Genomic DNA, 119,709 nt, shown 5'->3' on the forward strand with positions numbered 1-119,709 from the left:
CAGTTACAACGCTGCATCTTGGTCCTCACCTTCTTCCACCAACAGTTGTTACAAAGAATGGCAGCTGAGTACAAAGTTTATTTCCCCATACCCCTATTAAATCTAAAATAAACTATGACAGTTTCACTTCTTCTAGTGGAATAGTTCTGGTTATCCCGGAACAAGTTAAAGTAGTTACATAGGTACCTGGGGACCAGACTGTGGACAATCTTATGTACAAGACAGAATTTAATCTGAGAGACTCTCTCCTCCACTTTGAGCCATCTAAGGCTTTCAACGTGGGAATGGTCAAGATGAGTACGTGCTGGAAGTTTAAGAATAATCCTGACGAATTTCTTCTGAGATGTCTTCAATTTATTTTGAATTATCTTGGGGGGTTTGTACCAGGATGCATAGTCCAAGTGGCACTGAACAATGCCACCATTGCATTCTTATCCAGATATTTGGAGGTTCTTGCCAGAAACGTAATTTTATGGTTCATTTTGCCACTTTTTGTGCCATGCTGTGCCCTGTCAGATGGTTATCTAGTACACATCTAAGATGCAGTGCATTCGGAAAGTATTTAGACCCCTTTACTTCTTCCACATGTATTTTTTAAATGTATTATATATTTTTCTATTGAATATCGGAATACAATGTACTTGCAGTGAAGCCGTTCAACATCTACATCATACCTGTCATCCAACATACTCCCATTCAGAGCGACACACAGAAGCATCCAGGATCAATGCCCTGCAAGGGCACGTTGACAGATCTCCCACCAGGCCAAAAAGCGTGAACCTGAACCCTCTAAGATCCCCACCCACAGTTCCCCAATAGCTGTCCCTCAACCATTCAAGACCCCTCCCACAATAACCCCCAAGAAAAATTTCAAATACAATTCATTCCATTCCCCACCCCCAAGAACCCCCAATGCACCAACAACCAAGAGAATGAACTAAAGAGAAAAAAGAAGACAGAAGAAAACAGCAAACAACAATGCAAAAAAATAATTTAAAACAAATTTAAAACAAGGACAACTAAAATCTTAACAGCAATGCCAACTGTATATGTCTGTGTGCATGTCTGGCATTATTACAGGTATGTGTGTGTTCTTGAATGCGTGTGTGTATATGCATGTGTACAAACACCTGCATGGCATCAGCATCAGGCAAACAGGCATTAGCTGTAAAAACACTGTTGAATCTTATGTTCATACAAATATTTACACATGTTAAGTTTGTTAAATCATTCAAACTTACTATTGATTGTTTTATTTTGACTTTTTAATTTATTTATTTTGTATCTTTGACAATCATTCTATCTCCCGTACAGCAACTCCCTTCCCACTTGTCACCAATTCCATCCACATCCCAACCCTCAGCCTATCCCATCTATCTCTGCTGGCCACCCACTTCGGGTTTCTCTGCAAAACATATATTTCAACTATGCTGCGATGTTTAACGTACAATTTCAATCTATCTAATCGAATAGAATCCACAGATTGCGAGTCAAAGATAAATACTTTTACTAAGAGTATTAGTAAACTCAGCAAAAAAAGAAACGTCCTTTTTCAGGACCCTGATCATTTGTAAAAATCAAAATAACTTCACAGATCTTCATTGTAAAGGGTTTAAACACGGTTTCCCATGCTTGTTCAATGAACCATAAACAATTAATGAACATGCACCTGTGGAATGGTCGTTAAGACACTAACAGCTTACAGACGACAGGTAATTAAGGTCACAGTTATGAAATCTTAGGACACTAAAGAGGCCTTTCTACTGACTCTGAAACACACCAAAAGAAAGATGCCCAGGGTCCCTGCTCATCTGCGTGAATGTGCCTCAGGCATGCTGCAAGGAGGCATGAGGACTGCAGATGTGGCCAGGGCAATTAATTGCATTGTCCGTACTGTGAGAAGCCTAAGACAGCGCTACAGGGATACAGGACAGACAGCTGATCATCCTCGCAGTGGCAGACCACGTGTAACAACACCTGCACAGGATCGGTACATTCGAACATCACACCTGCGGGACAGGTACAGGATGGCAACAACAATTGCCCGAGTTATACCAGGAACACACAATCCCTCCATCAGTGCTCAGACTGTCTGCAATAGGCTGAGAGAGGCTGGACTGAGGGCTTGTAGGCCTGTTGTAAGGCATGTCCTCACCAGAAATCACTGGCAACAATGTCGCCTATGGGCACAAACCCACTGTCACTGGACCAGACAGGACTGGCAAAAAGTGCTCTTCACTGACGAGTCACGGTTTTGTCTCACCAGGGGTGATGGTCGGATTTGCATTTATCGTTGAAGGAATGAGCGTTACACCGAGGCCTGTACTCTGGAGCGGGATAAATTTGGAGGTGGAGTGTCCGTCATGGTCTGAGGCGGTGTGTCACAGCATCATCGGACTGAGCTTGTCATTGCAGGCAATCTCAACACTATGCGTTACAGGGAAGACATCCTCCTCCCTCTTGTGGTACCCTTCCTGCAGGCTCATCCTGATATGACCCTCCAGCATGACAATGCCACCAGCCATACTGCTCGTTCTGTGCGTAATTTCCTGCAAGACAGGAATGTCAGTGTTCTGCCATGGCCAGCGAAGAGCCCGGATCTCAATCCCGGGTTAACATCACACAGCAAGAATTTGCTAATCTGGTGCAGTCCATGAGGAGGCGATGCACTGCAGTACTTAATGCAGCTAGTGGCCACACCAGATACGGACTGTTACTTTTGATTTTGACCCCTCCCCCCTTTGTTCAGGGACAAATGATTCAATTTATGTTAGTCACATGTCTGTGGAACTTGTTCAGTTTATGTCTCAGTTGTTGAATCTTATGTTCATACAAATATTTACACATGTTAAGTTTGCTGAAAATAAACACAGTTGACAGTGAGAGGACGTTTCTTTTATTGCTGAGTTTATATTAGTAATTGACTGATCTCCTAACAGTACTATTTCTATGGTCAATTTTAGGTCAATGCTATGCATTTTCAGTCATTCCTGAACCTGAGACCAGAAACTGGCTACCTGAGGGCAATACCAAAATAAATGGTCTATTGATTCTGTATCCTCACAACCAAACCTGCAGAGCTTCGATGATTTTATGCCCCAAATATTGAACATTTTGTTGGTGGCAAGAAGTCTATATAATTTTAGCACGTCTTGAATATTGCATTGTTTTATATATCATTTATATATCATTGTTTTATATATATATGTAACATTTTGTTACATTACAGATTCAATCATTTTCCCCCCTTATCAATCTACACACAATACCCCTTAATGACAAAGCAAAAATAGCTTTTTAGACATTTTTGCATAAAATATATATATATGAAAAAACGGAACTGTCACATTTACATAAGTATTCAGAACTTTTACTCAGTAATTTGTTGAAGCACCTTTGGCAGCGATTACCAGAGGTGTGACCAAGTCATTGTTTTATAAGTCACAAGTAAACCTCAAGTCTTAGCACCCAAGTCAAGACAGGCAAGTCCGAGTCAAATCTCAAGTCAAGACCATCAAGTATCAAGTCAAGTTCTAAACTTTGAGTTGAGTCCTAAACAGGTCATAATGTGCTCTTCACCAAATGTAATACCATTTAATATTTTTAACAAGAGTAATATCTATATATTACTTTCCAAATAAACGTTATATTTCCATGGAAATACATGGGTAGCCATGAGAAAGACACACCCCCCTAATAGTGATCAACTATCGAAGATCGCAATCGGCGATGTAGGCAGGTACACAATCTCCCAACCTTAACTCTCTCTCTGTGTGGTTACAGGAAGCTAATGTATGTCAATGGTTTTAGGAACAGCAGTAACATCAGGCAGGATTTAGGCTACCAACTGCCTAGCCAGTTGTAGCTCAATCTTGGTTGCAATGATCACGTTCTCGTACTGACTGTGTGGAGGCTCATTGATTTAAGGTTACGTTAGCCTACATTATACACCAGTAAAGTAATAAAATATATAGCTGTCGGCTAAATTTGCCACAACTTACCGTTCTTTGTGCAGCTTCAAACGTGGAACAAAGTTGGAAATAGTTGCGCCTCCATCTGTAATTTTCTTCCTGCATGTTTTGCAGGTTGCAATCCGTTTTTTGTTGATACAGCGTCGTCTTTATATCCGAAAATAATAATTTTGGGTATCATCTTTCCAAGGGCTCCATCTGAATTCATCCGCCGATGTTCCTCTGCACTGCCACGCACAACTTTTTTATATAGAGGAATGACCCTTGCAAGTTTTAGTTCACTGGGAAGAAAGCCTAGTTCAATAGACAGATTTACAATGCGAGTTACACAGAAGGGTGATACTTACCACAGCATCCCTTAGAAATCTAGAAATCTATCAGGAATGTTGTCATGGCCAATTGCTTTGGAATGGTCAGGTTCTTTCAGCTTCTTTTCCGGCGCCGACAGAGATGGCCGCCTCGCTTCGCGTTCCTATGAAACTATGCAGTTTTTTGTTTTTTTACGTGTTATTTCTTACACTAGTACCCCAGGTCATCTTAGGTTTCATCACATACAGCCGAGAAGAACTACTGAATATAAGATCAGCGTCAACTCACCACCAGTACGACCAAGAATATGTTTTTCGCGATGCGGATCCTGTGTTCTGCCTTACAACCAGCGCCACGGGATGGTTCCCATGCAGCGACCCAAAAATCGACTCAGAAAAAGAGGGAAACGAAGCGGTCTTCTGGTCAGACTCCGGAGACGGGCACATCGTGCACCACTCCCTAGCATTCTTCTTGCCAATGTCCAGTCTCTTGACAACAAGGTTGATGAAATCCGAGCAAGGGTAGCATTCCAGAGGGACATCAGAGACTGTAACGTTCTCTGTTTCACGGAAACGTGGCTCACTGGAGAGACGCAATCCGAAGCGGTGCAGCCAGCGGGTTTCTCCACGCATCGCGCAGACAGAAACGAACATCTTTCTGGTAAGAAGAGGGGCGGGGGCGTATGCCTTATGGCCAACGTGACATGGTGTGATGAAAGAAACATACAGGAACTCAAATCCTTCTGTTCACCTGATTTAGAATTCCTCACAATCAAATGTAGACCGCATTATCTACCAAGAGAATTCTCTTCGATTATAATCACAGCCGTATATATCCCCCCCCCAAGCAGACACATCGATGGCTCTGAACGAACTTTATTTAACTCTCTGCAAACTGGAAACGATTTATCCGGAGGCTGCATTCATTGTAGCTGGGGATTTTAACAAGGCTAATCTGAAAACAAGACTCCCTAAATTTTATCAGCATATCGATTGCGCAACCAGGGGTGGAAAGACCCTGGATCATTGTTACTCTAACTTCCGCGACGCATATAAGGCCCTGCCCCGCCCCCCTTTCGGAAAAGCTGACCACGACTCCATTTTGTTGATCCCTGCCTACAGACAGAAACTAAAACAAGAAGCTCCCACGCTGAGGTCTGTCCAACGCTGGTCCGACCAAGCTGACTCCACACTCCAAGACTGCTTCCATCACGTGGACTGGGAGATGTTTCGTATTGCGTCAGCCAACAACATTGACGAATACGCTGATTCGGTGTGCGAGTTCATTAGAACGTGCGTTGAAGATGTCGTTCCCATAGCAACGATTAAAACATTCCCCAACCAGAAACCGTGGATTGATGGCAGCATTCGTGTGGAACTGAAGGCGCGAACCACTGCTTTTAATCAAATCAAATCAAATTTATTTATATAGCCCTTCGTACATCAGCTGATATCTCAAAGTGCTGTACAGAAACCCAGCCTAAAACCCCAAACAGCAAGCAATGCAGGTGTAGAAGCACGGCAATCAGGGCAAGGTGTCTGGTAACATGACTGAATACAAACAGCGCAGCTATTCCCTCCGCAAGGCTATCAAACAAGCTAAGCGCCAGTACAGAGACAAAGTAGAATCTCAATTCAACGGCTCAGACACAAGAGGCATGTGGCAGGGTCTACAGTCAATCACGGACTACAGGAAGAAACCCAGCCCAGTCACGGACCAGGATGTCTTGCTCCCAGGCAGACTAAACAACTTTTTTGCCCGCTTTGAGGACAATACAGTGCCACTGACACGGCCTGCAACGAAAACATGCGGTCTCTCCTTCACTGCAGCCGAAGTGAGTAAGACATTTAAACGTGTTAACCCTCGCAAGGCTGCAGGCCCAGACGGCATCCCCAGCCGCGCCCTCAGAGCATGCGCAGACCAGCTGGCCGGTGTGTTTACGGACATATTCAACCAATCCCTATACCAGTCTGCTGTTCCCACATGCTTCAAGAGGGCCACCATTGTTCCTGTTCCCAAGAAAGCTAAGGTAACTGAGCTAAACGACTACCGCCCCGTAGCACTCACATCCGTCATCATGAAGTGCTTTGAGAGACTAGTCAAGGACCATATCACCTCCACCCTACCTGACACCCTTGACCCACTCCAATTTGCTTACCGCCCAAATAGGTCCACAGACGATGCAATCTCAACCACACTGCACACTGCCCTAACCCATCTGGACAAGAGGAATACCTATGTGAGAATGCTGTTCATCGACTACAGCTCGGCATTCAACACCATAGTACCCTCCAAGCTCGTCATCAAGCTCGAGACCCTGGGTCTCGACCCCGCCCTGTGCAACTGGGTACTGGACTTCCTGACGGGCCGCCCCCAGGTGGTGAGGGTAGGCAACAACATCTCCTCCCCGCTGATCCTCAACACTGGGGCCCCACAAGGGTGCGTTCTGAGCCCTCTCCTGTACTCCCTGTTCACCCACGACTGCGTGGCCACGCACGCCTCCAACTCAATCATCAAGTTTGCGGACGACACAACAGTGGTAGGCTTGATTACCAACAACGACGAGACGGCCTACAGGGAGGAGGTGAGGGCCCTCGGAGTGTGGTGTCAGGAAAATAACCTCACACTCAACGTCAACAAAACTAAGGAGATGATTGTGAACTTCAGGAAACAGCAGAGGGAACACCCCCCCATCCACATCGATGGAACAGTAGTGGAGAGGGTAGCAAGTTTTAAGTTCCTCGGCATACACATCACAGACAAACTGAATTGGTCCACTCACACAGACAGCATCGTGAGGAAGGCGCAGCAGCGCCTCTTCAACCTCAGGAGGCTGAAGAAATTCGGCTTGTCACCAAAAGCACTCACAAACTTCTACAGATGCACAATCGAGAGCATCCTGGCGGGCTGTATCACCGCCTGGTATGGCAACTGCACCGCCCTCAACCGTAAGGCTCTCCAGAGGGTAGTGAGGTCTGCACAACGCATCACCGGGGGCAAACTACCTGCCCTCCAGGACACCTACACCACCCGATGCTACAGGAAGGCCATAAAGATCATCAAGGACATCAACCACCCGAGCCACTGCCTGTTCACCCCGCTGTCATCCAGAAGGCGAGGTCAGTACAGGTGCATCAAAGCTGGGACCGAGAGACTGAAAAACAGCTTCTATCTCAAGGCCATCAGACTGTTAAACAGCCACCACTAACATTGAGTGGCTACTGCCAACACACTGTCAATGCCACTGACTCTACTCCAGCCACTTTAATCATGGGAATTGATGGGAAATGATGTAAATATATCACTAGCCACTTTAAACAATGCTACCTAATATAATGTTTACATACCATACATTATTCATCTCATATGCATACGTAGATACTGTACTCTATATCATCGACTGCATCCTTATGTAATTCATGTATCACTAGCCACTTTAACTATGCCACTTGGTTTACATACTCATCTCATATGTATATACTGTACTCGATATCATCTACTGTATCTTGCCTATGCTGCTCTGTACCATCACTCATTCATATATCTTTATGTACATATTCTTTATCCCCTTACACTGTGTATAAGACAGTAGTTTTTTTTGGAATTGCTAGTTAGATCACTTGTTCGTTATTACTGCATTGTCGGAACTAGAAGCACAAGCATTTCGCTACACTCGCATTAACATCTGCTAACCATGTGTATGTGACAAATAAATTTGATTTGATTTGATTTGATTTATTCTTTAGCACTGTTGACTCTGGCACTTTTTGAAAAAGCAAATGAAAAAGCATCTACTTGAATCCCCTGCTGTGAGTAAAACTACTGGACTTGACTCTCCCCATAGCAACCTGATTGAAAAGGTAACTTGCTAATTTATTAGATATAGTTGTAAAATAGCTATTCAGACTGTCTGCAACCAGGGCTCTGTGCAGGCCAGTCAAGTTCTTCCACATCAATCTCGACAAACCATTTCTGTATGGACCTCCCTCTCTGCAAGGGGACGCTGTCATGCTGAAACAGGAAAGGGCCATCCCCAAACTGTTGCCACAAAGTTGGAAGCACATAATAGTCTTGAATTTCCCTTCACTGGAAACCATTAAAAACAGCCCCAGACCATTATTCCTCCTTCACCAAACTTTACAGTTCGCACTATGCATTCAGGCAGGTAGCGTTCTCCTGGCATCCGCCAAACCCAGGTTTGTCCATCGGACTGCCACATGGTGAAGAGTGATTCATCACACCAGAGAAAGCATTTCCACTGCTCCAGAGTCCAATGGCATGCTTTACACCACTCCAGCTGACGTTTGGCATTGCGCATGGTGATCTTAGGCTTGTGTGCGGCTGCTTGGCCATTAAAACCCATTTCATGAAGCTCCCGATGAACAGTTCTTGTGCTGAAATAGAACATGTTCCACTGTCTCCATCTCCTCCTGACAATGATCACACCTCCCAGTCGGATGGTTTCCCACCAATTTCAATGTACTATTGAGCCTTGTGTCCCAGCCTCAGCCTTGTAATTAGACTTTCCTCCCTTCTCTCTCGATCCGAGGACCTCCCTGACCCCACCTTTTCCTGCATCTTATACAGGGGTCTTCCATTTCTCTCCCTGTTCCACAACTCTTGCCATTTGTTTTTAACCACTTTTTATTAACCCCTTGGCTTCTGCTTACTGATTTGACGATTTCATCTCAACATTAGGATGTTTAAAAGCCTGCTTGGCGAGAAACTCCACCTCCTCATTCCGCTCTACTCCCACATGAGCTGGTAACCCGAGGAACATCAAATACCCCAATCTGTCTCACCCTATACAAACACTGCAAAATCTCATACAATACATCCTGTCTGCTCTGAGACACAAACTCATTTAAGCTCATCAGTGCTGCACAGGAGTCAGAGCAGATGACTACCCTGTCTGGCCTCACCTCATCCACCCACTCTGCAGCCAATAGAATGGCCATCAACTCCAATGTGTAAACAGATAAATCATCCGTTGCTCTTTTCGTCACTGCCATCTTAAACTCAGGAACACTAAAAGTTGCTCCTGTCTTCCCTGTTTTAGGGTCCGTAGATCCATCTGTGAATATGTTCAAGAAAGCATAGTATGGTGTTCTTAAATGTTCACTTACAACTGAATTTACTCCTTCCTCCTACCCTTTCAACCCTACATCTATCACTGGCTGAAGGAGCAACCCATTGAAAGCAATGGTTAGTTCAGGTCTACTTAACTGGGTGTGTCTCCCATAGACAGACACCAATGCAATAGCAGCTGCTGGGTCTGGTCTACTTAGTTCATTAACTTTCATTAAACCAGAAAAAAACAGTGAGTGGGGTGTCTCGCTTCCTCTTCCGTCTCTAGCAGAGCTATTTCCTTCTTGGTAAATCTTCATCTCGCTAGGATTATTTCTAAATGGCGCAATCTACGGGAGCGGAGACTGCATTGAACACACTGTATTACATTTACACATACCATTGAAACCTGGTTTGACACTGTCCATAGTGCTGATTTGACTGGTGACGGCTCAACAGAGGGCTCTGTCCCACGGTAGGCATAAGGTTTATTTAGATTATGACTTCTAAGACCAATGACTGAATTGTTTCAAATGTTTATGTAGGCCTGTAGCCAACACATCTTCATAAAATATTAGACTTTTTAGTTTTCTTTTGTTTCCATTAGACCTATGTCAGGAGAGGGATCAGGCTGGTCTCATAGACTAGACGTAACATAGTAAATTAAAATCTGGGACACTACCTAGCTAACGTTAGCTACAAAACATTGGAATTTGTAACAGATCATACCAAATGGATGATAGACATCAACAAATTAATACATACCATACCAAACACAAAATTTGACTAATTTGAGTGTTTACTATGTTATGTCTACCCCTAAGTCCAGGTTGCAGGTGGAGGGATAGGTTATCAGTCAAGGACAAGAAGAAAAAAATAATTGCTTACAGGGAAATTCTTTATTTTGAAGAATGTGCAGCCAGTCAATTACTTAAAGGTGTTAAAGGAGCAGCCTCCTAGACATTCGAATATAGGGCAATGTCTACCTTACTTTTAATACAGAAATAGCTATTCATTTTTAAACTCAAGCACCGACTCAAGTCGATGATATTGTAGAGGTTGCCAGGAGTGTCCCTCAATACTCTATACCAGTGTCAAGTGAAACACTCCCATTTAGCGAGGCTTTTATAAGTGGTAGTTCATATCCCTGGTGCATTGGAGAGATGCGTAATGCATATTTAATGACACATAATAAATATTTTGTTATATTAGCAAGGCCTGGATTACTCCCATGTTACAGAACTAGATACATTTTTCATGCCAGTATCCCATTGAGGGCTAAATGTGTCTTGGTTTATTGATGAACACGCATATACATATCAATACATTTCAATCAATCAAATGTATTTATAAAGCCATTTTTACATCAGCTGATGTCAAAAAGTGCTATACAGTTGTAGAAGCATGGTGGCTAGGAAAAACTCCCTAGAAAGGCAGGAACCTAGGAAGAAACCTAGAGGGGTGGCCAGTCTCTTCTGACTGTGCTGGGTGGAGATTATAACAGTACATGGACAAGATGTTCAAACGTTCATAGATGACTAGCAGGGTCAAATAATAATAATCACAGTAGTTGTAAGAGGGTGCAACAGGTCAGCACCTCAGGAGTAAATGTCAGTTGGCTTTCATAGTTGGCTTTTCGAGACAGCAGGTGCGATAAAGAGAGAGTCAAAAACAGCAGGTCCGGGATAAGGTAGCACGTCTGATGAACAGGTCAGGGTTCTGTAGCCACAGGCTGAACAGTTGAAACTGGAGCAGCAATACGACCAGGTAGACTGGGGACAGCAAGGACAGTTGATTCCTTTAGCGCATATCATTGAAAGCTAGCGCACCTATACTGTAGTTCGGTTTAATGAGGTAGTAGCTAGGTTTACCATCTGGAGTAGGCCTAGTGCAGTCGTTATACTAACCCTAGAGTGTGCAGTGGCTTCTGGTGTTTCAGTGGTGGGCTGAAGCAAGATAGCACACTTGTCTCTAGTCTACAAGACCAGGGTTGGTCTACAGATGCCTTTAATGCAACAGTGAGAATTGTATTTATTTATTTGGTGTTATGGACAATCTTATTGGGTCCATATTACTCATATAGGCCTATATCTACCCAAATGCACACAGGTGAGAGAGAGAAAATAGGGCTGCGCATTCTGTTGCATTCTCCATCATCTTTTTGCATGATAGGGGAGTTTACTCATATCACAACTGCATGCCACGGTTAATATCTCTGTGTGCAGGACAGGTCCACTCCCTTGCACTGTGCTCTCACTGCCAGCTGCCAGTGCTAGACACTACTCATTATGAAAAAAACGCTCACAAGTCACAACTGACCAATCCAACCACGAAGCTCCCAGTCCCTAGGAACTTCTCCTGTCTCGGACCTCTCCCCTGCTGATATAGGACCACGGCACTGCCAACAGACAGTCGCAACAGAACGACGGATATGAACTAGCTAGCCTACTCTTAAACAATGAGCTGAAGCTGGACAGTCAACACGGAAGAGACCTAGTTCACTCACTCATCTGCAACCGACGCTGGAATGACGGAACGTTGTCTATATTTTTCACCGCTGTAGGCTAATGCCTTGCACTTTGAGATCGGCTACCTGGACTTGATAAAACAGCGTCTCCCAACGCCGTCCACTGAGGATGGGGACTTTTATACGGAAAATAGGAGCATTTTGGTGAATCATACTCTTCAATTATTTGGTTTATTTTTTTTACTCTTACTGTGAATTCTTGAGCGTCTGACTTCGAGGAGGGAATCCTTGGTCTGTTTTTGCAACCCGCCTTTTGAATGATGCAAATCGACAGCAAATCTCGCGCTGGTTTTCCGCACGTTCGGCGACTAGTCGTTAAATAGCTATTACTTTTATTGACAGGTGCATTGCATTGGAGATGCCACATGTGCATGGTATGAATTTTATATGAAACACATTCCCATAGATCGCATATATTAAGTGCACCAATATTGACGATTGCATGTGTTTTTATTAGCTTGGAGAGATAGTTGAATATGTAGGCTATTGTGAGGTGTAGTAATTTACCTGCCTTCTGAACTGCAAACGATTTCAATGTCACTCAGCATTCTTTATAGCCATTAAGCGAGACTGTGAGCACAATGGAACTCAAAGTAGAATCCGAAGAAATGGACTGCAACCAGCCACCCCCAGTTGAGGCTTTTGCGCAAAACTCAACGCTGCACGGAATTTCGCACATTTTCACCTATGAGAGGGTCTGCATCAAGCGCTGTCTATGGGTCGTGTTCTTCCTGGGCTCCTTGACTTTCTTACTGTTTGTGTGCGTGGACCGAATACACTTCTACCTGGAGTACCCACACGTCACCAAACTGGACGAGATCTCGACCCCGGTGATGGTGTTCCCCGCTGTCACGTTCTGCAACCTCAACTCGTTCCGCTTCAGTCGCGTGACGCGCAATGACCTGTACCACGCAGGGGAGCTGCTAGCGCTGCTCAACCAGAGGTGATGTAAACAAGTCACACGCAGTGGCACGCGATTCTCTATAGAATGCACTAGGTTACTTTTGTCCAGAGCCCTGAAATGATGCCATTTCAGATCCAGCAAAAATTTGAATAGCAGGGTATGTTGCCACTGGGCAAAAACCGGTTGACTCAACATTGTTTCCATGTCATCAACAAATAAATACATGTGAGGACGTTGAATCAAGGTGGGAAACTAATAGGATTTGTAAAAAGTCATCAATCTAAGGCCATTTAGTATTTTTTCACCCACGTTTGAACCTTCATCCACTGATGGTGAAATGTTTTGTTGATTTCTCGTTGAATTTATGTTAGTTGCCAACTCAACCAAATGCAAATCAAAACTAGGCGTTGAACTGATGTCTGTGTCCAGTGGGTTGTGTATTAACCTTACTAAAAGCAACACTCACAACACTTTTTACCTTAACACCGAGATTTTAACAATTGCAAATTCGCTGTGCATCCTTAGGCAAACACATTTTTACAGGAAATAAGTTGGCACAATGAATTGTTTTATTTTTATAAAGATAGAAACTTTGAAAGGGTGTGTTTTTCCCCAAACATACTCACCATAACTGATTACACAATTTTTCTATATAAACAAGTGGATTATTTATCTTTAGCCTCCCCTATTGGTATATACTGTGTATATATACATATATCTAACTTCATAGATTTAACTTAATTAGATTACATATATAACTTTTTCTAAATGACAAAATATTACATACATTTACCTCAAAATATTCTATAATCATATCTCTCTCTCTCTCTCTCTCTCTCTCTCTCTCTCTCTCTCTCTCTCTCTCTCTCTCTCTCTCTCTCTCTCTATATATATATATATATATATATATATATATAAAACAGAAAATGTGTCACTGTCCCAAAACCTTTGGAGCTCACTGTATGCAAACTGATGAAGTTAGATTTATGAACTTCATATATATAAGTTCATAAATCTAACTTCATCAGTTTGCATACAGTGAGCTCCAAAGGTTTTGGGACAGTGACACATTTTCTGTTGTTTAGGCTCTGTACTCTAGCATTTTGGGTTTGAAATGATACAATGACTATGGGATTTAAAATGCAGTCTGTCAGCTTTAATTTGAGGGTATTTTCATCCATATCGGGTGAACCGTTTAGAAATAACAGCACTTTTTGTGCAAAGTCCCCACATTTTAGTGGACCAAAAGTATTGGGACAAATTCACTTATGTATGTTAATGTAGTATTTGTCCTATATTCATAGCACACAATGACCACATCAAGCTTGTGACTCTACACATTTGTTGGATGCATTTGCTGTTTGTTTTGGTTGTGTTTCAGATTATTTTGTGCCCAATGGAAAGGAATGGTAAATAATGTATTGTGTCATTTTGGAGTCACTTTTATTGTAAATAAGAATAGAATGTGTTTCTAAACAGTACATTAATGTGGATGCTACCATGATAAATCAAATCAAATGTTATTTGTCACATGTGCCAAATACATCAGTGAAATGCTTATTTACAAGCCCTTAATCAACAATGCAGTTTTACATAAAAATACTAATAATAAAAGTACATTTAAAAAAATATTGTATTTATAAAAACGACATTTCACTAATTTATTCATGATTCATTCAGGATTATCCGTGGTAGCATCCACATGAATATAGAAGTGTTTAGAAACACATTCTATTCTTATTTATTTAAGTGACTCCAAAATGACACAATACATTATTTACCACTCCTTTCTATTGGCCACAAAATAATCTGAAACACAACCAAAACAACCAGCAAATTCATCCAAGAAATTTGAAGAGTCAGAAGTTTGATGTAGTCATTGCGTGCTATGAATACTGTTTAATACATAACTGAATTTGTCCCACTAGTTTTGGTCCCCTAAAATGGGGAGACCATGTACAGAAAAGGCTGTAATTTCTAAACGGTTATGCTCAGTCTGACAGTCTGCACTCTATCATTTCAGATCCATAGTGCTTGAGTACACTCCCAAAACAAACAAAAACATTGTCACTCTCCCAATATTTTTGGAGCTCACTGTATATAACTTTTTCTAAATGACAAATATTCCATACATTTACCTCAATCTTTTGTTGGAGTGAGATAAGGAATTGAGATGAGCGATTACATTTTTAGTTGAGCGAGAGTAGTGGGAGCCAGGGAAAGTGTTGGTGACATGAAATGGTTTCTGTGAAGATTAAAGGCTGGGGGCATTTAACCCCTGTGGGGGAGGGGGGAATCAAAGAGAGTTAATTAGTCATAGTCAGTAGTTACCTCAAGGTAGTTACATCCTCAGGAAGCACTTTGTCACTCTGATGCTTCCATTTCCTTACTGTTGGTGAGTCATGCCAGCCACGCTTAGAGAGAAAGCCCCGATTTGTCTGCCTTGGATGGATGAGCCGAGAGGACTTCTCCGTCACAAAACCCCAGAGAAGAACAAGAGCAGCTCAGTGAGAGAATGGTATTAACGCCTCGCTCATTGGTCCACAGCTCCATGTAGTCTACAACTTGGAATAACAAGATATGTGGGACTTAAAACGCTGGAACAGGGCTCTGATTAACGTGAGCCAAAGTTAAACCATATTTGAAAGAATGCATTTTGTTGATTCTCAAAGACCGCTCTCCACAGTCTTTTCTGTATATTGTCATTGTAGTCCCAGCATTCCATCGACCTCATTGTTACCCTACTCCAAACCTACAGTTGCTTGATGTTTCCACTAGGAATGACAGAAAATGTATAGTTATCTAAAGTTAAAAAATAAAAAATAAAAATGATATTGTAAACAGTAACAGACCATTTGGTCTAGGTCTGTGAACTAGACATGGGCAAGAAGAGGAGGGAGTGGTGAAGAGGGGGGCGGGGGGTGCATCATATTTCCATACAGACAGTTTATGTTTAATACCAGCCTGAGACACTGTGATAAACACACTGCTATCCCCATGGTGTCAGTTTCGTCTCAGAAATGTCAGTGCTGATGGTTGATGAGACAATCACAGCAGTCCTGTCTGACTCTGCATCTCTCCCTGTTTGATTGTTGACGCCTGCTGGACTTTGCAGCAACAGCTGCTGCATTTCCTCAACGCACACAGCATCTGACGTGGAGTTACAGGAAGGACACACACACACACAAGTGTAGAGGAAGGACTGTCACTGGACAGAGAGACAGCAGAGAGAGCAAGAAAGAGAGGGAGTGAAGAGACAAGAGATAGATAGGAGGGAGCAGACGAGAGATGGCTGAAAAAGATGGAAAGAAAACCTAGAACTGATAGAATTAGGGATATAAGGCCCAACAGGCACCAGAGTGTTCGGTTTTCATTCAGGGGGAAATGTCCCCATTTCTATCATTTATGACAATTCCACACTGTCACTAAAATTAGCACTTCATTCACGGTGGTATGGCTGATAAGCTTTGTACAATGTAACATCTGGTGTAGGTTTCTGTTTCTTGAGAGATAGAAATTGTACATATTTGTGAATTAAGCTTTATGAATGAGTAAATATCCTTGTCCTCCCTCTCAGGGGAAGAAACTTGTGTCACATTATCAACAGCGATCAGTTCCAATGTAATATCATATGACAGCAGACCCAGTATCTGTTTAAAATGGTAGCCCAACGTTCCATAATCTCGTGGGCACTTCGTCTGAGGAAACATTTATAATGTTATGTTGAACCCATATTCTTCAGAAAAGAAAGAACTCGGTAGATGAGATAAAAGGGCAAGCTTTTCATTTCCCAAGAGGGAGAATTTAACATTCAGGGAGTCACTGAGTGGTTGCTTAGCAGAGAGGAAAATATCAGGCTTTCTTCCTCAATCCCACAACTTTAAAAACATTTGAATTGTTTGGCAAATTAGAGTTGGTGATTATTCACTTATCCCGTCTCCCAAGGTAGAGAGGCGATGTAGTTATTCCCTCATTTGTTAAGCCCTCATCCAGAAATGAAAGCACTTTTGGTGTGAAATCCAATTGAGCATCACTCTGTCTCTCTCTTTCTACCCTCTGTTTCTTTCTCTCTCTCTCTCCCTGCCACTTTCAGTGTTTGCAATGGCTGGTCTGGGGAAATGTTTTGTGGCGTGATATTAAAAATCCACCCATACTAGGGAAAAAGTGTTGGCCGGGGCTGATTCTGACAGGCTTGTGTGCTTGTGGGATTTCATTTCATACTGTAAGTGCACACTTGGCAGCTTTGTCCATTGCAACAATATTGGGGAGCAAAGGTCTCAACTCTATTATGTCCTCCTTTAATCAACGGAAGGCTTTGCCTGAGATGGCACTTAGCAACAGCCAGAGAGAACATCTAAATTGGATCAGATCAGTACCTTCCGAGGTACTGGGCCATGCTCTCACCTCATCGGCATAATGAAGTTTTGAACCAAATTTGAGAGGTGGAATAGTAGGTAGGCAATTCAATGTTTAATGGCTTTCAGTTTGATGATTCTGGCTTTCTACTAAACTTAGATTTCTCAAGGGATTTGATGGCCCTGTAACCCCTAGTCTTTTTACGTAGATTGGCCATACAGTTTAATGCAACACTCTATTTTTAAGATTTGTTGTGTGTCCATTCACACTGCCAACACCAATTGTTCCTGAGCACAAATCTGACTATAATCCCCTTCTTATGAGCCAAACCTATTTGAAAAAGTCTAAATCCTGCTCATTCTTTTACAGCCCTATAAAGTTTTGACGTGTTTAATGATACCACAGCACGGCATCGCCAAGTCAATATGGAGTGTGCCAGTTGACATTATGCTGCTATGTATTCTTGCTGGGCAGCAGGAAGACATTATGGTCAGATTTAGCTGGCCTCTCAGCTGCTCTATTCAAAGATGAACTCCCATGGATAATGTTGTGTGAGTGGGATGACTCTCCCTTCCCACTGTGACTCACGCGCAATTATTCTGTGAGTAGATGGAATGAGGACAAGCACACACACGTGTTGCCGCTCTCTCACACACGCATGCACACACAGACGCAAGCACACACACACACACACAAATACAAACATGGGTATATACATGTACAGTACATACTACACCCAGAGTTCAGTAGGCTACACAACACAAAATAAACATGTGTGAGGGCACTAGGTACACATGATTTATAGACTTGTGGACAAACAAATTTTCTATGTGAGTTGTTTATATGTTTTATAAGTAACAAAGTACATTTTATAAGTGGACGTTGTGTGAGAAAGCTTTTCATCAAGGCTAGTCTTTCCAGCCAGACTTGCAGCTGAGGCAGCTAGTGCAACACTTCTAGTAGAGTATGGCTCATGATCAAGCTAGATCAAGGTTACTACAGCTTAGTCCTTGGTAAAGGTAATAGAAAGACAGTTTGAGTTGGGAGAATTCGCTTTATATTAATAAACCAAAACTAAAGAGATTCACAATCAATGTATTTTATGTAAGGTCACTGTGTGCTTGTGTCTAAAAACCTCTCAACAATCATTTCTTGTTATGCCATTTCCATACATTCACATCTTATTCTTAAGAGCTCAAGTCTGCTCAAACTGATTGTCAAGCTTTCAAAAATATTTTTTTGTGGGAATCAAATCACATTGTATTTGTCAGATGCTTCATAAACAACAGGTGTAGACTAACAGTGAAATGCTTACTTACTGGCCCTTCCCAACAATACAGAGAAACAAATAGAAATAATAGAAAAATAATTACACAATGAGTAACAATAACTTGGCTATATACACGGGGTACCAGTACAGAGTCGGTGTGCAGGGGTATGAGGTAATTGAGGTAGATACAGTATGTATACTGAACAAAAATATTAACACAACATTTAAAGGGTTCATCCCATGTTTTTAATGAGCTGCAATAAAAAATTCCAAAAATGATCCATATGCACAAAAAACGTATTTCTCTCAAATTTAGTTAAAAAATGTGTTTGCATCCCTGTTAGTGAGCATTTCTCCTTTGCCAAGATATTCCATTCGCCAGAAGGGTGTGGTATATCAAGAAGCTGATTAAACAGCATACAATGTCTTGCAAAAGTATGCAACCCCCTTGGTGTTTTTCCTCATTTGTTGAATTACAACCTATAATTTAAATATATTTTTATTTGCGTTTCATGAAATGGACATACACAAAATAGTCCAAATTGGTGAAGTGAAATGAAAAATAACTTGTTTCTAAAAGATATATATTCTTTTAAATGGAAAAGTGGTGCGTGCATATGTATTCACCCCCATTGCTATGAAGACCCTAAATAAGATCTGGTGCAACCAATTACCTTCAGAAGCCACATAATTAGTTAAATAAAGTCCACCTGTGTGCAATCTAAGTGTAACATGATCTCAGAATATATACACCTGTTCTGAAAGGCCCCAAAGTCTGAAACACCACTAAGCAAGTGGCACCATGAAGACCAAGGAGCTCTCCAAACAGGTCAGGGACAAAGTTGTGGAGAAGTACAGATCAGGGTTGGGTTATAAAAAAATATCTGAAACGAAGCACCATTAAATCCATTATTAAAAATGGAAAGAATATGGCACCACAACAAACCTGCTAAGATAGGGCTGCCCACCAAAACTCACGGACCAGGCAAGGAGGGCATTAATCAGAGAGGCAACAAAGAGACCAAAAATAACCCTGAATGAGCTGCAAAGCTCCAGAGCGGGGATTGTAGTATCTGTCCATAGGACCACTTTAAGCCGTACACTTCACAGAGCTGGGCTTTATGGAAGAGTGGCCTGAAAAAAGCCATTGCTTAAAGAAAATAATAAGCAAACACGTTTGGTGTTCGCCAAAAGGCATGTGGGAGACTTCCCAAACAAATGGAAGAAGGTACTCTGGTTAGATGAGACTAAAATTGAGATTTTTTTGCCATCAAGGAAAACGCTATGTATAGTACAAACCCAACACCTCTCATCACCCCGAGAACCCCATCCCCACAGTGAAGCATGGTGGTGGCAGCATCATGCTGTGGGGATGTTTTTCTTCAGCAGGGACTGAGAAACTGGTCAGAATTGAAGGAATAATTTAGCAGTCTTGTGGCGTCGAGGTAGAATCGGTTCACGGTCCTGTTGGTTCCACTCTTGCTGCATTGGCACCGCTTGCCGTGCGGTAGCAGAGAGAACCGTTTATGACTTGGGCGGATGGATTTTAGGGTCTTCCTTTGACACCGCCTGGTATAGTGATCTTGGATGGCAGTGAGCTCGGCCCCAGTGATGTACTGGGCCTTCCGCACTAACCTCTGTATCGCCTTGCAGTCAGATACCAAGCAGTTGCCATAAAAAGGGATAATTAAGCCAGTCAAGATGCTCTCAATGGTGCAGGTGTAGAACTTTTTGAGGATCTGAGGTTCCATGCGTAAACTTTTCAGCTTCCTGAGGTGGAAGAGTCGTTGTCGCGCCTTCTTTACGTCTGTGTTGGTGTGTGTGGACCATGATAATTCCTTAGTGATGTGGACACCTAGGAACTTGAAGCTCTTGACTCGCTCCACTACAGCCCTGTCTATGTGGATGGAGGTGTACTCTGCCCTCCGTTTTCTGTAATCCACAATCAGCTTGTTTGTCTTGTTGATGTTAAGGGAGAGGTTGTTGTCCTGGCACCACACTGGCAGGTTATTGACCTCCTCCCTATAGGCTGTCTCATCGTCGTCGTGATCAGGCCTACCACCGTCGTGTCGTCAGCAAACTTAATGATGGTGTTGTCGTCATGCGAGGCGACACAGTCGTGGGTGAACAGGGGGTACAGTGGGAGACTAATCACGCAGCCCTGAGGGGCCCCGTGTTGAGGGTCAGCGTGGTGGATGTGTTGTTGCCTACCCTCAGCATCTGGGGCAGACCACTAAGAAGTCCAGGATCCAGTTACAGAGGGAGGTGTTTAGTTCCAGAGTCCTGAGCTTGTTGATCAGCTTTATGGGCACTAGGGTGTTGAACGCTGAGCTATGGTCAATCAACAGCGTTCTCCTCTTGTACAGATGGGAGAGGGCAGTGTGGAGTGCAATAGAGATTGCATCATCTGTGTATCTGTTGGGGCGGTATGCGAATTGGAGTGGGTCCAGGGTGTCTGGGATGATGGTGTTGATGTGAGCCATGACCAGCTTTTCAAAGCATTTCATGGCTACAGACAGATTACCTTGGCATTCTTGGGCACAGGGACTATGGTAGTCTGCTTGAAGGTATTAAAGAGTGGGAAGAGGAATAGCAGGAAAAAGGGAATGAATCTACCTCTGTTTGAATATGCTGAAATTGAACATTTGTGACTAGACTAATAAAACTCCCTCTTTTGGACTCCTTCCTTCTCGCTTTCTTTATGTCTTTCTCTCTCCTTTTTTTTCTCTCTCTCTCCTTCACTCTCTCTCTCTGTCTCTAGGTATGAGATCAGGGACACCCATTTGGTGGAGGAAAGTGTTCTGGAGACCCTGAAGGTCAAAGCTGACTTCCACAACTTCAAGCCCCGTCCCTTCAACATGCGTGAGTTCTACGACCGCACAGGACATGACATCAAGGAAATACTGCTGGCGTGTCACTTCCGGGGGGCCGAGTGCAGAGCCGAGGACTTCCAAGTGGTAAGTTACATGTAGACCTCAGATCATCTTTCAAGAAAATAGTTTTATGCACCAAAGAGAGGAAAAACAGAATCTGCTATTACTTATCTCCCAAAAATGGTATAATAGAGTATGTGAATCTCCATTCTGCCTCCCGAGTCTGTTCCTCGTGTGTTTGACTGCACCTCAAAGTCAAAATTGACCTATTTCACAATTAATTAATTAAATGTATTGCTTTAATGAGCGTGGTGGCCCTACTGTGCTTTGTGACTCAACCAAGCATGAATGCCCTCTTTTGCTCACTCACCATGCCCACAGATGCTGTGTGAGAGGTCTGGCAACAAACAGAATCCCTTTTTTGTAATGTGTTTGTTAATTCCTTCAAACAGCGTTTGTACTATAGAGTGTGGCTGGCACGGCATACTGTGTGGCGCTATCCTCAGAGACTTGGTGTTCAAAGATGCATGTGGGAAGTGGATGTGGAATATGTGGTAGAGAGGGGATCAAAGATGCATGTTGAAGGGAGACATTACAGTGGGATACTGTATGTAATGGATGGTATATGTGGGTGGCACCGTAAACATTTGTTCTGTATTTACTGCAGCTAGCTACTGCTACTTCAACATAAGGTTTTACTTTGAAATCTCCCACTGGGTTACAGTCTCCTCGCCATAAACCTGCTGCGTTGGCTGATGATAGATCGTCTACCAGTTGCCAAAAGTCTCTCAGGCATCTTCCATTCATTTTCAGTCTTGGAGAGTACACTGCCTTTATGCTCTGCCCACTGCCCCATTGTTTAGTTTCTATAAAATTGTGATTGTCTTGGAAACCGTGTGATATCTCACCAGAGGACAGTTATAGAGGAGAGAGAGAAAAAGAGAGCTACAGTAGTTTTGCTATAATGATGATTGACAGAGCATATCAAGTGCCTTATAGCTGTGGCAAGGAATATTTTGTCATTATACTGCACACTATTAATTCATATTTGCCATTTTCACTAATATGAAATGAACTGTGTACTTTCCTAATCATGGCTTACAACACGTAAGTGGTCTAGAGAGGTTGTGATATATATTATGTGATATTAATTTATCATATATAATCTTTGCTCATACACTGGCATGCACAGTTTCACAACTGTCTTGTTGGGTGTATGTACACTGAGTGCACAAAACATTAGGAACACCTGCTCTTTCCATGACATAGACTGACCTGGTGAATCCAGGTGAAAGCTATGATCCCTTATTGATGTCACTTGTTAAATCCACTTCAATCAGTGTAGATGAAGGGGAGGAGACAGGTTAAAGAATGATTTTTTTAAACTTTGAGACAATTGAGACATGGATTGTGTATGTGTGCCATTCAGAGGGTTAATGGGCAAGACAAAATATTTATGTGCCTTTGAACGGGGTATGGTAGTAGGGGCCAGGCTCACCATTTGAGTGTGCCAAGAACTGCAACGCTGCTGGGTTTTTCACACCCCTACGAATTGAGGCTGTTCTGAAGGCAAAAGGGGGTGCAACTCAAAATTAGGAAGGTGTTCCTAATGTTTGTACGCTCATTGTATTTCAAAAGTTAGATAAGTTTGCATCACAAGTACCCAAGGCTCAAAGTAACCTTTTGATTTTTGATTTAAGAGACAATTTTAAGAACAGCGTGTTTTTTTAAAGTCTTTTCTCTTTAATACATCTTTAAAATTAAAGGCCCTGGCAGGCCGACACTGTCCTGTTCCACTCGCCTCCTGTCTTCGCAGCACTCCTCAGAGAGAGAGAGCGAGAGAGAGAGTGTGAGCGAGTGAGAGGAAGAGAGAAGGAGAGCGTGCGAGAGAGACATTTCTCTCCCCTTTAAAGACTGGCGTGGCTCTCAGGAAATTGCATCTGGACAGTTAGGGTTATAAAGGGAGGTTATACTACCACTAAACTACCATAATTTGGGTATCTTTCAAGGATTTTATGTAACCTATCACAAGACACAAGTGGCCCTTTTGGGTACTTTAGATTATCACAGGTGTCTGTAATAATCTCCTGCCCTCTGTGTGGCTTTATCACATGTACAATATATGAAATAATAAAATAAGATGATCTAAAATCAAATCAAATATAATGACAAAGCTCCGACCCAACTTTGCTATTTTGTGATTATTTTGGCATTTTTGACAACATGCATCCACTATAATTTCTTATGATCTAAAAAAAACTTTGAACATCAGATCTGTAAACTACCAGAATTTAGGTATCTTTCAAGGATTTTATGTAATCTATCACAAGACATCTAGTGGCCCTTATATTAACTGTGTGACTTGATCTCTAGTCGTGCTCAATTGTTCTGTCACTTCTTGTATCGTGAGCGCCATTAAATCAAACAAGCATTTATTAAGAATCTCGCAGATCAACTTCGCCCAAATCTCCACCATGCTTGAAAATATGAAAAGTCGTACTAAGTGATGTGTTTCCACAAACATTTCGCTTTGTATTCAGGATAAAAAGTTCATTTCTTTGTCACATTTTTTACAGTTTTACTTTAGTGTCTTATTGCAAACAGGATTTATGTTTTGGAATATTTGTATTCTGTACAGGCTTCCTTCTTTCCACTCTGTCATTTAGGTTAGTATTGTAGAGTAACTACAATGTTGTTGATCCAGTTTCCTCAGTTTTCTCCTATCACAGCAATTCAACTCTGTAACTGTTTTAAAATCACCATTGGCCTCATTGTGAAATCCTTGAGCGTTTTCCTTCCTCTCCAGCAACTGAGTTAGGAAGGACGCCTGTATCGTTGTCATGACTGGGTGTATTGATACACCATCCGAAGCGCAATTGATAACTTCTCCATGCTCAAAGGGAAACCCCATCTACGAATAGGTGCCCTTCTTTGCGAGGCTTTGGAAAACCTCCCTGGTCTTTGTGGGTGAATCTGTGCTTGAAATTCCCTTTTCAACTGAGGGACCTTACATATAATTGTATGTGTGGGGCACAGAGATGGGGTAGTCATTCAAAAATAATGTTACGCACTATTATTGCACACATTTCCTCCGACCATTCTCCGACCATTTCCTGGTTGCTAAAATTCTTTTCAGTTTATTTCAGTTTATGTCACAAAACAAAACTTAAGAACGGGAAGCATAGAAATAGCACACATAGAACAGATCTACTGCTTCTTAGACTTGCTTTCAATAAGCATGACAGATCTATAACTCACATTTCTATCTGAATTAGGTCGGTTTGCCCAAAAAGTTACATCTTGCATCTTTAAGTGGAGATCTCTCAACAATCATTCTCATGATAGCACTTTGGTAATAGTCAGTGAAAAATATCATAGGTAATCAGGAATGGGCTTGGTTAAGACCCTGAATGTGAGACCAAAGGGTAGCTGTAGATCAGTGGTCACTAACCTTTTCTGAGTCAAGAACACTTTCGCAGTCAAAAAGCAAGCTTTGATCTACTGCTCAGATATTCTTTTTTTTTTTACATTAACCTCACACAAACATTTTTGTATGAATGAGGTTTGGGCAGTAGGCCTAATACATTATCACAGCATATTGGCTATTTGATTGGGCTGCCAATATTGTTAATCAGACCATATTATATTGAAAAACTCAAGCTTTGATAACAAAATAGATCAGTTGGTTTAGCACTTGTGAGGCACTGTGGAGCATGAATTGAAATAATTTGCTTTTTAGTTTACTGGACTGATGGTACCTGCATCTGGTGGTCAACAAAATCAAATCAAATCAAATGTATTTGTCACATACAGATGGTTAGCAGATGTTAATGCGAGTGTAGTGAAATGCTGGTGCTTCTAGTTCCAACTATGCAGTAATAACCTACGAGTAATCTAACCTAACAATTCCAAGACTACTACCTTAAGTGATAAAGAATATGTACATAAAGATATATGAATGAGTGATGGTACAGAACGGCATAGGCAAGATGCAGTAGATGGTATCGAGTACAGTATATACATATGAGATGAGTAATGTAGGGTATGTAAACAAAGTGGCATAGTTTAAAGTGGCTAACGATACATTTATTACATAAAGATGCAGTAGATTATATAGAGTACAGTACATACATATACATATGAGATGAGTAATGTAGGGTATGTAAACAATGTGGCATAGTTAATGTGGCTAGTGATACATATATTACATAAAGATGCAGTAGATTATATAGAGTACAGTACATACATATACATATGAGATGAGTAATGTAGGGTATGTAAACATTATATTAAGTAGCATTGTTTAAAGTGGCTAGTGATATATTTTACATCAATTTCCATCAATTCCCATTATTAAAGTGGCTGGAGTTGAGTCAGTGTGTTGGCAGCAGCCACTTAATGTTAGTGGTGGCTGTTTAACAGTCTGATGGCCTTGAGATAGAAGCTGTTTTTCAGTCTCTCGGTCCATGCTTTGATGCACCTGTACTGACCTCGCCTTCTGGATGATAGCGGGGTGAACAGGCAGTGGCTCGGGTGGTTGTTGTCCTTGATGATCTTTATGGCCTTCCTGTGACATTGGGTGGTGTAGGTGTCCTGGAGGGCAGGTAGTTTGCCCCCGGTGATGCATTGTGCAGACCTCACAACCTCTGGAGAGCCTTACGGTTGTGGGCGGAGCAGTTGCCGTACCAGGCGGTGATACAGCCCGACAGGATGCTCTCGATTGTGCATCTGTAGAAGTTTGTGAGTGCTTTTGGTGACAAGCCGAATTTCTTCAGCCTCCTGAGGTTGTGGGTGGACCAATTGAGTTTGCCCGTGATGTGTACGCTGAGGAACTTAAAACTTACTACCCTCTCCACTACTGTCCCATCGATGTGGATAGGGGGGTGCTCCCTCTGCTGTTTCCTGAAGTCCACAATCATCTCCTTTGTTTTGTCGACGTTGAGTGTGAGGTTATTTTCCTGACACCACACTCCGAGGGCCCTTACCTCCTCCCTGTAGGCCGTCTCATCGTTGTTGGTAATCAAGCATACCACTGTAGTGTCGTCCGCAAACTTGATGATTGAGTTGGAGACGTGCGTGGCCACGCAGTCGTGGGTGAACAGGGAGTACAGGAGAGGGCTCAGAATGCACCCTTGTGGGGCCCCAGTGTTGAGGATCAGTGGGGTGGAGATGTTGTTACCTACCCTCACCACCTGGGGGCGGCCCGTCAGGAAGTCCAGTACCCAGGGTCTCGAGCTTGATGACGAGTTTAGAGGGTACTATGGTGTTAAATGCTGAGCTGTAGTCGATGAACAGCATTCTCACATAGGTATTCCTCTTGTCCAGATGGGTGGTTGAGATTGCATCGTCTGTGGGCCTATTTGGGCGGTAAGCAAATTGGAGTGGGTCTAGGGTGTCAGGTAGGGTGGAGGTGATATGGTCCTTGACTAGTCTTTCAAAGCACTTCATGATGACGGAAGTGAGTGCTACGGGGCGCTAGTCGTTTAGTTCAGTTACCTTAGCTTTCTTGGGAACAGGGACAATGGTGGCCCTCTTGAAGCATGTGGGAACAGCAGACTGGGATAAGGATTGATTGAATATGTCCGTAAACACACCAGCCAGCTGGTCTGCGCATGCTCTGAGAACTCGGCTGGGGATGCCGCCTGGGCCTGCAACGAGGTCAAATCATGACGTCAGTGATCTTCAGGTCGAGAAGTCGGAGCTCTAGAAAGATGGCTTAGTTTCCGACTTGGAATTCCAAGTTGTATGACGTTCAAAACTATTTTTCCCAACCGCCTCTCACGGTCCCTGCTCTCTCCGTCCTTTCCTCCGGTGTGACTGACCAGAGAGAGGGGACACCGTCTTCCACCGGATGGTGAACCTTGAGTCGCACCGCATGTGCCTCATGCACAAATTCATGTTGTTCCTATGACCAGAGGAAGTGAAATATTTCATAATATTAAAATCGACACAACGAGCTGCTAATAATAATAAAACGCAGGGCTATCGATACTTGGCTACTCATTCATTGCAGCTGCAGCCCGAGCGGAAGTACGGAGAATCGCGTTTTGTAATAGTGTTGAATAAAAACAGTGACAGTGCTGAATATAAACTTAAACATGAACTCACTCATAAATACAGCAGGTCTTTGCTGTATTCGTTGACGGTCTCTCTGTGGTCATTTAAAAGTTATTAAATCTTACATAGGCTAGTAGCCATTTAAACTTGGCTGTGGCCAGGGTCATGGAAGCTCTGTAGCCACGGTGATTTGAGCTATCCGATTGGGCAGCGCAGTAGGTGCACTCTATTTAGTCACAGATTTGCCAGTCTGCCGGGTAGGCGGAGTTTATCTCATGGGAACACTTTGCTTACCCGGTGCGCAGGACTTTTAAATCAAGTGCACCTACCGGCAACAGCTCAACATGATTTTAAAAAAGGAGCGCAATCCTTTATCGTTCGTTGGCTTTTCTACAGAAATATTTGGTGATCGACTAGGAATGCCTTGCGATCGACCGGTTGGCGACCACTGCTGTAGATAGATCAATTCTCCAGTAGGTGCTGCCCAGCCTAGTGTTTTGTTCTGATAGTGGAAGATCTGACGTTGTTTTAAAGGTACAAATCCAACAGATTCTATACAAGGTTTGTCTTGTTGAAATTTGTTTACCATGATGACATAATCCTGTGGTTGAAATTTCACCCTCAAAACAACAGTTTACGTTAATGTATTTTCCACGTAGATTCCACGTCACAATACGTTGACAAAATACATTGAACCAACGTTGATTCAACCAGATTCTGCACAGAGGGGGTTGAGGTCAGGTGATATTTTATCATCTCATTATACAATCATTACGCTAGTTGAGTAAGATGCTATCGAGGATGAGTTTGATGAGATTTTGCCTTGGACAATAATTGTGAATTATTTATTCCATTATGATATGCCAATCACTGGGATGGAGATGATATATTGCAGAAAGTGCCTGGGGAGATGGATGCTTGTAGCCTACATTTTAACAACCAATCCAATGACGTGGAATAGTGGCAGGCCCAATTGCATCTGATTAAAAACTGACTGGTGTTGACCAGGAAAAAATACCACTCATTTAATTAAAAGATTAGAAAATCATCCTTCCTAGCTAGTTATTATGATAACGAACTCATTCTTATACTATTGATTTATTTGAAGGGTAATCTTCAAAGCAATAGCCCTATGTACATGTCAATTTAAGGAGATCAATTACTTTCCTCTCGATATGCACCAAGTACTTTTTGAATCATTCACTTTTGGCTGATTTGCATTATTCATGTCGGTACCCAAACATACCCCCTGGGTGTAAGTGAGGTTATTAAGACATAATGATAGTGCACTACTGTGAGAAGCAACTTGGAAACATATTTGCCTGAGATATTCATATCCACAATCAAAGTGTTTTGAGAAAGAGTGTAAATTGCGGAGTGATTTCCAAATGAATAAGCATAAATGATAAAGAGGCAGCAATTACAGGCATTGAGTGAATCCTCCACCCTTCCTGGCTGTCAATGACTGAGGGTTGAAGGGAATGATCATGGATAATTGGCCTCTTAAACATGGCCGTGGGACAAAGAGATGGAGCTGGTTCAAAAAGCCTCTCAATTGAACTGAAGGAGAGAATTGAAAGGAGTGAGAGAGCGAGGTGGAGAGAGACAGAGCGACTGATAGAATGTAGAGTGAGAGCAGGATCAGAGAGAGTGAGGGAGCGAGGTGGAGAGAGACAGAGAGACTGAGAGAGAATCTAGAGTAAGAGCAGGATCAGAGAGAGCGAGAGAGAGGTGGAGAGAGAGAGAGACTGAGAGAGAATGTAGTGAGAGCAGGATCAGAGAGAGCGAGAGAGAGAGGTGGAGAGAGAGCGAGACAGAGCGACTGATAGAATGTAGAGTGAGAGCAGGATCAGAGAGAGCGAGAGAGAGAGGTGGAGAGAGAGCGAGACAGAGCGACTGATAGAATGTAGAGTGAGAGCAGGATCAGAGAGAGCGAGAGAGAGAGGTGGAGAGAGAGAGAGACAGACAGAGTGACTGAGAGAGAATGTAGAGTGAGAGCAGGATCAGAGAGCGAGAGAGAGGTGGAGAGAGAGCGAGACAGAGCGACTGATAGAATGTAGAGTGAGAGCAGGATCAGAGAGAGAGAAACGGAGAGAGACAGACATAGAGAGAGATACAGTAAGAGAAAGGGTGAGAAAGCATCCTACTCTGGGGAGCTCTGCCTCATGCTCTGCTGGTCGGCCCCTCTCTCTTGTTTGTCAAAAGCAGGCTTTGACAAGTCTACCCAGGGAACCAAGATGAAAGTTTAAATTTGTATTAGTCGTATGTACAGGATACACAAGGTATACACCATCCAACGAAATGCTCACTTGCAGCATCCTTATTTGCTGGAACCAGGCACAGCAGCTCTGTTAGGTTACTGTGTGCTTCTTCTGAGCTCTCTGCTAAACTCTGTGCCATGACAGCTGTCCTATTACTTCCTCTGACCACACTGTCTGTCTGTCATGTCGATGCTGGCAACAACCTTTTCCTTGAGAAGTTGTTCAGTGATAGACAAATGCAAAGCAACAAATCGTTAGCTTTCTCACAAAACCAAATGTTGATCTTTGCTGTGGAAATGATGGAGTCCATCTAAATCATCTTGGCTCCTGGACTCTGTCCACACATTTCAAGGCTGCTTTGAAACAATGACTGGTAAATGATCCAAGACCAGCTCAGTTATTAATCCCTACCATTGTGACAATGAGTCGTCATAATGCTGCATCAAATGTACATGATCTTAGGGGCATTGTCAAACACAATGTAAGTCATTTAATTTATGTACCCCTAATTGCACCGAATACATCTGTTTGGAGCCAATAACTTGCTTGTAACAGATGACATTCATATTCTCTAAAACTCACTTAGATAATACCTTTGATGATACAGTGGTACCAATACATGATTATAACATCTACCGAAAAGACAGAAATGCCAACAGAGGCAGTGTTGCGGTCTATATTCAGAACCACATTCCTGTAAAGATGAGAGACGATCTAATGTTAAATACTGTTGAAGTAATATGGCTACAGGTTCATCTGCCTCACCTAAAGCCCATTCTGGTGGGAAGCTGCTATTGACCACCAAGTGCTAACAGTCAGTATCTGGATAACATGTGTGAAATGCTTGATAATGTATGTGATATCAACAGAGAAGTATATTTTCTGGAGGATTTAAATATTGACTGGCTATCATCAAGCTGCCCACTCAGGAAAAAACTTCAAACTGTAACCAGTGCCTGCAACCTGGATCAGGTTGTCAGTCAACCTACCAGGGTAGTTACAAACAGCACAGGAATTAAATCATCGACATTTATTGATCACATCTTTACTAATGCTGCAGATATTTGCTTTAAAGCAGTTTCCAAATCCAAAGGATGTATTGATCACAATATAATAACCATATCTAGGAAAACCAAAGTCCCAACGCCTGGCCTAATATAGTGTATAAGAGGTCAGGCTGGGCCTAATATAGTGTATAAGAGGTCAGGCTGGGCCTAATATAGTGTATAAGAGGTCATACACTAGGTTTTGTAATGATTCATATGTTGATGATGTAAATAATATTTGCTGGTGTGTGTTTTGTAATGAGGAGCAACCAGACGCTGCACTTGACACATTTATGAAACGACCTATTCCAGTTACTAATAAGCACGGACCCATTGAGAAAATGACTGTAAAACTGTTAAATCCCCTTGGATTGATGAGTAATTGAAAAGTTGTATGGTTGAGAGGGATGAGGCAAAATGTATGGCTATTAAGTCTGGCAGCCCAACTGATTGGCAAATGTACTGCAAATTAAGAAATCATGTGACTAAACTAAATAAAAATAAACTACACTATGAAACAAAGATAAATGATATAAAGAATGATAGTAAAAAGCTTTGGGGCCTTAAATGACATTTTTGGGCAAAAGCCAACTCGGCTCCTTCATTCATTGAATCAGGTGGCTCATTCATCACAAAACCCTCTGATATTGCAAACTACTTTAATTACTTTTTCATTGGCAGATAAGCAAACTTAGGGATGACATGCCAGCAACAAACGCTAACACTACACATAGAAGTATATCGGACCAAATTATGAAAGACAAGAAGTGTACTTTTGAATTCCGTAAACTCAGTGTGGAAGAGGTGAATATATATATTGTTGTCTATCAACAATGACAAGCCACCGGGGTCTGACAATCGGGATGGAAAATTACTGAGGATAATAGCAGACGATATTGATATTTGCTACATCTTAAATTTAAGCCTACTAGAAAGCGTGTGCCCTCAGGCCTGGAGGGAAGCTAAAGTCATTCCACTACCCAAGAATAGTAAAACCCCCTTTACTGGCTCAAATAGCCTACCAATCAGCCTGTTACCAACCCTTAGTAAACTTCTTGGAAAAAACTGTGTTTGACCAGATACAATGCTATTTCACAGTAAACAAATTGACAACAGAATTGCAGCATGCTTATAGGGAAGGACACTCAACAAGCACAGCACTTACATAAATGACTTATGATTGGCTGAGAGAAATTGATGATAAAATTATTGTGGGGGCTGTCTTGTTAGACTTCAGTGCAGCTTTCGGCATTATTGATCTTAGTCTGCTGCTGGAAAAACGTTTGTGTTATGGCTTTACACCCCCTGCTATAATGTGGATAGAGTTACCTGTCTAACAGAACACAGAGGGTGTTATTTAATGGAAGTCTCTCAAATATAATCCAGTTAGAATCAGGAATTCCACAGGGTAGCTGTTTAGGTCCCTTGCTTTTTTAAATGTTTACTAACGACATGACACTAACTTTGAGAAAAGCCAGAGTGTCTATGTATGCGGATGACTCAACACTATACATGTCAGCTACTACAGTGACTGAAATGACTGCAACACTCAACAAAGAGCTGCAGTTAGTTTCAGAGTGGGTGGCAAGGAATAAGTTAGCCCTAAATATTTCTATTACCAATAACATTGTATTTGGAACAAAACACTCACTAAACCCTTAACCTCAACTAAATCTTGTAATACATAATGTAGAAGTTGAGATGACTAAATTGTTTGGAGTAACCCTAGATTGTAAACTGTCATGGTCAAAACATATTGATGCAGTAGTAGCTAAGATGGGGAAAAGTCTGTCTATAATAAGCGATGCTCTGCCTTCTTAACAACACTATCAACAAGACAGGTCCTTACAGGCCCTAGTTTTGTCACACCTTGACTACTGTTCAGTTGTGTGGTCAGGTGCCACAAAAAGGACTTAGGAAATGGCTCAAAACAGGGCAGCACGGCTGGCCCTTGGATGTACACAGAGAGCAAATATGAATAATATACATGTCAAGACATGCCACAAGAGGTCTCTTCACAGTCCCCCAAGTCCAGAACAGACTATGGGAGGCACACAATACTAAATAGAGCCATGACTACATGGAACTCTATTCCACAACAGGTAACTCATGCCAGCAGTAAAATTAGATTGAAAAAAAAACAGATAAAAAAACACCTTATGGAACAGCGGGGATTGTGAAGCAACACAAACATTGGCACAGACACATGCAAACGCACACAATAACATATGCACTATACATACACATGGATTTTGTACTGTAGATATGTGGTAGTGGTGGAGTAGGGGCCTGAAGGCACACAGTGTGTTGTGAAATCTGTGAATGTATTGTAATGTTTTAAAATTGTATAAACTGCCTTAATTTTGCTGGAACCCAGGAAGAGGCTTTGGCAGCAGCTAATGGGGATCTATAATAAATACAAATACAAACTAAAATGTGCTGTTGCCTGTTACATCATCAAATCCCATCTTAATTGGGGGGAAACAAAAGCACTGTGTGAAACCTATTAATAATTAACAAAACTAAGTCAGACTTAACTCGTGCTTTGTGACGTGTTGAAGAGTAGCTGTGAGACTGTGAGGGCATCATGCACCCCTGACACACATCAGACTGAGGGCATCATGCACCCTGACACACATCAGACTGAGGGCATCATGCACCCCCGACACACATCAGACTGAGGGCATCATGCACCCCTGACACACATCAGACTGAGGGCATCATGCACCCCGACACACATCAGACTGAGGGCATCATGCACCTCCGACACACATCAGACTGAGGGCATCATGCACCCCGACACACATCAGATTGAGGGCATCATGCACCCCGACACACATCAGACTGAGGGCATCATGCACCCCCGACACACATCAGACTGAGGGCATCATGCACCCCCGACACACATCAGACTGAGGGCATCATGCACCCCGACACACATCAGACTGAGGGCATCATGCACCCCCGAGACACATCAGACTGAGGGCATCATGCACCCCCGACACACATCAGACTGAGGGCATCATGCACCCCGACACACATCAGACTGAGGGCATCATGCACCCCCGACACACATCAGACTGAGGGCATCATGCACCCCCAACACACATCGGACTGAGGGCATCATGCACCCCCGACACACATCAGACTGAGGGCATCATGCACCCCCGACACACATCAGATCCTCTCTATTCAATCCAATGTAGCTTGGCTAAAGTGTTGTTTCTTTTTACAGCCATCTGTTCGAGGAAACCCTTCAGCCCTAGCCTGAACCTCCCTAAAATAATAACCTGGGATGAATGTAGGTGAATAGGGATCTCTTTTAGGTTTGTCTCTCGTGACAGCCTTAGCTAATTTTGTTCTGGGTGCCGAGATTACCCTTAGGTTGACAACAGAGAAACATTTTTAAGATAGAGACTAGAGGAACCAGACTAGAGAATGAGCCCCTCCTCCCACTGGCAAGTCGAACAAGAAGCCCCAGGCACTGCATTCCCCACGAGCTGCTCTGTTCTGTTGTGTTCACACCCAGTGACACATCATCACCAGGCAGGGTCAGAGACCTCCTGGGCATCAGGACCCTGTCACAACTCCTCACACTCAGGCCCTCGAGCGATGTTTATCCCTCCATTCTCCCTCTCTATTTTTCTCTTCTTTTTTTCTCTAAACAATGTTTCCTCATCCCTCCATTTCGACCACTGCATTGTGCATCCCCTTCACATCACCCCCATGGGCATGACAATTCTCATTATCTTTTCATGCTGCGCTCTCTATATCCTCCGCCCTTTTCCCTCCTTCTCGCCTTCCCCTGGCATCCCTCTTTATCCCTTGTTTCCTTGCACCAGGTTTTCTAAAAAAGATGTCTTGGCCAACAGAGGTGAGGTGGACATTTTAGGAGCATGTGAAATCACTTAAGGGGCAGCGCTGAAGGTGATCCCTTATGCCTTTGTGATGAGGCATGCATGCTTTACCAAATGAATTTCATTCCCTCTGCTGAATACAGTGTATTTAGTGCTGACCATCTCAGAAGTTTGATCGATGGTGAAGATTTGTCTAAAGCAGTGGATGAATGCTCATAAAGCTTATGAAGGAAAGTAATGAAGTAATGCTATAGGCTAGCCAAAGTCCAGATGTCAGCACTGAGCCAGCCAAATAGACCAGGAAAGTGGAGGTGATGGGAGAGTGCATGTAATTGTATGTTTACATATGCTGACAGGCACACACACACACACACACAGGCATTTGCATGCGCATGCAAGCAGACATAGACACAGGCACAAACACACACTTGCACACATACACACACTCGCACACTCACACACACACACACACCTTCATGACTCAAACCGACCAAGAGGGACAAGAGGAACTGACCCAATATTTTGTATTTGATTTGCTTTTCTAATTCTTCATAAAATACAGCAAAACAGATTATAGGCGGCATAGAAAACACATCCAAGGAAGTGCAGAAGTTTAAACTGTATGAAGGCATTTCTCTAACATTGATTCTAAGCTTACCCTTTCATGCCTTAGTACAGTCTGATAACCCTATCCAAACCCCTCATTGAAACTGGCCTCCAGATGATAGATCAATGGTGTTGCTCAAACATGCTCTATTTGCCCAGACCTGAGAGAGAGAGCGAGGGAGAGAGAGAGAGAGCGAGGGAGAGAGAGAGAGAGAGCGAGGGAGAGAGAGAGAGAGAGAGAGAGAGAGAGAGCGAGGGGAGAGAGAGAGAGCGAGGGGAGAGAGAGAGAGCGAGGGAGAGAGAGAGGGAAAAGTGCTCTTTATGAATACATTTCAGACGTGGTAGAAAAACAGTGTGTCTGAAAATAGCTCTGTGCTGGCTGCACGAATCTGCTCTGCGCATGGTTTATTTATCCTGAGGATTAGTGCAGGTGACTGGATGGCTGGCTTTCTGTGCTGTGTGTGTTTGATGTAGGTTGGCATGGGCCTCTCTGAATCAGACCCCTTTGATGCTCCTCTGAGGGACAGGCAGAGACAGGAGAGGGGAGCTCTGGTGGTGGAAAATAAACTGGACTGGACCTTCCTGTCCCCAAATGTCAGACAAGGGACCGACCTGTAAAACAGTAATTGCGAGAGGGAGGGAGAGAGGGAGGGACAGAGGGTGGTAGATCATTGGGTTGAGGAAGGATAATGGGGCAGGTGCTGCAGGTTCTGGTTTATTTAATATACAGTAGAAGTAATGTACTGTAACCACAGCAGGAGGCTTTGAAGTCCATGAGTATTCATTCCATCTTCAGAACGTCCTTTGGCAAGGTCGGACATACGGACAACTCAGTATTAACCTCATGCACTGTGTGTGTGTGTATTTGAGTGGCCAGGTATGTAAATCTCAAATAAAATCGTCTGTAACATTTGTCATTGTCAAAGACTGCTTAAACTGTGTATTTAAATGTTTGGCATCATATCTTAACATAAACTACTATGAAGACCCTCTGTGTCGAGGGACGGGATGGGACAGGGGGGGGGGGCAAGGGAAGGGGAGAAGGTGAACAGATTGTCAAAGTGAGAGTAGAGAGAGAGGCTGTAGGCAGTGGAAGTGTTTGGACATGATGCTGATCTAAAAACACAAGGACACAGGGATGAGGGGAAAGAAACATGTAGACTAGAGGATTGGACCAGGAGACAGAGTAGAGGGATGTAGACTATAGGATTGGACCAGGAGACAGAGTATGGATATGAGATAATGGTCTCTGAAATTCACATTGAGACAACGAACAACACCCATTGCCATCTGAGGACACCAAAATAGATGAATTTGAATTTAGATCCTTGGGATGTTGTGTGTGCAAGTCCTGCTAAACTAATCTGTTAACAAAGGCTGTATTTTATCCAAGGTACATATATCCAGTCATCCAAGGTTGCAAGTCTCAGCTTGGATTTGATCGTTTCTCATTGAGAATAATGAAGAGATTGCAATGTTTGCACCTGTTTTTCTTTTTGAAAACATGACAGAGTAGAGGGATGTAGACTAGAGGATTGGACCAGGGGACAGAGTAGAGACATGTAGACTAGAGGATTGGACCAAGGGACAGAGTAGAGGGATGTAGACTAGAGGATTGGACCAAGGGACAGAGTAGAGGGATGTAGACTAGAGGATTGGACCAGGGGACAGAGTAGAGGGATGTAGACTAGAGGATTGGACCAAGGGACAGAGTAGAGGGATGTAGACTAGAGGATTGGACCAGGGGACAGAGTAGAGACATGTAGACTAGAGGATTGGCCCAGGGGACAGAGTAGAGGGATGTAGACTAGAGGATTGGACCAGGGGACAGAGTAGAGGAATGTAGACTAGAGGATTGGACCAGGGGACAGAGTAGAGGGATGTAGACTAGAGGATTGGACCAGGGGACAGAGTAGAGGAATGTAGACTAGAGGATTGGACCAGGAGACAGAGTAGAGGGATGTAGACTATAGGATTGGACCAGGAGACAGAGTAGAGGGATGTAGACTAGAGGATTGGACCAGGGGACAGAGTAGAGAGATGTAGACTAGAGGATTGGACCAGGGGACAGAGTAGAGGAATGTAGACTAGAGGATTGGACCAGGAGACAGAGTAGAGGGATGTAGACTATAGGATTGGACCAGGAGACAGAGTAGAGGGATGTAGACTAGAGGATTGGACCAGGGGACAGAGTAGAGGGATGTAGACTAGAGGTTTGGACCAGGGGACTTAGCTAGTACTGTAGGCCCTTGTTGACAAAGTCATCCATATTCCATACACACATTACACAGTACTCAGACCCAAGATCCACAGTCCTATGTAGCAGGATGCAGTGACATTCTGTCACTATTGTCTGGGGAATGGAGCGCTGAGGCCCTGGAGGCTGATTAGTATTTCCTCAATGCTCCTTTGCAGTTTATGTGAGCCTCAGACTGGCATTTCCTCCCCCGTCGCTGAACTATTAATTAACCACCTACGGTTCCCTCTTGGCCTGGAGGGCTGGGTTTCAGGATCATTTATTATGTTTTACTTTTTTATTTTTTATTCTGTGGTGTGTGATGAATAACAGTTTGTGTGCAAAGGAAACAGTTGAGCGGCTCTTAGGATGGGGCGGAAAGGAAGCAGTTGTTATCGAGATTTATGCACCATCATCCTCCAGGTATTGATTAGGAACCAAGTGGAATTAAGTGTGTGTGTGTGTGTGTGTGTGTGTAAGCATCTACTTTTGTGTACGTACAGTGCATTCGGAAAGTATTCAGACACCTTCCCATTTTGTTACGTTATAGCCTTATTCTGACATGTATTACATTTTTTTTAATTCCTCATCAATCTACACATATTACCCCATTATGACAAAGCGAAAGCAGGTTTTTAGAAAACAGAAATACCTTATTTGCATAAGTATTCAGACCCTTTGCTATGAGACTCGAAATTGAGCTCAGGTGCATCCTGTTTCCATTGATCATCTTTGAGATGTTTTTACAACTTAATTAGAGTCTTCCTGTGGTAAATTCAATTGATTGGGCATGATTTGGAAAGGCACACACCTGTCTAAATGAGGTCCCACAGTTGATAGTGAGATCAAAGGAATTGTCTGTTTTTCAGCGGCAGGAACTGGGAGACTAGTCAGGATCGAGGGCAAGATGAATGAGCAAAGTACAGAGAAATCCTTTATGAAAACCTGCTCAGGACCTCAGACTGGGGGCGAAGGTTCACCTTCCAACAGGACAACGACCCTAAGCACACAGCCAAGACAACGCAGGAGTGACTTCGGGACAAGTCTCTGAATGCCCTTGAGTGGCCCAGCCAGAGCCCGGACTTGAACCCGGTCAAACATCTCTGGAGAGACCTGAAAATAGCTGTGCAGTGATGCTCCCCATCCAACCTGACAGCGCTTGAGAGGATCAGCAGAGAAGAATGGGAGATACTCCCCAAGTGACAGGTGTGCCAAGTAAAGGTCGACCGATTAATCGGAATGGCCGATTAATTAGGGCCGATTTCAAGTTTTCATAACAATCGGAAATCGGTATTTTTGGACACCGATTTGGCCGATTTTATTATTATTATTTTATTTTTTTGCTACATCTTTATTTTACTTGGCAAGTCATTTAAGAACACATTCTTATTTTCAATGACGACCTAGAAATGGTGGGTTAACTGCCTTGTTCAGGGGCAGAACGACAGATTTTTACCTTGTCAGCTCGAGGATTCAATCTTGCAACCTTACGGTTAACTAGTCCAACACTCTAACCACCTGCTTTACATTGCACTCCACGAGGAGCCTGAGTGTTACGTGAATGCAGTAAGAAGCCAAGGTAAGTTGCTAGCTAGCATTAAACTTATCTTATTAAAAACAATCAATCAATCATAATCACTCGTTAACTACACATGGTTGATGATATTACTAGTTTATCTAGCGTGTCCTGCCTTGCATATAATCGATGCGGTGCGCATTCGCGAAAAAGGACTGTTGTTGCTCCAATGTGTACCTAACCATAACCATCAATGCCTTTCTTAAAATCAATACACATCTATATATTTTGAAACCTGCACATTTAGTTAATATTGCCTGCTAACATGAATTTATTTTAACTAGGGAAAATGTGTCACTTCTCTTGCAACAGTTTGGGCCGCCTGGCTCATGCGAACTGTGTGAAGACTATTTCTTCCTAACAAAGACAGCCAACTTTGCCAAACGGGGAATGATTTAACATCTGTACATCTGCACGACTGTACCTAACCATAAACATCAATGCCTTTCTTAAAATCAATACACAGAAGTATATATTTTTAAACCTGCATATTTACAGTGCCTTGCGAAAGTATTCGGCCCCCTTGAACTTTGCGACCTTTTGCCACATTTCAGGCTTCAAATGTATGACAGACACTTCAAAACCTTATTCCTTAGGATATATATTTTTTTTTGTGCCATTTATGAATGTGCGGTTCTACGGGCTATAGCAGTAAAGGCCAAATTCAATATTTTATCAAATCATTTCCCTCCCTTTTTTTTATACCTAAAGGTATAATCAAATAGCAAATGATCCATGGTATGACCATCTTTAAACAATTAGAGGTTTTTAACCCACAGAGCTGCACGGCAGCGGTACTCATAAGTCAATGCGCCTCTGGAGAGGCCATTCCACCCTGCCTTTTAATCAGCATCTGATTTACACCTGATGAGTGGACTTTTCCTCCAATCAAGCCTGTAAATTGATCACATAAATGCCTATGGCGTAATGCAAACTCACAGAGAAGAAGACAGTGTTCCCCACCAACTGTAACTGTTCACCCCAACACTAATGTGTTAACTGTTTAGGGTTAACCACCCACACACTCCAAGGGTAAATGTGATCCATCTTTTCTCTTCATACAATGAGATGAAATTAACCTAATCGCTCACATAGACCAAATCATTACACTCGTTGATTGATGACCAGACTGCCCCACAAAAAGGGAAAATAATTCACCTCCCCAATCTACAGCCTTAGCTCATGTTTCAGAATCTGAAACTGCAGATAGGATTTTTCATCATTGGTCATCATTGGTATTTATTTATGATATGATGATGAGTCGAGCTTCAGAGCATGCACTCTCTCTCTCTCTCTCTCTCTCTCTCTCTCTCTCTCGATTTCTCTGCCCTTCAGATGACAGGGACACACCTGTTTAATGTGTCTGGCTGTGTTATCTTATTATGCTCCTCCAGCCAACAGCTTCCTCTCAGTGCTCATGGCCCTGCATGAGTCGCTGGGCGCCATAAAGCTCAGCCACTTCCCTACTTTCCCCTTCTCTAAAAACACTTGTGCTCAATTAGGAAGGATACAATATGTTCACATCCAGAAGGGTATACCCAACATCAGCGTGGAGCTCTGGGTGGGAGAGACGTGTGAGGCTGACCAGAGTGAGGAGAAGCTCAGATCACACACCCTGCCTTAGGTCTTAATTATTCTGTCTGTCTCCCAGGAATCTAGTTTCCCCCCCTTTAGCCCTCTCGTCATGCAGCCTTGAGCTGAGCAATAATAGGAGAGGATGGTGTCTAGTGACTGATGGGTTTTGATGTGCCGAAAAGACCACAAGCATGACCAGCTGATCCCCTGATCACAACTGTCCTTGGGTTTTTGTAGCACCCTCTGCATACATTCCTACAGTTAGAACCATCATGTAGAGATTCTTCTTCTCCCATTTATTGAATGTCAATCATACCTTAGAGAACATTAATTGTACTGTATCTATAATGGAACACACAATATGAAATATACTGTATGCAAATAAAACAACATCCATAAATAACACAGAGGAATTACAACATTGTCCCGTTACACTCTGAAATTGAAGTTTATTTCCGAAATGCTATATCCACCAATTCTTCACATTTGTGTTTTTTCATCAGAAATTATTCGTTATGGGTACCTTCATGTGTGTGTAAAATAGCTGGTATGGAATGTTCATATCCTTGACTGTGATCTGTGTTTGCTATCTTAAGGTTAATGCACTTACTGTAAGTCGCTCTGGATAAGAGCATCTACGAAATTACTAAAATATCCATATTACTGTATTGAATTATTATTTGTTTTTATATTGGTGTCACATATGTATCATTTGTACAGTTCTTTATTAAACATACTTATTTGTTACATTTGACTGTGTAAAACCTAGCAGTACTATTTATTTCACCAAGAGTGAAGAGGATAAATAGCGTTTAGCAAAAAACATGATTATTTGTCTCTCTGAAATGAAGCCATTAATAAGTGATAGATTTTTTAACAAATACATGATTGCCATTGAATAACCCCATGCCATGATTAGATTGTGAAAAAACAACAACATAATTTCTTTAAACAATAAAATATAATTTACCAAGATCTCTGAAAATGGATATATGGTATAGCATTTTGGAATGTAACTTTAATTGTTTCATGTATCCCATTGATTGTTCTCTCATTATGACTTTATTGTTGCCAGGAAACAAGGAGGTCTGTTTTTGTTAAAGAGTTATCAGCACGGACTGCGTATTAAGGGGCCTGTGCTGTTTTTTAATTGCAGCCAGATAGCAGCAGGCAGAGATAACTTTGAGTGGCAGTTATTCTCTGTGTCTTCTGAGACTGACATTCACAAATTACTTCATTCTTAGGCCGTGGGCTGATTGGGTTCAGATTGTGGAAAGACGGGGGAAATCTGGCATCCATTAACTTGCGCATAGAGTAGTGGAAGGAAGATAGCATGGAGAGAGGCGAGTAGGGGGTAAGTCTCAAAGAGTTATATGGCTGCCAGTGGAGGCTGTGCAGTGATGGGGAATATTGATCTGAAAGAGGATAACCGTATATTACAATCCCTGAGAAGTAATTCTGTTGGACACAATGGCACCAGAGGGGATGGCTGCCGTTTTAAGGTCTCCTTACCAATTATGCTATTTTGTGGATTTTTTCGCATTGTTTGCAACTTATTTTTATATTATTATTTTACCCCTTTTTCTCCCCAATTTCGTGGTATCCAATTGGTAGTAGTTACTGTCTTGTCTCATCGCTGCAACTCCCGTACGGACTCGGGAGATGCGAAGGTCAAGAGCCATGTGTCCTCCGAAACACAACCCAACCAAGCCGCACTGCTTCTTGACACAATGCACATCCAACCCGGAAGCCAGCCGCACCAATGTGTTGGAGGAAACACCGTACACCTAGCAACCTGGTCAGCGTGCACTGCGCCCAGCCCGCCACAGGAGTCGCTAGCGCGCGATGAGACAAGGATATCCCTGCCGGCCAAACCCTCCCTAACCCGGACGACACTGGGCCAATTGTGCACCACCCCATGGGCCTCCCGGTTGCGGCCGGCTGCGGCAGAGCCTGGGCTTGAACCCAGAATCTCTGGTGCGCCGCCCCATGGGCCTCCCGGTTGCGGCCGGCTGCGGCAGAGCCTGGGCTTGAACCCAGAATCTCTGGTGCGCCGCCCCATGGGCCTCCCGGTTGCGGCTGGCTGCGGCAGAGCCTGGGCTTGAACCCAGAATCTCTGGTGCGCCGGCCAACGTTTGCAACTTATTTTGTACGTAATGTTTCTGCTACCATCTCTTATGATCGAAAAGAGCTTCTGGATATCAGATCACGTTGGCCGAAAGGACGGATGGTAGAAGGAAAAAAAACAAGGTCGAATCATGATGATGTCATTGATCTTCAGGTCACAGCTCTAGAAAGAGGCCTGAGTTCCTGACTTACAATTCCGAGTTGGATGACCGTTCAAAACATATTTCGCAGTCGGAGCTCATTTTATTACGGAATTCCGGAACTCACTTAAGTCAAGACACTTGTATGTATGAGATGTTTGTATACGGCTTTAACTCAATTATTATTATTATTTTTACAATGTTTGCAAACTGATATGTGACATGTATTAATGGCAAAATATAAAAATAGAATTAAAAAAAAAATCTTCCCCACCTGCCCTGAATGACGAGTCGCCACTGTGAAGACCACAATATCTACAGAAAGAGTTTTAATCTATATTTTTCGTCGCTGTCTATTTACCACCAGAAACTAATGCTGGCACTAAGACCACAATCAATGAGCTGTATAAGCCCATTAGCAAACAAGAAAATGCTCACCCAGAATCGGGACTGTAATCCAGGCACATTTAAATCAGTTTTACTTCATTTCTACCAGCATGTCAAATATGCAAACTAGACCACCTTTACTCCACACAGAGAGATGCGTACAAAGCTCTCCCTTGCCCTCGATTTGGCAAATCTGAGCATAAGTATATTCTCCTGATTCCTGTTTACAAGCAAAAACTAAAGACGGAAGTACCAGTGACTCACTCAATAAGGAAGTGGTCAGATGATGCAGATGCTAAGCTACAGGACTGTTTTGCTAGCATAGACTGGAATATGTACCGGGATTGATCCGATGGCATTGAGGAGTATACCACCTCAGTCACCGGATTCATAAATAAGTATGTCGATAACATCAACCCCACAGTACGTATCCCAACCTGAAGCCATGGATTACAGGCAACATCCGCACCGAGCTAAAGACTGGAGCTGCCGCTTTCAAGGAGCGGGACACTAATCCGGAACCTTACAACAAATCCCGCTATGCGCTCAGAAGTACCATCGAACAGGCAAAGCTTCAGTACAAGACTAAGATTGAATCCTACTACACCAGCCCTGACACTCGTCGGATGTGGCAGGGCTTGCAAACTATTACAGACTACAAAGGGAAACCCAGCCGCAACCCAGCCGCTACTCAGTGACGCAATCCTGATTACCAACATCTCTGAAAATGGATATATGGTATAGCATGGGCAGATGGGCTAAATGCTTTTTATTCTTGCTTCGAGGCAAGCATCACTGAAGCATGCATGAGAGCACCAGCTGTTCCGGATGACTATGTGATAACGCTCTCCATAGCCGATGTGAGTAAGACCTTTAAACAGGTCAACATTCACAAGGCTGTGGGGCCAGACGGATTACCAGGATGTGTACTCTGAGCACTGGAAAGTGTCTTCACTGACATTTTCAACCTCTCCCTGACCTAGTCTGTAATACCTACATGTTTCAAGCAGACCACCATAGTCCCTGTGCCCAAGAACGCCAAAGTAACCTGCCTAAATGACTACCCCGCCATAGTGCTCACGTCTGTAGCCATGAAGTGCTGGGAAAGGCTGGTCATGGCTCGCATCAACACAATCCTCCTGGAAACACTAGACCCACTCCAATTTGTATACCGCTCCAACAGATCCACAGATGACGCAGTCTCTATTGCACTCCACACTGCCCTTTCCCACCTGGACAAAAGGAACACCTATGTGAGAATGCTGTTCATTGACTACATCTCAGTGTTCAACACCATAGTGCCCATGAAGCTCATCACTACGCTAAGGACCCTGGGATTAAACACTTCCCTCTGCAACTCAACTGGATCCTGGACTTCCTGACAGGACGCACCCAGGTGGTAACGGTAAGCAACATCACATCTGCCACGCTGATCTTCAAATCGGGGGCCCCTCAATAGTGTGTGCTTAGTCCTCTCTTGTACTCCTTGTTCACCCACACTGATCTTCAATGTGGGGGCCCCTCAGGGTGTGTGCTTAGTTCCCTCCTGTACTCCTTGTTCACCCACGACTGCATGGCCAAGCACGACTCCAACAACTTCATTAAGTTTGCTAACAACAACACAACGGTGGTAGGCCTGATCACCGACAATGATGAGACAACCTCTAGGGAGGAGGTCAGAAACCTGGCAGTCTGGTGGCAGGACAACAACTACTCCCTCACCGTGAGCAAGACACAGGAGCTGATTGTGGACTACAGGAAAAAGAGGGCCGAACACGCCCCTATTCAAGGCTCTAGTGGAGCAGGTCGAGAGCTTCAAGTTCCTTGGTGTCCACATCACCAACAAGTCAAATCAAAGTTTATTTGTCACGTGCGCCGAATATAACAGTGAAATGCTTACATACAGGCTCCAACCAACAGTGCAAAAAAGGTATTAGGTGAACAATAGGTAAGTAAATAAATAAAAACAACAGTAAAAATGGCAGTGAAAAATAACAGTAGCGAGGCTATATACAGTAGAGAGGCTATATACAGTAGAGAGGCTATATACAGTAGCGAGGCTATATACAGTAGAGAGGCTATATACAGTAGAGAGGCTATATACAGTAGAGAGGCTATATACAGTAGTGAGGCTATATACAGTAGAGAGGCTATATACAGTAGCGATGTTATATACAGTAGAGAGGCTATATACAGTAGAGAGGTTATATACAGTAGAGAGGCTATATACAGTAGAGAGGTTATATACAGTAGAGAGGCTATATACAGTAGCGAGGTTATATACAGTAGAGAGGCTATATACAGTAGAGAGGCTATATACAGTAGAGAGGCTATATACAGTAGAGAGGCTATATACAGTAGCGAGGCTATATACAGTAGACAGGCTATATACAGTAGCGAGGCTATATACAGTAGACAGGCTATATACAGTAGCGAGGCTATATACAGTAGCGAGGCTACATACAAGCACCGGTTAGTCGGGATGATTGAGGTAGTATGTACAGTTGAAGTCGGAAGTTTACATACACCTTAGCCAAGTACATTTAAACTCAGTTTTTCACAATTCCTGACATTTAATCACAGTAAAAATTCCCTGTCTTAGGTCAGTTAGGATCACCACTTTATTTTAAGGATGTGAAATGGCAGAATAATAGTAGAGAGAATGATTTATTTCAGCTTTAATTTCTTTCATTACATTCAAAGTGGGTCAGAAGTTTACATACACTCAATTAGTATTTGGTAGCATTGCCTTTAAATTGTTTAACCTGGGTCAAACGCTTCGGGTAGCCTTCCACAAGCTTCCCACAATAAGTTGGGTGAATTTTTGGCCCATTCCTTCTGACAGAGCTGGTGTAACTGAGTCAGTTTTGTAGGTTTTCCTTGCTTGCACACGCTTTTTCAGTTCTGCCCACGAACATTCTATAGGATTGCGATCAGGGCTTTGTGATGGCCACTCCAGTACCTTGACTTTGTTGTCCTTAAGCCATTTTGCCACAACTTTGGATGTATGCTTGGGGTCATTGTCCATTTGGAAGAGCCATTTGCAACCAAGCTTTAACTTCCTGACTGATGTCTTGAGATGTTGCTTCAAAATATCCACATTTTCCTACCTCATGATGCCATCTATTTTGTGAAGTGCACCAGTCCCTCCTGCAGCAAAGCACCCTCACAACATGATGCTGCCACCCCCGTGTTTCACAGTTGGGATGGTGTTCTTCGGCTTGCAAGCATCCCCCTTTTTCCTCCAAACATAACGATGGTCATTATGGCCAAACAGTTCTATTTTTGTTTGATCAGACCAGAGGACATTTCTCCAAAAAGTACGATCTTCGTCCCCATGTACAGTTGCAAACCGTAGTCTGGCTTTTTTATGGCGGTTTTGGAGCAGTGGCTTCTTCCTTTCTGAGCGTCATTTCAGGTTATGTCGATATAGGACTTGTTTTACTGTGGATATAGATACTTTTTGTAACTGTTTCCTCCAGCATCTAGAAAGGTCCTTTGCTGTTGTTCTGGGATTGATTTGCACTTTTCTCACCGAAGTACGTTCATCTCTAGGAGGCAGAACGCTTCTCCTTCCTGAGCGGTATGACGGCTGCGTGGTTCCCATGGTGTTTATACTTGTGTACTATTGTTTGTACAGATGAACGTGGTACCTTCAGGCGTTTGGAAATTGCTCCCAAGGATGAACCAGACTTGTGGAGGTCTACAATTTATTTTCTGAGGTCTTTTGATTTTTACATGATGTCAAGCAATGAGGCACTGAGTTTGAAGGTAGGCCTTGAAATACACCCACAGGTACACCTCCAATTGACTCAAATTATGTCAATTAGCCTACCAGAAGCTTCTAATGCCAGGACATAATTTTCTAGAATTTTCCAAGCTGTTTAAAGGCACAGTCAACTTAGTGTATGTAAACTTCTGACCCACTGGAATTGTGATACAGTGAATTATAAGTGAAAAAGTCTGTCTGTAAACAATTGTTTGGAAAAATGACTTGTGTCATGCACAAAGTAAATGTCCTAACCGACCTGGAGTGGTTGAAAAACAAGTTTTAATGACTCCAACCTAACTGTGTGTAAACTTCTGACTTCAACTGTACATGTAGATATGGTTAAAGTGACTATGCATATATGATAAACAGAGAGTATCAGTAGCGTAAAAGAGGGGTTGGCGGGTGGTGGGTTGTGGAACACAATGTAGATAGCCTGGTTAGCCAATGGTCGGGAGCACTGGTTGGCCGGGCCGTTTGAGGTAGTGTGTAAATGAATGTATAGTTTATGAGTCTATCAAATCAAATCAAATCAAATTTATTTATATAGCCCTTCGTACATCAGCTGATATCTCAAAGTGCTGTACAGAAACCCAGCCTAAAACCCCAAACAGCAAGCAATGCAGGTGTAGAAGCACGGTGGCTAGGAAAAACTCCCTAGAAAGGCCAATACCTAGGAAGAAACCTAGAGAGGAACCAGGCTATGTGGGGTGGCCAGTCCTCTTATGGCTGTGCCGGGTGGAGATTATAACAGAACATGGCCAAGATGTTCAAATGTTCATAAATGACCAGCATGGTCGAATAATAATAAGGCAGAACAGTTGAAACTGGAGCAGCAGCACAGTCAGGTGGAAGTTGAAACTGGAGCAGCAGCATGGCCAGGTGGACTGGGGACAGCAAGGAGTCATCATGTCAGGTAGTCCTGGGGCATGGTCCTAGGGCTCAGGTCAGTTGAAACTGGAACAGCAGCATGGCCAGGTGGACTGGGGACAGCAAGGAGTCATCATGTCAGGTAGTCCTGGGGCATGGTCCTAGGGCTCAGGTCCTCCGAGAGAGAGATAGAAAGAGAGAAGGAGATAATTAGAGAACGCACACTTAGATTCACACAGGACACCGAATATGACAGGAGAAGTACTCCAGATATAACAAACTGACCCCAGCCCCCCGACACATAAACTACTGCAGCATAAATACTGGAGGCTGAGACAGGAGGGGTCAGGAGACACTGTGGCCCCATCCGAGGACACCCCCGGACAGGGCCAAACAGGAAGGATATAACCCCACCCACTTTGCCAAAGCACAGCCCCCACACCACTATGCAAATAGTCCGGTTAGCCATTTGATTACCTGTTCAGGAGTCTTATGGCTTTTGGGTAAAAACTGTTGAGAAGCGTTTTTGTCCTAGACTTGGCAGTCCGGTACCGCTTTCCATGCGGTAGTAGAGAGTAAAGTGTCTATGACTGGGGTGGCTGGGATCTTTGACAATTTTTAGGGCCTTCCTCTGACACCGCCTGGTGTAGAGGTCCTGGATTGCAGGCAGCTTAGCCCCATGATGTACTGGGCCGTACGCACTACCCTCTGTAGTGCCTTACGGTCGGAGGCCGAGCAATTGCCATACCAGGCAGTGATGCAACCAATGCTCTCGATGTTGCAGCTGTAGAACCTTTTGAGGATCTGAGGACCCATGCCATATCTTTTTAGTTTCCTGAGAGGGAATAGGCCTCTTCACAATTGTCTTGGTGTGTTTGGACCATTCTAGTTTGTTGGTGATGTGGACACCAAGGAAGTTGAAGCTCTCGACCTGCTCCACTACAGCCCCGTTGATGAGAATGTGGGTATGCTCGGTCCTCCTTTTCCTGTAGTCCACAATCCTCTCATTTGTCTTGGTTACGTTGAGGGATAGGTTGTTATTCTGGCACCACCTGGCCAGGTCTCTAACCCCCCCCCCCCTATAGGCTGTCTCGTCGTTGTCGGTGATATGTCCTACCACTGTTGTGTCGTCTGCAAACGTAATGATGGTGTTGGAGTCGTGCCTGGCCATGCAGTCGTGGGTGAACAGGGAGTACAGGAGGGGACCCCTGAGGGGCTCCAGTGTTGCGGATCAGCGTGGCAGATGTGTTGCTACCTACCCTCACCACCTGGTGGCAGCCCATCAGGAACCCAGGATCCTTAACTTCATAATGAGCTTTGAGGGTACTATGGTGTTGAACACTGAGCTGTAGTCAATGAATAGCATTCTCACGTAGGTGTTCATTTTGTCCAGGTGGGTAAGGGCCGTGTGGAGTGCAATAGAGATTGTATCATCTGTGGATCTGTTTGGGTGGTATGCAAATTGGAGTGGGTCTAAGGTTTCTAGGATAATGGTGTTGATGTGAGCCATTACCAGCCTTTCAAAGCACTTCATGGCTACGGACGTGAGTAGTACGGGTCTGTAGTCATTTAGGCATGTTGCCCTCATGTTCTTGGGCACAGGGACTATGGTGGTCTGCTCAAAACATGTTGGTATTACAGACTCAATCAGGGACATGTTGAAAATGTCAGTGAAGACACCTGCCAGTTGGTCAGCACATGCCCGAAGCACACGTCCTGGTAATCTGTCTGGCCCTGCGGCTGGCCCTGCGAATGTTGACCTGTTTAAGTTTCTTACTCACGTCGGCTACGGAGAGCGTGATCACACAGTTGTACGGAACAGCTGATGGTCTCATGCATGCCTTAGTGTTGCTTGCCTCGAAGCGAGCATAGAAGTGATTTAGCTCGTCTGGTCTCGCGGCTGTGCTTCCCTTTGTAGTCTGTAATAGTTTGCAAGCCCTGCCACATAAGACGAGCGTCGGAGCCAGTGTAGTACAATTCAATCTTAGCCCTGTATTGACGCTTTGCCTGTTTCATGGTTCGTCAGTGAGCATAGCAGGATTTCTTATATGCTTCCAGGTTACAGTCCTGCACCTTGAAAGCGGCAGCTCTACCCTTTAGCTCAGTGCGAATGTTGCCTGTAATCCATGGATTCTGGTTGTGGTATGTACGGACAGTCACTGTGGGGATGACGTCCTCGATGCACTTATTGATAAAGCCAGAGACTGATGTCGTGTACTCCTCAATGCCATCGGAGGAATCCCGGGACATGTTCCAGTCTGTGATAGCAGAACAGTCCTGTAGTTTAGCATCTGCTTCACCTGACCACTTTTTTATAGACCGAGTCACTGGGGCTTCCTGCTTTAATTTTAGCTTGTATGCAGGAATCAGGAAGATAGAATTGTGGTCGGAGGGCGAACAAACTATCATGCTCTAAACACACCAAGACAGTGGGCATTACAACTCCTCTGTAGACTGAAAAGATTTGGCATGGGTCCCCAGATCCTCAAAAAGTTATACTGCTGCACCGTCAAGAGCATCCTGTAAGGCGCTTACAGAGGGTACTGTATACGACCCAGTACATCACTAGGGCCAAGCTTCCTGCCATCCAAGACTTCCATACTAGGCGGTATCAAAAGAAGGCCCCAAAAATTGTCAAGGACTCCAGCCATCCAAGTCATAGACTGTTCTCTCTGCTATCGCACGGCAAGGGGTACCGGAGCGCCAAGTCTAGGTCCAAAAGGCTCCATAACAGCTTCAACACTCAAGCCATAAGACTGCTGGACAATTAATCAAATGGCTGCCCGGACTATTTACATTGACCTCCCCCCTTTTCTTTTTTATAGTGTTGCTACTGGCTGTTTATTATCTATGCATAGTCACTTTACCCCTACCTACATTTACATATTACCTCAATTACCTCGACTAACCTGTACCCCTGCACATTGACTCAGCACCGGTACCCTCGGTATATAGCCTAGTTAGTTTATTGTGTTACTTACCTTTTTATTTCGTAAATATTTTCTTAACTCTTATTTTCTTAAAACTGCATTGTTGGTTAAGGGCTTGTAAGTAAGCATCTCACGGTAAGGTATTGGCGCGTGACAAATAACATTTTATTTTATTTTATTTGGTTGAAAACAACAGATTTGTTTTTGGTCACCTGAGGGAAATGCATGCAGTTTCAGACAAATCACCCTCTCCCTCTCAATTATTCACTGCTTGTCTCTCTCCCTGTTCCAGGAAAGTTGTATTAAAGCCGTCCTATTCCCCCGTACTGCCGTTCATCCTAAGTGGATCTTCTAACTCAGGCTCCTGTAGTATTAATGCTTGTCCTGTTTGATGCTAATATCTTTAAACCAGATGTCCAGTTCAAATGTCCCCACTTTTTTTCAAATCCAGCTACTCATTTCTCTCAATTACTATCATCACTGGGCTGGATTCGCTAGGTTCAGGTTCCACACGCACACACACACAAACAATCAGGCGTGCGCACACTCACTTTGGTGGACTTACCATTAGGCAGAAGAGGCATTTGCCTCAGGCCTCACATCATCAAGGAGCCTCGTGAGCTGGGCATAATAAAATAAAATACTAGTCATCTTTTTTTTTCTCCGCTTGAGGCCCCACCATGCTCCGCTCGTGGTGTAGCCCCATGTATCTGATGCTGTCTGGCCCTCAAAGAGTATGACATGCCATGCTCTTTTGACAAAACAGCATCAGATACATGGGCTACATACAGTAAGATAGAGGGGCACTGTTTCGCTTGCTCATATGCTTTCTCCGGTGAGATACAGTTTTAGCCACATGCGAATGGAATAAAAGTTGGCAGTGCACAGAACACTGTTCGGGTGCTGGAATTATTTAGCTTTTTGAAGTGATTTGTTTGAGGAACATTATGACTGGTTGTGTTCATTGCACAATAAAAGGTCATACATTTGAACAGTTAAATGACATGTCTTTCTTTCATGGGTTTTATAGTAAAGATATGTAATTTAACTGCACAAATGTATCACATTTTAATGTGCAATGAAAACAACCATTCATAATGTTTCTCAAACAAATCACTTCAAAAAGTAAGTGGGGGGGGGGGGGGTATTTCCACACACATGAACACACACACGCTTGACACCTGTGATTTGCAGTGGGCCATGTGCTATTTGAATTCTAGATACTCCCTCAGGCATCTGTCCAAAAGCTCCTGCTTAGGTCAGCCTCCTCCTTTTCCTCTGTGTGTTACCATGGTAACCTCAGCATGTTTGCCCTTGGGCCTGGTTTCCCCTTAACTTCTCCCTTAAACTTTAACCTTAAGTCAGTCGCACAAAACATTTTAAGGCAAATTTCCCCCTTAAATTAAGTGAAAAAGTTAAGGGTTCCCATGAGGTTCCTTAAGTGCTTCATTATTTATAGATTTCAATGTAAACAGCGTTTGTGGTGGTGAATGTTGCTTTCCTCTGCCCTGGTAGCAAAAGGAAAACATCAATCAGCTACTGTAGCTAGGTAGACAGTGTTTAGAAACTCTGTGGCTAAACAATGGAAGGTGCACAATCCATAGCTACAAAGCTAACAGGCCAGCTACGTAGTTACCTACTTTGTAAAATGAATGGATTCACATACAAGGCATGAAGCTTAACTTCCAGAAACGTTCTCAGAAACGGCTGCCCTTCTGGGAGCTTTTGATGCACAACAGTGTCTAGGGATAACAGGGAATGGTGAGACAAACAAAAAACTTCCGAGTGGAAAACCATTGCCTGGTCCGATGAATCATGGTCCCTGTTGCGCCATGCTGGTGGCAGAGTCAGGATTTGGTGTTAGCAGCATGAGTCCAGCATGAGTCCATGGATCCATGGCGGAGGTGTACTGGAGTGGGGAATGTTTTCCAGGCACGTGTTCAAATCAAATGTATTTATATAGCCCTTCGTACATCAGCTGATATCTCAAAGTGCTGTACAGAAACCCAGCCTAAAACCCCAAACAGCAAGCAATGCAGGTGTTGAAGCACATTGGCTAGGAAAAACTCCCTAGAAAGGCCAAAACCTAGGAAGAAACCTAGAGAGGAACCAGGCTATAAGGGGTGGCCAGTCCTCTTCTGGCTGTGCTGGGTGGAGATTATTACAGAACATGGCCAAGATGTTCAAATGTTCATAAATGACCAGCATGGTCAAATAATAGGTCTGGGATAGGTAGCACGTCCGGTGAACAAGTCAGGATTCCATAGCCGAAGGCAGAACAGTTGAAACTGGAGCAGCAGACATGGCCAGGTGGACTGGGGACAGCAAGAAGTCATCATGCCAGGTAGTCCTGAGGCATTGTCCTACGGCTGAGGTCCTCCAAGAGAGAGAAAGAAAGAGAGAAAGAGAGAATTAGAGAGAGCATACTTAAAATCACACAGGACACTGGATAAGACAGGAGAAGTACTCCAGACATAACAAACTGACCCTAGCCCCCCGACACATAAACTACTGCAGCATAAATACTGGAGGCTGAGACAGGAGGGGTCAGGAGACACTGTGGCCCCATCCGATGAGACCCCTGGACAGGGCCAAACAGGAAGGATATAACCCCACCCACTTTGCCAAAGCACAGCCACCACACCACTAGAGAGATATCTTCAACCACCAACTTACCATCCTGAGACAAGGCAGAGTATAGCCCACAATGATCTCCGCCACGGCACAACCCAAAGGGGGGCGCCAACCCAGACAGGAAGATGACATCAGTGACTCAACCCACTCAAGTGACGCACCCTCCTAGGGACGGCATGAAAGAGTACCCGTAAAGCCAGTGACTCAGCCCCTGTAATAGGGTTAGAGGCAGAGAATCCCAGTGGAAAGATGGGAACCGGCCAGGCAGAGACTGGTCCCTTAATACCAATTGAGCAATGATTGAACCCCACAGCGTATCTGAACATTGTTGTTGACCAGGTGCATCCATTCAGGCTGTTCTGGAGGCAAAGGGGGGTCCGACCCAGTACTAGATGGCTGTACCTAATAAACTGTCCAGCGAATGTAGATCCTAAGGTTAACTTACAAGACAAAGTATGAACAAAGAGTTGCCTAGAAGTCTAGGATCATACAACATTCCTCCATGAACTGGGTACAGGATAAGACAGAGAACGACAGACCTTCATTCCATTTATACCAGATCTGAATTGTTTACATTCCAAATCAATTGTTGACCAATCCACAGACCAAACCAAAGTAAGTAAAACTAAGATACTAGTCAGGATCGAGGGAAAGATGAATGGAGCAAAGTACAGAGAGATCCTTGATGAAAACCTGCTCCAGAGCACTCAGGACCTCAGACTGGGCCGACGGTTCACCTTCCAACAGGACAACCCCCCTAAGCACACAGCCAAGACAACGCAAGTCTCTGAATGTCCAGCCAGAGCCCGGACTTGAACCCGATCCAACATCTCTGGAGAGAACTGAAAATAGCTGTGCAGCAACCTTCCCCATTCAAACTGACAGAGCTTGAGGGGATCTGCAGAGAAGAATGGGAGAAACTCCCCAAATACAGGTGTGCCAAGCTTGTAGCGTCCTACCCAAGAAGACTTGAGGCTGTAATCGCTGCCAAAGGTGCTTCAACAAAGTACAGAGTAAGGGATCTGAATATTTATGTAAATGTGATATTTCTGTTTTTATTATTAATACATTAGTAAAAATGTCTAAAAACCTGTTTTTGCTTGATGATTGATGAGGTAGGTATGAATTGATGAGGGAAAAAAAGATTTCAGACATTTTAGAATAAGTCTGTAACGTAACAAAATGTGGGAAAAAGTAAAGCGGTCTGAATACTTTCCGAAAGGTATTTGGTATTTTATTAGGATCCCCATTAACTGTTGCAAAAGCAGCAGTTTCTCTTCCTGGGGTCCACACAAAACATGAAACATAATACAGAATGACATAATACAGAACATCATTAGACAAGAACAGCTCAAGGACAGAACTACATGAAAACATTTTAAAGTCACATGTAGCCTACATATCAATGCATACACACAAACTATCTAGGTCAAATAGGGGAGAGGCGTCTGTTTTTTGAACCCAGATTTGCTGTTTATTTGAGCAAAATGAGATGGAAGGAAGTTGTATACAATAAGGGCTCTGTATAATCCTGTATGCTTTATTGAATTTGTTCTGGATTTGGGAACTTTGAAAAGACCCCTGGTGGCATGTCTGGTAGAATACGTGTGTGTCAGAGCTGTGTGTAAGTTAACTATGCAAACAATTAAGGATTTTCAACACAATGTTTCTTATAAAAAGAAGAAGTGATGCAGTCAGTCTCTCCTCAACTCTTAGCCAAGAGAGACCGGCATGCATAGTATTTATATCAGCCCTCTGATTACAATTAAGAGCAAAATGTGCCGCTCCGTTCTGGGTCAGCTGCAGCTTAACTAGGTCTTTCCTTGCAGCACTGGACCACATGACTGGACAATAATCAAGATTAGACAAATCTAGAGCCTGCAGAACTTGCTTTTTGGAGTGTGGTGTCAAAAAAGCAGGGCATCTCTTATAACTAGACCTCTCCCCATCTTTACAACCATTGAATCTATATGTTTTGACCATAACAGTTTACAATCTAAGGTAATGCCAAGTAATTTAGTCTCCTCAACTTGTTCAACAGCCACACCATTCATTACCAGATTCAGCTGAGATCTATCACTTAAGGAATGATTTGTACCAAATACAATGCTCTTAGTTTTAGAGATGTTCAGAACCAGTTTATTACTGGCCACCCATTCCAAAACTGACTGCAACTTTTAGTTAAGGGTTTCAGTGACTTCATTAGCTGTGGTTATTGATGCTTATATGGTTTACTCATCAGCATACATGGACACACATGCTTTGTTTAATGCCAGTGGCAGGTCATTGGTAAAAATGGAAAAGAGTAGAGGGCCTAGAGAGCTGGCCTGCGGTACACCACACTTTACATGTTTGACATAAGAGAAGCTTCCATTAAAGAAAACAATTTGAGTTATATTAGATAGATAGCTCTGAATCCACATTATGGCAGAGGATGAAAAGCTATAGCACATATGTTTTTTCAACAACATGTTATGGTCAATACTATCGAAGGCTGAACTGAAATCTAACAGTACAGCTCCGACAATCTTCTTATTAGCGATTTCTTTCAACCAATATCAGTAATTTGTGTCAGTACAGTACATGTTGAGTGCCCTTCTCTATAAGCATGCTGAAAGTCTGTTAATTTATTTACAGAGAAATAGCATTGTATTTGGTCAAACACATTTTTTCTCAAAAGTTTGCTAAGAGCTGGCAGCAAGCTTATAGGTCTGCTGTTAGAACCAGTAAAGGCCGCTTTACCAGTCTTGGGTAGCGGAATTACTTTGGATTCCCTCCAGGCCTGAGGACAAATACTTTCCTCTAGGCTCAGATTTAACATATGACAGATAGGAGTCGCCAGAGAGTCAGCTACCATCCTCAGTAGCTTTCCATCTAAGTTGTCAATGCCAGATTTGTCATTATTATTGATCGATAACTACACTTTTTCCACCTCTTCCACACTAACAATACAAAATTCAAACTTGCAATGCTTTTCTTTCATTATTTGTTTTTTTAATTCATGAATGCAATTGCTCACTGTTCGTTGTTGGCATTTCCTGCCTACGTTTGCCCACTTTGCCAATGACATAATCATTAAAATAATTGGCAACATCAAATGGTTTTGTGATGAATAAGCCATCTGATTCGATGAAAGATGGAGTTGAATTTGTCTTTCTGCCAATAATTTCATTTAAAGTACTCCAAAGTTGTTTCCATCATTCTTTATATCATTGATATTGTTTTCATAATAAAGTTTCTTCTTCTTTTTGTTGAGTTTAGTCACATAATTTCTCAATTTGCAGTAAATCAGCCAGTTACATGTGCAGCCAGATTTATTAGCCACTCCTTTTTCCCCATCTTTTTCAACCATACAGTTTATCAATTTATCATCAATCCATGGAGCCTTAACAGTTCTAACAGTCAGTTTCTTAACAGGTGCATGTTTATCAATAATTGGAAGAAGCAATTTCATAAATTCATTAAGTACAGCATCTGGATGCTCCTCATTAATCACATCAGACCAACACATATTTTTACCATCATCCACATAAGAGTCACAGCATAATCTTTTGTTTGATCTCTTATACACTATTTTAGGCCCACCTGTTAGAACTTTGGCTTTTCTGGATATAGCCACTATATTGTGATTACTGCATTAAATGGGTACAGATACAGCTTTAGAACAAAGTTGTACAGCATTAGTAAAAATGTGATCGATACATGTGGATGATATTGTTCCTCTAGTGTTTGTAAACACCCTGGTAGGTTGATTAATAACCTGAACCAGATTACAGACACAGGTTACAGTAAGAAGCTTCCTCTTGAGCAGACAGCTTGATGAAAACCAGTCAATGTTCAGGTCCCCAAGAAAGTAGACCTCTTTGTTTATATCACGTACTGTAAGGGATTTCCTCCTCTTCTTCCGAAGAGGAGAGGCGAAAAGGATCGGAGGACCAATATGCGGCGTGGTAAGTGTCCATGGTTCTTTTAATAAGAAATAGTACACATGAACAACTGAATACAAAAACAATAAACGTGGAATGAACGAAACCCAAAACAGTACCGTGTGGTGAAAAACACAGACACGGAAACAAACACTAAGTATGATTCTCAATCAGAGACAACTAATGACACCTGCCTCTGATTGAGAACCATACTAGGCCGAAACATAGAAATCCCCAAATCATAGAAAAACAAACATAGACTGCCCACCCCAACTCACGCCCTGACCATACTAAATAATGACAAAACAAAGGAAATAAAGGTCAGAACGTGACACATACACTATCAACCAGTTCACACATATGATTTAGATACCGACTGTTAGCACTCGGTGGCCTATAGAAACACCCCAAAAGTAAAGGCTTTAGATGTGCCAAGTAAACCTGCACCCACAACACTTCAATAACACTTGACATAAGATCTTCTCTAAGCATTACAGGATATGGCTTTGAATATATACATAATGCATTGTAGATGGCATCAAAGTTCTACTCAAAGGACAAGTTTTAGATAACAGTCCCCACAGTTCCATAAGGTGTATTTTTTATCTGTTTTTTAAATCTAATTTTACTGCTGGCATGAGTTACCTGTTGTGGAATAGAGTTCCATGTAGTCATGCCTCTATGTAGTACTGTGCACCTCCCATAGTCTGTTTTGGACATGGGGACATTGAAGAGACCTCTGGTGGCATGTCTTGCGGGGTATGCATGCGTGTCTGAGCTGTGTGCTAGTCGTTTAAACAGACAGCTCGGTGCCTTCAACATGTCAATACCGCTCACAAATACAAGTAGTGATGAAGTCAATCTCTCCTCCACTTTGAGCCAGGAGAGATTGACATGAATTGTATTAATGTTTGCTTTCTCTATATTTCCAAGGGCCAGCCGTACTGTCCGAAGTCCCTCTTTGTGGCACCTGACCACACAACTGAACAATAGTCCAGGTGCGACAAAACTAGAGTCTGTAGGACCTGCCTTGTTGATAGTGCTGTTGATAGTGCTCTTAAGAAGGTAGAGCAGTGCTTTATTATGGACATACTTCTCCCCATTTTAGCTACAGTTGTATCAACATGTTTGGACCATGACAGTTTACAATCCAGGGTTACTCCATGCAGTTTTGTCACCTCAACTTGCTCAATTTTCACATTATTTATTAGAAGATTTGTTTGAGGTTTAGAGTTTAGTGAATGATTAAGTCCCAAATACAATCCTTTTAGTTTTTGGAATACTTAGGACTGACTTATTCCTTGCCACCCACTCTGAAACTATCTGCAGCTCTTTGTTAGGTGTTGCAGTCATTTCAGTCGCTGTAGTAGCTGACGTGTATAGTGTATAGTCATCCGCATACATAAACACACTGGCTTTACTCAAAGCCAGTGGCATGTCATTAGTAAATATTGAAAAAGTAAGGGGCCTAGACAGCTGCCCTGGGGAAATTCCTGATTCTACCTGAAATTCTATTCTACCTTATGTCGAAGAGGCTTCCATTAAATAACACCCTCTGTGTTCTGTTAGACAGGTAACTCTATCCACAATATAGCAGGGGGTGTAAAGCCATAACACATACGTTTTTCCATTAGCAGACTATGATTGATAATGTCAAAAGCTGCACTGAAGTCTAACAAAACAGCCCCTACAATCTTTTAATTATATATTTCTTTCAGCCAATCATCAGTCATTTGTATAAGTGCTGTGCTTGCTGAATGTCTGTTGTCAATTTGTTTTCTGTAAAATAGCATTGTATCCGGTCAAACAAACAATTTTTACCAAATGTTTACTACGGGTTGGTAACAGACTAATTTGTCGGTTATTTGAGCCAGTAAAGAGGGTTTTACTATTCTTGGGAAGCGGAATGACTTTTTCTTCCCTTCAGGCCTGAGGGCACACACTTTCCAGTAGGCGTATTGAAGATATGGCAAATAGGAGTGGCAATATAGTCCACTATTATCCTCAGTAATTTTCCATCCAAGTTGTCAGACCCTGGTGGCTTGTCATTGTTGATAGACAACAATACTTTCTTCACCTCTTCCACACTGACTTTATGGAATTGAAAATTACAATTATTGTCTTTCATAACTTGGTCAGATATGCTTGGATGTGTAGTGTCAGCATTTGCTGCTGGCATGTCAGGACTAAGTTTGCTAACCTTGCCAATGAAAGAAATCATTAAAGTAGTTGGCAATATCAGTCAGTTTTGTGATGAATGAGCCATCTGATTCAATGAATGATGGAGTTGAGTTAATCTTTTTGCCCAAAAATGTATTGATGGTGCTCTAAAGCTTTTTACTCACATTGTTTGTTATTTATCTTTGTTTCATTGTGTAATTTCTTCTTCTTTTTATTCAGTTTAGTCACAAGATTTCTCAATTTGCAGTACGTTTGCCAATCGGTTTTGCAGCCACTTATTTGCATCATCCCTCTCAACCTTACAATTTTTCAATTCCACATCAACCACAAGGATTTAACAGTTTTTAACAGTCATTTTCTTAATGGGTTCATGCTTATTCGTAACTGGGATAAGCATTTTCATGAATTTGTCAAGTGCAACGTCTGTTTGCTCCTCATTACACACAACGGATCAACAACTATTCTTTACATCAACAACATAGGAATCACTACAAAACTTATTGTATGACCTCTTATACACTATATTGTAGGTAGAGGTAAAGTGACTATGCATAGATAATAAACTGAGAGTAGCAGCAGCGTAAAAATGGGTGGGGGGTTCAATGCAAATGGTCCGGGTAGCCATTTGATTAGTTGTTCAGAAGTCTTGTGGCTTGGGGACAGAAGCTGTTAAGAAGTCTTTTGGACCTAGTCTTGGTGCTCCGGTACCGCTTTCCATGCGGTAGCAGAGAGAACAGTTTATGACTAGGGTGGCAGGATTCTTTGGCAATTTTTAAGGCCTTCCTCTGAGCCCTCCTGGTATAGAGGTCCTGGATGGCAGGAAGCTTGGCCCCAGTGATCTACTGGGCCGTATGCACTACCCTCTGTAGGTCCTTGCGAGCTGTTGCCGGCATAGATGCAGCGAGTCAGGATGCTCTCGATAGTGCAGCTGTAAAGCTTTTTGAGGATCTGAGGACCCATGCCAAATCTTTTCAGTCTCCTCAGGGGGAATAGGCGTTGTCGTGCCCTCTTCACAACTGTCTTGGTGTGTTTGGACCATGATAGTTTGTTGGTGATGTGGACACCAAGGAACTTGACGCTCTCAACCTGATCCACTACAGCCCCATCGATGAGAATGGGAACCTGCTCCACTACAGCCCCATCGATGAGAATGGGGGCATGCTTGGCCCTCCTTTTCCTGTAGTCCACGATCATCTCCTTTGTCTTGAACATGTTGACGTAGACGTTGTCTCTGATGACCTCCCTGTCTCATTGTTGTCGTGATCAGGCCTACCACTGGGGCTGGAAACAGAAGACAAAGGACAGTGAGACACAAGCTTAATTCTGGACACATGGAAAGTAGTGTGGATACGGATGGTACAGGCGGACAGCAGTGGAACTAAGGACTCTAGAGATGGGGAAAATACCAATGAAACGGGGAGACAGTTTGCAGGACTCTACCCACAGTGGCAGGTCCCGAGTGGAAAGCCATACCCTCTGCCCAATGTGGTTGCGGGGAGCTGGAGTCCGGTAATGGTCCGCTTGTCGACGATACCTGGAATTGGTCTTGAGGAGTACCGCCCTAGCTCTTCTTCAGGTACGTTGACAGTGGCGGACCAACATCTGGGCAGAGGGTGCACTGACCTCTTACTCTTGTTCCGGGAAGAGTGGAGGTTGATGCCCCAAAGAACACTCAAATGGAGAGAGTCCCGTGACCGAACAAGGAAGGATTTTCCCGGCATACTCCACCCAGACCAGTTGTCGGCTCCAGTTAGTGGAATTGGTTGAGACCAGGCATTCCAGGGTGGTTTCCAGGTCTTGGTTGGCTCGCTCTGACTGACTGTTGGTTTGGGGATGGAATCCGGTTTACAGGCTGGCAGACAACCCAATAAGGGTGCAGAATTCCTTCCAGAAATGAGACGAGAACTGAGGACCCTGATCGGAGACCATGTCTACCAGGAGTCCATGGATCCGGAAGACATGCTGCACCATAAGCTGGGCCGTCTCCTTGGCAGAAGGTAGTTTTGGGAGAGGGATGAAATGGGTGTCCTTGGAGTACCGATAGACTACTGTCAGAATGACAGTGTTGCCATCAGACGAAGGGAGTCAGTGACAAACTCCAGAGATATATAAGACCAGGGACGATGAGGGACCGGTAGTGGCTGCAGGAGGCCAGAAGGAGCTTGCCGTGGAGTCTTGTTCTGAGCACACACTCTGCATGCGGCAATGAAGGCAGAGACATCAGGAACCATTGTGGGCCACCAGAAACATTGTCGGAGGAAGGCTAGTGTATGACGGGACCCTGGGTGACAGGTCAGCCTGGAAGAATGAGCCCATTCCAGGACCCGGGACCAGACTGGGTTAGGGACAAATAGCCAGTTAGCCAGGCCCCCTTCAGGCCCAGGCTGGGAGCATTGTGCCTCGCGAACCAGGTTCTCAATACCCCAATACACAGTGGCAGCAAGTCATGAGGTAGGGAGAATGCTTTTGGAGGTTGAGGGTGTGGCAGAGGAACTGTATAGGCTGGAGAGTGCGTCAGGCTTCATATTTTTTTTTACCTTGGGCAGTAGGAGATGGTGAAGTTAAATCTGGTAAACAAGAGGGTCCAACAGGCCTGCCTGGAGTTGAGACACTTGGCTGTACGGAGATATTCCAAGTTTTTATGGTCGGTCCAGACCAAGAATGGCTGTTCTTCTCCTTCCAGCCAGTGCCTCCACTCTTCCAATGCCATCTTAACCGCCAGGAGTTCTCGGTTGCCTACATCGTAGTTCCTCTCTGCAAGATTGAGAGAATGGGACAGGAAGGCACAGGGATGAAGATTTTGGTCCTGGGCAGATTGCTGGGACAGGATGGCCCCCACTCCATCATCCGAAGCATCAACTTCCACCACATATTGACGCGCGGGGTCCGGATGGATGAGGATGGGTGCTGTTGTGAACCGAAGCTTCAGATCCACAAAGGCTTTGTCGACAACTGGAGACCATTTGAACGGTACCTTGGGAGAGGTGAGTGCTGAGAGGGGGGCTGCCAGGGTGCTGTAATCCTGAATGAAACAGCGGTAGAAGTTAGCAAAACCAAGAAACCGTTGTAACTGCAACCTGGATGTCGGTTGAGGCCAATCCACCACTGTTTTCACCTTTCCAGTATCCATTTTGAACATTGCCCTCAGCAATGACATATCCCAGAAAGGCGATAGTAGAGCGGTGGACCTCACACTTCTCGGCTTTCATGAACAATTGCTTTTCCAGGAGGCGCTGAAGGACCTGTTTTTATTTATTTATTTATTTATTTTACCTTTATTTAACCAGGTAGGCAAGTTGAGAACAAGTTCTCATTTACAATTGCGACCTGGCCAAGATAAAGCAAAGCAGTTCGACAGATAAAACGACACAGAGTTACACATGGAGTAAAAACAAACATACAGTCAATAATGCAGTATAAACAAGTCTATATACAATGTGAGCAAATGAGGTGAGAAGGGAGGTAAAGGCAAAAAAGGCCATGATGGCAAAGTAAATACAATATAGCAAGTAAAATACTGGAATGGTAGTTTTGCAATGGAAGAATGTGCAAAGTAGAAATAAAAAATAATAATAATGGGGTGCAAAGGAGCAAAATAAATAAATAAATTAAAATTAAATACAGTTGGGAAAGAGGTAGTTGTTTGGGCTAAATTATAGGTGGGCTATGTACAGGTGCAGTAATCTGTGAGCTGCTCTGACAGTTGGTGCTTAAAGCTAGGGAGGGAGATAAGTGTTTCCAGTTTCAGAGATTTTTGTAGTTCGTTCCAGTCACTGGCAGCAGAGAACTGGAAGGAGAGGCGGCCAAAGAAAGAATTGGTTTTGGGGGTGACTAGAGAGATATACCTGCTGGAGCGTGTGCTACAGGTGGGAGATGCTATGGTGACCAGCGAGCTGAGATAAGGGGGGACTTTACCTAGCAGGGTCTTGTAGATGACATGGAGCCAGTGGGTTTGGCGACGAGTATGAAGCGAGGGCCAGCCAACGAGAGCGTACAGGTCGCAATGGTGGGTAGTATATGGGGCTTTGGTGATAAAACGGATTGCACTGTGATAGACTGCATCCAATTTGTTGAGTAGGGTATTGGAGGCTATTTTGTAAATGACATCGCCAAAGTCGAGGATTGGTAGGATGGTCAGTTTTACAAGGGTATGTTTGGCAGCATGAGTGAAGGATGCTTTGTTGCGAAATAGGAAGCCAATTCTAGATTTAACTTTGGATTGGAGATGTTTGATATGGGTCTGGAAGGAGAGTTTACAGTCTAACCAGACACCTAAGTATTTGTAGTTGTCCACGTATTCTAAGTCAGAGCCGTCCAGAGTAGTGATGTTGGACAGGCGGGTAGGTGCAGGTAGCGATCGGTTGAAGAGCATGCATTTAGTTTTACTTGTATTTAAGAGCAATTGGAGGCCACGGAAGGAGAGTTGTATGGCATTGAAGCTTGCCTGGAGGGTTGTTAACACAGTGTCCAAAGAAGGGCCGGAAGTATACAGAATGGTGTCGTCTGCGTAGAGGTGGATCAGGGACTCACCAGCAGCAAGAGCGACCTCATTGATGTATACAGAGAAGAGAGTCGGTCCAAGAATTGAACCCTGTGGCACCCCCATAGAGACTGCCAGAGGTCCGGACAGCAGACCCTCCGATTTGACACACTGAACTCTATCAGAGAAGTAGTTGGTGAACCAGGCGAGGCAATCATTTGAGAAACCAAGGCTGTCGAGTCTGCCGATGAGGATATGGTGATTGACAGAGTCGAAAGCCTTGGCCAGATCAATGAACATGTTTGACATGAAGTACATTTTCTTGGGCAGATCGGTAAAAAACCCGGTCTGCCCAAGAAAGGTAAACGAACACAAAACGGTTTAGCATTTTCCCGGAGCACATCGTTTACCAAAGCCTGAAAAACAGCGGGGGCATTGGTGAGTCCAAATGGCATGACCTAGTACTCATAATGTCCACTGGCTGTGTTGAAGGCTGTCTTCCACACATCCCCCTCCTCCGGACCAGGTGGTAGACAATCCGAACGGCCCAACTTGGAAAAGATGGTGGCCTCCTGGAGAGGTTCAAACGCCAAGGAGAGGAGAGGTAGGGGGTAACGATTTTTAACAGTAATGTCGTTAAGTCCCCGGTAGTCACTGCATGGACGCAAGGTCTTGTCCTTATTTTCCACAAAGAAAAACCCTGCGCCGGCAGGAGATGCAGAAGGACGGACGGCCCCATTGGCCAGAGACTCCTCTATGTACTCCTCCATGGCTTTGGTCTCTGGTCCAGGCAGAGAATACAACCGACCTGAGGTCGTGTAGTGCCTGGGAGAAGATCAATGGCACAATCATGAGGACGGTGCGGGGGAAGGGAAGTCCCAAACTGCCGTAGCCCAGGAGAGCGCCCTTCCCGACATTAGCATATTAATATAATAATAATAATATAATATACACTATCTTTGATCGGTCTGAAGGAAACGAAGATGGCTGTAGCTCAAAAATAAGCGAGCACTGAGAAAGAAAACTCCGGCAGGTACCAGGATTCCCCGAATATCGCTCCGGAAGAGGTAAGCGGGGTTCTCTGGGAGCCGGGGTTGGCTGTACAAACTCACCACAGATAGGGAAAAAATTACTGGGTGATTGGTGTTTTTCAGAGGTGGCAGGCAGCCTCTGAGCTAACTCCCTGATTTGCTCCATAATAACCTTTAACCCATGGTTGTGGCGTTCCGTCAAGGAACTGAGTCCTTCCAAAAGGCCCTGTAGCAACTCCTGATGTCTCCCAATGGTGGCTCCCTGCAGGGAGACAGCTTGGCGGAGCTGGTCCATGTTTGCTGGGTATGTCATGGCCAGTTCGTACTATCATGACACAAGGCGAGAACCAGATGCAGATACAGGAAGCAGATGGTTGGAGTCTTACAATGTTTATTAATCCAAAAAAGGGTAGGCAAGAGAATGGTTGTGTACAGGGAAAAGGTCAAAACAAGTTCAGAGTCCAATAGGTACCAAAGGGCAGGCAGATTCATTCAAGGTCAGGGCAGGAAGGATAATCAGGCAGAGTCAGGCAGTGGTTAAAACTGGGAGGACTAGCAATAGAGAATAGAAAAGGATTACGGGGAAAAACACGCTAGTTGACTTGACTAGACATACAAGATGAACTGGCACACAGAGACAGGAAACACGGGGATAAATACACTGGAGAAAATAAGCGACACCTAGAGGGGGTGGCGTCAATCACAGGGACAGGTGAAACAGATCAGGAGTTGACACTGGGTACATTGACTTCAATACAAAACCTAGGGAACTCATGGTTCTCATCCCCCTTCCATAGACTTACACAGTAAGTATGCCAACTTTCGGAGGACGTTCCCCAACCTATCAGAGCTCTTGCAGCATGAACTGACATTTTGTCCACCCAATCAAAGGATCAGAGAATTAATCTAGTACTGAAAGCATAAGCTACAGCTAGCTAGCAAGCAGTGCATACAATGTGGTGGGTAGTTGACTCAAAGAGAGAGACAGGCAATAGTGAAAAGCTGTCATCAAGGCAAAGTGTGGCTACTTTGAAGAATCTCAAATATAAAATATATTTAGGTTACTTAATGATTCCATATGTGTTTTATCATAGTTTTGATGTCTTCACTATTATTCTACAATGTAGAAAATAGTAACAACAAAAAAAAACATAAAAACCCTTGAATGAGTAGGTGTCCAAACTTTTGACTGGTACTGTAGATCTGAGAAGGAAATACAACGAGTAAAGTGATCATGCTGTTTGGATGTGGCTGCTAATAAAGTGAACTGTGTTTGCGTGTGATCAGGGGTGTATTCATTCTGCCGATTTCTTAAACGGAAGCAAACGGAACAACACGGGGATAAAGATACCTGAATTTGTCCAATAGAAACTCTTGTTTGCAATTGTTGAACTAATGATTACACCGGGGGCTCCCAAACTCGGTCCTCGGGGCCCCAAGGGGTGCAAATGTTTGGTTTTGCCCTTGCACTACAAAGCTGATTCAAATAATCAACTAATCCTCAAAAACCAAAACATGCACCCCTTGGGGTCCTGAGGATCGAGTTTGGGAAACGTTGGATTACACCCTAGATCAGCTAGATGCAGGCAAGAATGTGCAAGGCAGTATTGACTGTGTCACTGTCTGTCAACTTGATTACCTTGATTTCTTTTTAGCTCAAACTTGCTCCTACTTTGTAAACTTTCATTCATACGCTAGGTTGTAGCAACTTCATGATGGGTATAGGGAAAATTTGAGTATCATGTAGTAACCTAAACCTATCGATGTTACATTGAGCTGGGTGAATGGAATATGAATGACAGTCATCCAATATGCTGTAATAGAAATAAGGCCATGCTCATACAATTTTTTTATCGTCATCTTAAACGGCACCGACTGCCACTGGTCTTGGGCCATTTGTCATGTGGTTGGAGGTGGCAGAGAGCAAATAAATTAGGGCCGAGCCTACACCTACTCTGTAAGTTAAATGTACGTGCTAAAAAGTAATAGAAACAAATTGAGAAGAATCTTCTAAATCAATTTCTTTCTCCTGTCTTGAATGTGGGTCTATAAATGCCATCTTTTAGACTTTCAGTCAGTGAATCAGGCCATCTCCATGGTAACCAGAGTCTCTTTCTGCTGTACATGGGCTCTATGCAACACCCTTAAACAATTCCCTTAGGTAAGGGAACATTATTCCTTAACCCTTAAAAAAACGTAAGATGTGTTACGCAACCGGGCCCTCAACTCCCACACCAGTCTGTGATCCACAATGTCAAAACCAAGTGGGAATTCACTAAGAGGCATTTCTAGGAAATAGAGGATGAATAGGAAAAATGGACAAAAAATGTCAGTGTTCATTAAAGGAGTTGAATTCTATTTCTATGGGTCTGTGACCTTTGGATTGAATTAGGAAAGAGGAGATAACATTCTCTAAGAGCCAACCCATTATGAAGGCAGTGCTGCCAAATCAAAACATTTGGTAATGGAGTGCTCCAGTGTTCATCATTGTTAACTCATACACACTATTTTAATGGTTACATTTCTCAATCATACAAAATGTTTTGCAAATGGAACCAATTATCTAAATCCAAATGAATTATCTAAATCCAAACCATGGTCATATTATTCACTGAGTGGACAAAACATCCTCTTTCCATGATAAGGACTGACCGGGTGAATCCAGGTGAAAGCTATGATCCCCTATTGATGTCACTTGTTAAATCCCCTTCAATCAGTGTAGGTGAAGGGGAGGACGGACACAGGTTAAAGAAGGATTTTTTAAGCCTTGAGACAATTGAGACATGGATCAAATAAATAAAAAATGTATCGGTCACATACACATATTTAGCAGATGTTATTACAGGTGTAGCGAAATGCTTGAGGGTGATTGGGCAAGACAAAAGTGCCTTTATCCATCGTATGGTGTAGCACCGGTTTGAGTGTGTCAAGAACTGCAACGCTGCTGGGTTTTTCACGCTCAACAGTTTCCTGTGCGTATCAAGAATCATCACCACCCAAAGGACAGCCAGCCAACTTGCCACAACTGTGGAAAGCATTGGAGTCAACATGGGCCAGCATTCCTGTGGAATGCTTTCGACACCTTGTAGAGTCCAAATTGAGTATGTTCTGAGTGCAAAAGGGGATGCAAACTCATATTAGGAAGGTGTTCCTAATATTTTGTACTCTCAGTGCATATTCCAACAAAGAGAGACTGTCCACACTGCCCACCCTATTAGTGTGACTTTCACATGGTGGCAGTTTTGAAGCTCAGAGCCACAACCCATCATAACCTTTTTGTCAAAGTTGTGTGTCGCATAAACTGTCCTAATTTATTTTTTACCCTGAACCCTTGGCCGTCTACCAACTATCACAGCAGTTGGGATGGTGAGTGAGTATGTTTTTGAGCGCATATTTGTGTGTGTGTCTTTTTGTGTCTTTGTGTGTGTCTTTTTGTGTCTTTGTGTGTGTTTGCGCGCATCCATGCATGTGGGTCTGTGTGTGTTAAGACCCCTGTGGGGATCGTCATCCCCTGCTGTCTGTTTCTCTCTGGCAGATCGCAGCAAGGAGCCTGGGGCTTCAGCTCTGAGCATTCATTTCACTGGACTGCCTGGACCACTCAGAGGCAAACACCATCCCCACTAACCAAACACACACACACACACACACACACACAGAGACACAAAGAAAACAATACATTAATCTATTTAAGCTGTGTCTCTGTTTAAACTGAAGCCTTGTGCACAAAGCGAGGCACTTTCCCTTAACTTTAAACATCACAGTGTGAAAGATTCTCTGCTAACCGTTTCAATCAAATCAAACACACAAAACGCACAATTTTTTTTAATAAGTGAGTTGTTTATATGTTTTATAAGTAACAAAGTACATTTTATAAGTGGACGTTGTGTGAGAAAGCTTTTCATCAAGGCTAGTCTTTCCAGCCAGACTTGCAGCTGAGGCAGCTAGTGCAACACTTCTAGTAGAGTATGGCTCATGATCAAGCTAGATCAAGGTTACTACAGCTTAGTCCTTGGTAAAGGTAATAGAAAGACAGTTTGAGTTGGGAGAATTCGCTTTATATTAATAAACCAAAACTAAAGAGATTCACAATCAATGTATTTTATGTAAGGTCACTGTGTGCTTGTGTCTAAAAACCTCTCAACAATCATTTCTTGTTATGCCATTTCCATACATTCACATCTTATTCTTAAGAGCTCAAGTCTGCTCAAACTGATTGTCAAGCTTTCAAATATATATTTTTAATGGGAATCAAATCAAATTGCATTTGTCACATGCTTCGTAAACAACAGGTGTAGACTAACAGTGAAATGCTTACTTACTGGCCCTTCCCAACAATACAGAGAAACAAATAGAAATAATAGAAAAATAATTACACAATGAGTAACAATAACTTGGCTATATACACGGGGTACCAGTACAGAGTCGGTGTGCAGGGGTATGAGGTAATTGAGGTAGATACAGTATGTATACTGAACAAAAATATTAACACAACATTTAAAGGGTTCATCCCATGTTTTTAATGAGCTGTACGAGGTAATTGAGGTAGATATGTACATATAGGTAGTGGTGAATAGACAGTAGGATAGATAATAAGCAGTAGCAGCAGCATATGACATGAGTTAGTGCAAAGGGGGGTTAATGCAGACCGAGTAGCTACGTATTTGGTTAACTATTTAGCAGTCTTATGGTTTGGTTGGTAGAATCTGTTAAGGGTACTGTTGGTTCCAGACTTGGTACATCGGTATCGCTTGCTGTGCGGTAGCATAGAGAACAGTCTATGACTTGGGTGACTGGAATCTTTGACAATTTTTAGGGCCTTCTTCTGACACCGGCTGGTATAGAGGTCCTGGTTGGCAGGAAGCTCGCTCCCAGTGATGTACTGGGCCGTACACATTACCCTCTGTAGCGCTTTGCAGTCAGATGCCAAGCAGTTGCCATACCAAGCGTTGATGCAGCCAGTCAAAATGCTCTCAATTGTTAGGATCTGACGGCCCATGACAAATCTTTTCAGAATCCTGGGGGGAAGAGTCGTTGTCGTGCCTTCTTCACGACCATGTTGGTGTGTGTGGACTATGCTAATTCCTTAGTGATGTGGACACCGAGGAACTTGAAGCTCTCAACCCGTCCCACTACAGCCCCGTCGATGTGGATGGGAGCGTGCTCGGCCCTCCGTTTCCTGTAGTCTACAATCAGCTTCTTTGTCTTGCTGACATTGAGGGAAAAGGTTATTGTCCTGGCACCACACTTGCCAGGTCACTGACCTCCTCCCTATAGGCTGTCTGTCGTGGAAATGTCCTGTATTAGCAAATAATGAGAGAGCAAACCACACACAGGTCAGAGTATATTATAAAGTCCCATCTTTAATTATATATGAGCTTCACCATAGCCCTGTGACTTTCAGATCAATTCAGTGTCTATAAATGAATTCTCTGAGAGTGCTTACAAAACAGTTCTTAGTATCATTTATAGCCAAGACACACCCATCAAAACTCACATGACGAATAACAGATCTTAGGAACATTACACAAAGGAAGATTTACTTGAAAAGGGAGTATCCTATAGCCAGACAGCATTAGCTATAAATTATTGTTCAGTTTGCCCTCTTAGACGAGGTTCTACTTCTCGCTCTTGGTACAACATAGTACCAAAACATGACCTCATCCAATGGCATATATCAGTTGTCAATTCTAGATACTCCCATCAAAAATACAACCCCTCCTAGACAAGCTTAAGGAGAGGAGTGACTGGCACACAGACATTGTGGAGCCTACAAACTGGTTCCCCATTAATCACAACATCCCTTCACATGGTTTAGGAATAGCTACAGACACATTCACAGATAAGACAAACCTGACCTCTCCCCTCTCTGGGCCCCAAGTAACTTTCCCACATAAGCATACTTATGAAAATTGATAAAACATATTATTAATCAATGTTACCTAAAGAATTCTGATTCTGCCACAACATGTCTCATCATTATCAGTGATCAGGCCTACCACCGTTGTGTCGTCAGTAAACTAAATGATGGTATTGGAGTCATGCGCGGCCACACAGTCGTGTGTGAACAGAGAGTACAGGGGGCACTAAGCACGCACCCCTGAGGGGCCCCCGTGTTGAGTGTCAGCGAGGCGGATGTGTTGTTGCCTACCTCACCAACTGGGAGTGGCCCGTCAGGAAGACCAGGATCCAGTTGCAGAGGAAGGTGTTCAGTCACAGGGTCCTGAGCTTAGTGATGAGCTTGGAGGGCACTATGGTGTTGAGCGCTGAGCTGTAGTCAATTAACAACATGCTCACATACGTTTTCCTCTTATCCAGGTGGGAAAGGGCAGTGTGGAGTGCAATAGTGACTGCGTCATTTGTGGATCTGTTGGTGCGGTATAAGAATTGGAATGAGTCCAGGGTGTCTGGGATGATGGTGTTGATGTGAGCCATGACCAGATGGTCATTTAGACAGGTCACATTCTTGGGCACAGGGACTATGGAGGTCTGCTTGAAACATATAGGTACTACAGACTGGGTCAGGGAGAGGTTGATCAGCGCATGCTCTGAGTACGCGTCCCGGGTAATCCATCTGACCCCGCAGCTTTGTGAATGTTAACCTGTTTAAAGGTCTTACTCACATCGGCTACGGAGAGCGAGATCACACAGTCATCTGGATGCTCTCATTCATGGTTCAGTGTTGTGTGCCTCGAAGCGAGCTTAGAAGGCATTTAGCTCGTCTGGTAGGCTAAATGGCCTCATAAATGTATATACATTTGTATCATAGTTGGCCAGTGGCTAGATACTGTTTGAAATTTCTGTATGATGCAGCTCCTGTCTGGTGAGTTGAGCACCTCAAGTGTGTTGAATCCTTTGTGATGTTCTCACTCACACCTCCTGTTGGTTCCCTGTGACCGGCCAGGCGTTAAGGGTTATCTCGCCTCCCAGCTTGAACTCCGAGCTTCCTGTCGCTCTGCGATTCAGCAGAAAGTGATGGCGTGAACGCCGCTTGTTGGGGAGTCAAAGTTGCTTATGTGCGCTATCTGGGAAACATATTAATCTCTTATGTGCTCAGGAACACCACGTGACAGCCTGGGAAATCTGGAGCCTCAGCAGATTTTTCTCAGCAGAGTGTGACATTTGTCACACTCAGGGAGGAGGTTTGCTCGGGGGGGAGCTGCCTGTGTACCAAATGCAACACAAGTTCCACCAATGATAAATTAATACATTTTAGAGTACCAAAATGATAGGTGTTACATTAAGAGGAACTCACTGATTTAATCTTAGTTTCCATGTTGACTGATGAAAATCTGATGAAACAGATGGTACAGGGCTCTATGAGTGGCACTGTGGTCTAAGGCACTGCATCTCAGTGCTAGAGGCGTCACTACAGACACCCTGGTTCAAATCCAGACTGTATCACAACAAGTCATGATTGGGCGGCGCACAATTGGCCCGGCGTCGTCCGGGTTTGGCCGGTGTTGGCCGTCATTGTAAATAAGAATCTGTTCCTATCTGATTTGCCTAGTTAAATAAAGGTTCAATTAAAAATATATACCTAGGCCCACAGATGGGAATTGAAGATGAGGAGTGGAGAGTGGGGCAATAGGGAAGCTCATCTCAAACAGGATTTATCCACTCCTGCAGTGGCTCTGTACCTGTCTTTGAAGTTCCCTTAACTGGGTCATTCCACCTATTCAGTGCCTTTTGAGAAGTAACTTGATCAGAACAAACTTTTGATTTCACCAAATTATTTCATTCTGTCATAAAGTGCACATGTTCAACTTTAAGATTTCATCTTAAATCATCCATCAATCCCCTTGTGACAGAGGGAATGGAAGCTTCTTCCACTTGCTCTTCCTCTTGTCTCAGCAACAAAACAGCCCACTACACAGTGCTTTTGGCCAGACTGCCATGAAGCTTCATTGGAGGGAGTGTCAGAGGGCAGGTCTGTGTACATCTACCCGCATTGTTTACACTGTTGTATAGCAGACCCCACCGGGTGTGTGTGTGCGGGTGTGTGTGTGTAGGTGCACGTGCATGCATGTGCACAGTATTACATTCATATACATTATACGTTGGTGAGCCTCTGTACAATATTTTCTTTGTACGTAAGTGTATGTTTTGTTTATTTGGATCCCCATTAGCTTTTGCAGAGGCTCAGCAACTCTTCTTGGGGTCCACGTCATCTGTCATCTGTGTATTAGTGTTTGTGTGTGCCAAGTGTGGAAACGTGTGACAATCTAAAGATCCATACTGTATGCAACTGTGTCAGCAGCAGCTGTGAGCATGTTTCTGTGGATATACAGTGCGTTCGGAAAGTATTCAGACCCCTTGACCTTTTCCACATTTTGTTACGTTACAGCCTTATTCTATAATGTATCAAATATTTTTTTTCTCATCAATCTTCACACAGTACCCCATAATGACAAAGTGAAAGTGTTTGCAAATGTATTTTTTTTAAACAACAGAAATACCTTATGTACATAAGTATTCAGATCCTTTGCTATGAGACTCGAAATTGAGCTCAGGTGCATCCTGTTTGCATTGATCATCCTTGAGATGTTTCCACAATTTGATTGGAGTCCACCTGTGGTAAATTCAATTGATTGGACATGATTTGGAAAGGCACACACCTGTCTAAATGAGGTCACACAGGTGACAGTGCATCTCAGAGCCATGAGGTCAAAGGAATTGTCCGTAGAGCTCTGAGACAGGATTGTGTCGAGGCACAGATCTGGGGAAGTGTATCAAAAAATGTCTGCAGCATTGAAGGTCCCCAAGAACACAGTGGCCTCCATCATTCTTAAATGTAAGAAGTGTGGATCCACCAAGACTCTTCCCAGAGCTGGCTACCCGGCCAAACTGAGCAATCGGGGGAGAACGGCCTTGGTCAGGGAGGTGACCAAGAACCAGATGGTCACTCTGACAGAGCTCCAGAGTTCCTCTGTGGAGATGGGAGAACCTTCCAGAAGGACAACCATCTCTGCAGCATTCCACCAATCAGACTTTTATGGTAGAGTGGCCAGATGGAAGCCACTCCTCATTAAAAGGCATATGACAGCCCACTTGGAGTTTCCCGAAAGGCACCTAAAGGACACTCAGACCATGAGAAACAAGATTTTCTGGTCTGATGAAACCCATATTGAACTCTTTGGCCTGAATGCCAAGCATTACATCTGGAGGAAACCTGGCACTATCCTTACGGTGAAGCATGTTAGTGGCAGCATCATGCTGCGGGATTTTTTTTATCAGCAGCAGGGACTGAGAGACTAGTCAGGATCAAGTGAAAGATGAACTGAGCAAAGTACCGACCTTCATGTCTTAAAGTAATGATGGACTGTCATTTTTCTTTGCTTATTTGAGCTGTTCTTGCAATAATATGGACTTGGTCTTTTACCAAATAGGGCTATATTTTATATACCACCCCTACTTTGTCACAACACAACTGGTTGGCTCAAATGCATTAACAAGGAAAGAAATTCCACAAATGAACTTTTAACAAGGCACACCTGTTAATTGAAATGCATTCCAGGTGACCTCATGAAGCTGGTTGAGAGAATGCCAAGCGTGTGCAAAGCTGTCATCAAGGCAAGGTGGCTACTTTGAAGGATCTCAAATATAAAATATTATTATATCTATTTTGGTTACAACATGATTCCATATGTGCTATTTCATAGTTTTGCTGTCTGCACTGTTATTCTGCAATGTAGAAAATAGTAAAATATAAAGAAAAACTCTGGAATTAGTAGGTGTGTCCGAACTTTTGAGTGGTACTGTAAGTAAATTGCTTTTCTTTAATTAATGGTCTTCTCTTCTTTACTGAACCCTCCCAACTCACACATATGTGCAAACACACACACACACACACACACACACACACACACACACACACACACACACACACACACACCACCGATCATTATCCTAAAATACATTCTAGGAACTGTGCAGTGTGCATTAACCAATTAACCCCTTGACTCCTTCTCAGCAGGGTACCAGCTAGACAGCCAATCAGCCAGCTCTGAAACACAACAAACTGCTCTCCACACAATTTTGGTCTGTGTGTGTGTCTCGTTCTGATTATTTAAAAACACTGGAGTACCTACTCACAATAAAGTGCTCCAAAGCACTGATGGATGTGTGTTTGGAGGACAGAATGTTCTAGAACACTAGCTACTGACTGAGCCGTAATACTATGGCAAAAACACACACGATCATGATTGACAGCTCCTCTAGAGAGACAACTAAATAAACTTTTAACACTGCCGTGGCTTGACTCCACCTCACAAAAAAAATAGATCCTTATAAAAGCGGACTCAATAAACCTTTGAAAGAATCTTCTCATGGCAGCGGTTCTTAGAGGCAGGGCGTAAAACAGGATCCCATACATCCACTTGATTCAGTCAAGCTCACAGATTAACCCTGCAGATAGAGACTCATAGCAATTCTCTCCTAGAAACCCTGCATACTGTAGAGGCCTACTTACTTCTCCTCAGGCTGTTTATCCATTGATGTTTACTCAGCTGTGTATGAGGAGGGGACATAGCACTCTGGAGTTAACAGCTATCTGCTGAGATGGCCTCTGTGCCCGGCAGAGCTCTCCCAGCATGGTGAGCGTCGCTATTGTAGGTGCACGGCAGAACCAGTCAGCTGATTCGTAGGCGATGAAAAAATATGAACGAAACTGACAGGTTGGGGTTGGAAGTCAGCTTGTTCTGTGCATGTATTTATGGTTGACTATATCAACAAGGTGAAGGGTGTCACTGGAGGAAAGCTGGGGCAGCACAGCAGGAAACATAAAAGCTGCCATTGAGGAATAGCTGTGACTGTCTGTACATAGGTAGACTATTCACTTTAACTGGATGAAATTACCAGATATACTGTACAGTTGAAGTCGGAAGTTTACATACACCTTAGCCAAATACATTTAAACTCAGTTTTTCACAATTCCTGACATTTAATCCTAGGAAACATTCCCTGTCTTTGGTCAGTTAGGATCACCACATTATTTTAAGGCTGTGAAATGTCAGAATAATAGTAGAGAGAATGATTTATTTCAGCTTTTATTTATTTCATCACATTCCCAGTGGGTCAGAAGTTTACATACACTCAATTAGTATTTGGTAGCATTGCCTTTAAATTGTTTAACTCAACTTAACTTGGGTCAAACGTTACGGGTAGCCTTCCACAAGCTTCCTCCAATAAGTTGGGTGAATTTTGGCCCATTCCTCCTGACAGAGCTGGTGTAACTAAGTCAGGTTTGTAGGCCTCCTTGCTCGCACACTTTTTTCAGTTCTGCACACACATCTTCTATAGGTTTGAGGTCAGTGCTTTGTGATGGCCACTCTAATACCTTGACTTTGTTGTCCTTAAGCCATTTTTCCACAACTTTGGAAGTATGCTTGTGGTCATTGTCCATTTGGAAGACCCATTTGCAACCAAGCTTTAACTTCCTGACTGATGTGTTGAGATGTTGCTTCAATATATCCACATACTTTTCCTACCTCATGATGCCATCTATTTTGTGAAGTGCACCAGTCCCTCCTGCAGCAAAGCACCCCCACAACATGATGCTGCCACCCCTGTGCTTCCCGGTTGGGATGGTGTTCTTTGGCTTGCAAGCCTCCCCCTTTTTCCTCCAAACATAACAATGGTCATTATGGCTGTCATGATGCTGGCCTGGGGGTATGTTTATGACAGTCATAAATGCTCTCCCCCCTTTTTTCCTCTCTCTACCCTACTGATGTGACTATTGAAAATCCCTTGGTTAACATAGAGATTCTGGGAACATCAGAAGGTGGGGGGAAATGAATCATGTTTTGCTAATCCAATCAGTTGAACATATCCGTTGGTACTTAATGAATATGATGTCAGTTCGGTTGTCATCTGAGACATTCTCATCAATGATAGGATGACATAAACGGTACAGTGGAAAGTCTACACATTATAGTTATCAGATTCACATGGAATTGTTGTGCAATTTAAATGTTTGAATATGAAATTATTTGTGAGGGGATGAAATGTGATTTTAGCTTCTAAAATGTGAGAATTGGGTTTTCACGAGTGAATTTAGCCCGACTCAGTTGCCCGCCCACGTGAAGAGACTTTGGTTATCAACTATGAAACACACCCTCCTCTCCCTTCCTATATAAAACATTGACGACAATATAACTTCCTGTTCTGGGTACATTAGGATGACGATCCGATGTCAGAAGGGTTCAGATAATAACTACAGAACGAAGCCAACCTCAGCGTGAGCTTTGGTTGTGAATGGTATGAACTTTGAACTCTTATTCGCTACAGAAGTGATACCTCCTAGCTGCAAACGTGGGCTAGGAAAGAACAGACAGAGTATCCCTTCTACCACACAATGACGTTACTGCTTCTTCCAAGGACAGGAAGATCTCTGTTGGCCAACACGACCAGCATCTACAACCAACCTACCGAAGCGCAGCTCAGAGTAAATATTTATTGCATTTTACTTTTCCAAATGGGCGGTCATTTAGAATGCATAAGATTCTGTATTTGCGATAGAGTAGCTGCCTACAGCCCGATAGAGACATGGCTTCTACCTTTGTTCTTCAGTCTTCCCGCTCTTTCACTCAAACCCAACCCCCTAGGGATGTTTTCCTTTATGACATAATTTGTAATCAAAAGTTCATTCTGTGTATATGTAATTCTGTGTGATTAGTTAGGTATTTAGTAAATAAATAATTAAACCCAATTTTGAATTGCTGATTCAACTTGTTAGCCAGGTTTCGTGAAGATAACCAAGAATTTACAACATTCAGATGACACTGAAATAAGGTGACGATTGATATTGACTGCTATTGATGTAAAATATTGCTAGGTCTTTAAGAGTTTATTCGGAAGATAACTGCTCTATAAATATTATTTTGTGGTGCCCCGACTTTCTAGTGAATTACATTTACATGATTAGCTCAATCAGGTAATATTAATTACAGAGAAAGGATTTGATAGAATAGCATGTCATATCACTTAATCTGGCATAGCCAAAGACACGACATGGCCAAACAGTTCTATTTGTGTTTCATCAGACCAGAGGACATTTCTCCAAAAATAATACTGTAGGCTTTTTTTTATGGTGGTTTTGGAGCAGTGGCATCTTCCTTGCTGGGCAGCCTTTCAGGGTATGTCGATATAGGCCTTGTTTTACTGTTGATATACATACTTTTGTACCTGTTTCCTCCAGCATCTTCACACAGTCCTTTGCTGTTGTTCTGGGATTGATTTGCACTTTTCTCACCAAAGTATGTTCATCTCTAGGAGACAGAACGTGTCTCCTTCCTGAGCTGTATGGCGGCTGCGTGGTCCCATGGTGTTTTTGTACCTGTTTTACATTCATCTGTACGTTTATTGACATCATTTGAGTCAAATGGAGGTGTATTTATACTTGCGTACTATTGCTTGTACAGATGAACGTGGTACCTTCAGGCATTTGGAAATTGCTCCTAATGATGAACCAGACTTGTGGAGGTCAACAGTTTTTTTTCTGAGTTCTTGGTTGATTTCTTTGGATTTTCCCATGATGTCAAGCAAAGAGGCACTGCGTTTGAAGGTAGGCCTTGAAATACATCCACAAGTACACCTCCAATTGGCTCAATTGACTCAATTGGCTTTAGAAGCTTCTGATAGGCAATGACATAATTTTCTGGAATTTTCCAAGCTGTTTAAAGGCACAGTCAATTTAGTGTATGTTAACTTCTGACCCACTGGAATTGTGATACAGTGAAATAATCTGTCTGTGAACAATTGTTGGAAAAATTACTTGTGTCATGCACAAAGTAGATGTCCTAACCGACTTGCTAAAACTATAGTTTGTTGACAAGAAATTTGTGGAGTGGTTGAAAAACGAGTTTTAATGACTTCAACCTAAGTGTATATAAACTTCCGACTTCAACTGTATCTGCTTTGCTTCACAGTTGGTGATATCGTATAAGATTTTATCCACTAATAAAGCGTATAAGACAGAAATGGAATGCTATGTATCTTTATCAGTTCAAATCTATTTTGTATCTTGCTATCTAAAGTTAATACCATTATTCACTGTAAATACAACAGATTGGTGGAAAATTGTAGTTTATAAACTAAGGCAGACAGACAGTCCCCTTACTGTTTTCCACCTTACTCAAGCCTGATTTGGGCTCACTCTGGGGGGAATCATGGCTTTACTGCTGCCTTGGAGATTTTAGAGAAAATTGTATGTATCTGACAGAGAGTTTTCTTGCAATCCAAACACATTCTTTATCTAGTGTTGAAATCCACATGCCCGACATTCACCAGGGGAGGACTAATACAATTGGCTGAAAAATACCCCGTTTTTAACAGGGTTTTAGTATGCTCGTGTTTAAATATGGAGATAGTTTCTACTCCATCTAAGAATAAACCAGCAGGGGGTGGGGGTAACAGGGATCATTTTACAATTTTTTTCTCACCTGCTTTTTCCCAGTGTTGAAAGATGTATTTTTACTTAGCATGTCATGGCACTTTGGCCAGTTTTCCTCCAACCATAGAAGACAAGGTAGGCTTCAAGTTGCCAGTTATAGTCCAGAGACATACCGTACAGAAGATTCTACCCAACAGTGTTACTCACCATTTTATTGGACTTGTGTTGTTGAGACCCCCATGCAGTTTTACGGTTCTCTTTATGCTGTGTTGTTTTATTGCCTGAGTACTAGAGGGTGAATACACTATAGTTGATTTATCAACAAATAGCCAATCTAACTGCTCTATTGTTCATTGTTTTTTAAACAATTCTTGCAATTACTCTTCAAATATGTATCACAACCATAATGCATCTACCAATATACATGTAACTGCTAAAATAATAGAAACACTCAAGTAAATGAGGGAAATAAAGTATATTGAAAGCAGGTGTGGTTCCTGAGTTAATTAAGCAATTAACATCCCATCATGCTTAGGGTCATGTATACAAATGCTGTGCAGGCCATTATTTTGGTTACCATGCCTATGCGCCCATCCACAGGGCACGAGTGGTCACTTAATGGTTTGATGAGCATGTAAACCATATACAATGGCCATCTCAGGCACCAGAACCCAATTGAACATTTATGGGAGATTCTGGCATGGTGCCTGAGACAGCGTTTTCCACCACCATCAACAAAACACCACAATATAGAATTTCTCATGGAAGAATGGTGTCACATCCCTCCAATAGACTTCCAGACAGTTGTAGAATCTATGCCAAGGTGCATTGAAGTTGTTCTGGTCGAGGTGGCCCAACACCCTATTAACACACTTTATGTTGGTGTTTCTTTTATTTTGGATGTTACCTGTATGTCGATGCAAAAAGTATCCTGACCCCAGCTAACATCATGCATATATTTTGGTCATATCCTAATCCGTATAGTAGTTTGATACATTTAAAAAAGAATGGCTGAACCTTTGACACAAATTCACTCTCTGCAATATCTGCAATGCCCTCTGAGGTTAACTCAACCAAAAGTGGTGTCTTTTTCCCTCCTAGTAACAGGCTTTATACGTCTTAAGTGGAAGAATACTCCCCCTCCTTCATATAATATGCTTCCTTAACTCTCTCTCACCTCTCCCCACCCCCTTCTCCCTGTCTCTCTCTCTCTCTGCCTCTATGTCTCTCGTCCCATGCTATGATGCTATCGCCTCTGAAGGTGATAGATACTGAGAGTCGTGGCAGTGTCTGGGAGTGGGATGAGAGTGGTGGAGAGGAGTAGAGCGTCTCTGTCTGCCTTTCAAATATTAATCAAACTTAGCAGGAGGAGGGAGAAGATGGAAAGAAGTCCACTGGGAATATCACATCACAGCTCAGAGGAGACGGTGAGGAGAGGGGAGGGATGGAGGGAGGAAATAAAGGAGCAATTAAGGGAAAGAAACACTCATTGTGTGGGAGATTAATTAGAATTTTCAAAACCCATCCACTGGGCACACACTGGTTGAATCAATCTTGTTTCCTCATCACTTCAATGAAATAGACATCTGCCTAGTGGGCAGGCTTGCGAATGAAAGAATGTGGGTTTGTGATGGAAAGCTGAAAAGAGGATCCATCACAAGGATATAATGCAAACATTGGCACTGCCTACCACAAAGCTAATGATTGTAGCAATGAGTCAAGTTATTCTGACAGCCTAAATTAATTTGAGGATTTAACTGAATTGCAGAACATCAAGGCATGTAGTGCGGGATCTCCCCTGCAAATCATCTAAAGTGGAAAAATACAAGTCAACAGCTCCTGCTCTATTTATTCTCTTTCTCCTTTGTTGTCAATTATGAGGTCTGAGGTCCTGCTGTCCCTTTATCCATGAACTGGTCATTAGACAATTCTTGCAGGCCTGTCTGGCTCAAGGTACTATCTGACAGGAAAGCCATTGGAAGTGGCTGGTATGGGATGATCCATTCATTACCAGATATATTACGCTAGCTGTGACCTGTGACAGCAGACGTGTGTTAAACTAAACAAATTATTTGACTATGATTTCTGTACAGGGTTTTGTACAATTATAGACAGTTGAATGTACTGTATGGTGTTTCATGATGTTGACATGAAAAACACAGTAGGTTGTTGACATCTTTGTACACCACTTTAAAAAGCAGGCTGTACTGTAAAAAGGTATTCATTTGGAGGAAAACATTTTAGCTATTCACCATGTCCACATATTTTTTTGTAGAATCAAGATGATGTGTGACTTGCTGGTGACAGTTTATGGATCTCTTTTTACTGCCGGAACACAAATTAAGGGGAACACTTACTGTGTGGCAGGCTTTTATATTGCCATCTTCCCTGTGGTTCACTTCAGTTCACTTGTTCCCGACAGTTGTTGTTTTTGTGACAACATTTGACAAGTAACTATTGAGCCTCTATGCTTTTCAGCCATCATTAACACACTCAGCTTGACACACACACACTTGAGACACACACACACACACACTCATTAAATCCCCTAGCCTTGGTATTTGATGTCCTGCATGGGAAGACCTTCAGTATTACCCAAAGCTTGTCATTAGTTTGGTGAGTCAGCAGCTGTTGTCCAAACACACACAGTCGATAACAGGACAGTGTACTGCCTGTATTCTGACATTTGCATCAACAAGAGCCTTTGAGCTGCAATCTCTTTCCCTCACAGAAGTCAGTCAGCACTCAACAGTCGAGAGCCTCCCTGTTTTACTGTTCTTGGTTTGTCCTTCAGTTTGGGCAGGAAAGACAGATGGAACCTAGAACAGGAGAGACAGGTCTCAGGTTGGCAAGACTGATCTGAACTACGGCATTAATGCATTTGAATTGGCATACTCCTTCAATGAGCACAATTAACAATGCAGAAATCTGTTAACTCTCCTGCCTGTTGCCTGTGTTTTTACATTTTCATTATATCTTAACTAAAGTTCAACCAAGTCCGTTTATCTTTAAAGTTGGCTGTCTTGGGAGTAGTTCCAGATTTTCCAGATTACTTAGAACGCCTGCTGCATCAACAAGCAAATGACAACATTAGCACTCTCTGGAAAAAAGATTATGCTTGCCGACCGCCGACCGGTCACTGCTGCCTGACACATGGCTGCTACTACCATTTAAATCGCAATCTCTTTGCCGGCGCTTCGGCTGTTTAATAGAGCAGCATAATAGCTGAGCAAGTGTTTGCACTTTACAGAGACTGTTCTAAGTCTCTGAAACGTTCCCTCATAAAACAATAGAGTGCTCATGGATTCATTTCCCCCTGCAGAGAGGCATCCTTTAACAGCTGGGGTGTATCAGGTCTCCTCCCACAGCCAGGAGAGTATGTGGATTAGTGATTTAGGACTTGTTCTACAGTCTGCATCGCCTGTAACGAAGGAAATGCACATTGATGTATATCATTAACTACAGGAGAGTGCTAAGTGCTTTTCTATGGTGGGAAACGCACTTTGAATGATAGACACTGATTGACTACAGGGCACTCCAAAGATTATAGACTGCAAACTCGTTAAGATCTTTAGGGCGGGTAAAGAGGATTGATTTCTCTGTAAAGTAGTCATTTTAATGAATTGCCAACAAAGGCAGCAGAATGTAAAAGGAAAGATGAACCCAACAACGCTAGAGGAAAACTATTGGCCTAAAACATTTACATATTCACAAAGGACCTGGAACTTTCCTTCACTTTTCTTATTTTGGTGTTCAACTGTCAGTGTAGCCTGTCATCTTATAGAGTCAACAGTGTATTATGAGTCACTGTCAGATCATGTAGGCCAACTGTAATGTGGCTTAGATAGCAACGTGCACAAAGACACAAACTGCACGCCACACACAAATTCAATCATTCCTTCGGGAACATGCATTACATTGTAATACATAAAAATCAAATTCCAAACTTCAGAAATGACATGTTCATTCATTAATGTATTCATAAGGAACAGGCACTAGCTGACATCACACACACACACTCATTCATTGATTCATTTATTCATAAAGAGCATCTGGCACTCTGACCTTACACAGTCATTAATTCATGTGTTCAGAAAGAACATGCACTCATTGAGGTTAGATGTAAAGGCTAACATAGAACTAACATATGGTTAAGTAACTTCCCCATATGCCATTAGACTCTGCAGAGTAGACACAAGTCTATAACGATGCCAGTCAAAGTTCAGCGGAATGGATGAAGGGAGGGAGGGAGGGGGGGGGTAGCATGAAGGAGGAAGGAGTGGGGTAGTGTTGATGATGTATAAAGAGAGTGTAAAGGAAGTAGGGAAATGTGTGAGTAAGAGATGGGTGGATGGGTAGAAGCAGAGTTGATGCAGGGTTGAAGCAGAGTATAAGCATGTTACAGAAGGCATAGAAAATATGGAAGTAGAGTGTGAGGTAGGACAGTCTTTTTACTCTAACATTGGTTGAGATTAGAAACCTATTTTCTTGTCTACTAGGCAATGATGACAAAAACATCCTCCAGAATACTCACATACTCCATGCAGTGTGTCTGAAAACATCAGTAATGAATTTACCCCACAGTGATTTCCAGTCACTCTACAAGCCTATAGCTGTGTAGCAGTCCCTCACAACAGAGAAAGCTGAACATTGATCCTGTAATTGTCAGCCAGTATGTGTGTGTGTGGGTGTGTGCGTGTGCGTGTGTGTGTGTGTGCGCGTGCGTGCGTGTGCGTACGTGTTTGGTTTTACTATCATGTGGACCAGAATTCCTCACAAGGATAGTAAAACAAGGGAAGTTCTGACAAGTGGGGAGGATTAGAGTTACAATTAGGGGTTAGGGAAAATATAATTTTGAATGGGAATCAATTGTTTGGTCCCCACAAGGATAGTAGAACAAATGTGTCTGTGTGTGTGATGATAGATGTCAAGGCTGAGCTGTCTAACAGCACTGTCCAAACTCAGTCAACAATCATTGCGTTTGTCTGCCCTCTCTCTATTCACAGATGTGTCATGTTGCTGCATACGCTGAGCAATGGCCCACTCCCAGCTTCAGCACAGCACAAGTTACTTTATAGTTAATTCAGACAGTGTCATAAATACAAATTACTTATGACTTACAGTAGACATGAGCATAGTTCCATGCTGTTGTTTATACACTGAACAAAAATTTAAACGCAACATGTAAAGTGTTGGTTGAGGGAGCTTGGAATTGGCATGCTGACTGCTGGAATGTTCGCCAGTACTGTTGCCAGAGAATTTGGTGTTCATTTCTCTACCATAAGCTGCCTCCAAAGTTGTTTTAGAGAATTTGGCAGTGCGTCCAACCGGCCTCACAACCACAGACCACATGTAACCATGCTAGCCCAGGACCTCCACATCCGGCTTCTTCACCTGCGGGATCGACTGAGGGGCGGGAGGGGGGTGCTGAGGTGTATTTCTGTCTGTAATAAAGCTGTTTTGTCGGGGAAAACTAATTTTGATTGGCTGGGCCTGGCTCCCCAGTTGGTGGGTCTATGTCTTCCCAGGCCGACCCATGGATGCACCCCTGCCCAGTTATGTGAAATCCATAGATCAGATGATTAGGTAACCCCAAACCCAGGGGAATACCCTCATCACTCCTGGTACTGTGGTGTCTAATGTAGACTAACACTGACCCCCAGTGGCAAGTTACAGTAAGGAACAAAACTGGATTTATAGAAACTATTGAGCAGAGCCATACATCTGGATGAATATGGCTCTGCTATTGTGAGGGACGGTTCCAGGACATCTCATCTTGCTATCTCATCCCTTTCATATTTCTCATCTTTCTCCTCAGGTGTTCACTCGCTATGGGAAGTGTTACACGTTCAACGCAGGAGGCGAGGGCCGCACCCCTCTCATAACTACCAAGGGAGGGATGGGGAACGGTCTGGAGCTCATGCTGGACATTCAGCAAGATGAGTACCTCCCTGTGTGGGGAGAGACAGGTCAGGACAAAAGTGTGTGTGTGTGTGTGTGTGTGTGTGTGTGTGTGTGTGTGTGTGTGTGTGTGTGTGTGTGTGTGTGTGTGTGTGTGTGTGTGTGTGTGTTTAAGTCTAGTTCATTACACAGCGATCATAATCTGCTACTGAAAAAACTTATGTGTTGTGGCTTTACATCCTCTGCAATATTGTGGATTGAGAGCTACCTATCAAACACAACACAGAGGGTTTTCTTTAATCGAAGCCTCTCTAACGTAAACCAGGTAGAGTGTGGTATACCTCAAAGCAGCTGCCTTGGCCATTTCTATTTTTACTAATGACCTACCACTAGCATTACGTAAAGCCTGTGTGTCTATGTACACTGATGACTCAACATTATACATGTCAGCTACCACAGCAAGTGAGATCACTGCAAACCTTAACAAAGATATGCATTCAGTTTTAGAATGGGTGGCTAGCAATAAGCTAGTCCAAAATATGTAAAAACCTTAAAACATTGTATTGACTATTTGAGACAAATCAATCACTAAACCCTGAACCTAATCTAAATCTTGTACTGAATAATGAGGAAAATTAGCAAGTTGTGGAGACTAAACTGCTTTGGTGTAACCCTGGATTGTACACTGACATGGTCAAAACATATTGATCCAACGGTTGCTAAGATGGGGAGAGGTCTGTCCATGATAAAGCGCTGCTCTGCTTTCTTGACATCACAGTCAAACAAACAAGTCCTACAGGCCCTAGTTTTAATCACACCTAGATTCCTGCCAAGTTATATGGTCAAGTGCTGCAAAGAAGGACTTAGGAAAATGACAGTTGACACTGAAAGACTGGCCCTTAAATCTACACGGAGGGCTAATATCAAGAACATGCGCATCAATCTCTCCTGGCTCAAAGTAGAGAGACTGACTTCATCACTACTTGTCTTTGTGAGAGGTATTGACGTGTTGAAAGCACTGAAATGTCTGTTCAAACACCTAACTCACAGCTCAGAAACCCATACATATCCCACAAGACATGCCGCCAGGGGTCTCTTCACAGTCCCTAAGGCCTGTGACGCACAGTCCTCATAGAGCAAAGACTACATGGAACTCTTTTCCACATCAGGTAACCCAAGCTAGCAGTAAAATCAGATTTAAAACACAGATAAAACAACACCTCACGACTGTGAAGAGACACACACTCACGCATGCACATTCACACACGCACACTCACACAAACACACACACACACTCTGGCACTCATACTACACACACCCACTCATTGGAATATTGTAGTATTGTAAAAAAAAAAAAAAAAAAAAATAAACATACATTTCTAATGATTTAGACCAGGGTTCCCCAACTGGATTTTAATTTGACACGGAGTGGTTTTATTTGGCCCCCCAAGTTATCTGACCAAAAGAAGAAAATAAAAAAATATATTGTGTGGAAATTTCAGTGTTATTATTCCCATGCATAATAGTGAGACGTGATCATATACAAATGTAAGCAAGGTTTGAAATGATTATGTTTTAGTCAAGCATTATATCTGTTAGGGCTTCTTGTGATCAATTTGCAGTCTACAAATTATTTGCAATTATGTTCCGGGCCCCCAACCATCCGCTCCAGAATCAATTGGCCCACAGTTTAATCTAGTTGATGATCCCTGATGTAGACTATTGTTTTGTTGTGATGTGTTGTTTTGTTCCTATTTGGACCCCAGGAAGAGTAGTGGCTGCCTTCGCAACATCTAATATGGATCCTAATAAAATACTAAAATACTAAATACAGCTCACATGTGTGTTGCTCTATCCAACAGACCACTCTATCTGTCTGCTGGAGCCAGTGGGTTCATTAGTTAAATAAGCCATATGCATGGATGGTGCAGTGATCCCTGCCACTGTTCCCCTCTCCACAGATGAGACCTCATTTGAAGCTGGGATCAAAGTTCAGATCCACAATCAGGAGGAGCCACCCTTCATCGACCAGCTGGGCTTCGGAGTGGCACCTGGGTTCCAGACCTTTGTCTCCTGCCAGGAACAACGGGTCGGGACATTATATTTATTTGCACAACTTTATTTAAACAAAATAGTAATACATGTACAAATGCTACTGTAAGCACAACCTGTGTAACTGTTGTAGTACACCTATTCATTTGTAGTTGTACTGTAGCTCATACTGTATGTGTAACAGTTGTCATGTGTGTCTCTTCCAGCTGATATATTTGCCACCACCCTGGGGGGACTGTAAGGTGACATGGATGGACTCAGAATTCTTTGAAACGTACAGCATCACCGCCTGCCGTATCGACTGTGAGACCCGCTACCTGGTGGAGAACTGTAACTGCCGCATGGTGCACATGCCTGGTAAGTGAATTCTACCACCCAGCCGTTTACCTAGTCTGGACTATTTAAGTTTTCAAGTTCAACTTAGATTCATTGATTAACAACTCTTTATATACAGGAGATGCCCCATACTGCACCCCTGAGCTTTACAAAGAGTGTGCTGATCCAGCTCTTGGTAAGCAATAGATCCAGACTGCTGTTTCTTAGACCATAGCAACTATATTTTCGTCTCTACATTACTTACATGGACTAAAAAGAGAAGAAGTGTTAATGCTGCAGTTTTACTCTTTGCTCCCAGACTTCCTGGTGGAGAAAGACAATGATTTTTGTGTGTGTGAGACACCGTGCAACATGACCAGATACAGCAAGGAGCTGTCCTTCGTCAAGATCCCCAGCAAGGCCTCTGCCAAGTATCTGGCCAAGAAATACAACAAGTCAGAGCAGTACATAGCGTGAGTCTAATGTTTCAAACACCAGATAAAAACTTTACAGCGAGTATGAAGTACATAGTAAGAAATGTAATGGCAAAGAAATTTGATTAGGGCTTTGGCCCTTGAATCTTTCACCCTCCAGTTCCATTTCCAATGCACATATTTAGTGCAACTAAGTAAAGATGTTCTCTATCAGAAGATTACGTAAACTGTTTGCTGTTTAGATGTTGAATATGGTATTTTTCTGTAACAGTGACAATATCCTGGTTCTGGACATCTTCTTTGAGGCTCTAAACTATGAGACGATCGAACAGAAGAAAGCCTATGAAGTAGCAGGACTTTTAGGTATTTCACTGATTTTTAAAAAACGATTAATTTTATTTTTAAGGATACTTTGTTGGAAATGTGCATCTTTTGGGAAAATGTATTATCTTTGATAATCTTGTCCTTGTCCGTTCTTCCCAGGTGATATTGGTGGTCAGATGGGTCTTTTCATTGGAGCCAGTCTCCTAACTATTCTGGAGCTGTTTGACTACATCTATGAGGTAATCTTTTCATTCTCTCTAGTATTCTACAGTGACAGAAAACAACCACACTTTTCCATTATGCTTTCTGTCTCACTCATTATTGTAATCTCTTGGAAAAGCAGAATGAAACATTTATGCGTTTTACAAATAACTGTCGAAGAGGCAGACACACTGAAATGTCCACCTTTTCTCTGACCAGCCTTTGTCTCAAATCGACAGCTTCACTGACCTTTGTCTTGTGCATCTGTGTTTCATCACAGGTGATAAAGTACAAGCTCTGTCGATGCTCAGAGAAGAAACACAAGCACAGCAACAACGACCAGGGAGCTGTTCTGAGCCTGGACGATGTGAAATGTCACGTCAGTAACTTTCACTAAACATTTGCAGCTCTCAAAAAGAGGCAGCCATATTGCTTCATGTCTAAACATCTCAATGAAGGATTTCATGTGCATGAAGCCAGGTTTTTTGTGGTTGTGATGTATCAGCTTGAGAAACATGTCTTCACCCCATCAATTTCCATCAAGTTCTCTCTCTTATCTTTGGAAATATCTGAATCTTAAAAGTAGCAAGTGTTTACCCACTGGGCACAAACTTGTTAGAACCAATATTGTTTCAACGTAATTTGTCATGGTAACCAAATTTCAACATAGACAAACCTTGTTTAAAATATGTTGAGTTTGTACCTTTAAAACAATATCAGATCTTCAGCGTTAATTACACTATCAGAAAATAAAACTACAGGCTGGGCAGCACCTCCTACTAGGAGAATTGATCCATCTACAGCTACCTTTTGGTATCCCATCCAGGTTTTTAACCAAGCCCAGCCCTGCTTAGCTATGATATTTGTCACTCAATATTACCAATGTGCTATTGTTAGAATGATCGTTGAGAGATCCCCCACTTAAAAATGAAGTAAATTCACTGTTCATATCAAAGTCATTCCAAAGGGTAGGTTTAACAGAGCAAATTAAATGTGACCATAATTCATCACTCATATTTCATCAATGATGCTATTTAGGCCTTTAAAACATTTCAGTTATCAACATCTATTGTTTCAATTCAACCCAGAATGCAACTAAAAATAGATAATACAATAGGCCTAGAGTTTCAAGCTCTGGTTGATCTCAAATTGAAGGATATTTAGTGATGTCAATTGTGTTTGGTTGACAATGCAATCAAATATCGCCATTTGAAGATGTTCTCTATCTTCTGCTTAGATAGTTCCATCTGTGCCACTGACTCAGTCTGTCTTTAATTCTATTTTGTCTACAAATTACTGATTGATGTGTTGGATTCAAATCTCAATCTCAACCTAAAATCTAAGTTAAAGAATAGGACTAAATCAAATCTAACTTGATTTAAAGTGCATTTACACTGAACAAAAATATAAACTAACATGTAAAGTGTTGGTCCCATGTTTTATGTGCAGAAATAAAAGATCCCAGAAATGTTCCATACGTACAAAAAGCTTATTTCTCTCAAATTTTGTGCTCAAAGTTGGGCTCATTGATCACTTGCACCATGTACAGTACCAGTCAAAAGTTTGGACACAACTACTCATTCAAGGATTTGTCTTTACTTTCACTATTGTCCACATTGTAGAATAATAGTGAAGACATCAAAACGATGAAATAACACATATGGAATAATTTAGTAACCAAAAAAGTGTTAAACAAATCTAAACATATTTTATATAAGTAGCCACCCTTTGCCTTGATGATAGCTTGGCATTCTCTCAACCAGCTTCATGAGGTAGTCACCTGGAATGCTTTTCCAACAGTCTTGAAGGAGTTCCCACATTGGCTGCTTTTCCTTCACTCTGCGGTCCAACTCATTCCAAACCATCTCAATTGGGTTGAGGTCAGGTGATTGTGGAGACCAAGTCATCGGATGTAGCACTCATCACTCTCCTTCTTGGTCAAATAGTCCTCGCACAGCCTGAAGGTGTGTTTTTGGGTCATTGTCCTGTTGAAAAACAAATGATAGTCCCACTAAGCGCAAACCTGTTGGAATGGCGTATCACTGCAGAATGCTGTGGTAGCCATGCTGGTTAAGTGTGCCTTGAATTCTAAATAAATCACAGACAGTGTCACCAGCAAAGCACCCCCACACCATCACACCTCCATACTTCACAGTGAGAACCACACATGCAGAGACCATCTGTTCACCTACTCTGCGTCTCACAAAGACACAGTGGTTGGTCCCAAAAATCTCAAATTTGGACTCATCAGACCACAGGACAGATTTCCACCGGTCTAATGTCCATTGCTCAGGTTTCTTAGCACAAGCCAGTCTCTTCTTATTATTGGTGTCCTTTAGTAGTGGTTTCTTTGCAGCAATTCAACCATGAAGGCCTGATTCATGCTGTCTCCTCTCAACAGTTGATGTTGAGATGTGTCTGTTACTTGAATTCTGTGATGCATTTATTTGGGCTGCAATCTGAGGTGCAGTTAACTCTAATGAAATTATCCTCTGCAACAGAGGTAACTCTGGGTCTTCCTTTCCTGTGGCGGTCCTCGTGAGTGCCAGTTTCATCATAGCACTTGATGGTTTTTGCGACTGCACTTGAAGAAACTTTCAAAGTTTTTGACATTTTCCGGATTGACTGACCATGTCTTAAAGTAATGATGGACTGTCATTCCTCTTTGCTTATTTGAGCTTTTCTTGTCATAAATGGACTTGGTCTTTTACCAAATAGGGCTATCTTCTGTATACCACGCCTACCATGTCACAACACAACTCAAAAGCATTTAGAAGTAAAGAAATTCCACAAATACGTTTTTAACCAGGCACAACTGTTAACCTCTGGGATATTGGGGACGGTAGCGTCCCACCTCAACAACAGCCAGTGAAAGTTCAGGGCGCCAAATTCAAAACAACAGAAATCCCATAATTAAAATTCCTCAAACATACAAGTATTTCACACCATTTTAAAAATAAACTTGTTGTAAATCCAGCCACAGTGTCTGATTTCAAAAAGGCTTTACGACGAAAGTACACCAAACGATTATGTTAGGTCAGTACCTAGTCACAGAAAAACACAGCCATTTTTCCAGCCAAAGAGAGGAGTCACAAAATGCAGAAATAGAGATAAAAGTAATCACTAACCTTTGATGATCTTCATCGGATGACACTCATAGGACTTCATGTTACACATTTGTTTGATAAAGTTCATATTTATATCCAAAAATCTCAGTTTACATTGGCGCGTTACGTTCCGTAGTTCCAAAACATCTGGTGATTTTGCAAAGATCCACATCAATTTACAGAAATACTCATAATAAACATTGCTAAAAGAGACAAGTGTTATGCATGGAATTTTAGATCCACTTCTCCTTAATGCAACCGCTGTGTCAGATTTCAAAAAAACTTTACCGAAAAAGCACACCATGCAATAATCTGAGTACAGCGCTCTGACAACAAAACAAGCCATACAGATATCCGCCATGTTGTGGAGTCAACAAAGTCAGAAATAGCATTATAAATATTCACTTACCTTTGATGATCTTCATCAGGATGCACTCCCAGGAATCCCAGTTCCACAATAAATGTTTGATTTGTTTGATAAAGTCCATAATTTATGTCCAAATACCTCCTTTTTGTTTGCGCGTTTAGTACACAATCCAAACTCACGACGCGCGGGCAAGTCCAGACGAAGGGTCATATTACAGTTCGTAGAAACATGTCAAACGAAGTGTCTTTATGGAACGCAGGCATATCCATGTTGAAATTTTGTGGTTTGCACAGTAGGCGGTTGTTGAAAAAGTACCAAATTGTCATACTTGAGTAAAAGTTTAAAGGTATTTGGTTTTAAATATACTTAAGTATCAAAAGTAAATGTAATTGCTAAAATATACTTCAGTTTCAAAAGTAAAAGTCATTCAAATTCCAAACCACACGGCACAATTTCCGTGTATTATTTTATTTATGGATAGCCACGGGCACACTCCTACACTCAGACATGATTTACAAACTATGCATTTGTGTTTAGCGAGTCCAGATAAGAGGCATTATGATAACCAGTGCTGTTCTCTAGATAAGTGTGTGAATTGGACCATTTTCCTGTCCATTTGGGTGTCAGGGAAAATGTATGGAGTAAAAAGTACATTCATTTTTTTAGGAATGTTGTGAAGTAAAAGAAAAATGGTCAAATATTATAATAGTAACTTAAAGTACCGATACCTCAGAAAACTACTTAAGTAGTACTTTAAAGTATTTTTGCTTTCGTACTTTACACCGCTCCCAGTGGGTAATGTGGCACTTGGATTCAAAAGGGGGCTTTATAATATGTTGTGCATTTAATATATGAAGCAGATCTGCAGAAGGATACACTTTTATATGCCTGACTGTATGTTGTCTGTTCAATCTCTGCTTTCTCACTGGTTGTCTTTCAGGAGTTTGGGTTTAACTTGTCTTTTTCTTGTGTTATACTCCCACTTTTTTTTTGTCACTAACTATCCATTTCACATTATTCACCCCAGTCTCTCCATGACAATACTCATGCACCACCTCCATACTCTGCCAATATTCTACCTCATCACACAGGGAGGAGCAACCCAGAGGACGTCACCTGCTGAGCCAATCAGAACACAAGGAAGTAAGAAAATGGAGCATTTCAATTTGATTCAAAAGTGGACAGATGTCAGAGTATAAAGCTTGATAATGGGTAATATGTAACAATTCAATAGCACTGAAGTCACACGGGTGCAAGAGTAGTGCTAGCCACGTATAGCCTGCTGGATCATAATGACTGCAATGTCATGAAAGTGGCAATGTTAATCCATGTACAAATTAAAATAGTTATTCTATTGTCTTCTAAGAATGTAATTTTACTTGGGCTACATTTAGATATAGCAAGCAGGACTAAGAGATTTTGGCTTTGGGTGTGTGATGGTGGGAAATGTCCTCGCAGTATATTGGCATGTTTGTCTGTGCTACAATTTTGGTCTGTTTGTTTGTATGGTTGTGTTTATGTGCATGCCCTTTTTGAGTGTGTGTGTGTTTTGAGTGTATGTGTGTGTGTGTAATACTTCAAGAGTACACTTTCTCAAGTTAATGAATTGCAGTCCCGAAATCGGCCCCTTTTGTAATTTACTGCTTCTGTCCAATTGGCCAATTTGACATAATTCAAAGAAGTTGATTTTTCATCTTGTATTATAGAGTGAAAAAAAGTAATTATTCAATTGAAAAGATTGTTCACCATTTTCTAAGTAATATAACAGAGAAGTCAACATTTGTATTTTGTTACGTAAGAAGTGTGAAAGTTTTACAGCCAAATGAGTAGATGAGATAGAACTAGATGACGAGAGATGTCGATCCACTTTTTTGACAATGGAAATATGGCCTGACTCCCAAAAGTTAAACAATTGGACCACTGTTACTACAATATATTTTGGTAGGAACCATTGGAGGTAGTTAGGAGCACTTACTGAAACGATCTCTTATCACTCATGCCTCATTTAGCCATGCTAGATGTATTTATCATAGGAAAGGGGGAGTTGTGTAACTGTGTAGTGTTATTCTCAAGCACAACAGTACCACGGACATGTAAATAAAATACTGCAAGGAAGGACTATGGATAATGTTCTGATGGTGGTTGCATAGTCTTGCCTAATGTTCTTGATGTAATTAATGTAGCCATGTGTATGTGATCTTACTTTTGTTTTTCTATAAATACTATGCCTACCAGTTTACATGTTTTCAGATGTTTTATTTATCTAAAAAGCAACAATAAAGTATAATGAAATTTCAATTCAGTGGAATCTGGCTTCATTTTTGACAAGATCTGAAGACAGACTTTTTTCATTTTTTTTTCAAGATGGCCCAAACTTCTTACTCTTTCATATCCATGCCAGCTATACCTTTCCTGTACTACAGAGAAACCGAAGAAACACATACATACAATACCAAAATATTTGTTTACAACATGGGGTAAAGGGAGTTAAGAGTCTGAGTCTGAGTCTGAGTCTAAACTGCTGAATCTATTCTTTCATTGGAATGTCTGTGTTCCCTTGTGACCAGTCACCAACCCAAACAAGGTCCCCTATTGTTTCAATAATTCAATAGTCTCACACAAGAGTCTCCTTCTGCCAGTTAGTGTTGGATATGAGATAATGGTCTCTGAAATTCACATTGAGACAATGAACAACACCCATTGCCATCTGAGGACACCAAAATATATGAATTTGAATTTAGATCCTTGGGATGTTGTGTGTGCAAGTCCTGCTAAACTAATCTGTTAACAAAGGCTGTATTTTATCCAAGGTACATATATCCAGTCATCCAAGGTTGCAAGTCTCAGCTTGGATTTGATCGTTTCTCATTGAGAATAATGAAGAGATTGCGATGTTTGCACCTGTTTTTCTTTTTGAAAACATAAAGAATGATTTTTAATTTTCAGAATGACCTCAATAAAAATTTGCCCACATGGAACTTTTGGCCGAGTTATTCAGCGGCCAAAAGTTTCATAGGACTTGGCTGAAAGCAGTGGGTGGGACTGTCTCCCCTCAGACTAACCAATGAAATAAGAACAAGATTTACCAACCCCGCTGTGCACTGCCTTTACATACAAAGTACCCCTGTGAATATCCAGTACACACTGCAGCCCGGTTTGTAACAGTGTGCCATTTTTGTCAGTCGACAAGGGTTTTTTCAATGTCAACTCCCAAGAAAGTCTGCATTATTGGCTCTGGCAATTGGTAAGAAAACGTATTTATATCGAATACTTTGTGTCTTGAGTGTGGGTGTACCGGGTGCTGTTGCTAGAGAGACGCAGCATATAGTCAATCATAGCAGAAAGCGTAGTAGCCCATGTGATTTTGCTTTAGACTACAGACTGGAGAACATACTGTATTTATGACAATGTTATGAGACATAACCTTTGTTATAGGCATCATTCACGTACTTTATCTCCGATCAAATAGCCCACATGTATGGCTATCAAATAAATATGGGCTTGGATGTGAATATGTTAACAACAAACACCATATCCTTAAAACAGAACAGGTCAGAATAAAATGGACAATATGGAACGAAATGATTCCGATAAGCAAAAATTACGTTGAAAAGACGTCAAAGTATTTTACAGGCGTTGAAGTTAGGTCTATTTAGGGTCTGAATGAAAGGTGAAAAGACGTATTTTCCGGACGTTTAATATATGTATTTTCGGAATGTTTATTTTTTATTTTTTCAGACGTTTGAAATCCGGTTCATTTTCGGTTCTGAATGATCGTTGAAAATACGTTTTTTTTTTTTCGGGATATTGAAAATATGTATTTTCCGCACGTTGAAAATACGTATTTTACTCACGTTGATTTCAGGTTCATTTTCAGTTCTAAATGAAAGTTAAAAAGACGTTATTTACAGACATTGAAAATACAATGTTTTGTGATTGATTCTATGGCCAAATTTCAACCGCACATACATTCTCAATTAAGTAAGCATTAAGATGTATCAAAATAATTATTTCATATTTATAATGATTTAGTATTTATTATAGGAAAGAGGAGCCAACTGAACATTGCAACATAGAATATCAAATCAAATTTATTTATGTAGCTCTCCAGACCGGACCAAATCTGAACCAAACATAGACGTCTATGATTGTTTCAGATTTGGTCCGATCTGGACCAAAAATCTACGTCCTTGGATGTTAAAATCAAGGCAGGTCTGGAGAGGACCAAAAAAAGTCCTAAAAAAAATGTCGGTGTCTGCCGTGCTTGTACCTGGATCAGACCGACAGCATCATCAATTCTACCGTCAAACTTTTTCCATTATGTAACCCAACATTTTTACTGGATATGTGTGCAACCAAAGTTCAACATTCACCTTATGCTGCTATTTCTGCCAAGTCTATACATACAGTTTGATGCATATGTTTGATATATCCAACGTATGCACCACACAGACCACAGTTATGCACTGCAACTGCTTCTACAACGCAATGCTGCAAGGCAAACACAGCGTTCTATTAGAAATGTATGTGCTTCCAGTGTACCAAAATGCAATGATGCTGTCGGTCTGATCGAGGCAGTATCCCTTGTTTACAGTACATAGTGACATATATTTTATTACACCGTACGTCATCTTCATGTAATCGCGTTCCACTACTGGACGGAGAATAGGGCAGCCATACTCAACTGGCAGACTGCGATCCGGATCCGGACCCAGAACAGGGTCAATACGGACCACTTTCAACTTCTGTTGAGAGTTGTTATGGTAGAATGGCTGCACAAGGTTCAATTAATTTGGTAGTGCATGGGCAATTTTCCTCTTGTTTTGTCATACACTGACAGACCTTCATAGGGTTTCACAACGCAAGACAAGATGGAGGAGAGCCATAGTCTTTTGTCAGAGATCGCATTTATTTTGGGAGATTGCAAAATATGACCTTTTCATTCGCAATATTGTTTCAGGTGATAATAAAACTTGTTTTGTTTAGTTGATTTTTTTCTCAACTTTTCTAGCAAGTCAAGCTAGCTTACAGAGCAGCTAGCTAGTTAGCACGCTAAAAGCTAGTCTAGGTTGAAGATACTGTAGCTACCGACCACCTAATACTTATCCTCAAAAACAAACATAATTATCATCACAATAAACAAAAACGGAAGGCGACAGTCATATCGCCTTCCATTTAACAGCCAATGTGTATTATTTAATATTACGATTAAAATAGTACTCACTTTTAGGAATGGTAAGTGTTTACAACTTACTAGCTATACCATCACCGAAAACCACATATTTTCATCTTGTTCTGTGGTTTGGTTACTTCCTGTTCTATTAACGGAATCTGGCTGCACTAAAGACAATGCAAAGTTTGGGAAAAAATTTACCCGCAGGGAGCAACTGTGATACGACATTGTTGTCCACGGTCCCCATGCGTGGAAATGAATTACATCCGGTGGAACACAAAAGACTGCATAGTTGTAATATTTATTTTACTAGGCAAGTGAGTTAAGAACAAATTCTTATTTTCAATGGGTTAATTGCCTGTTCAGGGGCAGAACGACAGATTTGTACCTTGTCAGGTCAGGGGTTTGAACTAGCAACCTTCCGGTTACTAGTCCACCACTCTAACCACTAGGCTACCCTGCCATATGAGTGGGGCATTAGTTGGTAAGCTGCTGTCCGGAGGTTTCACTCTGTATGCTAAATTGTCCTCAGTGATTTCAATTGTAGGCCTATGAGTCCATTTTTGACGAGCTGACCATAGCAAAGAAGAAAATACAGCATTTCCCGCTGTGTAAACACATTGATTGTCATTGCAAATAGGCTCCAACTAACTCCTGATGGGTAGCTGATATGCAGATCTTAAATAGCCAAAAAAACATATTTTTATTTCACCTTTATTTAACCAGGTAGGCTAGTTGAGAACAAGTTCTCATTTACAACTGCGATCTGGCCATGATAAAACAAAGCAGTTCGACATATACAACAACACAGAGTTACACATGGACTAAACAAACATACAGTCAATAATACAGTAGAAAAAAGTATGTATACAGTGTGTGCAAATTAGGTAAGATAAGGGAGGTAAAGGCAATAAAATAGGCCATAGTGGCAAGGTAATTATCAATTAAACACTGGAGTGATAGATGTGCAGAAGATACATGTGCAAGTAGAGATACTGGGGTGCAAAGGAGCAAAATAAATAAATAAATACAGTATGTGGATGAGGTAGTTGGATGGGCTATTTACAGATGGGCTATGTACAGGTGTAATGATCTGTGAGCTGCTCTGACAGCTGGTGCTTAAAGTTAGTGAGGGAGATATGAGTCTCCAGCTTCAGTGATTTTTGCAGTTTGTTCCAGTCATTGGCAGCAGGGAACTGGAAGGAAAGGCGGCCAATGGAGACATTGGCTTTGGGGGTGACCAGTGAAATATACCTGCTGGAGCGTGTGCTATGGGTGGGTGCTGCTATGGTGACCAGTGAGCTGAGATAAGGCGGGGCTTTACCTAGCAAAGACTTATAGATGACCTGGAGCAAGTTGGTTTGGCGATGAATATGAAGCGAGGGTCAGCCAATGAGAGCATACAGGTCGCAGTGGTGGGTAGTATATGGGGCTTTGGTGACAAAACAGATGGCACTGTGATAGACTGTATCCAATTTGCTGAGTAAAGTGTTGGAGGCTATTTTGTAAAGGACATCGCCGAAGTCAAGGATTGGCAGGATAGTCAGTTTTACGAGGGTATGTTTGGCAGCATGAGTGAAGGATGATTTGTTGCGAAATAGGAAGCCAATTCTAGATTTAATTTTGGAGTGAAGGTGTTTAATGTGAGTCTGGAAGGAGATTTTACAGTCTAACCAGACACCTAGTTATTTGTAATTGTCCACATATTCTAAGTCAGAACCGTCCAGAGTAGTGATGCTGGATGGGCGGGCAGGTGCGGGCAGCGATCGGTTGAAGAGCATGCATTTAGTTTTACTTGCATTTAAGAGCAGTTGGAGGCCCCGGAAGGAGAGTTGTATGGCATTGAAGCTCGTCTGGAGGTTAGTTAACACAGTGTCCAAAGAAGGGCCAGAAGTATACAGAATGGTGTCGTCTGCGTAGAGGTGGATATGAGAATCACCAGCAGCAAGAGCAACATCATTGATGTACACAGAGAAAAGAGTCGGCCCCTAGAATTGTGGCAGCCCCAGAGACTGCCAGAGGTCCGGACAACAGGCCCTCCGATTTGACACACTGAACTCTATCAGAGAAGTAGTTGGTGAACCAGGCGAGGGGGTCATTTGAGAAACCAAGGCTGTTGAGTGTCTCCCCCTTTGAAGAGGGGGATGACCGCGGCAGCTTTCCAATCTTTGGCGATCTCAGATGATACGAAAGACAGGTTGAACAGTCTAGTAATAGGGGTTGCAACAATTTCGGCTGATCATTTTGGAAAGAGAGGGTTCAGATTGTCTTACCCTGCTGATTTGTAGGGGTCCCGATTTTGCAGCTCTTTCAGAACATCAGCTATCTGGATTTTGGTGAAGGAGAAATGGGGGAGGCTTGGGCAAGTTGCTTTGGGGGGTGCAGGGCTGTTGACCAGGGTAGGGGTGGCCAAGTGGAAAGCATGGCCAGCTGTAGAAAAATGCTTTTTGAAATTCTCAATTATTATGGATTTATCGGTGGTGACAGTGTTTCCTAGCCTCAGTGCAGTGGGCAGCTAGGAGGAGGTGCTCTTATTCCCCATGGACTTTACAGTGTCCCAGAACTTTTTTGAGTTTGTGCTACAGGATGCAAATTTCTGTTTGAAAAAGCTAGCCTTAGCTTTCCTAACTGCCAATTGGTTCCTAACTTCCCTGAAAAGTTGCATATCGCGGGGGCTGTTCGATGCTAATGCAGTACGCCACAGGATGTTTTTTTGCGCTGGTCAAGGGCAGTCAGGTCTGGAGTGAACCACAGGCTATATCTGTTCCTGGTTCAACATTTTTTGAATGGGGCATGCTTATTTAAGATTGTGAGGAAAGCACTTCTAAAGAATAACCAGGCATCTTCTACTGATGGAATGAGGTCAATATCCTTCCAGGATACCCGGGCCTGGTTGATTAGAAAGGTCTGTTTGCTGAAGTGTTATAGGGAGCGTTTGACAGTGATGAGGGGTGATCGTTTGACCGCAGACACATTACGGACACAAATAAGTATTTGACCCCCTCTCAATCAGAAAGATTTCTGCTGCCCATGACCCCAAGAACACCATCCCCACCGTCAAACATGGAGGTGGAAACATTATGCTTTGGGGGTGTTTTTCTGCTAAGGGGACAGGACAACTTCACCGCATCAAAGGGACGATGGACAGGGCCATGTACTGTCAAATCTTGGGTGAGAACCTCCTTCCCTCAGCCAGGGCATTGAAAATGGGTCCTGGATGGGTATTCCAGTATGACAATGACCCAAAACACACGGCCAAGGCAACAAAGGAGTGGTTCAAGAAGAAGCACATTAAGGTCCTGGAGTGGCCTAGCCAGTCTCCAGACCTTAATCCCATAGAAAATCTGTGGAGGGAGCTGAAGGTTCGAGTTGCCAAACGTCAGCCTCGAAACCTTAATGACTTGGAGAAGATCTGCAAAGAGGAGTGGGACAAAATCCCATGTGTGCAAACCTGGTGGCCAACTAAAAGAAACTGTGATTGCCAACAAGGGTTTTGCCACCAAGTACTAAGTCATGTTTTGCAGAGGGGTCAAATACTTATTTCCCTCATTAAAATGCAAATCAATTTATAACATTTTTGACATGTGTTTTTCTGGATTCTTTTGTTGTTATTCTGTCTCTCACTGTTCAAATAAACCTACCATTACAATTATAGACTGATAATGTCTTTGTCAGTGGGCAAATGTACAAAATCAGCAGGGGATCAAATACTTTTTTCCCTCACTGTAGTTAGGGATGGACATTTCAGGGTTTTTGGTGGCCTTCCTAAACCAGGATTCAGACATGGCTAGGACATCCAGGTTGGAAGAGTGTGCTAAAGCAGTGAATTAAACCAACTTAAGGAGGAGGCTTCTAATGTTAATATGCATGAAACCAAGGCTTTTATGGTTACAGAAGTCAACAAATGAGAGCGACTGGGGAGTGGGAGTAGAACTAGGCACTGCAGGGCCTGGATTAACCTCTACATCACCAGAGGAATAGAGGAGGAGTAGGATAAGGGTACGGCTAAAGGCTATAAGAACTGGTCGTCTAGTACGTACGGAACAAAGTAAAAGGAGCAGGTTTTTGGGCGCGGTAGAATAGATTCAATACATAATGTACAGACAAAGGTATGGTAGGATGTGAATACAGTGGAGGTAAACCTAGGCATTGAGTGACGATGAGAGAGGTATTGTCTCTAGAGACACCAATTAAACCAGGAGAGGTCACTGCATGTGTGGGAGGTGGGACCAGAGGGTTATCTGAGGCATAGTGAGCAGGGCTGGAGGCTCTACAGTGAAACAAAACAATAATCACTTACCAAAACAGCAATGGAGAAGGCATATTGACATTAGGGAGAGGCATGCGTAGCCGAGTGATCATAGGGTCCAATAAGTAGCTGGACGGGCTGGAGACACAGCAATTCATACAGCTAGCGGGCCGGGGCTAGCAGGCTAGAAGAAGGGCCTTAGAGGGACTTTGCGACGGAAGAAGTCTATTGTAGCCCCCTCGTGTGGTTACGTCGGCAGACCAGTCGTGATGGTTCAGCAGGGGTCCGTGTAGTAAAAGTAAAAACGTTAGTTGATAACTCATCCAAATGTAAATCTTGCAAGTTGCAAATTTGCAATACGATTAAGTTGTTTGTACTCTGGGCTCCTTTCCAAAAAGTATTTCAGGCATTTGCATTGTTCAATCTAGGGTGCATGTGCACAGTTCAGTTGTTCTTTCTGAAAATCGCAGACAAAATAGAATAATGAGATTACCCTTGTCTAGGTATAGAATGAAATCATGGACGACAAACTTAAAGGCATGATTATATTGCAATTTCTCTACTATACAGGGGCTCTGCTATTGCCAAAATAGTGGGTTCCAATGCTGCGCAGAACTCCAAGTTTGACAACACCGTGACCATGTGGGTGTTTGAAGAGATGGTGGATGGTCGCAAGCTGACAGACATCATTAACACCGACCATGAGAATGTCAAGTACCTGCCTGGACACAAGCTACCCCCCAATGTGGTGAGAAACACATTAAACGCCACTATGTGTTGTAATCCTACTTTTCTTTTGGAGGTCCTAATGTGATGAGTAATAAACTACTGTGGGGAATAGGGCCAGAGGCCTGCTGCTGGTCCATGTGTGTAAAGGGTCAGCCCTGGCTCAGTTATTATGTGTTGCAACTGCAGCTGTCCTTGCAGCTCTCTGTACCTCTCACTACAATCCCCACCATGATAGTTTTGTGAATCCCTGCCACCTGGCTTTTGTAGGATGGGTCATTCTGACTTGACTGATTTAGCACAGACCAACCAGTCACTGCATTATATAACACAATTGTAAAATTAAACTTTCTCATTAAATTGTTTTTGGCAGGAAGCCACATTTTTATACCTTTGATTTAGCTTTGTGCTTTGCTGCACACGCTCTTTAGAAGTGAGAACGGATTAAGTTTACAATGTGCAAGGACTACATGGGACACACAGGCTAAGGCCAGTGCCCTGACTGTCCCCTCTTCTGTCTCTCTCCCAGTTGGCTGTTGCTGAGTTGGTGGACGCTGCCAAGGAAGCAGACATCCTAGTGTTTGTGATCCCCCACCAGTTCATCGGCAGAGTGTGTGACACCATGAAGGGGAAGATAAAGAGCGATGCACTAGGAATGTCACTCATCAAGGTTTGGCTAAGGGCCTCTCTACACTACACTACTAAACTTTGACAACACAAACTAGGTCCAGAAGAGATACTTGTGTATTCTAAAGAGACAGATCTAGATTCAAATCTCTCTTTAGACTGTACCACATACCAGACATAGGCTCTCCCACACCAAATGTGTCTTCCGCATTTAACCCAACCCCTCTTAAAATATCTGCACATTTGTGAATCATTTCATTAATCAATTGTGCAATACCATGTGCAATATGGTTTAGATGAGAAGCTCCTGTAGAATTTGAATTGCTATCCTTATTTTGTTTGTCTATATTCTATATTTGTCTATATACTATATATATATACTATATATAGAGCTCACTACATATACTTTACTAATGTAAATCTATCCTAATACCCAGGCTCTCCTCACTGTGAATGGGCTGTGTGTATTTCTCAACCTTTTTTTACATAAGGGACCGGATTGGCTGGGTTTGGTGCTCCTTTGGGGACCATTGTAATTTAAACTAGCACTTGAGAACTTATGAAATCGGTGCTTGTTAATTTTCTCAATCCTTGAGAAACATTGTCCTACTCTGTCCTTAACTTGATACTTGGAAGAAACTATCTGACCCCCATTATCATGCTCTGTCAATCATTGACTCCTTCAGCCTCTTGCATTACAAATTAAGGGGTGATTTACGGTACACAGATTACAGTAAAACTAACCCTGGACTAAAAAGCAACCTAAATGGAGAATCTCCATTGAAAACACTTCTTTGTCCAGGGTTAGGCTTTATGCTGCATTCATAACCAAGTGGGAAGGTAGAAATGAGCAGTTGTGAAGTCGTAAATACCAGTTAGATGCATTCACGTGCTTTGAACTCGTTTAGAAACGCCCATTGGCAAATGGCCAACAAGCTGAGTCAACCATAAAATATTAATATATTGCTTTGTATAAATCATGTCTTGTTGTTGGATTTAATTAACAAAAATGCTGTTATCGAGAGAATTCCAATACTAGGTGACGTCAGAGGTCAGCATGTAGAAGAAGTCAGAGTACAGGGATGATAGACGACTTTCCCACTTGTAATTACCAGTTGGAGGGGCGTTCAAGTGGATTTTTCCCAGTCGTATATATGGTAAATACCACCTTCCCACTTCGTTATGAACGCAGGGTTAATCTGTGTCCGAGAAACCCCCCCTAAAAATTTTAAAGCAGTAGTTAAGTTTTATTAGTCGTATGTACAGTATACACATGGTATGCACTGTCCAACTAAATGCTTACTTGAAGGATTCTTCTCGACAATGCAACAACAATAACAAAAAATAAAATATAAGAATATGAGTAAATGGCTCAGTAGAACAGAATAGACATAAGTATAATAGCGTAAGTATAATACAGGAAGGCACAATTTATAGCACAATGTATTAGGGACGGGGCGGATTGGGAGGAAAGTGTTTAAATTGTGCTGTATTAGCGATAGTAAATAAGTCATGTTGACCGATTCTGATTGTGTTAATGTGAAGTTAACTGCTCCACTGTAGTAATGTACAGTACCTCTCTTGAATTGCTTTATTGTGTGTTCTGTGTACTGAGTACTCATGTGCTGTGTGTTCTAATCCAGGGTGTGGATGAAGGTCCTGATGGGCTGAAGCTCATCTCTGATGTGATCCAGGAGAAGCTGAGCATCACCATGAGTGTGCTGATGGGGGCCAACATCGCCAACGAGGTCGCCGATGAGAAGTTCTGTGAGACCACTATCGGTTAGACTCATTGGGTGAAGGGGAACATTTGGAGAGATGAACATTGTGAAAATGAGCTTTGTGAAAATGAATTTTGTGGGCTGGGTTATCATTGCATCTTACATACTTTTGAATGGCGTGCTGTCCCTTGTCTTTTTCCCTTTCTGAAAATATCTCTTAATAGTTTGGGTAGATTGTACAGCACAGTGCAACCTGAAAAGTAAGGCATTAATATAAACAGTTTTGAAAGTTGGTCCATTTTGTCAGTGTGTGTGTGTAGACATTAGTAAAGGTATTCAACATAGATGTTAGAAGTTTAATTGTTAGAAACTGAACTGGAGTAGTAAAAGTAAATAGATTAAACTTGTTTTTGTAAGGACAACCTGTGCCAGATTTAATCAACCTGCAATAAAACAATGTCTCTGCTCAAGACTGCCACGTCAGCATGGAGGTAAAAGTCTGGCTGTTTACATTACAGAGAGTGAGCTGGCTTGTTTTACGGTAGTTCTGTACACTTGTTATTGTATGCAGCACTAGTGAACTCTGGCATGTAATTTCTCTTCAGTGTGTTTTAAACATGACAATGAGCATGTCTCGGGCCAAGTTGTTCCTTACTGTGTGACCAGCCTATAAGTCTGGGCCCTGGTATGGACCTTAAGTTTTTCTGATTTAAGCCATGTGGTCTTAAACCAACATTAAGCATGACAATACAAGAGTGGTGAAGTATTTGAATGGGCTGGTTGTGAAAGATACGGATGTGACGATTGAAAAGGGAAATTTGTCTTTCTCATTCTCCCTCTCTCCCCAGGATGTAAGAATACAGAACATGGGGCTTTGCTGAAGGAACTCATGCAGACCAGTAACTTCCGGGTCACGGTAGTGGAGGAGTCCGATGTGGTTGAAATCTGTGGAGCACTGAAGGTGCCCACTCAACCATTAAGAGCTTCTGCTTTGCCTCATCCTAATGTCTCGTCATGTTGTCTCGATGTCTGAATCTCAATTCACAATTTCCTTGTATACTCTCTCCTTGCCCTTCATCTACTTCTTACTGAAAACATAAAAGAGTAGTGAGAAGAGGGCTAGATGAGAGAAAGTGTGCTGGTAAGAAATGACTGTCCTAATGTGTTGAAGCCATTAACCACAGCTCTCTTCTCTGTGGCTTTAAGAACATTGTGGCGGTGGGGGCGGGCTTCTGTGATGGCCTGGGCTTCGGTGACAACACCAAGGCGGCGGTGATCCGGCTGGGCCTGATGGAGATGATTGCCTTCGCACGAATCTTCTGCACTGCCGGGCCCGTCTCCTCTGCCACCTTCCTAGAGAGCTGCGGCGTTGCCGACCTCATCACAACCTGCTACGGAGGCCGCAACCGCAAAGTGGCAGAAGCCTTCGCTAAAGGGGGGAAGGTGAGAGAGGGGACTTGACTAATTGGCTTTTAGGGGTGACGTAAACATTTAAAAGGTTTGAATTATAGCATTTAGGATGGGAAGGCAGGAAAATACTGCAGATGAACGCGGTCATTTTTTGGTTTGAAAATAAAGGGGGACAGAGATAAAGTTAGTAAAGAGTGAGTTTCAGTTCAAAATTGTTGTTTTGGAGAGTGATATAACACCACAATAGTAGTCTTGACTTAACTACTATGTCTGTATTCTGCTCAGTCAATTGAAGAGCTGGAGAAAGAGATGCTGAATGGACAGAAGCTCCAGGGACCAGCAACAGCATCTGAAGTCCATGTCATCCTAAAGAACAAAAATCTTCTTGACAAGTAGGCACAGAAATCAAACCACTCTTTCACCCATTGAAGAAACTGATGATACATTTCATGTGATGTTTCACTTAAGCAATAAGGCCTGAGTTGTGGTATATGGCCAATATACCACGGCTAAGGGCTGTTCTTAAGCACAATGCAACGCGGAGTGCCTGGATACAGACCTTAGCCGTGGTATATTGGCCATATACCACAAACCCTGAGGTGCCTTATTGCTATTATAAACTGGTTACCAATGTAATTAGAGCAGTAAAAATAAATGTTCTGTCATACCCGTGGTATATGGTCTGAGATACCACGGCTGTCAGCCAATCAGCATTCAGGGCTTGAACCACACAGATTTTAATTACCAATAACCTCTAGCTCTATCACCTCAGTTAAATGCAGATAAAAAGAGAAATATGAAGAAATAGTCCAAACAATGCAGTTATTCTCAAAAGGACAAAGACTGTGACAACTCAACCCTCTCGCCCGTCCCAGGTTCCCACTATTCAACGCTGTGTACCAGATCTGCTACCAGGGCCATCCAGTCACAGAGTTCATCAAGTGTTTGCAGAACCACCCGGAGCACATGTAGGCTAACAGACTGACCAAGTGCCAGAAGGATCAACACCACTTCCGCTTTGTACCGGTTAGGAAAATATGTACACTTGCACACTCCACAGCTCCGATGCAGCAAGCAGACTCCATCAGACGACGTGAAGTAGTCTACTCTGTACTGCCTAAGGGTTTTTTGTATGTACCTCTATAAAAGAAGTTCTCTCCTCTTCCTGGTTTTCTACAAGAGTGTGACCCAGCCTTTTGTCACCCAATCAGACGCCACTGTCCATCCTCAGATGTTATCTTGGTCCGTCCATTGTGACCTCACTTCGTTATTGTTTGGCTTATTCATGTTAATTGGGGTAGGGAGTTGTAGCAGATGCTAGGCCATTTGTGTCCTCGCTTTTCTAATTCTGAATCTCTCTGCGATGACTTATACTTACTTTATGGATCATTAGGCTAGATTTGCTTAGCACCTGTTAAAAACAAATGAAAGTGCCTTTCAACGCCACATTGCAAAAAATATTGGTGTTTTATGTGCTTTGTGAAACCAAATTGTTTTTCCCTTATGGTACGTCCATTAGTAACCATGACGCTGCCGTTGAATTTCACTGACGTGTGGCTTACAGTATGTTTGAAAAGAGTGTAGGTTACAAAAAAAAAATAAAGATTTGCCTTTGAAATAAATCATTGATTTGTATCGTGGCTACCCTTTTCATTTGGCTTCTTGTTCACATAAGCTTCATGAGGAGTTTTATTCTGGTCATGGCAAGTTGTCAACTGGAATCTCAGAGCTGTAGCTCACGTGGTCAGAATCAATTGTTGCGATTTGCATGGACAAGCACATGTCAGAGCCAGGGAAGAGAGAATAGAAGTAACATGAAACCTAGAAAGAGTTTGACAGTAAAGGGAGAGGCACTGTGAATAAAACCGCTTCAGTCTTGACGAGCTACTGGCTGTGCAGGCTTTTTGCTCCAACCCTGCAGTACCAGGCTAACTCAAGGAATAAATTAATTGCTTTAAAATGAGACTTGAGCAGCAGTCTTGGGGAAATAAAGTTCTGCAACAGTCAACTAGGCTAGGAGTTATTGTAAGATGTAGACACACCCCTTTACTATAATTCAGACCAGTTTCACATGAAAAGGCTGTATCAACAAGTCAATCCCCCCCCCCCCCCCCCTATATTGTATGCTACATTTGACATTTTTCTTCTTTACATCAGACAAACTGCCAAAATTGTAATGCAAATCTATTTATTGAGCATATAAATTAAAAACAAAGCAGCAACATTGTTTTATTATGGTCAAGTGACAAGAATGCAAGATACTTCTAGAGACCAACCCCTTAAACACAAAATACCTGTATCAATGGAGACTGAACACAAAAATACGTTCTGGAAATAACACGTGAATGTTCAGTCTAACACAGTATATCATTAAATAGACAGCATTATGTTGACCCTGTGACAGACCTTGTCATTTCTAAACTCTTACCCAAAATGAACATCATTAACTTAAATAGGCCATGCCTGGAAATGTAAGAATGTCAAAAAGCAAAGTAACAGAGTGAGAATGAGAGAACTCAGTTCTTGGAATTCAGCACAAAGCTTTGTTCTAAATACAATGTTGCTCTTTTGAAATTCAAGATGAGAAACTGCCTGCAGAAAATATTGACCTCTGCATTAAACCATGTTCTGAACCCACTTCATAGTAACAATAAGGATTATTACTATGCAACATGGTTTTCCTTGGTCCAAAATAGCATGAGAAAAACAAAAGGATAACCTTAATAGTAAAAAAACAAACAACTGCAGAGCATTATAAAGTATTACAATTATATCCGTTTATACATGTGGTCATAGCGGAGGGTGGTAGACATTCATTGTAATTCCCACCATTAGTGGGTTATCTACATTTTGTTCTCCAGGTCCAACTTTTGATAGCTATGGTTACTAATGTCACAACTCTGGCCTAATTCTGTTTCACCCACTTTTCCCTGAAGTGTGTATTCGTACACTACCTCTCAAACAGTGGAAAATCTGTCCAGCCATTGCCCGCACCCATTCAATGGCTACAGTCCTATTATCTACTCTTCTACCAATCTTACATTTGCACTTGAACACACTCCATCTTATGGAACGGACTGGTGTGAGGAGTATGTTGGAAACAAGCAGTGGCAGGGTAGAGAATCAGATCACAACCACAGCTTTTGAATCCATGAAGAGAACCAAAAGAGTGCACACTTCAGGAAGAAGAGGGAGAAACAGAAATTTGGCTAGTGTTTCTCTCGCTCCCTTCATCCCCAGTGGTTAAGTGCCCCCCCGACTAGTTAAGACCTGATGAGCATTCATGTAGTAGCTGAGACCTAGTCTGTTCCTATACTTTTACATAGCTTCCTTTCCATACATGCATATATATCCTATTCTCTCTGTTGACTGTTGCCTTGACAGGTCAGGAAAGGAAAGAGCAATAACTCCATCAGACCAAAGTATTGCTGCTCATTTACCCCACTCTGGCCCCTCCCCCTCTCCTGCCATCCTGTTTCACAGTTTGTGGGGGTTGACCCATTTGTATGTTCCTTCATAGTGGAAACCAACCCTCTTTGAAAGCTCATCTGCTTCTGTTGGACCCCGGCTAGGAAGAAGGGAAAGAACAAATCAATCACAAAATACCAAAAATATCACTGACAAATTAATGGGACTATTGACTTGCGATACTTGTTTAACTGTTAATGGTAAATCTTACCTTCCATATATGTAGGGGATGGGGGGAGGCTTCTCGCTCTCGATCTGATGAAGGAGAGGCGTAAAGATCCTCCAGGCTTCCCTCAGCTCATCACTGAGTGAAAAGAGAAGACAATGTAAGGAGAGTAGCACATAGTAATGCAGCCAATGGGCTGCATTGCACCATCTTGTGGACATAATTATAATGCATGTTCAGTCGTATTTGCATAACAAACACCATGGCAACAGAAGGGACATCTGAGCAAGACAGACAGCCTGACTGACCTCCTGACAAAGTGCATCTGGCTGCCACAGAAGACGTCCAGGATGAGACGCTCGTAGGCGTCTGGCAAATTCACATCCTGAGAGAAAAGATGAGTGAAAATTTAGCAAATAAGGTTGAACATTGTGCCTATATATGAGTTGCTAAAATGTGAGCGTGGTGAGGTACTGTGCGAGTATCTGTTTTCTATGAGTGATGGGGGGGGGGGTTCATTCAGTATCTCACCTTATATCGGCTTTTGTAGGTGAGGTCCAGCTCAGTCTCCTCCGGGTGGAAATACACTCCTGGTTTCTTGCTCATCATCTTGGCATAGACGGCCTCGTTGGGCTGCACACGCACCACCAGCTCATTCCTACGACACTGCGCTCCAAAGATGTCCCCCGGAACATCTGTGAACTGCAACCGCACCTCCGCTTTCCTCTCGTTCAGGGCTTTGCCGCAACGCAGGATGAAGGGAACACCTTTGGAAGAACAGAGTAATTACAGTTATCACTGAGGGGTGAGCTGGTTTTACCAGACAGTGAAAGCACAACAAGCAAGACTGATGGAGAGAGAAAGCCGAGGTTCTCACCATCCCAGCGCTCGTTGTGCACGTAGAGCACAGCTGTGGTGAAGGTGGCCTGGGTGGAGCCTTTGGGGACAGTGGGGTCATCAAGGTAACCCAGCTTGGCATCCCCCTCTCCCTCTGGGTCACCCACATACTGCCCCAACACCACATCTGACATGGTAATGGGGGCAATGCACTTCAGCACCTTCACCTGCAGGGGAGACAGTGGTCAGGGAGAGAGAATACGAAGTGATTGGTTTGAAGTCTACTTGTTTATTCTGTTTCGTTTTACTAACTAATAAAGATTGGTGACAGTTTTCTGGAGGGGCCAATGGAGTCAAGTGAAGATGTGCATTTTGGGCTTTAGTTTGTGTCCATGTTGCTGTACCTTTTCATCCCTGACATCATCAGAGCTGGTGGAGGCAGGCTTCTCCATGGCAACCAGCGAGAGCATCTGGAGCAAGTGGTTCTGCATGACATCCCTGAAAAAATTGTAATACAAAATGGAAGGTGAGAAGTTACAGACCGACTAGAAGAACATGGCAAGAATAAATGCCTTCATTGAGGTTTGATGTCATTGAGGACTAACGCAGTTCTCCTCACCGGATGATTCCAAAGTCGTCAAAGTAGCCGCCCCGGCCCTGGGTGCCGAAGGGTTCTTTGAAGGTGAGGACCACACAAGCTATGCTGTCCCTGTTCCAGATGGGCCCAAAGATCCGGTTCCCAAACCTGGAATATTTACCACCGTTTAACCTCAGCCTTATTGACATGGACATAGCTGAAACACACAGCTGTCTGTTGATTAATGTTGTTCTTTCTCACCCCAAGCAAAGAGAGTGAGGGACAGAGACTGCAATAGAGAATAGAAAAAGAGTGGAGACCATTTGTCCTGTACCTGAGGACCATGAGGTTCTGCACCATCTCCTTGCCCAGGTAGTGGTCTATGCGGTAGATCTGGTCCTCAGTGAACAGGGAAGAGAGGTGGGTGGACAGCTCCTCTGAGCTCTGCAGGTCACGACCAAATGGCTTCTCCACAATCACTCTGCTCCAGCCCCTAATAAACACACACAGATAGGAGGGGAGGTAAGCATGTTTTGGATATTAAACAGCGGAAGAGGGAGAAGCTAATCTAATGAGCAGCTCTCCCCAGACAAGACCGATTACATGAAGCAAGTGGATTAAATATGAACAGGCCTGTTCAAGGCCTTAGCAACACCACAGAGGAGGATTGAGAGGAGCGGGAGTCAAGAGACTGAACAGCAAGACATGACAGGCTTACTGACTTGGTACTCATGCAGTGGTGCTTGATGTTCTTGGTGACATCGTGGTAGACGCTGGGCGGCAGGGCGAGGTAGAAGAGGCGGTTGGCCTTGCCCCCCCCGGGCAGGGACAACAGGTGGGTGTGGAGGTTGGAGAAGGCACTCTCCTCAGTGTACTTCCCACTGACATAAGAGTTACGGCTGAAGAACACAGACAACCGCTCCGCCTCAGAGTCTGCCACCTGGGACCACAGAGAGATAGGAATGTTGTCATAAGTCTATGGTTTTAACATGCAAACACAGTGTAAAAATGTGGGTCAATATGTAATGCGTTCATTTGGAAAGTCTCACCTTCATATAGGGCATGGAGGCAGTTTTGATGGAATCCACTGTCAGGTCAGAGCGGGCAAAGCCCACAAAGTGAGTCTGTTCAGGGAGTAGACCATCTCTAAACAACCACCTGAGTGAGACGGGGGTATAAGAACAGAAAGGAGGATCATTAGGAGTTTTTACTCATCACTTGACACCAGAGAAAATCCACAGCTGCCCTGTGATAGCCACTTCTCATTTTAAGACTAAAGAGGCTGCACACTCACCACAGAGTTGGGTAGATTTTCTTTTTGGCTAGATCCCCCTAAAGAGAAACATATGAACATTATTAACATGTTAACACAAAACCAGATTAGTCACCTCTAAAATGTTGATTGAAACAGAGGCTAGCTATACACACAAAAAAATAATAATGTAGTCAGCCACCAATTGTGCAAGTTCTCACACTTAAAAAATGAGAGAGGCCTGTAATTTTCCTAGGTACACTTCAACTATGACAGACAAAATGAGAATTTTAAAAAAATCCAGAAAATCACATTGTAGGATTTTTTAATGAATTTATTTGCAAATTATGGTGGAAAATAAGTATTTGGTCAATAACAAAAGTTTCTCAATACTTTGCCTCAGGGAGGATAGTGTGGGATCCACCATATGGTTCCACATGTAACCACTGGATGAGACAAGGCCCCATAGCTTGTAACAAAAATGGATTGGTTTACCTCTTATGAATTGCTTACATCCATGTCGGCCATAGTATTAGATCATGCTCTCATCCAATGACAGCCACTCCTGAAATGGCATGACTTTGTATGACTGATTGAGCTCGGAGAAGATGGGCCTAACCTTAAAATGGGTCATCAGTGATCTTTGTGTTATCAACCACATGAACGGAGGCCATTATTTCATCAGAGCGATTTCACCACATTACATTAAATGCTTTCATTGTGTACATCACTGTCAAGTGACCAGTACATGTGTCTTCTTGGAACAGAGCTGTACCCAGATGTGATAAGGATCCCATAGAACGTAAGGAGCTCATCCATACTCAGATACAGTTGCTTGTCCTTGGTCTGGGTGGAGTAGAGGTTGGACATGTCAATGGTGATCTTAGGGTGGGTGGATACATTAGTAGGAAAACATCCATTGGGTTGGGGCAGCTGTTTGACACATTCTGTAGCATTTGGGCTGAATACTATGTGTTAAATCACAGCGGTGGCAGGCCTCTTCGATCATTTGAACAATCAATCTTTATTTTTGACCACCTGCAGCTTTTCCCTTAGCTCTTCTGACTGGACCCTCTTGGCTCTTCATTAGCAACAGTGGAGGGGGGTGGGTAGGTCATCATCACTGATAACGTTGTTCCTGTCATGATCTGATGCACTGCATTATCCCGCCGGTCACTATTTTCGCCGTCAACATGTCGACTCATTCTATGACCACACTGAACAAAGTTGAGTAAATCGCAAATATCAATTAGAGGGTGACCGATTAATCGGAATGGCCGATTAATTAGGGCCGATTTCAAGTTTTCATAACAATCGGAAATCGGTATTTTTGGGCACAGATTTGCCGATTTTTTAAAATACCTTTATTTAACTAGGCAAGTCAGTTAAGAACACATTCTTATTTTCAATGACGGTCTAGGAACGGTAGGTTAACTGCCTCGTTCAGGGGCAGAACGACAGATTTTCACCTTGTCAGCTCGGGGGATCCAATCTTGCAACCTTACAGTTAACTAGTCCAACGCAATAACGACCTGCCTCTCTCTCGTTACACTCCACAAGGAGACTGCCTGTTACGCGAATGGAGTAAGCCAAGGTAAGTTGCTAGCTAGCATTAAACTTATCTTATAAAAAACAATCATAATCACTTGTTAACTACACATGGTTGATGATATTACTAGATATTATCTAGCGTGTCCTGCGTTGCATATAATCTGACTGAGCATACAAGCATCTAAGTATCTGACTGATCGGTGGTAGGCAGAAGCAGGCGCGTAAACATTCATTCAAACAGCACTTTCAAACGACACTCGCTCTGAGCGTTTTAGTAGTTGTTCCCCTTACTCTGCATGGATAATAAATAGTCCTATAATAACTACAACCCAAAACTTCTTACCTGGGAATATTGAAGACTCATGTTAAAAGGAACCACCAGCTTTCATATGTTCTCATGTTCTGAGCAAGGAACTTAAATGTTAGCCTTCTTACATGGCACATATTGCACTTTTACTTTCTTCTCCAAAACTTTGTTTTTGCATTATTTAAACCAAATTGAACACGTTTCATTACTTACTTGAGGCTAAATTGATTTTATTGGTGTATTATATTAAGTTAAAATAAGTGTTCTCATTCAGTATTGTTGTAATTGTCATTATTACAAATACATTAAAAAATATATTTAAAAATAAATAAGCTGATTAATCGGTATCGGCTTTTTTAGTCCCCCAATAAATCGGTATCGGCGTTGAAAAGTCATAATCGGTCGACCTCTAATAGCAATACTAGACACCTTAAAGATGATGTATACCAAAAATCTTCGTCCTCTCTTTATGTTAACATAAACTCAGCAAAAAAGTAAAATAAACGTTCCTTTTTCAGGATCCTGTCTTTCAAAGATAATTTGTAAAAATCAAAATAACTTCACAGATCTTCATTGTAAAGGGGTTAAACACTGTTTCCCATGCTTGTTCAATGAACCATAAACAATTAATGAACATGCACCTGTGGAACGGTCGTTAAGACAAAAACAGCTCACAGACGATAGGCAATTAAGGTTACAGTTATGAAAACTTAGGACACTAAAGAGGCCTTTTTACTGACTCTGAAAAACACTAAAAGAAAGATTCCCAGGGTCCCTGCTCATCTGAGTGAACATGCCTTAGGCATGCTGCAAGGAGGCATGAGGACTGCAGAAGAGACAGCCCAGTCCAAGCTCTTCTGAGCAGGAGCTGCCCTCCTGTAGGGGTGGGAGGGCCAAGAGACCAGAGGTGACGGTACAGAGTGCTCGGATTGGGATGTAGGGTTGGAGCAAAGCTTGAAGGTAAGGAGGTGCAGTTCCCCTTGCTGCTCCATAGGCAAGCACCAGGGTCTTGAAGATGATGCGAGCAGTGCGCGGAGGAGCGGGTTGACATGGGAGAACTTAGGAAGGTTGAACACCAAGCGGGCTTGGTATGCCACTTGGGGAAAAACTTAAACATAATAATTCATCCGAATGACTTATGGACTATTATGTGTCTTATTCCAGTGATTTGTGTCTAATGACTAAATGGGTTACACCTTTAAACTGATATGCATTAGCCTATGCCCAGCCTCAGTCTGTCCATGACTACTGGCCTTCTGTCCCGCCTCAGCTGAGATGAAAATGCAAACCGAGGGTGTCTTGACAAACACCATCGAATCACATCTCTCGTCATTCTTCAGTTAATCATTAATATTTACTAATGTTTTATTGGCACAGCGACTGTAATGAGGCTATGTTGAGTGAGGTGGTGTGTGTGTGTGTGTGCCTGCGGTGTATTTTTGTGTACATGTAACACCAGCTTGTGATTGGTGTGTGCTTGCTGAGTGTCAAGGACCGATTGCAGCATTGCACACAAACCATATTTTACAGTAGCCAATGTACATCACTGTTCCCAAAAACCACCATAGACACCACAAGGCTATGCCTTACCACCATTACCATTCCCCCATTCTGATTCCCAACATGACTCTCTACTACCTTTGTCAGCGGTTTCCTTTCATAACGGTGACACTGCACTATTCAGCTCTTGCACCACTCCTTTCAACCAAGAGAAAATAGAGTGGGAGAACCGGCCTAAATGGAGAAGTGGGCGGAAGAATGATATATTGAGCTCCTCTCCGAAAGTACATTTTATCAGTTAACTGGGCAGGTGTTACAGGCGAAAACATGAAAAAACATTGTAGGCCAAGAGAGGACTTTTCTAGAGAAGGAAATACTGTAAGAAAATGCAACTTCAAAGTGACTCGACTGAGTAAGTGAATTGATAATCCTTGTAGGTACTGATAGGAGAAGAGATAGAAAGTCATTTCCCACAACCTATAATTCTGGCTCATTAGGCCATCTATGTGACTGGGGAACATACAGTCATTCAGCTGAGTTGATCAACAAAAGATCAGTTCGTACACTATGATTGGCCAACGTACTGTCTGTGCGCAACATGATTAACTAACAAACAGTTCAAGCTGAACATGATTGGCTAACAAACAGTGTCATAATATTACGGTTCATGATTGTTAGTTCTCTTTGTATCAAGGCCAGACTACAGCGAGCGCAAGTGATTCTGGGGTTGCTTAGTTACACAAGCTCTGTGTAATGTGTCTCAATGAAATTTCTACATTTCCTCAAATGTGCAACCCCTCTTGTCCGTTTCAACACACTGTTCTCACTAAATGTGTTCCCTTATCTGTCCACCTAAAATCTATAAAATAGGTATAACTGAACAAAACATTGAAATTATTCTAGGAGAAGACTAATTCTGTGTGTCTCGGACAAATGTATCCTAATTTTGGCAACCTACATTTAGTAAATTGTTAATCCAGTGCAACTGATCGATCTTGAACTACCTCAGAATTGATTACAGGTTTAATTTCATCATTATGGTCCTGCGAGGCTCAGTCGGTAATGCATGGCGCTTGCAATGCCAATGGTTGTGGGTTCGATTCCTGCTGGGGCCACCATACGTAAAATGTACTCACACATGACTAAGTTGGTTTGGACAAACCAACTTAGAGGATAGATGATGTTCACAACCTCAACTGATTCACTTATTTTTGTCAGTCACTCTCTCCAATATGCATCCAACACACACTCACTCCATCAGCCCTTTCACAACTTTTGTAATTATAAAAATAAAGTTGCCTGTGCTGTGGAGGGTCAAAACGTGCAGGGTCATTCATCAGTAATCAAAGTAGCCTCTAATTTCCCCATCTCACCGATGCTCCCATGATGATGAAGATGTGAGCGTCGGAATGATGGAACTCCTTGTCATCATGCAGCTCCTTCCGCAGCTCTCCGAACACCTCGGACCGAGAGAGGGGAATGGCACTCAATTTTCCTAGGCAAAGATAAATGTCAAAAACAAGTGATTATCAATAACAAGATTGGCCAAACATGAATGATAATACATGTAGGAAGCCACAATATGAATAATACAGTGTAGTCTACTGTAGTCTAGTTTAATAGCATACTGAAGGAGTGACAGTAAGAGTACTGCTCTGGGCCCTGTCTGGCACAATGATTCATACCAAGGGAGTATAACAGCCACAATCACTTTCAAAACACATAGCAAGTTAAATAACACCACACACAAACAATGAACTATCTGAACACTCAGAGACACAGCAATGCCTTGGGATCGACAGAAGAGGCAGGCTACAATAAGTGACAGAATAGATTGCTACATTCTTATTTCTACTTCCTTGTAGTCTACGAGCAGTAAGATTGTCCAAAGGGGAACAGATATTTGAAAAATGTAGATTTACTTTCAGGAAGCACTCCTTTTCATTTGAGGAAAACAGTTTCAGCCCCAAATGTCTTCTAGCCAAATAGCACTTTATTTTAAGCTCAACAGTTTCCCATGTATCATGAACGGTCCACCACCCAAATGACATCCAGCCAATTTGACAACAGTGGGAACATCTACAATATTATATATGCAAGACGAGACATGTTACATCAATATTTCTGTAAGCTACAGTAATCATACCAGTTCCTTGTTGTGCAATGGCAACACTGGCAGGTCGCGCTTGGGTAAGGTAACGTTAGAGGGGTAAACAGTTTAATTAATATATATTTAATTAAGATACAATTTACACACCGCGCACCCTTCGCGGATAAACGTTCGCCACTTTGCAGACGCACAGCTACAACACACCAGCAACTATAATGTTATTAGCAAAATCCTCAGCCCAAACCCGTATTTAAAAAGGGCCCAACCTAGCTAGCAGTGACTACTGAAATAATACTGACTGGGCTCACTTGCCTAGTCACGCTAACTAGCCGAATTTTTACCTGTGAAGATACAAGCTAGTAAGCAAACTGTTAATGCTCTGTACACAATATTTGGATCTAGGTCACTCATCAAAGTAACGTTTATTTAATGGCATACCATACTGACACTAACATCCCATCATGTTCCTGGCTGTTTTTACAGCATGACAAGAATGTAGCAGCAAAATTACCTGCTAGCGTCGGCTAACTGTCAAGCTGTTCGTAATCAGAAGAATACCTTTACAAAACTATATACGGTTACTTACTTCCAGCCATTTCCAATTCAAACGATTATATGAGAATGTGGCAAAAACAGAGCTATCTTCGCTCGAAACTTCTGTAAATTTACAAGCCACAAAACTTATTGCAGTTTCTTTCTTCCATGTCGAAATGACACAACCGAATTCAGTGATTTTATTGGTTTAGAGGGAAACTCACCAGCGCTCGATCCACTTCCCATCACCATTGCCTCCAATGACGTCACATTTCCAAGTTCAAGCAAAAGATGGGTGGGGCGTGGTTATCTGTACACTCTTCAGAGAAAAACACCAATCAAAGAGAGGAAATAGCCATCACTGACATGCAAGTGGATATGTAGCAGAGGGGGTGGGAGACTCCCCAAAAATATGGAAGAAGGTACTCTGGTCAGATGAGACTAAAATTCAGCTTTTTGTCCATCAAGGAAAACGCTATGTCTTGTGTTTGACCAACCTGGGTCAAATCCTGGACAAAATACTTTCTGGGATTATAAATAAAGTCATGTATAAACTGCATGAACATGGAAGAGACACCAAACACTGCTAATTCAAAATAATAAACGTAAATCAACAGATCATCATCTGGTATTGAAAATCCTTGCTAGTCCATTATCTGAAAATACTTCCTTTCACAGGGGAACATCATTTCTCTGCTTATGCTTGATTTCATTATCCATGATACATGCCACACACAGACATATGCTCCTAGACTTTTCCACTTCACAATAACAGCACTTACAGTTGACCGGGGCAGCTCTAGCAGGGCCAAAATTTCACGAACTGACTTGTTGGAAAGGTGGCATTCTATGACGGTGCCATGTTGAAAGTCACTGAGCTCGTCAGTAAGGTCATTTGAGTGCCAATGGTTGTTTGTGGAGATTGCATGGCTGTGTGCTTGATTTTATACATTTGTCAGCAACAGGTGTAGCTGAAATAGCCAAATCCACTAATTTGAATGGTGTCCACATAGTTTTATGTGTATATATACACACACTACTGTTAAAAAGTTTGGGGTCACTTAGAAATGTCCTTGTTATTTAAAGAAAAGCCATTTTTTTGTCCATTAAAATAACATCAAATCGATCAGAAAGATAGTGTAGACATTGTTAATGTTGTAAATGACTATTGTTGCTGGACACGTCTGATTTTTTATGGAATATCTACATAGGCGTACAGAGGTTCATTATCAGCAACCATCAATCCTGTGTTCCAATGGTGCATTTGGTGTTCACCAAAAGGCATGTGGGAGACTCCCCAAAGATATGGAAGAAGGTACTCTGGTCAGAAGAAGCTCAAATTGAGCTTTTTGGCCATCAAGGAAAACGCTATGTCTGGCGCAAACCCAATACCTCCCATAACCCCGAGATCACCATCCCTAAAATGAAGCATGGTGGTGGCAGCA

The 119,709-nt window shown here is 42.6% G+C and overlaps 3 protein-coding genes across 5 annotated transcripts; 2 read left to right on the top strand and 1 right to left on the bottom strand.

Moving 5' to 3' along the window:
• The first annotated feature begins 11,571 nt into the window (after positions 1-11,571).
• On the top strand, positions 11,572-94,354 carry LOC109869326 (acid-sensing ion channel 1). Of its 2 annotated transcripts, none has more exons than XM_020459403.2 (11): positions 11,572-12,817; positions 21,166-21,361; positions 85,174-85,324; positions 87,218-87,345; positions 87,515-87,665; positions 87,763-87,819; positions 87,943-88,096; positions 88,329-88,420; positions 88,541-88,620; positions 88,863-88,961; positions 93,148-94,354. In XM_020459403.2, the coding sequence occupies exons 1-11, from the start codon at positions 12,456-12,458 to the stop codon at positions 93,253-93,255; spliced, it is 1,578 nt and encodes a 525-aa protein (XP_020314992.1). In that variant the 5' UTR covers positions 11,572-12,455; the 3' UTR covers positions 93,256-94,354. The 2 variants fall into 2 exon arrangements, with proteins under 2 accessions (XP_020314992.1, XP_031660188.1); XM_031804328.1 differs by having other exon boundaries at positions 11,574-12,817; positions 93,084-94,354.
• Positions 94,355-95,159: 805 nt separating this feature from the next.
• On the top strand, positions 95,160-107,597 carry LOC109869327 (glycerol-3-phosphate dehydrogenase [NAD(+)], cytoplasmic). Its single transcript, XM_020459404.2, has 8 exons — positions 95,160-95,300; positions 102,049-102,226; positions 102,734-102,874; positions 104,475-104,613; positions 105,401-105,513; positions 105,759-105,995; positions 106,248-106,354; positions 106,838-107,597. Exons 1-8 carry the CDS (start codon positions 95,257-95,259, stop codon positions 106,932-106,934), a joined length of 1,056 nt encoding a protein of 351 aa, XP_020314993.1. The 5' UTR covers positions 95,160-95,256; the 3' UTR covers positions 106,935-107,597.
• Positions 107,598-108,133: 536 nt separating this feature from the next.
• Positions 108,134-118,593, bottom strand: LOC109869328 (glucose-6-phosphate 1-dehydrogenase-like). 2 transcript variants are annotated; one of them, XM_020459405.2, is made up of 13 exons: positions 118,489-118,593; positions 116,994-117,115; positions 112,305-112,342; positions 112,060-112,168; positions 111,733-111,950; positions 111,345-111,503; positions 111,053-111,178; positions 110,838-110,931; positions 110,474-110,660; positions 110,128-110,363; positions 109,905-109,981; positions 109,642-109,734; positions 108,134-109,530 (listed from the first exon to the last, which is right to left on the bottom strand). In XM_020459405.2, the coding sequence occupies exons 1-13, from the start codon at positions 118,514-118,516 to the stop codon at positions 109,440-109,442; spliced, it is 1,578 nt and encodes a 525-aa protein (XP_020314994.1). In that variant the 5' UTR covers positions 118,517-118,593; the 3' UTR covers positions 108,134-109,439. The 2 variants fall into 2 exon arrangements, with proteins under 2 accessions (XP_020314994.1, XP_020314995.1); XM_020459406.2 differs by lacking the exon at positions 118,489-118,593 and adding an exon at positions 118,317-118,484.
• Positions 118,594-119,709: the final 1,116 nt, after the last annotated feature.

The sequence above is a fragment of the Oncorhynchus kisutch genome, linkage group LG24 (genome assembly GCF_002021735.2).
Source record: "Oncorhynchus kisutch isolate 150728-3 linkage group LG24, Okis_V2, whole genome shotgun sequence".
Lineage (NCBI taxonomy): Eukaryota > Metazoa > Chordata > Actinopteri > Salmoniformes > Salmonidae > Oncorhynchus > Oncorhynchus kisutch.

What these genes read in the sequence shown, in the direction of transcription:
- LOC109869326 (XM_020459403.2), top strand. Translation starts at nt 12,456, where the DNA reads ATGGAACTCAAAGTAGAATCCGAAGAAATGGACTGCAACCAGCCACCC. An exon ending in GTGTGCTGATCCAGCTCTTG is followed by an intron (nt 87,820 to 87,942) that starts GTAAGCAATAGA and finishes CTTTGCTCCCAG; the next exon opens with ACTTCCTGGTGGAGAAAGAC. An exon ending in TGAAGTAGCAGGACTTTTAG is followed by an intron (nt 88,421 to 88,540) that starts GTATTTCACTGA and finishes CGTTCTTCCCAG; the next exon opens with GTGATATTGGTGGTCAGATG.
- LOC109869327 (XM_020459404.2), top strand. Translation starts at nt 95,257, where the DNA reads ATGTCAACTCCCAAGAAAGTCTGCATTATTGGCTCTGGCAATTG. An exon ending in ATTATTGGCTCTGGCAATTG is followed by an intron (nt 95,301 to 102,048) that starts GTAAGAAAACGT and finishes TCTACTATACAG; the next exon opens with GGGCTCTGCTATTGCCAAAA. An exon ending in ACAAGCTACCCCCCAATGTG is followed by an intron (nt 102,227 to 102,733) that starts GTGAGAAACACA and finishes TCTCTCTCCCAG; the next exon opens with TTGGCTGTTGCTGAGTTGGT.
- LOC109869328 (XM_020459405.2), bottom strand. Translation starts at nt 118,516, where the DNA reads ATGGTGATGGGAAGTGGATCGAGCGCTG. An exon ending in GGGAAGTGGATCGAGCGCTG is followed by an intron (nt 117,116 to 118,488) that starts GTGAGTTTCCCT and finishes ATCTTTGCCTAG; the next exon opens with GAAAATTGAGTGCCATTCCC. An exon ending in CCTCCATGCCCTATATGAAG is followed by an intron (nt 111,951 to 112,059) that starts GTGAGACTTTCC and finishes CTGTGGTCCCAG; the next exon opens with GTGGCAGACTCTGAGGCGGA.